This window comes from Humulus lupulus, chromosome 9, assembly GCF_963169125.1.
Source record: "Humulus lupulus chromosome 9, drHumLupu1.1, whole genome shotgun sequence".
Lineage (NCBI taxonomy): Eukaryota > Viridiplantae > Streptophyta > Magnoliopsida > Rosales > Cannabaceae > Humulus > Humulus lupulus.
Window position 1 is genome coordinate 167,961,181 of NC_084801.1, and position 144,179 is coordinate 168,105,359.

The following is a 144,179-nucleotide window of genomic DNA, read 5'->3' on the forward strand; positions in this document are numbered from 1 at the left end:
GGGTAGAAGGATCGATCTTAAGCCCTTAGGTTTGAGTTCCCGCACTTAAAACCTCCTCAGGGCCAAAAACCCCTGAATTATTCCGACCCCAAACATTTGAGTCGTGGCTCACCCTAAGTCAAAAAGGCTCTTCTTTTTCCTGGACACAGGCCGCAACACAGCCCAACAAGCGTCGCGACGCGATCCTGCTTCAGGGAACCGCCCAGACTCCTGAGTTCATGAGAGCCGCGGTGCCCCAAGAACAGGGCCGCAGCATGACGCCGCGAACCCAGATTCCTTTGATCCAATTCCTCCCAAAACTCACCCCATATCCATACCAAACCCACAATTCAATATGAAAACATCCCTAGAACGTTATAGGCAACAAAATCCACCATTCAAATGGATCAAAATCTCACTGAACCATAAAATCCAAATCAAACTCAAGAAACTTAAGGAAACAGAAATTCAGGAATTCAAAGCTTAAAATACCTATGATTAAGTTGTTTTCCAGCTAAATCCTCCGACTATCAAGCTTCTAATATTCCCTAAAATTGCTATGACTCTAACCTTGCTTGAATATGAGCTCTAAAACTCGAGTTTCCTTCGAAATTGCTAACGAGCGTCAATTGAGACTAAGGAAGAGAGAACAAGAGTTTTTGAACGTGTTTTATATTTCTGTTAGGTTACTTAAAGCTCAAGTAACCTTAAGCAAATCCCAAAGCTTGGAGCACCAAAAACGTCCCCGAGGGTAAAATGATCAACATCCTCAAAATTCTCTCCTGATCTCACTAATTCCAAATATATCATCAAATATTTATTCTCATTACCCAATATCCTGATAATGTACTAAATACCCAAAATACCCCTTGACTCACCCCGAGTCAAGTATTGGTCCCATTGTGACTTTCCCGCTAACTTGCTCCCTAGGACCACCTCGTGCCGAGTAACCCAAATATATCCACATAATAATGTAGTCCTACACATACATCACATATATGCCAAATATGTTCATAACTATCCAAATTATGAAAACTGTCCTTATGGTAAGAAACAGGCCCACATGCACATTTAATACACCTAAACAGGCATAATAAGTCATATTATAATATAACTCGCATAATCATATAATGATACACATATATCACATAAAACAAAATTTTCCATAATTTTCCATCCTGGCCCCCTAATCAAGGCCCTAAGCCTTATTAGGTAATTTGGGACGTTACAACTATCCCCTCCTTATAGGAATTTCGTCCTTAAAATTTTACCTAAACAACTCGGGATACAAATCCCGCATATCTGACTCTAACTCTTAGGTCGCTTCCTCAACCTTGTTGTTCCTCTATAATACATTAACCAAAGGTATATTCTTGTTTCTCATGACCTTGTCCTTCCTGTCTAGTATCTGGACTGACTGTTCCTCATAGGAGAGATCTGCCTGAAGCTCCAGAACCTCGTAACTCCATACATGAGTCACGTCTGATACATATTTCCATAGTTCCGAAATATGAAATACATTATGTACGACCGACAGTGCCAGAGGTAAGGCCATCCCATAGGCCACCTGACCGATCCCATCTAAGATCTCAAATGGTCCTACAAATCTAGGGCTCAACTTGCCCCTTTTCCTAAATCCCCCCACCTCTTACCATGGTGAGACTCTAAGGAAGACATAGTCTCCCACTTGGAACTTCACGTTCCTGTGTTTTGGGTCTAAATAACTTTTCTCTCTACTCTAAGAAGTGAGCATCCAAGCTCTAATATTTTCAAAAGCCTAAGTGGTCCTTTAAACTACCTCAGGACCCCAATATTTTCTCTCACCCATCACATCCCATTGAATAGGCAATCTACACATCCTATCATACAACATCTCATAAGGTGCCACTCCAATAATCGACCACTAGTTGTCATTATAGGAAAACTCTATTCGAGGAAAATATTCACTCCAGGACCCTTCATAGTCCAATACACGTGCTCTCAGCTGTCCTCCAATATCTAGATAATCCTCTCTGGTTGACCATCAGTCTGAGGATGGTAAGCTATAATGAACTTCAGCTATATACTCATCACCTTCTATAAACTTCCCCAAACTAGGAAGTAAAGATAGGGTCCCTATCCGATAGGATAGACCTTGGAGTCCCATGAAGGCGTACTATCTCTCTCACATAGAGATCTACATACTAGTCAACTGTATTTTTTTTCCTCAATAGTAGAAAGTGAGCTGACTTCGTATACCAATCCATAATGACATAGGCTGAATCATGCTGGCCCACTGTCCTGGCCAACCCCACCACAAAATCCATCGTGATGTCCTCCCACTTCCACTCTGGGATAGCCAAAGGTTGTAATAGCCCCACTGGTCTCTGATGCTCCGTCTCGATCTGTTGATAGGTCAAGCACTTTATCTCATACTCAGTCACGTCCCTCTTCATCCTAGTCCACCAATATAAAGCCTTTAAATCATTGTGTACATCTTTGTGGTGCCTGGATGTAGATAATAAGGGGTAGTATGAGATTCATCCAAAATCTCTCATCTGATCCCAGTGTCCATAGGAACACAAATCCGATCCTTATATCTTGATAAACCCATATCTGACACTATATAGTCCTTAGTTAATTCAGCTAGGACATCCCCTCTAATATTTCCCAACTATGGGTCTCTCAATTGTTTCTCTTTGATCCTCTCTAAAAGAGTAAACTGAAGCGTAATGTTGGCCAACTAGCTCATCAGTAACTTTATTCTAGCTCTTGTCATATCCTCTGCGAACTCTCTGGATAAATGTCTTGCATTGTACAACTGTCCCAAATCTTTCCGGCATAAAGCATTTGCCACCATGTTGGCTTTCCTCGGGTGATAATAAATATCACTATCATAATCCTTCACCAGCTCCAACCAACACTTCAATCTTAGCTGGGTCCACCTTGATATCCCTACTAACAATGTGACTATGAAAAGTCACCTATGGTAACCATAACTTACATTTCTAGAACTTCGCAAATAGTCTGTGTTCCCTCAGCCTCTGTAGAACCAACCTAAAATACTGCTCATGTTCTACCTCTGACTGAGAATAAACTACAATATCATCGATGAAGATGATCACAAACTGATCTAGATAATCTTTGAACACCCTCTTCATCAGATCCATAAAAGCAGCTAGGACATTAGTCAAACCAAGTGACATGACTAAGAACTCATAATGCCCATATCTGGTACGAAAAGCAGTCTTCGGTATATCCTTTTCCCTGATCCTCAAGTGGTGATAACTAGATCGAAGATCTGTCGTGGAGAATACCGTCCTACCCTGTAACTGATCAAACAAATCATCAATCCTTGGCAAAGGATACCTGTTCTTGATAATTAACTTGTTCAGTTCTCTATAATCGATACACATCCTCAGAGAACTATCATTATTCTTTACAAATAGGACTTGTGCACCCCATGGTGAAAAACTGGGTCTAATATAACCTAAGTCTAATAGCTCTTGCAACTGTACCTTTAGTTCTTTTAACTCTGTTAGGGCCATTCTATATAGTGCCCTAGACACTAGCTCCGTCCAAGATGCCAACTTAATCACAAACTTTATCTCCTTGTGTAGAGGTAACCCTGGTAGATCCTCTAGAAACACATCCAAAAACTCACAGACTAATCAAGTCTGTCCTGGTCCAAAGTTGGAGCCTTAGGAGCTGACCTCTACAAATGAGGTTAGAGCCTTAGGAGCCGACTTGTGCTCTGATTTGCTATTTCGAACAGGCCAATCGTGCAACAACCTTTACTCCAACATGTGGAGGTTTCTTAAAGGAGACAACACCACCGCCTTCTTCAAGTAGTCCATGGAGCTCAGGGTTACTGTAAGTCTCCTCACCCTTCTAATTCTTCATTTTCTCAATTTTTTATTCTCTTAATGTCATTGTTTGTCTTTTAGTCTCTCCTCGTGTTTATGCGCCAATTCTCCCTCCTGTCCTCGAAGGTCGCGACCAATGAGGCCCATTAAGCCTGAATCCAAGTTGAGGACAACCTGAAAGAGGCTAAGGGAGCCCATTCCAAGGCCGAAATCTCCCTAAAAAAAGGCCAGGGAAGCCCAGAACAAGACTGAGGAGGCCTTTATATTGGTCCAAGATAAGCTCGCCTCCTTCGAGGCCAAGGTTAGTCATCTGAAGGCGGAGCTCGACACCAAGACTGCTGATTTTTATGTCGCCAAAGCTGATCTCTACAAAAGAGATTCGGAGATCGAGCGCCACAAAGAAGAAAGAACTGCAGCCTATGAGATCCTCGAGTTTGAGAAGAAGCACATGCTTGAAGAGTTCTTAGCTAAAAATGAGTGGGCCACTAATAGAGCCATGTATTGAATGTCGTCACTGAACCTGGATATTGACACCTCGTTCTTACTGGACAAAGAGGAGGAATTCGTGACCAAATGTAGGGCTCATTTGGCAGAAGAGGAGGTGACTACAAGCACCACCGTGGAGGCGGGCGGCGAGGAGGAGAAAAGAGAAGAGGCTGAGTCTTCTCTTGCTGCAAAGGAATAGTTTTTTTACAAGGGTTGCATCCCTTATATTTTGCTATATATATTCGATTAAGGCCCTTGGGGCCGAGACAATTTACGTTATAGCTCAAGTTCGAGCTACTCTATTATCTTATGTGAATATTTGCATATTTTTCAATAGTTTTATGCTTAAATTCTTTCTCAAAATCTTTATACACCTCTTCTACTTATAGCTTTCGCCTTCATAATATGCATCATATTCGAAGATCAAAATATTTTGAGCATGTTACTAAGGACTTGCTTTTATACTTGTTTATCTATTCAAATACATTGTAATGCTTAGGTTCGAACTCCTATGTATTCATACATAGTTCATTCGATTGCACAATTTCAGCCTCGTTATAGCCAAGGTTGAACTCTACTTATACCATGCATCTTTGCGTTAAAGGACACTTATTGACGTGTAGTCTCATTAGTCTAGTTATTTCTTGCTTAGTGATAGTAACTTTTCCTCATCCTCCAGTATGGTCTTGAAGTTAAGAGATTGAAACTATTTTGCAACAAATTTCAGCTCTGTCTCGATTTTAGAAATATTGTTGGTTTATCTAGAATTCCAACTTTATTCGTGTCGATTTGTTTTTGCTGGTTTATTCCAGACTTGTTAAGTTAGGTTTATGCCTAGTTTTCATCTAGGGTTATAAATTTGTGCTTGATTAGTAGTGATCCATACACTGTAATTAATTTTATTGATGCTATAATTTGTGCTTGGTTAGTAATGATCCATGCACTGTAATTAATTTTATTGTTGCTATATTATTTTGAGCCTATGGTATGGTTGTATACTTTTATGCCCCCTTAATTTCCTATGATTGTGAAATCTTAGGTTATTGAATTGTGAGAGCTTGCGAAAAATATAACAACAAAATTTGACCAAGAAATAGTGCTTTATTAATGATAAAAGCAAAAAGTAAATACAAGCTTGGTTACAACTAAATAAATATCATTCCTACAATACTGATAATGAGGTCATATATGTTCACCATTCCAAGCTCGTGGAACCAACTCTCCATTCAATCTTGCTAGTTTTTACACCCAGGTCGAATGATGGATTCGATTTGGTACGGTCCCTTCCAATTAGGTCCGAGCACACATACAAAGAGGTCTCATGTGGCCAAAAATACGCGCCTAAGCACCAAGTCCCCCAATCCAAAGTGTCTGTCTCGAACCCCTTTATTGAAGTATCTTGTATCCCTTTGCTGGTATGCAGCATTTTTAAGCTGGGATTCTTCTCGTTGTTCTTCAATTAAATCTAGGGGTTCTTTGAGCTAAGATTGGTTTGAGTTCTGGTTGTATGCTTCAGGTCTAATGGTAGGAACTTTGACTGGCAATATTGCTTCGTAGCCGTAGGCTAAGGAAAAGGGTGTATGTCTGGTTGAGGTTCGAGCTGTTGTTATGTAAGCCCATAGGACTTGTATTAATTCTTCTAGCCACCTGCCTTTAGCCTCTTTGAGTTTTTTCTTAATGGAGCTCTTTAGAGTCTTGAATATGGCTTCGATCTGGCCATTTTCTCGTGGATGGGTTACTGAGGAGAAACTCTTAATTATCCCATTTTTCCTTATCTCTTAAAGCTTCACTAGTAAAATTTGTTAACTCTTTCATTTCTATGACCAGCCGAGAGTCCCTATGCTATGGCTCACACTGGAAATAAGGTATTTTTTTTCTTGATCTTCTATAGTCATTGTTTAAAGCCAAGTTGAGCTTTAAAGTACTTATTGCAACAACAGTTACAGAAATAAGAAACTTCTCTTTGACTGAAGCACTTGAACTTCACTTTCCAACTTGTTGGGAGTAGGGGCTTTCACTGGAACTGAAACTCTATTATCTGTTCAACTCGGCTTCCTTAACTTAAAGACTTTGAGGGTTTGGAGGGTTTTACACTCGCGCTATGCATAACTATGTGAACAGCTTGTTGTTGAACTGGGTTCCATTGTTTGAGATAATCTTCCTTGGAATCCCATATCTGCAAATTATGTTCTTTACTAACAAATCCAAAACTTTTTTTGAGGTGATCGTGGCTAGAGGTTCAACCTCGGTCCATTTGGTGAAGTAATCGACATCAACTACAACATAGTTGACTCCACCCGTTCCTATTGTTAGGGATCCTATGAGGTCGATTACCCATACTGCAAATGGCCAAGGGGAGCTCATCATGGTGAGCTTGGTTGGGGGAGCTTGAGGTATTGAGGTGAACCGTTGACATTTATTACAACGTTTAGCATAATCAAACAAATCTGCCTTTGTCAGGGGCCAGAACTATCCTTGCCTAATTACTTTCTTTGAGAGGCTATTTCCCCTAGTGTGATCTCTGCAAAGTACCTCATGAATTTCTTCTAGGATCTTTTTAGCCTCGGGTGAAGTTACACATCTTAGTAATGGCATGGAATATCCTCTTCTGTACAATCTCCCCTCCAAGATAGTGTATCTTGGTAATTTGTACATCAGTTTTCTAGCCTCGTTCCGGTCTGCTGGGAGGCTCCCGGTTTCGAGGTAGTTGATTATGGGTGTCATCTAAGTAGGTTGTGAGTCTATCATATCGACCTCAACTTTGTCAGACTCGATTATCCTCGGTTCCAGTAAAAATTCTACTGGTACCACATTAAGTGTATCAACTTCCCTGATCGTTGCGAGTCGAGCTAGAGCGTCTGCATTCGAATTGTGTAGAACTCGAATTGTCCAAATGATGCTTTAAATTTTTCCAAGTATGCTGCCATTTTAGTCCCCCGATCCTGGTATTCTCCTAGGACTTGGTTGACAACCAATTGAGAGTCACTATAGTAGTAACTGGCTTTTTCCTTTAGTTTAGAAGCTATTCGGAGCCATGCTAATAGAGTCTCGTATTCAGCCTCGTTATTCGAGGCCTCGAAGCCAAACCTTAAGGCTGAGTGAAACCTGTTCCCTGAAGGGGTTTTTTGGGAGATATTAAATCTCTACAATGTCTCCCCCTGGAGGAGACATCGTAGGTGGAGACATTGTAAGTGCACATCTCACGTCTCCCAATGGGGGAGGTTGAATGGTGTCCAAAAACGTGGACTTTCAACCTCTCCCAGTGGGAGACATTGAAAAGTCTCCCATTTAAAAAAAACCAAATTAATTAAATTAATTTATAATTAATATTATTTTAATTTTATTTCATAATTAATTAAAATAAAATTGATTTAATAATTAATAAAATGAAATTGCAAATCTTCATTAATGAAAATTTATAGATTGTTTTACAAGATAAGAAATATTTGTTAGACATGTGCAAAATTAACAAATATTGCACTGTATATGAAGAAAGCAGTAAAAAGTAAGAAAACCTAACAACAAAGTCGGTAACTTTGGATTATCGGAAACACATATGTCTCCCATTCTTGTCACAACTCATCAATTTGTGCCTCTGTATATGGCGTACTCGTTAGCTACAAAAAATATAAAGTAAAATACATTGATTAATTAATTATTTGATTACATTTATATATATGGTTTCAAAAATAATTTGTTAATTTTAATTAATAATACACTTCTCAAGTAATGTCCTAGACTCGCATGTTCAATCAAATCCTTCAACATCCTCATTATGTAGTATCCACATGTCACATTGTCCGGTTGGTATGGACACTAATTATTTAAAAGTATGAGTAATTCATTATTAAATTGACACTTGGTAAAAAATGCATACATATTATTCTACTTAATAATTATAAAAGTTCGAAAAAATTAAGTTGCAATTACTAACGTGAGGTTGCTTAATGCGTAGACACATGTCCGAACAAAACCTTAAGAACAAATTGACCCTGTTCCTATATTCCGCAGATAACTTATTCACAGACATCCACTTTCTATCCATATCTTCTTATATGTCTATGAAAAATGAAAAAGAAACGACACTAAATAAGCATGTGATAGACTTGGATGTCTATATAAAGCTAATTGTTTATAATCCTAGATAAAATCGGGTAGCATTTCTCCTATAATAGTGACCTAATCATCTGCATGTCAATAGAAAAACAAACAATTCAAACAACATACAATAAGTTTCTTCCTTATAGCTCCGCAGCACACAACCAAATTTCTCAGAACCTACTTCACTAAAACACATAAGTTCTCAACCTTCTGTTATCACCGCAACATACAATTTAATCTCAGAATCTACTTCACTATGGATGAATATTTAAGATATTCAAACTCCTCTAACACTTGTTTAATTATATTAAAAGTATAAGTAAGAGAATATATATGTACCTCTTGCAATTAATAATCCAAAAGCTAGCAAAACTACTTCACGTAGCAATCAAATTTGCTATTAAATCCACAAACCAAAAAAATTAAATTAATAATTAATAATTAATAAATAAAACATCACTAAATATCTAGCAATATATAACTTATTATTCTAATTTGAGAAACATAATTACCTCAAATGTGTGCTTGAAATATAAATTTTGATGCAAAAAATACCCTAAAACCTCACCAACAAAATTTAATTAATTAATATATAAAAGATTACTAAACAAATATCACTAAATATCTAATGAATAAATGATTGCTAAACAAATAAAAAAAATTCAATGAGCCACTAATTAACCTAAACAAAAAATCAATAAAACTTTTCATAACCTAAAAACTCAATAATCAACAAAAACATAAAAATTTTCATATATTTATATTTTTAAAATTATTTATTAAATTTATTTTAACATAACTATATATATAATCAAAATAGCTAGAATTTTAATAAAAAAAATTAAATATATATACAAATATAGCTAAATTTTGAAATAAAAATTAAAAATAATCATAAACACATATATTTAATGAAATCTACACAATGTTATATGTAAAATTTAAAAAATTTCTATATTGTCAACAAAATAAAAAATTTCTTAGAAACCCACTATGGAAAATCCAAGAAAATCCTACCATCATGTGAAAAGCTCATAATAATGTAAAAAAAACACAAAATTGCATTTACTATTCATCTTTATGCATAACCTAAGATATTTTTTTTAAAAATGAACTAAAACCATGAAAATGGAGAGAAACCCTACCTCTTTAAGCCCTAGAAATCGCTTGGGAGACGTGCCACGTGTCCCACGTCTCCCAATGGGATATGATGGATGTCCCCCCGGACACGTATTTAGACCCAAATTTTCAACGTCTTCCCGCACTTTTAATGTCTTACAATTTTAGTAATTAATAAAAAAATTTAATGTCTCCAAATATAAGACATTTAAATTCCTTACTAATTTTAATGTCTTACACCAATATGGTGTAAGACATTGTAGGGAGTCATTGAATGTCAAAATTGTTGTAGTGACCTCGATCCGTTCTCGTTGGAGGATCCATCGACGTATAGTATCCACAACTTGGGGGTTGTGGTTACGACTTCTTCATTGGTTATTACAGGACACTCGACTATGAAGTCAGCTAAGGCCTGTCCCTTTATCGTTGTTCTTGGGTGATATGTTATCTCGAACTACCCAAGTTCGACTACCCATTTTAATAGTCTTTCGGATGCTTTAGGTTTCGATAATATTTGTCTCAACGGCTGATTAGTCATCACATGTATGGGGTGTGCTTGGAAGTAAGGTTGAAGTTTTCAAGACGTGTGTATTAAGAACAATGCGAGTTTTTCCATAAGTGAATATCTTGATTATGCCCCAAGTAATCTTTTGTTGGTATAATAAACATGTTTTTGTACTTTTTTATCCTCCCGAACAAGTGTTGCACTGATTGCAAGCTCAGTTGTAGCCAGGTATAAATATAATATTTCCCCCGTAACTGGTTTGGATAAGATAGGTGGCTCAGCGAGATGCTTTTTGAGAGCCTGAAAAATGAGCTCGCAGTCGTTTGACCATTCGAACTTCTTGCCTCCTCTTAGAAGATTAAAGAATGGTAAGTGATAACTCTACAAAATAGAGTTATTTTACCATATTTTATATGCTAATTATTGCTTAGTTCTTGAGTTTTTATGTAACTTATTAAGTTTTATAGTAATTTTTAATTTATTAGTCTTATTGTAATTTTTTAGATTTTTATATGTTTTTATAGATATTTTATTATAATATATTGCAGTTTAATTATATGAAATTAATATTGTTATGTTAGGAGTAAAAACATGCACTTTTGAGATTTAATGTTTAAGTAAATTAAGTTTTAATTAATAGTTTCATGGAACTTACGTTGTATATTTGATTATTGAAAATATTTAGTTTTTATTTTAATTTGTGTTTTTTTTATAGGAAATTTGTTATATTTTTGGGTTCTTGAAAAGCAAGAAAAATAAAGAAAAGATGGCATTTTCAAGAAAAATAAGGAAAAGTGGTATTTTTGAGAGAAAAGCTAAGGAAATAGGCCCAAACACCTTCCCATCCACCGTGGGCCTGCCTTGTCCCAGCCCAGGCCCATGCCGCCTCCAGCCTTCAGCCTCCCCTGCCTTGCCCAGTTTTTGGGCCCGTCTGCCATTCGGCCCACGCCCTTCCCCTCCTAGCCACAGGCCTGCCTCCTTCCTTTCTCCCCAAGCCCAACAGCCACACCAGCCAAGCCTCTGCCCCTGCACCACCGAAGCCTCCCAGGCCCAACACGCCCCAGGCCTAACACGCCCCCCCCCCCTGCAGCTTTGACCCACGCCTGCCAACCACCCAACCAGGCCCACCAGAGCCTAGCAGCCTCCAAACCTGCCTTATTTTCCTCTTGAGCCCAAAAATTGGTCTCCTTGTCCCCTTGTCCCACAATGCCCAAAATTGCCACATTTTTACCCAACTTTTCTACACATTTTCACCACAAAATCATCATCACACCTACAATTTACCCCTATTTGCCATATTATTATTAATTTAAATTGATTATTTTAATACTCTCATTTTGGCTATAAATAGAATTTTCAAGACCATTTGGGGGTGCTTATTTTAGGAGAGGTCACACTACACATTTGCTACACTTTCAACACCACTCCATTCTCTTCGTCTTTTTCTTCTTTTTGGTCATTTTTTCTATGAGTTTTTAGAGGAAAAATTTGGGGGTTCTTCCTCCAAATTTTCCTATTTATGTTTGTAATTTCGATTCTAATTATGAGTTTCTAATCTTTTTAAGATTATTAAGGTGATGATGAAATAATATGTAACTAGATAGTATTTATGTTGTGTATTGATTTCCCATTTTGTGCAATAAAGTTTATGGACTTTCTTCTTCAAATATTTTCTTTCATCTTAAATTTCTTGTATTTTTTATTGTTAGAACATATTTACACTTTGTTCTTCATTAGTGCAAAATCATAATATTCGATTAAGGTGTGCCATTAAATTGTGCACATCAAATGCTTAGAAAAAAAATATTATGTTTTGCCTTATAAATAATATTCATTGATTTATTTGTTATTTCATTAGATTGATTTACATTAAATACTTTGAAATTATAATTTTAAAAGTGAAGATAAATCCTACAATTCTATAATAATTTGTGCCTAAATAGAATACCTAATTTGAATAAGTAATAGTTGATTAATTTCAACTATTAATGAAATTTGGGAATCAATGTACTTATAAATATTATTGAACTTATATTTTGTGGATTCTAATACCTTAATAATTTTCTTTTACCATCTTGATTTCTACTATTAATTTATGTTTATATTTTATCTTTAATTTCTTTATTATTGTCTCTTATTTGATTTTCTTGTCGCAAAATCTCACCAATCTTTGGAGCTAGTTAGAATTTATTAATTTTGGTTTAAAATAGTTTTCTTTTTTATTTTAGACAACTCCTTTGGGTTCGATCTCGTGCTTACACGAACAAAATACTTCATATACGATTTGTGCGCTTGCGAGTTATAAATTTTTAAAACATACCCGTTTTGGGTCCATCAGTAAGCACTTGTTCGTAGATTTCGAGATGAACCTAATCAAAGCCGACATACGTCCAGTTAGACTCTGGATATCTTTATGCTTTCGAGGTGAAGGCATGTCAATTAAGGCCTTTATCTTATCCATGTTTTCCTAGATGCCTCGAGCGTTCACTATAAATTAGAGAAACTTTCCCGAAGATACTCCAAATGAGCACTTTTGTGGGTTGAGTCTCATGTTGTACTTTCGAAGTATCGCGAAGCACTCTACAAGGTCATCAACATGGTTACTATTGTGCTTGTACTTGACTAGCATATCATCCACATACATTTCCCAGTTGTTTCCTATCTGTTCGGCAAACATTCTATTTACCAATCTCTGGTATGTAGCCCCAACATTTTTGAGCCCGAAGGGCATCACATTGTAACAATACATCCCTTTATCAGTCATGAAGCTCATATGCTTCTGGTCGGGTGCATGCTTGGCTATCTAGTTATATCCAGAATAAGCGTCCATGAATGACTTGATGTCATGGCCCGAGGTTGCATCGATGAGCTGATCAATTCGAGGCAGAGGGAAACCATCTTTTGGACATGCTTTGCTGAGGTCTGTGTAATGCGCTGAATTCTCCGATGTGGTTTAATGGCGGGATTAGTAGGCCGGGAGGGCCATACTTGTTTAATTATGCCATTAAATGATAATATGCATGTATATGTGAATTATATTATAATATGATGTTAAATGCATGCATGTGGGTCCACATTATAATTACAGGGGTGTGATGGTGATTTGGCCTGTTGAGGGTATAATTGTATAATTGTATGCATGTCGGTGATATGTTGTTGAGACCACATTATAATGTGGGTTTGTTCGAGCTATTTGGCATAAGATGATCTTGGATTGTTCAGTAGCGGTCTAGTCATAACAAGTTTAAGTTCGGGGCTCGGGATGAGTCTCGGGGTGATTTTAATGATTAGAGCATTACCAGGAATTAAAGGGGTAACGGGATATGAATTGTTGGTGTTTGAGATTATTGAGAATAGTGAGAATTGGAGAGCGTTAATTATGATTAACGAGATAGGTGGAAAATACCAATTTTGCCCTTGGGAGCCTTTAGAAACCTTTAATTGACCTAGGGGTATTTTGGTCTTTTTACCCCTAGGATAGATATAACCATTTTTGAGCTGAGAAAGAGGTAGAAAAACAGAGTCTACTTGAAGCTTCTCCCATACCATCCTTTCCTTCATTTTTCTTTGGGATTTTTGAACCATTCTTGAGGATTCAAGCTTGGGAAGTAAGCCTTGGGAGTTTGGGAGTGTGTTCCTCCATTGAAGAGCATCATAAGCTGAGCTTTGGGTAAGTTTCTAACCATTGAAATCCCTGGTTTGCCCTGTTTTAGTTCTGTTTTACAGTTGTGATTTCTAGTTTGAGATCTTGGTTTTGTTGGGAGTTTTGGCTAGGGTTCCTATGGTTGTGATGTTTGGGGTATGTTAGGATGGTTTTTGGGTTCATTTGGCACCAAAAATGGGATTTGGAAGCATTGGAATCAGGTTAGAATCGAAGGAGACGAAGAAGAAGGTTTCAGGGGGTACCTGATCTGGAGGTAGCGCTGTAGCGCCCACCTTAGGGCGCTACAGCGCTACTCAGGGGGGCATTTGAGCATGTTGGGGGTTTTGAGAATAGCGCTGGGGCGCTAGGGGTCAGCGCTGTAGCACTACAATGTTCCTTCAAAGTCCCGTTTTGAGTATTTTTAAGGGTTTTTGACTTGAGGTTTCAATCTTTAAGGCCCGGGATCAAATCTACTCACCGTGTGGGCATGTTTCGAGGTCCCGAGAGTGGCGCTTAGGTTAAGACCCTATCCATGTTGATTTTCATTAATGGATGTTATAATTGGTTGGGATTAGGTAACCGCTAAGGAACCAAAAGATCGATCGTTCTCAGGAGTCGTTCTTATAATATTTCTCGCTCGAACCTGAGGTAAGAAAACTGCACCCTGTGTATATATGACATGAATGATTGTTATTGAGGCATGTTGATTGATAAATGTGGACATGGATTGCATATTAAATGCTAGTGAATGTTGCTTACTTGTATATGGCACTGACTAGTCAGGGACACTGACCTAAGAGTCAGGAACGGCATAAGCGTCCTGAATGCAGGGCCGAATGAAGATTAGATCTAATCGATATCAGCGTTGAATGACAATAAAGCATTAACGCTGGACCGACCCTAAGGTCGATGAATCTTATAAGCACTTGGCTAGTCTAAGAATAGTTACTGAGAGCCAAGGCCAAAGGCCTAGGTGACCGTTTGTCACATGGCTAGGGGACAATGTTCCAGGGTTATGACTCTATGGTCATGAGGAAGGTTATGTTGGTGACCAGTCACCATGCACCTATCTTGTTTAAGCTAGTGAAAGGTTCACTTATCTGTAAAGCCTGGTGACCCTATCGTCACATGGCTTAAGGGAGTTGTACCCACATTAGTGACTTTTACGACTGTCACCTATCTGTTTTGGACTGATAGTCCTGAATGATTATTATGATCATTGTTGATATTATATCATGCTGTATTGTATTTTCTTGCTGGGCCTTGGCTCATGGGTGCTATGTGGTGCAGGTAAAGGGAAAGAAAAGCTCACCCATCCTTGAGTGGAGAGCTTAGGTGGTGATGTGTACATATCCGGCCACTTGACTACCACGGCCAAGGAGTTCTCAGAGGAACTAGGGCGTTTACCCTATTTTTGCCGCTTAGGTCGGCGGGGTTGTAAATTTGAAAATAGTAGTGACCATTTTGTATTGTAAATAACTTGTAAATGTTTTGATGAGCTCATGAGAAGTTTATGTATTTAATAAAATATATTCTTTCCTTTTTATTGGTTTTCCACCTTAGCTTGTTAATAACACTTAGAGCACGTTTTTAACCAAAGGACTCGGGTAGCGGGTCAAATTTTCGGTTCACCGATCACCGTAACTGTTCTGGGGTAACCAGGGCATTATAGTCTGAATAGTCGATGCAAGTTTTCCACTTGCCATTGGGTTTTGGGACCAATACTGGGTTGGCAATCCATTCTGGATAGAAAGCACCTCGGATAAAACGATTTGCTTTTAATCTTTCGATCTCCCCTTTCAAGGCTTTCTTCCTCTCGTCGTCGAGGAGACTTCTCTTCTTCTATTTTGGAGGGAAGTTTTTGTCGATGTTTAATGCATGACTTATAACATTGGGACTGATCCCAATCATATATGAGTGTGACCATACAAATACATCCTGATTTTTCCTTAGGAAGAAAATTAACTGCTATCTTGCGTCCTTTGAGAGGTTCTTCCCAATCTTCACCACCTTGGCGGTGCTCTTTTCATCGAGCTAAATATCTTCGAGCTCTTCGATTAGAACGAGATTGGCCCTGTCTTCTTCTAACCTTGGGTTGATCTCTTCTTCGACCTCGTATATCACTTCGTCCATTTCCTCAATGATTACTAGGGCCTGCTGTAACGTCCTTATAATCCAGGACCGTTACACTTTGTATTTTAAATAGTGTCAGACTTGCTAATCAAGTCATTTAGGCATAAAAGTGTAGCTAAGGTTAACGTCAAGGGTTAGGGTTAAAAATTTTGGTCAAGGAACTGCTGACTTTTCATTAAAAGTTTCATGTGTACATAGGATCCCAAAAATATTACAAACAATTGTTAAAAATGAGTGTGTATATATATCAAAAGTTACAACCGGCTGACCTAAGCGGCAAAATAAGGGATACAACCTTAGTTCCTCTGAGATATCCTTGGCCATGGTGGAGGAGCAATTGCATATGTACACGCCACCACCGAAGCTCTCCAACTCATGGTTGTTCAAGCTTTCCTTTCCCCTTACCTGCACCACATAGCATCCGTGAGCCGAGGCTCAACAAGAAAACTTAAATATGTGCATGAAAAGTAAATACATGTTCTACATACATATCTAGCATGCCCAGCAGTAAAAACCTACTCATCCATGCATACAATTATAAACACATGATCATTGGATCATTTTGGGGCCTGTTGCCCTGAATAGTTGACCATACAGTTAACCCCGACCCTTGTGCCCTAGCTACATGACCATAGAGTCACCTAGGGCCTCTGCCCTTAGCTCTGAGTAACTAGACATATAGCTAGTACAACGTACCTGGCGCTTTAATGTTTCAATGAGCATAGGGTCGGCTAACGTAATAGTATGTTCCTATTTGGCCTAAGCCTTTGACCAGCGCGCAACACAATGTTGCTGCCCTTGACTAATAAGTCAAGTCCTGAGTTAGGTATTCAAATACAGATAAGCATACTTCAGACAATACAAGTATGCATGCATATTAATCATATGATACCATCAACTAAATACAAACATAGTAATAACCATGCACCTTAACGGGCCAAGCCCTAGCTACACAAACCATGTGAACAATCATGTAACACTTCGCTAGAATATTCAAGTATGTTTAATCAACAAGTGCAGTCATAACTCAAACACTTACATTTTCAGGGGCCCGAGCCCTATCCATAATTATAATCAACAATCGGGCCAAGCCCTAATCACATATATCACGTATTGGGTGCAGTTTTCTTACCTCAAGTATGAGTATAGCGTAATAATAAGAACCGACCCTCGAGCACGATCCCGGTTCTGAGCCCCTAGCGATAACCTAGTCACAACCATAATATAGGATCCCATCAATAACGAGCAAATAAAGGCATCCGGACTGAGTCCTAACCTCCGGGATATCGAATTCTACTAAACTGGGTAGTAGGATCGATCCTGAGCCCTTAGGATTGAGTTACCACACTCAAAAACCCTCCCGAGGCTCAAATCCCCTTAAGCGTCGCGGCCCCAGTCACCAGTGTCGCGACCTGCCCAAGTTAGAGGCTCTAGCCTCGTTTTTCACTAAACACGCGCCGTGGCGCAGCCTAATAGGCGCTGTGGCATGCCCTTGCGTCTGACACCTCCCCTGGCCTCAGGGTTCAAGAAGGTCGCGACACCCCAAGAACAGGGCCGTAGCCCGCCCCTACGAACCCAGAATTCTCTAGTTTTTTTCTTCAACCAAACTCAATCAAAACCACCCCAAATCAATTCTAAAACCACAATTTAATCCCTATAACAGATGCAACATATCGCCAACAACTAAACCCTACTTAAAACCTTATTGAAAACCCATTAAAACTCAAGTTCACAAACTTGAGCCACAAGACTCGAGAACAACCAAACTAACACATAAATTCAGTGGTAAACAGAGTCTAAAGCTTACCTTAATTATGATTTAAGCCATCCTAACTATAGCTAATCTTATCCCAAGTTTAGGCCTTTAATTCCCCCAAGATTTCAGCCAAGAATTCACCTTAGTTCTCAAGTAATTCACTTAGAGAAAATTGTGAGAGAATGAGAGAGAAAGAGAGAGTCAGCTGGGGTGAGCTAAGTGTTTTTGTGTTTATGTTTGTTTCTTAAGGCTTAAGTAATCTTAAGCTAATCCTGAGGCTCGGGGTACCAAAAACGTCCCCGAGGGAAAGATGGTCAAAATCCCCGATATCCCCTCGTAGTTTGACTAACATCAAATATGTCCTTAATTATACATTCTTGTTACCCGATAACTCGATACTGAGCTTGATACCCAAAATACCCCTTGACTCACCCCGAGTCGGGTATTAGGTCCCGTTGTGACTTTCCCGTTAACTTGTTCCCTCGCATCGTCTCGTGCCGAGTAACCCAAATAAACCCACATAATAATGTGGTCTCTCACATATATGCACATATATACAATTATGCCCATAATGGGCCAAATTACAAAAATTTCCCTTCTAATAAGAAGAAGGCCCACATGCAAATTTAATACCCCGAAACATGCATAACTAGTCATATTATCATATAACTCACATAATCACATAATTACATACAAATATATCTCATATAAGCATATAATTCCATAAATTTCCATCATAGCCCCCTAATCAAGGCCCTAAGCCTTATTAGGTAATTTGGGACATTACACCTGCGCACTAGCTTGGCATTTTCCCCTCATCAAGATATAGCATTCTCGGGCTGCTAATTGATCTCCCTTCAGTGTTCTAATACTGCTGGGAGTGGGGAATTTTACGGCCAAATGCCTAACATATGTGACTGCCCCCAGCCCAATCAGGGTTGGTCTCCCAAGCAGCACATTGTAGTCTAATGGGGTGTCTACTACGATGAACTCCAGCATCTTGGTTATCGAGACCAGATAGTCTCCCAAGCTCACCGAGAGCTCGATAGCCACAGTACTGGTGATTCCTTCTCTAGAGAACATGTATAACGTTCTTTCATAGGCTTTAAGGTCTTGAATAGACAAACCCATTTTTTCAAAGGTCGTTTTATAGAGGATGGTGATTGAGCTCCCATTATCAATCAGGACTCGACGTGTAACGTCCTCCTAATCCAGGACTGTTGCACTGTGTAGTTTAAATAATGTTTAATTCGTTAAACGAGTCATTTGGACTTAAACTGTGTAATTTAAATAGGTACTAAAAATTTTGGTTAAAGTCAACCATTTCATTAAAAGAGTTTGACTTCAATACATGGGATCCCAACATAGTTTAAAACGATTACAAACCCAAAAATGTATACAAAAGCTGACCTAGGCAGCAAAATCAGGGTCCAACCCTAGTTCCAACTGATCACATCGACCGTGGCAGATGAGTAGGCCGCATATGTACACTTTGCCCCTAAAGCTCTCCATCTCATGGCTGGTCCAACTTTTCCTTTCCTTTACCTGCACCTTTTAGCACCCATGAGCTGAGGCTCAGCAAGAAAACATAATCATGCTTATAAGTAGTACATTATCATACTACATATTCATAATTAGCATGCCTAGCAATAATAACCCTACTCACGCACGCAAGCAATCCAGATAAGTGACTATAGAGTCACATCAGGGCCTGTTGCCCTAAATACATGACCATAGAGTCACCCCGGGGTCGCTGACCTATCCTCTGTATAAGCAGCCGTAGAGTTGGCCCAGCGTACTTGGCGCTTTAGATTTCTAACGACCATAGGTTCGGTCGAGCGTATCATGCTCCTGATTAGGCCTAACCATTTCGACCAGCGCTCAGCGCACTATTGCTGTCCTCGGCTCATAAGACAAGTCCTTTAACCTTTGACTGATAAGTCGAGTCTTCCAACCTTCGACTTATAAGCTGAGTCTTTTATCCTTCGACTGATAAATCGATTTTTTTAAACTTCGACTGATAAGTCGAGTCCTTTATCCTTCGGCTGATAAGTCCAATGCTTTAACCTTCGACTGATAAGTCAAGTTTTTTAACCATCGACTGATTAGTCGAGTCTTTTATCCTTCGACTGATAAGTTGAGTCCTTTAACCTTTGACTGATAAGTCGAGTCTTTTAACCTTCAACTGATAAGTCGAGTCCTTTATAACAGGCATACCCTTTACTATTAAGCCAAGCTTTTCATCAAATAACACAGATAAATCCTCCACTTATGAGTCGAGCTTCCCAACTAGATAACCAGATAAGTTGCTATTATTTAACACAGGTAAACAAAGTGCAATTAACATGCTTAATAAAACATTCTCACCATAGTAATAATCCTATACTATAACCAGGCCAAGCCCTAAACACAGACCGAGTGCAGTTTTCTTACCTCAGGTTCTAAGTAAATAGTGTTTGACGACCCTCGAGTACGGTCCTTTCCTCCTGAGCCTAATGGTTCACCCTAGTCATAACCATAACAATGAATAACTATCATAAATGAGCTAATAAAGGCTTCCAGACTCAGTCCTAGCCTCCGAGACCATGCATTCTACTAACTCGATAGTAGAACCATTCCCGAGGCTTTAGACTTGGGTTCCCACCTCCCAAAACCCATTTTTCTTATTTCCCTGATTAGATCCGCGACGCCCCCCAATTAGGGTCGCGGCACATAAAGTCAGAGAACCCCGAGCCCAAAACCACAAGACATGCGGCACGGCGCAATTTGCTTGGCGCCGCAGCGCCAAGGCAGTTTGAGGCACTTTTTTGTTCCTCTCAGCTCATAAAGGTCGAGGCGCCCAAGAGTAGAGCCCGACGCGACATAGCAAACTCTGAAAACCATCAATTTCAAGAATCGCCAAACCCCCCAAAACCATCCCAAAAACATGGTATTCACATGTTTCGACCATAATAATAGTCCCGTCAGCTCAGAAACACAGTAAACAATCTTAAACTCAATCAAAATCCCTTCAAACTAAGAATTCAATATAACTTTCAAGAAAACTATAAAACAAAAATTAAACTCAAACAATTGAGTTACCTTTGCTTGAATTCGACCCAGCTATGATCCCCTTAAGCTTATTCAGCTTCCTACTTGCCCTTAGCCTTCTTAAAAAATCAATCCTCCTTCAATTCCTCCAAGCTTAGAGATAGAGAGTGAAAACGAGAGAAAGAGTGTGTAAATGCCCTATTTTTGCCCCGTTTTTCTTATCCCCTGAGTTAATAAACTCAGCTACGAAATTAGCCTAAGGGTCCAAAAAGACCAAAGTGCCCCTAAGGCCAAATCTCTCTCTCTCAAGGCCTACTAAGGGCAAAACCATCATTCGCACTCCCTTCTTTCATTACACTAAAAATTCCCAGTTAATTCCGCTAAACCTGAAATATCACTAACTCTCCCAAAATATGACTCATACTCTCGTGAGTCTCGGTAAGTCACCGAGTTATCGAAATACCCCTTGGCTCACCCCGAGCGGGTATAAATTCCACGTTGTGACTAAACTGCTATCTTGCTCGAAAGGACCGACTCCTGCCAAAGATCTCAAATATATCCACATAATAATGTGGTCTCAATCATATAATATCATATAATTGCAATTAGACCCTCAACGGGTCAAAACTACAAATATGTCCCTTTAGATAAAAGGTGGCCTGTTTTTCACATTTAATACACCTAAACAGGCATAATTAGCCATATAATAATATAACCCATGCAATTCACATAATCACATCAATATCCAATTAATTCACATAATATTCCAATATTGCCCTCTCAGACCCCTAATCAAGGCACTAAGCCTTATTAGGAAGTTTTGAGACGTTACACAACGCACCCTCTTATTGGCGAGTTGGAAGGTTATGACCAGATGGTTATTATAAGGAAATTGGACGTGTGAAGCATCCTCTTCAGTTAAAGTGATAGGTTGGGATTCAACTCTCGGTGATTATGGAGCTCGCGGTTCAGGCACATAGGGAGATCCATCCTGTTTTGAGCTCTTGGACATACCTCTTTTGGGCGTTTCTGCCCGACCCTGCAATGTGTGGTCCTCTCGTGATGGTTATTACATCTTTGCCATCGATTGGGGGAGGTCGATTATCCTCCCTTGTAGGAGGGGTCTCAGTTTTTTGGACAGGCTGAGTCGAAATTGTCTTTTGACCAGGCGAAGCCTAGACTTGGTTTCGATTTCGGACATACTGTCTGAGGTAGCCTCTCGAGATCAATCCTTCGATCTCATCTTTTAATTGTATGCATTCATCAGTTATATGACCCACATCCTTGTGAAATCTGAAAAACTTGTTTGAATCCCTCTTGGTTCTCTAGTGTCGCATTGCGTCGGGTCACCTGAAAGGGACAGGATTCTCATTTGCAAAAAATATCTTCTCCCGAGAATCTGTGAGCTGAGTATATACTGTGTAGATGGAGAAGTATTTATCTCCTTTCTTTTTCTTTCCCCCCATCAGCCTCAGGGTTGTTCTCTTCATTCTTCTTTCTCTTAAAAGGGATATCTCCTGAAGGTTGCGTTGCGGAGGGTGTAGCCGAGGTAGTGGCTGAGTCAATATTGGTCGTTGTAGTTATTGAGAGTGAAGGAGCATTTTAAGTGCTAACCTTGCCTCCTCTACATTGACAAACCTTTGGGCCCGAGTGGTGAACTCAGATATTGTCCTCACTGGCTTCATCTGTATGTCATCCCAAAGAGGACTTCCTGGCAGTATTCCAGCTCGTATTGCCATAAGATGACCACTGTCATCAACATTGTGAGCTCGAGTCACCTCTATATTGAACCTCGCCAGTAGCTCTTTAATGACTCGCTTGGTTGTCTTCTAACATTTGTTAGGACGGAAGCCTCGGGCTTGATACTCTTCAAAGCTTGGAACTACTTACAATTGATCCCAAGATGAGATCGAGTGTCTTTAAAACTTGTCAAACCAATTCATTGCTGGTCCAGTGAGTGTGGTGTGGAAGAGCATACATCTGAGCTCATATCCAACGTTGTTTGCTCGCATCACAATATTGAACGTGCTCAGGTGGTTGACTAGGTCGTTAGTCCCATCGTAGGGAGCCACGTGGGGTATCTTGAAACCATTGGGGAATGGTTTGCTCGAGATATGGGAAGCAAATAGCTCAAGCTCCTCATCAAAATCGTAGGCCTTTTCTCTATTTTTCCCTTCTTGAAGGAGCCTGAACGCTTCCTCAAGTTGGTTGATTCTCTCCTGAACCAAATCCATCGGAAGGGGAGCTTGTGCTACTGGGAGTTGGTTATGGTTCGTAGTAACTCTAGCTCCTTGCTGCAGTACAGGGTTGTGTTGATTTCCATATACTGGTTGTAGAGGCTCCCTTTGGGCATTTAAGTGTGCCCTCAGGTCCAGGTTCAGTTGATTAAACTAACCCTGGTTTAGGTTCGGATGGTCCCGAAGATCAGGATAATCATTCGGATAGTTCTCGTAATATCTAGGCTCGGTGTTATAGACACTCACCGACCTTCTGTAATCTTGACTTCCATCAAGGAAGCTAACAGTTCTTACTGCCTATTGTTGTTGTTGCCGGGTTTGATTGCAAGGTGGGTTATTCATATGCACCCTAATTCCGCTTGCCTGTGACCTCAACACATAACTCCCAGATGGTTGGGGTTGTCTAGCTTGTCTATTTTCCTGACGTTCCCTTAGTGGGAGCTCGCGTTCACCCCTATGCTCGGGTCGAGCATGATGGCTCATGTCCCGACTTCCACTTCTAGCACTTTGAGAAGGCCTCTGGGGTGCTCTCTCCCCAGCTCAATTTCCGATAGGAGCTTGCTGGGATACACCCCGAGCTGGAGAGGGATGCCTGATTGGAGACAATGGCTGTCATTCACTGTTTGGACTTGCAGGTTCAAGGTTACTATTATTCCTTGCAGGTCTTGGATTATCACTCCGAGCTATCAGGGGAGCTTGGTTATTCCCATGATCTGCGGGAATGTCCCTGGCTGGGTTGTTCCTGATAGGGTTTCTTGATGATCCACTTTGCAGGTATTCTCCTGTATTTTCCATAGGCCTCGGTTGATCCTGTTGGGCCCTTTGTTCGGCCATCCTGGCAGCTATACTTCCCCAAGGTCGCCCCTTGGTCCTCTGTGGCGGTGCCTGGGTCTCGACAGCTTATCTTTCCATCTCCTCATTTAGTCGTGTTGCCTCGGCTAACTATTCATGCATCCTTCGATTCTTGAGCTCAACTGCTATTACACACCTCTCCAGATTATAATAATCCTGCTCATTAGGTCTAGAACTTTGACCAGGCCGTCCTCTGGGAGACGATGAGGCGCTCCCCTCATCGGGGCTCCGGTCCATGATTGGTTGTTTTCCAAGCCTTCGAGGATGCTCCTCTGTACGTGGAGTATTTTCCTCAGGGATTTGGGGAAGTGTTCATCCACTTGTTCCAAAAATATTGAGGGCAGCCATTGTTGCTAAGAGGGAAGCTTTATGTTAAATGATAGGAAGAATTGCTTAATGCTCTCAATGAAAGCACCAAACTGTTGACGTCGTTTTTCATCAACTCAATTATGTAGAACGATTAAACAATTAATAAGGAAGAAAATAACATAAAGAGATTTTTTGCATGGTTCACCAGTTAAAATATGCCTATGTCCACAAGTCACTTTTATTAGAGTCTGCATTAAAGCTTCAAGAAAGAGCAATTTCCACAGAATTTTCCCAGTGCCCAATTGCACATGAATACAAATGACTAAATCCAGGCTATTTATAGACCTGGTTACAAGAATATCTTCCCACAAATTTTGGGAAGTTACAACATAATATTCAATTTTAAATTTAAATGAATATCTAAATAATAAAAACTAAATGCATTATTAAACAAAAGATCCCTTAAAAATAGGGTTAAATGTACACGGTTTTAACCAATCCCACATAAATAAGGATTTCATAACAGCATCTTCGTGTATCACTTTAACTCGTATTCAAGCCTGATCACTGCCTCAACGCAGTTTCGAGATCACCCAAAGCCTTGAGCTCACCATTTCAGTTATCGCCACCTCCTTGCTTGTTTAGTCGTTCAAACTCATCTCTTGGGGGAGATTGACACTTTCAAACCTACAACTCATGTTCGAGAGCTAATGATGTAGCTAGGGAACCTCATGACAATTTGTACAACTATAATGCTAACACTTGATAATTCTTAGCTTACTCTTTACGAGCCTACATTTCGAGGCTATTTATTTATTCTCAAAATTTGGGTGTAACAATGTTCATCTAGATAAATTATTTTATAAAAAATATTTAAATATTAGGCTTCTTTGCAACATGCTTTCGGAAGAACAAAAAAATGGTAAATACTCATTTGGTACCTTGTGTTTTATCAAAATACATACTTGGTACTCTATATTTTCAATGATTCTCATCTGGTACCTTGTAATATGAAATCGTACTGTGGTTGCCAAAAATCCGTCAAGGAAAAAAGGTCCAATCCCTTGTTGAAATAAATGGCTAAAGGTCACTTAGCCACTCTATCGGCACCACCTCCACTCCTAGCACCTTGTATGGGGGCAACCTTCACAAAGGCACTCACACCTAGACATGAGTCTCACATGCACCAATAACTTCCCTTAAACCTCTTGGAAGCATGTGTCTTGCTGAGGAGGCCTTATTCTATTTTCGGGTAGGTGCCACCAGCAAGACACACCTGTATATGTCCCAATAGAAACCCCAATTATCCTTACTTAGCCAAATATTGAGAAGCTCGGGATATAGATGCACCCAAGAAGAGTGATAGTGTGAATGGAATTCACGTATAGGTACAGAAGGTACAAACAAGACAAAGGGAACAAGGGTACGCGTACGACACTCGTACCCTACAAGTAGTGGCAGAACAAGAATGGTACATGGCAAGGACTCCCCCAACACGCCTCAGATGTTCGTACGACAATGACCATGAGCAGACAAGTGGTGGAGGTATGACATGGTACAAGACCATGAGCATTTTTGCTAGCCTTTGACCATGTACCAGAGCCGACACCATGACCTTCTACACCACTATTACATGTGCACCACAGTGACGGTGTACCCATGTACTATCTGGTCCCTTGGGATCACAATATATCATGAGTCATTAGTGCTCCACTATAAATAGATCCTCACCCCTCAAACAAAGGGGTTGGAAAATTCATTGTATACTCAAGCTATTAAGCAATATACGAGCTTTTACTCCATTGCTGCTCTATACTTATTTTTCCTCAAGTCCATTCTAAGTTCTTTTCTTATTAAGCTTTGAGTTTTCTGACCTAACATCGTTGACGAGTTCTCACCATCAGCAGTTTGGTGCCATCTGTGGGAAGAACAACTAACAAGCAGTAGTTCCTCCATTTATTTTAGTAAGAAAACATGCCAAGGTGTTTAAAATTTTGACAAGACCACCAAGAAGTGGAGGTTCACCTAGATGGAACCCTGCCAAGGGCGTCCATAAGGGATCCTCCCGCGTTGATGAATGGAGGTGCGCTGGAGCTACCCAAAGACAATGGCGAAGAAGAAGAAGTATCATCCACTGCCATTCATCCTACATCAGACCCTGCATCACATGACACCATTCCAACAAAGGTTTGTGCAACTCACCCTCCGCCATGGTCTCCTGTAATGTCCCAAATTTCCTAATGTGGCTTAGTGCCTGGATTAAGGGGCCAGGAGGACCATAATTGATTTAATGCGTTATTATATGATTATGCACATTGTATTATTATATGGCTATATTTGTATATTTATGTGCATGTATGTGATATTTGGGTGAGACCACATTATTATATGGATATATTTGAGCTATTCGACATAAGATGATCTTAGGATGTAAATTAGTAGTTTTGTCATAACGGGGTTAATTACTACGCTCGGGGTGAGCCTAGGGGTAATTTGGCGCTTAGCACATTACTGTGAATGAGCGGGTAATGGGAAATGATTTAGTAATTATTTGAGGATATTGGGAGTAACGGGAATTGGAGGACGTTAATTATGATTAACGGGGTAGGTGGTAATGAAATTTTTTCCCTTGGGTGCCTTTGAGGGTTTTAGATGGCCCTAGGGGCATTTTAGTCATTTTAGGCTTTAGATATACTTAAGCCAAGGTAAGCTGTAGAAGGAAATAAGGCAGAAAACAGGGCAGCTCCTTTCTCTTTCTTCTCTCTCGATCATACTCTCTCTCTCTCTCTCTCTTGGCTGATTGTTGAAGCTAAATTAGGATATTAAAGCTTGAGGTTTTTGAGGCTTGAGGGTTTAGAAGTGTGTTACAATAATTCAGGGGATTCAATCCATATCTGAGGTAAGGATTCTAGCTTAACCTTTGAGTTTTCCTCTATTTTTAAGGTTATTTACAAGCTTGATAGTTTGATCTTAGAATTGGGTATTTGGTGGTGTTTTAGGTGTTATGAAGCTTGGGTTTTATTGTTAAACTAGTGGTTATGTTGTGTTGGGGTTCGGTTTTGATATTGGGATTGTTTGGTTGAAGTTTTGGCTGAGTTAGGATTGAAGAAAATGCAGGAGACTTGGGTTCATGGGGTCAAGTCACGATCAAGTTCATGGGTGTCGCGACTTGAGTGAACCCCAGAGCCTTCATTGGGCTCTATCTGGAAGGCGCACCGCGACCCTCAAGGGCAATTTGCGGCCTGCCCCTGGCACCCAGACAGGGGGCCTGTCTGTCTGGGAGGTGCACCGTGGCGCTTGGGGGGCAGGTCGCGGCTCGGCTGTTCTTTTTTAGCCAAGCATGGTTTTATTTGGTTTTAAGCGCGGGTTTTAAAACCTTAAGGCTCAGGATCGAATTTACTAACCGTTTTAGTAGGATCCAAGGTCTCGGGGGCTAGGACATTGTCTGGGAATCTTTTTATTACTCATTTTATTGATGGGATTTCATTTTTGGTTACGATTAAGTGACCGCTAAGGGCCTAAGGTCAGGATCGTTCTCAAGGGTCGTTCTTAACTTATTTTACGCTCGAGCCTGAGGTAAGAAAATTGCACCCAGTATGTGACATACATGATTATTGTTGAAGCATGTTGATTGCTCTATATTTGGATATCTGTTGCTTTATGAATGTTGGAATACATTGTTTATCTAAGCAACGCACTGACTTATTAGTCAGAAACAACAATGGTGTTTAGTGCTGGTCATGAAGCTCTGACTTATCAGTCATGATCGCCAATAGTACTGAGCACTGGTCGTATGGAATTGATTTATGAGTCAAGAGTGTCAATAGCGCATTGAATGCTGGTCAATATGATTAGATCTAATCAACATGAGCATTATTTGCTCGACCGACCTATTGGTCGAAGAAAACTAAAGCGCTTGGCTAGTCTATGGCTAGTTTCTCAGAGCCAGGGCTTAAAGGCTTAGGTGACTTGATGCTCACATGGCTTAGGGTGCAAGACCCTAGAATGTCTTATTAGTCATCTATTAAGGGCACAGGACCCCAGAATGACTTACTATTCATCAATTCAGGGCATAGGACCCCAGATTGACTTAATATTCATCTATTTAGGGCGCAGGACCCTAGAGTGACTTAATAGTCATCTATCCAGGGCGCACGACTCCCATATGACTTAACAGTCATCATCTGATTAGGGCTATGAGCCCCAGAATGATTACATGATCATTAGTTAATATTTGTATACATGCAGTAATAAGTTTTCTTGTTGAGCCTTGGCTCATGGGTGCTATGTGGTGCAGGTAAAGGGAAAGAAAAACTTACCCAGCCTTGAGTGGAGAGCTTAGGTGGCGATGTGTACATATGTAGCCGCTTGACCACCACGGCCAAGGTGTTTCTTAGGGGAACTAGGGTTTAACCCTATTTTTGCCGCTTCGGTTGGCAGATTGTAACTTTTGAATTGTAATGACCATTTTGGATTGTAAACAACTTTGTAAACACTATTATGGGATCCCATGCACATTTTAATGTTTTCAATAAAACATATATATTCCTTTTGACCGATATTTTAACCCTGGCCCATTAATAACACTTAGATGCATGTTTATAGCCTAATGACACAGTTATCGAGTTAACCACTATTAAAGTACACAGTGTGACGGTCTTGGCTAGCCAAGGCGTTACATCGCTGGTGGCCCCAAGTCCACGAGTACACTCAGTGAGTTCAAGTTCCCAAACATGTCGCTACAAAGATGAAATACGTGACATGCACTTGAAAAACCAAAGGTTGCAGTCCACCGTGGAGAACATACAAGAGGTACTTAACAGCCTGCTACACAGAAAGTCTGATGCTTCCCTCTCTAAGCATAAAGAGATGGAACATGTCCGAGGAGAAACCACCATACCCATGGACGGTGGAAAAACATGACTCTCCACTAGTGATACCCATCGCCCAAGACGCAAGGAAGATTCTATGCGAACATTGCAATCTGGGGCGAACCCCACCTACGGGAGGTGCAAACCCAAGACCACCTCCAAAAGAGTTCCACCCGACTTAGAGGAAAAACTTACCAGAGAGGTTCTAAGGTAAGAACCGCACCTCCTGCTGCTCCCCTGGAAGATACAACCAAAGCAAGGGTTTGCCCTGATTACCTACGCAACTTCTTAAACAAAAGTATAAGGGGACTAGACACCAAAATCCAAAGCCTTCGAAGCAAGATGGTCACTGCATTCGGGGGCACGGAGGTGATCATGAGTTCGACTACAAGTCGCCATTCACAATGGAAATTCAGGCTGAGTAACTCCCCACCAACTTCAAGTAGCTTTGCATGACTCCGTACGAGGGCACTACAGACCGTAGGTATCACTTATACACCTTCAATGATTTGATGAAGTTAAGAGGGGTCAACAACATGGTAACGTGCCATTGTTTCGCCATTACACTCAAAGGAGCTGCATACAAATTGTAATTTCCTCCTAATCCAGGACTGTTACACTATGTTCATTAAATTGTGTCAGACTTGCTAACCAAGTCGTTTGGCTTAAAACGTGTAACTATACTTAATGTCAAGGGTTAGGGTTAAAAAATTTGGTCAAAAGAACCATTGACTTTTGTTTGAAAATATTCATACATTCATGGGATCCCAAAATATTACAACTAAACATTTAAAAAGGTGTATATACATAAAAAATTACATTCATCCGTCGTAAGCGGCAAAACTAGGCGACAACCCTAGTTCCTCTGAGATATCCCCAGCCGTGGTGGTCGAGCATCCGGATATGTACACGTCGCCACCGAAGCTCTCCAACTCATGGTTGTTCAAGCTTTCCCTTTCCCTTATCTACACCACAAAGCACCTGTGAGCCAAGGCTCACCAAGAAAACTCAACATGTGCATAATCAGAAAATATAAACTTCCAAATACCCAACTAGCATGTCCAGCAAAAATAACCTATAGATACAATTGTTCAGTTACAAACATGTGGTCATTGGACCAACTTGGGGCCGCTGCCCTGAACAGTTAACTTTAGAGCCAACCACGGGGCCTATGCCCTAGCTATGTGACCATAGAGTCACCTGAGGCCCTCGGCTTTAGCTCTGAATAATTATCCATAGAGCTAGTCCAACCCCTTGGTTTACTAACGACCATGGAGTTTGCCAACATAATAGTACGTTGCTGTCTTAGGCCTAAGCCTTTCGACCAGCTCGCAACGTGCTTTTGTTGTCCTTGACTAATAAGTCAAGCCCTGATCCGGGAACATAGACCTCAATACAGAATCATATATGGATAGGCATTTCCCAAATAAATACGCATGTATGCATGTTAATCACATAACAGTCGAGTAATCATTCTCACAATACTAATCATACCTATTTAACAGGGCCTCAAGCCTTAACCACGGAATTCATACAAAAATCATAAAGCACTTAAGCAGGTATCAACCAACATACGAAGCAACAACTTAAATATAAATGTCCTCGGGGCCCAAGCCTTAGTCAAGATAATTGATAACAGTCGGGCCAAGCCCTAATCACATATAACATGTATTGGGTGTAGTTTTCTTACCTCAGGTCTGAGTAAAGCGTAAATAAGAACGACCTCGAGCACGATCCCGGTTTCGAGCCCCCAACGATAACCTAGTCACAACCATGATATAGGATTCCATCAATAATGAGCAAAAAAAGGCTTCCAAACCGTGTCCTAGTCTCCAAGGCCTCGAGTTCCACTAAACCGGGTAGTGGAGTCGATCCTGAGCCCAAAGGAAAAGGTTCCCATTTTTAAAAGCTTCCCAAGGACAAAAATGCTCAGGTGGGCCGCGACCTAACCCTGAGGGTCGCAGCGCGCACCTCCTACCCGAGAGCTTCCCCCTCTGTCAAAGGGACGTGGGTCACGACTTGCCCTTGAGGGTCGCAGCGTGCCTCCCATCCCAGACAGAGACCTCCCAAGGCCCTAGGTTCAAGCTGAGTCACGACCCCTCAAGAACAAAGTCGCGACTTGGCCCCACGAACCCAAATTTCTCACACTTTTCAGGAGCCAAAATCAATCCAAAGTAACCCAATTTCATCCCAAAACCATTACTCAATCCCCACAATAGTTCTAACATCTTCCCGGCAGAAAACCCCAACAAAAATCCAGTCTTAAAACTCATCAAAACACCAAGCCAATTCTCAATCTAAAAGGTTCAAGCACACTTCAAAACAGCCAAGCAAAACATTGAATTTCACTCGTAAAAACATGGTATAGAGCTTACCTCAGCTAATGATTAATCTCATAAGCTGCAATAGAACTGATTCCTCAAGTCTTAGGCTTCAATTCCCTGATTTCTAGCCAAAATCCTCCTTAACTTCTCAAAGAAACAAGCATAGGAAAGCTTAAAGAGAAAGAGAGTGAGGAGAGAGAGTAACTCGGTTTAGTGAGCTTCTAAGTGTTTTGTTGTTCTGTTTGTTTCCTAAGGCTTAAGTGACTTAAGCTAATCTTGAGGCTCGTGGTACCAAAAATGTCCCTGAGGGAAAAATGGTCAAATTCCCCAATATTCCCTCCTAAACTCACTAACTTCAAATATATCTCCAATTATTTATTTCCATTACCCGATAACTCAATTAAATGCCTCCATTCGCCCCAAGTCGGGTATTAGGTCCCGTTGTGACTTTCCTGCTAACTTGCTCCCTAGGATTTCCTCGTGCCGAGTAACTCACATAAACCCACATAATAATGTGGTCTCACACATATATCACATAAATATACATTTATGCCCGCAACGGGCCAAATTACTAAGATTGCCCTTTCAATAAGAAGCGGGCCCACATGCATATTTAATACCCCTAAACATGCATAACTACTCTTATTATCACATAATCCACATAATTACAATTAAATATAACACATAAGCATATAATTTCATATATTTCCATCCTGGCCCCCTAATCAAGGCCCTAAGCCTTATTAGGTAATTTTGGGACGTTACACAAATGGTTTAAGAGGTTAAGGAAAAGAACCATCAGATCATGGCAGCAGTTCTCTGGTGAATTTCTTCATCAGCACTACGTGATCCGTGATTATGTTATGTCGAGTACCATCCTTGCTAACATAAAACAAGGCAAAAGTGAAAGCTTGAAGAGTTATATACATAGATTCAATATGGAAGTAGCTAAGGTGGGAAGTTCAACTAAAGCATTGCTCAAGATGGCTATCACAGCCGAAGTTTGTCCAGGAAGCAAGTTACGAGATAACATGCTAAAGAGGGAGGTTACAAACATAGATGACTTATAGGAAAGAGCATAGAAGTATACATGTGGAAGAGGTCCTTGCATGCTGGGTAAGCAAACCTTCCTCCAATCCCCTTTCTTCCAATATGTTTGGAGACTCCGTGTAGAAGTGATCATTGGGATAGAGAAGTCATTGATCAAGTTGAAGATTAGAAGAGGTCTACAAGAAGACTTCAAGAATAATTTAGTGGAATTCATCAAGGATAACCTCCGATAAAACTCCCTTTATTTGTGTCACTTAGGAACCAAATAAGTTACCTCAATTGGCCTCCACAAAGTAGTATTAGTAGTTTTTCTTTATTTGAGTTATGCCTCGTAAGGAATAAAAAGTTTCGCTATAGTTGGCCTCCCATAGATGTAATTTATCTTGGTAGGGCCCAAAGAGGTTGCCTAGCTGACCCCAAGATGTAACATGGCAATGACACTGTGCCTACCCTTGCACATGGCCGACTATTGCTAATTTCAAGAACCTATTCTATATATTACATCTCTCATCTCCAAGGACACTTATGTGACGCATATACTACCATTGTCAATTGAAATTGTCGAAGCGTATCCAAAAGAATGAAAAATAAAGTGCTTGGCAAGATAAATCCCATCAACCACTTGGGAGGTATTGTACCCAACCTCACTGGGTGCCTGTCTTTGTGCAAAATAGGTGCCTAGCCTAGAGAGCCTCAATAGACACCTGACCATGTGCAAAACTGGTGTCTGGCCTCGTGAGATATATATAAAAATACTTATAATATATGTATATTTATATTTATATATATATGAGCGGTGAACCTTATAAGCAACATTTGAATCTATAAGGACTAGCTACCCTTATATAGTCTATAATGTTGTTTATGGTTCTTATTTTGTTGATTATCTGTTTTTGTTTAAATTGAGTTTTCTTGTTGGGTCTTGGCTCACGGGTGCTACGTGGTGCAGGTAAGGGCAAGGAAAGCTGGACCAACCATGAGTTAGAGAGCTCTAGGGGCGGTCTATACATATGCATCCTGCTCGACCGCCACGATCGGGATTTCTCATGAGGAACTAGGGTTTTACCCTATTTTGCCGCTTAGGTCGACCACTTTTGTACTTTGCTCACCTTTGTATTCAACTTATAAACTCATTTTGGGATCTCTTGGATAAAATAACTTCTGATGAAATGTATTACTTCTTTGAAAAAAAAATTTAATACATAAACCATTAGTTAACTTTAATCACACGTTTTAGTCCAAATGACTCGCTTAACGAGTTGTGCATTATTTTAAACACACAGTGTAACGGTCCTGGATTAGTAGGATGTTACAAAAACACAGGGTACTAAATAGTTATATACCCTTAAATAGCAATTTGCAAAACCTATTATAATTGCCAATAAGAATAGTAATGTTATTTGATATAATATTGGGAATTTTACATTTATATACTTAGAATCTAAAGTATTTACAATAATATCTTTAACTAAATTATTTACATAAATATTGGTGTCACGTCAACATATCATACCAGATTTTGCAAAAAAATTGAGAAATCCTGCTTCCTAATTTTTTTTTGTTTTTTCTATCCTGTAAAAAGTTACTTTTTGGCTGCTTACGATACCAATAAGATACAAATTTATCATTTTTTTTATTAAAAGTTTTATTTTTAGATCATATTATTTCAGTACATTTTGATTACCTCCAAAACTTATTTGTAGATATCTTAATAAATAAATTAGTTATTTTTATGTTAAATTATGATATCTTATTATTTAAGATACATTTTGGTAGCATTTAAGCTTATTTCAAAAACTAATGAGTTGTCATATAATATAATAAGTTACCATATAGTTTATTAATAAAAATTAATTTAGTATATTGCACGGTAACTTTTAATAGACTTTTTTAGTCACTTATGTAATTTACATGTCTTATTATTTAAGATACCTTTACCTTCAAGTATATTTTAAAAATTAATTAGTTATCATATAGTATAAAAAGTTACTCCTATATTTCCAAGTTACCATGAATAGTTTATTAGAAAATGAAACTATTTAATATACTGCATGGTTACTTTTAAAAGCTACATTTTTGTTGCTTTTACATTTTGATATATGACTAAATTTTGGGTATGTTACAAATTTAAAGTAATCAACAAATTTAGTGAGTTACCAAAAAAAGTATTTTTATGTTCTATTTAAAAGTTACCAAACAATATCCTACAAAATCTATTTTGAAAAGGTTACTTGAAGTGTTTCTAAAATAGCTTTAAAGTTGTTTAGAATACCATATGGTATGTAAAATAAGAATACAAATTTTGTTTAAGTTTAAAATTTAGATACTTTTTGGTTAACAAAATATAAAAAAGAAACTAAAATGTTACATTTTATTTTGGTCATCTTCTCTGGCAACGGCGAAAAACACATATGCTTCCCACATATCAAAACGACCACCTTGAAGAGTATGTCGCGATGATCACACTCTTGAGCCCAACCGACTAGCGGTTGAGCCAGAAATTACTTTTGAAGTTAAGGAGAAGAGAGAAAGAAACTCACTTTGAAAAAAACTTGAAAAATGGTACATTGGACAGAGAAGAAAGTGGAAATAAGACAAATTAAGTTTAAAAATGATATAAAAAAATATAGAATTGTAAATAAAATAACTCACTTTATTATTTCAATTAAGTTACAAAAAAGAGTACTAAGTGTAAATTTTCTTAAAATATAATGTAATATAAATCAATGAAAAAAATGCATTCAATTTATCATGACACGAACTTATGGACACCCTTAATTGATAGAAAATGTTTTTCTTAATCACTAAAATAAATGGGTCTTGTCCTCATGTTCTGAGTCTAACATTATTTTATAAGGGAGATTTCATGTTCTATGCATGATAACTTAGTGAAATTTTTTAATACGCCAACATAAGTTACTATTATAAATATATGACAATTTCAAATTTTTTGACAAAAATACCCCTAATATTCAAACACTCATTTTCTCTCTCTCTCTCTAACGTCTCTCATTCTCTCTATAACGCCCTGCTAATTAGGGTCCATTAGCACGTGTGTTTAAAATTAGTGTTGGACTCGTTAAACGAGCCATTTAGACCAAAACATGTGATTAAGCCACTAAGGGTTCATGTATTGAAAATTTTGGTAAAGAAGTAAACATTTCCATTATAAGAAACTTTAGTCTTTACGTAAGATCCCAAAATACAAGTTTAAAAATTTGCTAGAACTCAGGGATTACAAAATAAGTCGGCCTAAGCTGGAAAACAAGGTCCAACCCTAGCTCCCCTGCGATATCTCAGTCGTGGCAGTCGAGCGAACTGCATATGTACACATCACCGCTATCGCTCTCCAACTCATGGCTGGCCAAGTTTCTCCTTACCCTTACCTGCACCATAAAGCACCCGTGAGCCAAAAGACTCAGCAAGAAAACATATTCACACATTTCACATAATATAACAGGATGCTTAATAGTAATAACTGGAACCAAGCATACAACTGTACAGAGAAGTGGACATAGGGTCACACAAGTGTGAATCACACTCCCATCTATTCATATGGCATCTAAGCCAGTCAAGTGCATAAGGCACGCCTGGGGTGGACTAGCCATAGCAGCATGCGCTCAACGCGCATAATGCCGATCACAACTTATAAGTCAAGCCCCTTTTTAACCAAATATACCCTTGCCTAGCAAGTCAAGCTTTAATAAGATGCAACAGACAAATTCTCTGCTTATAAACCAAGCTTCCTAGCTAAAAAAATATCCACATAATACATTCATCATACACACAGATACAATGCATTACAGTATACTAAAGCAGATATACACAGGCATAATCATAATCATGCTCATTAGCTGGGTCTGAGCCCTAATCACGTTTACACTTAACAAATGGGCCAAGCCCCAAATCATATTACATTAATAGCTGGGCTGTAACGCCCCAACTCCAGGGACCGCTACAGTGCACATTGCAAACAGTGCTAAACTCGCTAATCGAGTCATTTGGCCATAAACGTGTAACTAAGTGTGATTAGCAGTTTAGGGGTTAAAAACTTTGGTTAAGATATAACGTTTCACTAGAACGTTTACTGTATACATTGGGATCCCAAAAATATAATTTTAAAGTCTATTACAGAAGAATATTTACAACAAGCCGTACTAAGCGGCAAAACAGGGTTCAGCCCTAGTTCCACTTTCAAACCTCGCCCAAGTATTGGTCGAGCAGCTGCATATGTACACGTCATCACCTAAGCTCTCCAACTCAAGGATGGTCCAGCTTCCTTTTGCCTTTACCTGCACCACAAAGCACCCGTGAGCCGAAGCCCAGCAAGAAAACTCATATGCTCATAAACAATCATATCATGATATCAAATCATATCTGGCATGCCTAGCATTCATAGCTCTACTCAGCATGCAAATGAATTCAAACAGATGCTGGGGTATCCAAGATAAAAATTCTGGCCTTCTGATTGAAGGACTATCAAGTCAATCCTAATCAGATGAGTGACTGCCAAACAAGTCACTAACCAGATGGAAGAGTGGCTGCTAGGTTAGCCACTAGCCTTCAAGCGCTTATAATATTCATCAATTGAGTGTCGCAACACTTGAGGTTCCGATAAACCACGCTGAGTGACCGACAAGCGAGTCACTAATTCAAATGGAAGGGTGGCTGTTGGGTAAGCCTCTAACCTTCAATAGGTTCTGGTAAACCTTACTGAGTGACTGACAAGCACGTCACTAATTTAAATGGGAGAGTGGCTGCTGAGTAAGCCACTAGCCTCCAACGGGTTCTGGTAAACCGCACTGAGTGACTGCCATGCATGTCACTAATTCAAATGGGGGAGTGGCTGCTGAGTAAGCCACTAGCCTCCAAGCGCTTATTTCATTCATCGACCCTCGGGGTCGGTCTGGCATTAATGCTCTTTGAGCCATTCAATGCTGATAATCGATTTGATCAAATCTTGTTGGCTTGCATGACACACGCTAAGGCCGTCCTGACTAATAAGTCAGCTCAACATGATCAGTGCCCAGTACCACTGCCGAACCTGACTAATAAGTCACAGCTTCACAGTTGATACTAACACCTTTGCCAAATTCTGACTAATTAGTCAGTACCATGCACAAGTAAGCAATGCTATCAATGTGTAACATATGCCAATTATCCAAGGACAGGGCATTCAGCATGCTTACTAAACAGTTGCTAGCATAATTATGATCATGCACAAACTCAGAGACTCAAGCTCTGACCAATCTCATATTCATCATTCATGGCATGCCCTAATCACATGTTTCTTGTGCATCACATGCATCACATTTAATCATCCAGCATGCCTTGACAATAATCATATGCAAATGGGCAAGATTGCCAAGCATTCGTTATGCTATCAATGTTTACATTTAAACATTCAACATGCATCAATCATAACCATGCATGTCACATATGGTATCAGAGCCTTGACCCAGCCGGAAGTGTGGCCGACGGGGACGTCGGGCCCGTAAGAGGGGGTGATTGTGACAGTCAGAATCCCGTGATCCGTAAGGGGAAAGACCGGGTAAGCTGTGCAATCCCACACCGCCTGGGGAAGGTCAAGTGTGATGATTCTAAGACTGTGTAGGTATGGGACTACACAGTTGAAGAGGGCTTAAATGGATTGATGGGTACTACCTATATCAGGAAGATGCATCTTCTTTTCGGTAGCCCATCACTTGAGAACTCCATGGTTAAGCGTGCTTGGCCTGGAGTAATCTAGGGATGGGTGACCTCCTGGGAAGTTTTCCTAGGAAGTGTGCGAGTGAGGACAAAGCACGCTGGAAAGACTTGTCTTGGTTTGTAGGGCCAGTCGTCATTCCAGAAGGCATCCATAGTGACGTGGGGCGTCACATGGGCCAATCCCCAATCATGCATCTCACACATCGGGTGCAGTTTTCTTACCTCAATCCTCATGCAGATGGTGGAACGACCCCGAGCACTGATCCTGACCCGAGCCTGTCGGAAACCCTACTCATAACACAAGTATACGTTCATCAGGACTTAACCTTAGAACCCGAGTTCCAAACTGAACTCTAAATCTTAAAACTATGGTTCTCAGTTAACGTGGCACTAAAAATGTCCCCCGAGCCCCAAAGCAAGCTCCCAAATCAAATTCTCGAACCCCCCGGGCCTAGCCCTAAAAATCAGCAAACAAGCATTTTAGGGCCCCTGGCGTGGTCGCGCCCATAGGAAATTTGGGGCTTCTGAACCATTGGTGTGATCACGCCAACCCTTGGCGCGGTCACGCCCCTCAACTCAAGCCCCCCAAATTGAATCAAATTTCCCCCTTATTGGGACACTAGCGCAGTCGCGCTAAGTCCCCAGAACTTGAAAATATGCCCAGAATTTGATGTTCTTCCCCAAATCGTAAACTTACGATTTCCAGCCAATTTCAGACCTCAATCCGACCCAAAATAAGGTTTCTAGCTGGATTCCAGCCACATAAACACTACACTAGCCCTAGCCAACAAAACCCAATGCTAAGCTCACCCAAAAACACAACCAAGCTAGCCACTAAGAATCATAAACCAAGGAACTCATGAACACCAATTGAAAAGAGAAGAAGACTAGAGAATTAACCTTAATTTCTCTGCTTAAATTCGAATACCTGCTAAGGTCTTAAGCTTAGCCACTCTAATTCTTCAATAAAATCTCCAAACTCCACCACAATTACCCTTAACATGACTTTTAGGTGATAATCACCTCAAACTTCAATGTAAACACCAAAAGAGAAGGTAGTGAGCTGAAAAGACGTGAATGAGCCTTCTCAAGGCTGCTGCCTAGTTATCCAACCCATGTGGTCAAAAGACCACTGTGCTCCCTTGCCTCATTTTACCTTAAAAGTTACCCTCAAGGGAAATTTAGTCATTTGGCATAATTCCTGCTAACCTCAAATTATCCCATACAATCCCAAATAATCTATCAAGACAATGTTCATCAATTAATTCTCGTTACTCTATAATTCCCGGCAATTTACCAAATTACTGAAATAACCTTAAGCTCACCCCGAGCCAGGTATTTTACCCCGTTGGGACTTTTCTGATAACTTGCTCCCTAGGATTGCCTCGTGTCGAGTAACTCAAATATATCCACATAATAATGTGGTCGCAATCATATATCACACATATTTGCAATGACACCCTGAACAGGTCAAAATTACGAAAATGCCCCTTCTAATAAGAAACGGGTCCACATGCATATTTAATACACCTAAACATGCAAGCATAATCATATCATAATACAATTCACATAATTCACATAATAACATGCTCATAACACATAAGCACTCAATTAATTCAATTATTGCCTCCCGACCCCCTAATCTAGGCACTAAGCCATATTAAGGAATTTGGAGTGTTACACTCCCACTCTCTCTCTCTCATTCTAATCTTGTAAATCTCGAAAAAATACAATTTTTTTTTTTTAAATCATTTGAAACAGACATTTGAGTGAAAAAATATGAACCTCAAAAGTTTTCGTCAAATTTTAGTGCAGAACATCGTAATTGCATAAAAAAAGCATCGTTTTGGCCAAAAATCAAGTTTTCATGATTGCATCGCAAAAGCATCAAAACACCATCGATTTTGCATCGAAAAAGCATTGTTCTGGCCAAAAAATAAGTTTTCATGATTGCATTGTAAAAACATCGAAGCACCATTGATTTTGCATTGAAATTGCATCGATTTTGCATCAAAAAAGCATCGTTTTGGCCAAAAATCAAGTTTCATGATTTCATTGCAAGAGCATCGAAATTGCATCAAAAAAACATCATTTTTTCATCGAAAAACAAGTTTTCATGATTGCATTGCAAGAACATTGAAACACCATCGATTTAGCATCTATTTGCATCGTTTTGGCTAAAAATCAAGTTTCATGGTTACATCGCAAGAGTATCGAAACACCATTGATTTTGCATCGAAAAAGCATCGTTTTTGCCAAAAAATCAAGTTTTCTTGATTTCATTGCAAGAGCATTGAAACACCATCAAAAAATTTTTTGCCAAAACAATGCTTAAAGATGCAAAATTGATGCAATTTCGATGCTCTTGCGATGCAATCATGAAACTTGATTTTTGGCCAAAATGATACTTTTTCGATGCAAAATCTATGCAATTTCAATGCAAAATCGATGGTGTTTCGATGCATTTGTGATACAATCATGAAAACTTATTTTTTGGCCAAAACGATGCTTTTTGATGCAAAATCGTTGGTGTTTCAATGCAATCATGAAAACTTGATTTTTGGCCAAAATGATGTTTTTTCGATGCAATTTCAATGCTCTGCAATGAAATTTAACGAAAACTTTGGAGGTTCATCTTTTTTTACTCAAATGTCCGTTTCAGATGATTTTTTGTTTTTAAATTTTTTGTATTTTTTCGAGATCTACAAGATTAGAATGAGAGAGAGAGAGTGTGTGAGAGAATGAGAGACGGTAGTGAGAGAAAGTTCAGACAGAGAGGGAAAATGAGTGTTTGAATGTTACGAGTATTTTTGTCCAAAAAATTGAAATTGTCATATATTTGGGATAGTAACTTATGTTGGCATATTAAAAAATTATATTAAGTTATCATGCATAGAACATGAAATTCCCTTTTATTTAAACATTTTAATACATATTTCCCATTTTTCTTATGAAAACTATTTACACTTGACACTCCCGTGACATAAATATATATTTTCAAAATCAACCACATAATAATAATTAGAGCAAAGATTAAAACATAGAAAGGACCAATATGTATTTTTATGTATATTTATATTAATTTTATTTAAAAAAATATAATGTACAAAAATATATATAAAAAAAATTAACGGGGCCATGGCAACTCTGATCCTTCTAACTCCATCATTAATAATAATAATAATAATAATAAGGGTAAATACTATTTTGGACCCTGTGTTTTGCAAAAGTTACCGATCGAACCCTGTGTTTTGTTAATGACAAAACAGACCCTATGTTTTGCAAAATGGAACAAAATGATACCTTGAACCCAATTTTGGTAAAAAATAATTCAATATGACTAAAATACCCTTAGGTTTCTGAATTAATGAATTTTTTAAATAATAAAAAATAGATTTTAAAATAAAAAAACATATATTTAATTTTATTTTTCTTTTCTCTCTCCTCTCTCTTATCTCTCCTCTTTTCTTCACATTAATATTATGAATCTCAAAATTTAGTTTCAAACATATACAAAACAAATTATTTTCAAACTCAAAATTAAGTGAGAATACTAGAAATTCAAATTAATTTTAAACCAAAAATCATAAATTAACTCAGATTCAATTCAAAATAAACCTAAACTAAATTTACTCAGATTTAATTCAAACCAAACAAAATATTATGAACAATTCAAACCCAGAACAATTTAATTCAAACCCAAAGCAAACCCATAAAACCATAAAAATATTATTATGAACTCAACAAAGATTCTCGAATGAACCCGGAAATGAACTGGCAAGTTGTCCTCCTCCAACACAAACATGAACCCATATGTGTTCATTTTCTCAAATTTGGTTTGAAGCTTATCTCAATCATTTTATCGAACATATGGTGTGCTTTCTCAAACTTGTACCTCCATGATTGAAACAACTGTTTGATCAAACACACCAAGCACGCCAATGGCCGAAGCTCGTGTGTGTGCCTCCCACCAAAACCAGATTTATACTGAAGTGTGAACTCAGAAGCTTGTTCAAATCTCATCTTTTCCCAATGTCGCCATCCACCTCCAGATCTGCTCAGATGAAGCCTAACCAAAATCTACATAATGGTCAAATTCTGCCTCCATACTCACTAGCTCAACCACCATGTGCGTCGAGCTCAATCCTCCTTTGCAAAGATCGTTGAGATCTGAAGTTGTGCACCTATCTAAAACACGACCATTGTCCACATTTGAAGTCGTCGTCCACATTCGCCTCCAAGTTCGTCGTTCAAGGTGTTGTCTAAGTCTGCATCTGTCGTTCAAATCTAAACTTGTAGTTGAATCCTCCATTGCCACAATATTGATGGAATGATGTGAAGAAATAAATGTGGGTCTGGTGGTTCGTGTAACGCCCTAGGTAGCCAAGATCATTACACTGTGTGATTATAAAGGTGCAAGACTTGCTAATCAAGTCATATAGTTGAAAACGTGATCTTATAATCATAAACAGGTTAAGTTTAAAAGATTTTGGTCATAAACAGATAATCTTTATTAAAATAATTGTTTAGTACATGGGATCCCAAAACAGGGTTTAAAAGACATGTTTACAAAAATACCAAAAGTTATAAATAACCATGGCCACTCTAATGGGAAAATATACAATTTTAGGTTTCTGTCCCTGTACAAACCCTCGACCGTGGCGGCCGAGCAACTAACAATGTACACCTCGCCCCAGAGCTCTCCAACTCATGGTCGAACCACCAAACCCTTGCCTCTACTTGCACCATGAAGCACCTGTGAGCTGAGGCCCAGCAAGAAAACTATAATGCATAACATAATCAATAACTATAATCAGGTCATTCACAGAGCATTAATCAAATACTTAATAGACTGCATCATACACATAATCAATGCTATCAATCAACAAACCAATAAATATCCATCCAGACAATGAGCATGCCACAATCATCATATTAACATCAATAATCATTTCACTGTTTAAGTCACTGTCCTCGGCTCGCTTAGGCCAAGCCCAGTGTTCAACTCACTGACTCTGGCTCGCTTAGGCCAAGCTCAGTGATTATTTTATTAACTTTAGCTACCAGTGGCCGAGCCGCGTCCTGTGCGCAAATATTGATTCTGGCACTCTTAGGTCGTTTATCACATGTCCCATGGCATAATACCATCTCATGACATTACATATGAATATAGGGAACTCTTAGTCCCAACACAACATATAACCGGGTGCAGTTTCTTATCTTTAATTCTGAGCGCCTCGGCTAAATGAGATGACCCTCAAACATGATCCCATCGAGCCCTAGAAAAAACCTAGTCACAACCGTAAAATAGAACCATCACTAACTCAATTTCGTAACCCAACTTCGGGACCAATCCCAAGTCCTCGGGAAGCCTAATTCCACCAAACGGGGTGGTGGAATCGACCCCCGAGGCCCCAAGCAAAAACCCTAAGAAAAACACCCAAAACCCATTTCTGGAGGCAGGGTAGTGCTACGGCGCCCTAAGGAAGGCGCTAAAACGCTACAAGCAGAGACTAAACCCCCCCAGGAAAAGAAGCCTAGCGATGTAGCACTCCAAGGCTAGCGCTACAGCGCTACAAGCAGCATGCAAGAATTTTCTGGGTTCTCCTTCGAACTTCCCCGAGCCAAGGCTCTACCAAACCATTCCAAAACTTACCCAACCTCAAAATTGACCTTACAATCCACTATAACTCAGCCAAGACAACCCATCAACATCAAAAACTCAGCCAAAACATCATCAAACACAAAAATCACACTTGAGCTTAAGAGCTCAAGAACACCATCAGAAAACCAGAACTTCAAAGTCAGAAATTGTTACCTCAACTGAGTGGATTCGACCCTAGGTTGTTTCTATGCCCCTCCAGCCCTTAGGTCCTCAAATCCCTAAGCTCAGGCCCTTGATTTTCATCCAAAACTCAAAGTCAGAATCCACCTCTTCAAATTTAGAAAACTTAAACCAAATTCTTAAACCTTACCTTTACTTGAGCTAAATCCTGCTAAACTTCTAACCACCCCAAGGATTAGAGTCCTAAGACCATGCCTAGCCTTTTCCCTGAGTTTCCATCTCCAATATCCACAAGAAATGGTAGAGAGATGGCAAACCGAATGGAGGAGGAAAGAGGTCTCTGTTTTTCCTTCTCCTTATCTCTTATTTCCTTCAGCTTCCAATTCCTTCTACATACTCCACTAACTCCAAATAATCAGATTTAACAAGTATATCTATTAATAAGCAAAAGACACTTTTACCCTCCCATTTAATTCAAGCCTTTTAAAACACTCTAAGGACATTTTGGTCATTTGTTCCCAATTTCTGCTAACTCCTCGAGTGCCCCTAATATTTACCACTTAATTCCCGCCATCTAATTAATCGCCAATTATTTTCCCAAATGCCTAATAATCTCCAATATATTTCCCAAGTTCCCAGAAATACCCCCTAGGCTCCCCGAGCCAGGTATAAATCCCCACCATGACTATTTCGCTAAATCGCTCACTAGGATCGTCTCGAGCCACAAGCTGCAAATATATCCACATAATAATGTGGTCTCAACAATTTATCACATATTATTACATTTATGCCATCAACATGCCAAAATTACAAACATGCCCTTATAAACAAAATAGGACCCACATGCATATTTAATACTCATAAACATGCATCTAACCATATCCATGTACTCATATAATCATCCATTTAATCATTTATTCACATAAATAACAGTTATACCCTCCCGGCACACTAATCAAGGCCCTTAAGTCTTATTAGCAATTTTGGGTCGTTATAGTTCGCGATTGAGAAGTTAGGTTCGCTGATGGGGCTTGGGGCTAGGTTCAAGGTTCGTGGATGAGAAGGAGAAAAAGAACAGAAGAGAAGAGGGGGAAGGAAAGGGAAGAGAAGAGAGATGAAAGAGAAAAGAAAAATTAAATTAAATATATGTTTTTTTTTTCATTTTTTTATTTTAAAATCTATTTTTCATTATTTAATAAATTCATTAACTCAGAAAATCTAAGGGTATTTTAGTCATATTGAAAAATTATTTGACCAAAATTGGGTTCAGGGTATCATTTTGTTCAATTTTGCAAAACACATGATCAATTTTGTCATTTAACAAAACATGGAGTCCGATCAGTAAATTTTGCAAAACACAGGGTCCAAACTGATATTTACTCTAATAATAAAACCATCCATGATTTATAAACTGCTGGGAAGACGAAGCTACACTCTAATAAAATTAACATATTTGCGGTCATCACCATCATTCTAATTCGAGTATTATACTTAACTTGGTTATGATATCTACGAAAAATGCTACATAGTAGCCACGTGTGGTTTTATAATATTTACGAGCGACCATATCTTTAATATTAATTTGTGTATATGAAAATGAAACTAAATTGAACCAAACTATTGTTTTTTTTTTTTTTTAAATCACATCCAAAATGCTCATGTAGGATAGCAAAACTAGTGAAATGCTCTCTGAATATATATATATATATAAATACTGTTAGGAACGAGTTTCCTAATATGCAGGGAATGGTGGTGGGGTTGGCCCAGTGTACAACAAAGATTTTGTAACATATTTAAACTTCCTTTAAATATGTAGATCCATTAATATACATACATTAATCATAAGCAAGTTAAGAATAGAAATCATACATCTTGAAGCCTATCAAGTATCCTTACTTTCTTTTCGTAATTAGAACGATCTTCCTATCCAAGCTGCTCCCAAGTACTCACACCAAGATCTTCCACAGCATTCTCTATGTTAACCCAAGATATGTTTCCAAGAGGGGGGTGAATTGGAAATTTAAACTAATTTCAGAAATTTAAAACTTAATATGCCAAATTATGAAATAAATCAAATTTATCAAGTAAAAGCAAATAATATGGCAATCAAATAGATATAGCAAATAATCAAACTTGTAATGTAAAGAGTTTAAGGTTAAGAAATTGCAAACTCTCGAATTTTACAAGGTTCGGTAGAACTAAGCCACCTACGTCCTTGGTCTTCAAAGCTATGGACCTAGCTTTGAGTTCCACTATCGAGCCAAGTTAACGGGCTTGAATAACCCTTACAACTGGGAATTTTTCACCAAGGTATTTCCAAACCTCTTACAATAGTTTTCTACCACCGAGGACTATCAACCTCTTTTTCGGATTGTTGAAGTGCCAATCTCACTCTAACCGGGTTGTTTACAAAACCGGTGCCAACCTCACCTCAATCACAATATGGGAATGTGTTTGATATTACAAGCAAAAATCACTCTAGAAGTATGATGATACAATGAGAAACCTAGAGTGATTAGCAAGCACACTTAGAAGAAATAAATACAAATTTTGGCTCAAGTGTGTGAATATGTGTTTGGATGATTTAAACTTTGGGAGCACTTTGAAATCAATGGATTAGGTTTGATATATGTAATAAATGCTCAGCCAACACCTAATTTTGAGTGAAAAACGAGTTTATATAGAGTTTGGGAAAAAACTAGCCATTGGGGGTTACTTTTTGAAGCTGCCTGCCGCGAACCGGAATTCTGGTCTGGGAGCAACCGGAATTCCGGTTGCCAACCGGAATTCCGGATGGCAGGCAGTGAGCAAAAGTTCAAAATATGCATATTTTCCCGTTTTTCAATTCTTTATAACTTTTAGCTTGTTTATTTGATTTCAAAAATTCCAATTGCGTTACGACCGTATCGGGATGTATTTTCTTAAAAGTGAATTTAGGATGTCTAGTTCTCATTTTGAAAAATCACAATTTTTAGCACGTGAATGAGCCAAATTTATACTTATGACTTAAAGTAAACTTGCAATTACTTTACAAGACTAAGAAATGAAATTAAACCTTTATCTTGAGTTTCTTGAGTCTTGAAATCCATTTCGGGTCATTTCCGGAAAATTTGGTAGAATGACCATTTTGCCCTTGGTCATAAGTTTGACTTTGAATTTGCTAATTCACTTTGGTTTTTGCTACAAAATCAACAAATCATTAGTAACAAATAATAATCAAATATTTGTTAATCATCAAAACAAGGAGACTTAAGAGTTTGGGTCAACACTCTACACCTCAAGAAGTGTGTGGGCACTTAGAGAATGAAAGATAGTTTATTTGTGATTCTGCTTGATGTACTCAACACATGAGATCAAGAGAATAGGCCTGAGAATTGGTTCTTTATTTTTCAAGGAGAAAAAAATATCGTTCTATTTTTCACAGAGTGAATAGACTGAGTTGTCTTAGTTATCTGTATATTTTCTGATTAGTCATACTTAAAAGAAAATATTCAAATTTAAAAAATAAATCTGTAACCAATTTACAATTTACTTTAATTAATTATTTTATTAATGAAAATATTCAAAAACTAATTTTTTTTAATTATCCATTAATTAATTAATTAAATAAATAAAAATGAAAATCCTAACCCTGAAAAATAACAGTACACACCGGGCTGTGTGTGCACGTGTACCTGTTGGATAAATCTTATACAGGATCTTTATTTATTTTCATGTATATCTAATATTAAACAAATTAATACGAGATAGCCTAAAACATGTTTCTAAAATTGAATTCAAAGAGAAATAAAAATAGAATACTTATAGTATACGCAGCGGAATTAAGGAGTCCTTCCTTCAGTTTCTCTAACTCTTGTATCCTTTCTGTCGCAGAGTATTATCAAGAAACTGAACCGATCTTCTATTTTCTTCACAATCTTCCAATGTATCCTTAGAACCACCTAGACTAGTGTGGGAAATTCTCAACACATGAGATAGATATAGAGAGAAGAAAAGAAAATAACAAAGAGGTTTAGAAAAGGACTTGTGTTTAGAGATAATATAAAACTATCAGAAAATATGATTTGAGACTTATCAAACTTCTTACAAATCTTAACTAATGACTTCTCTCTAAGCACTCCTTTTATAGACTCAATTAGGCCATTTAATTTAATTAAAAAATCAATAAAATAATAGCAATTTTGAAGCCCTAGGTCGAAATTATCATAGGCTATAGGCCCGTGAAATTTCCCATTTGATTATAAACCCATTGGACTTAAAATCAAGGCCTGTATTATTTTCTATTGATTTAATTAATCAAATAATTATTTAAATCCTTTATCAAATTAATTATTTATAATTTGAACCTTGATTTAAATTTATTTATTAATTTAGATACCAATTTATCTTAATTAATAAATCTTCCATAATTTCTCTTTTCTTCTCAAAATTACACAACTCTATGAAACTATCCAAAATTGAACTGGTCAACTTTGATAATTTTAATTGATGATTAAATCAATTAATTGAGACTATCTAGATGATTTTATCCAAGGTAAAATGGGGACCATGGACCTATGAAATAAAGCTCCAATAAGTTATCATAAATCTAACAAATAAATTTACTAACTTATTAATTCCTCGTGACTCCACTATAGACTTGGAATTGCACTCTTGAATTCATAGAACGCTCTATAACAAATATAGATACACTATTAATTATCCATTGTTACAACCATAATTGTCACTCAATCCTCTATAGACGGTCTACAATGAGATAGGACTAAAATACCGTTTTACCCCTCATTGTATTTTATCCTTAAAACACTTAGTTCCTTGTAAATGATATTTCAGTAAACTAATTTAATTACTGAAATGAGATCTCTATCGTTTAACACCTTGAACCAAACTAAAAGGAAACCATCATTTCACTTCTTCATCAGAAGCTATAGATGTTCATATCTATGATTAACACTCCCACTCAATTATACTACCGAGTTCCCAAGATGAAAGTATGGGCTAGTCCGTAGGGTAAGCTGGTAACGAACAAGTCAAAGAACTCAAATAATACAATCAGTTAGAATACTAACCACTCAAAATTGAGATTGAATTGACCTATGGTCAACTATATGATATGACTTAAATAGATAATAACAGTATGTTTACTTATCTTATCAACTGTCAATATCGGTCCTGTCCGATGTAACAAATACATCCAATCTTATCTACTTTGCTAATGTTCTGGAAAGAACATAACACTGTAATGTGTAAGTAGATCATATCGTAGATTGGCAAGTCAATGTAAATCCGGTGCACTGACTAATCTTATGACTAACTTATTTTGAATATATAATCATATTTATATTCCACTGTGATTATGTCACTATAAATAAGATTAGCTATATGCTCGGGATTTAATAGAAGTTTATATTAAACAAATAATCATGAAAATAAAACATGTGAGCAAAGTGATTGACCAAGTCAAAAAATAATTTCTATTATTTTATTGATAATAAAATGAGATTACAAAGAATTTGGGTTTTAATTAGGGCATAAAACTCCAACAGTACCACCCCTATTTTTAGGGATTTTGGTTTTTCAAATTTTATTTAATTATTTATTCAAACTACTTTGTCAGATAAAATCTAACAACCTGATAACTAATTCAAATTTGAATTCAAATATAAATTAAATATATTTTTTAACTAATTATCAAATATAATTAATTATTTGAATAAATATTAATCTTTTAAATTCAAATCCAATTTGAACTTATCAAATTATTATCTCCCACTCAAATAAATATATTTAATTAATTATACAAATTAATTAAATCCAATATTTTCGAAAATAAAGATTTAATTATTATAATTTCAAAAATTATAATTAATTATTTATTTAATTAAAATTTGAAATTAATTTAATTATTTAATATAATTTCAAAAATTATACAATAATTAAATATTAATTAATTTTGTTAACTACAACTAATTTATAATTAATTAATTAATCACTATTATCATATAATTGCATATTTGGCCCAAAGAACAAATTTCTTCTTAAATGTGTCTTTAAACTATTTTTCCCTTCATATCAATTCTTACTTTGAATAGTGTTGATAGAGCCGCTATGGGGACCTATGGACCTATAATTCCAAGCTCCAATAAATTTGAGATTATTAATTAAATAATCTTAATTTATTAATCTCATTATTATTCCACTATAAATATGAGATTGCACTCTTGTAATTATAGACATTTCATTTACTGAGTACTTTATAATTATAAAAGCGTCCATTGCTATAATCATTGCATACAAATTGACCCTCTAATAATAGTTCATAATTAATTGGGAGTAAAATTACCGTTTTACTCTTTTAATTATCTCTTATTTCCTTAAGTACCATTGACCTTACAGGTGAAGGTTGATTCATAACTAAATTATGAATTTGAGCTCAATAACCTTTCAGTCCCAAAATTCAACCATTAAGAGAACCATTATTCAATCTCTTACGAGAAGGCATAGATTTCATATCTGTATACTATGTCCTCAGCCATCTACATTAATAAGTTCCCAAAACAAAAGTTTTTAGCCTGATCATTCTGACAGACCCTAACGAGTGAATCAAATAACTCATATAACATAAACATGAGTTTATAGTAACATCAGGATTAAGATCTATTTGTATATGATCATCAGTTGATATATTTAATTAATACTTCGAAACGTTATTTAACTAAGTATTAATAAACATATCTGGTCAAGTTCTATATATTCTCTAATATATAAAGCACCTCCACTAAAGTGTCCTACCACACTAGTGATCCAGATCTAGATCACATGTATTCATAATACTAGTGGACCGTACTTGCAGTAATTAATCTAAAGATTCCATAGCTTTATTTTACTGCGAACTATTCAAGTTTATTTATCTCAAACACAATCCTCCCGTACCAATACGTGTTTGAGATCACATATATGAACTTAGGAATTTTTCTGATATTTACGTAATATTATTACAGAATAATATAGTTCATAAAATATATGCATAACAAATTCAATTTATTTATTTATTTCATAAAACAATGTCTACTACATATGTTTTTAGGGCACAATTCCCAACATATACATACTAGGTAGAAGCAACGTCCAATGCACGTTTGTTTAGTTTTTAAGTTATAAATATTATCTATAATTTTAATAAAAATTGTTTCATTATTTTTAAAATAAATATATATATATATAATAGAATGAATTATAGTTATATAGTATATAAATATTTATATTAATAATCTTTACATATATGACATCTAAACACAACGTATAAATATATATTTACATGGCTACATGATATATATAATACAATAATATTTAAAAAGAAATTAATAATAGAAATAAAATAATAATAGAAAAAGTCATAGTGTAGATAGTAGTATACATGCATCAATTATGTTTAATACAATATTAAGTTTAAGTTATAAAATATATGGTTTTATTATTTTTAAATAATTATCATTGTAAAATATCTCAAAAATATCTTATTTTAATTTGTTTACTTATTTATTTATTTTATTTTATTTAAGTTTAAATCATGTTTACAAATATTTTGTTAAAATTAACGGAAAAAAACAAAAAACCATTAAAACCAAGAATTTCCGTTATCTACACACTTTTTATATAGAAGAGATATATCCTAGATACAAACAACGTGCAATTCACGTTTACTTAGTTTTATTTATAGAATTTATTAAATTTATATCATTGTCATATAAATTTTAAATAAATAAAAAATATTATATATAAAAGAATGACATAAACATATTAAATGATAAATTAAACCAAAACATTGTTTATAATTTTTTTTAATATATATATAATATGATAGCTTTTTTAAACATAATTTTTTTAATAAAAATTAAGATTATGTATTATATATTATTATAATGATATTTTATAATATTTAAATTTATATTGATATAAGTATTAAATATCTAGTCTTATATTAAATATTTTATAATATTTAAATTCATATTAATATAATTAGTAAAAAATTAAGATTATATATTATTATCATAATAATATTTTAAAACATTTAAATTTTTATTAATATAATTATTAAATATCTAGTCATGTATTATATATTATTGCAATAATGATAATTTATAACATTTTGAATTCGAATTTGAATTTATATTAATATTATTATTATATATGTAGTTGTTGTACCCATTTTTGGAGTGTTACTACCCGTCGACCCAGATCATGCTTAAGGCCAATCACTTGTTACTTTGTCTAATTATTGGGTCAGGCCCAATAAATTAAGCCCATACTCAAATATAACCCTAACTCTTCAATATAATTAAGAGTAAGGACCAAGAGAGGGAGAGAGGGCATCAGCTTTTTACAGAGAGAGCTCTCCTTCTTTAAGAGCCAAATAGTTGAAAGTTAAATCCAAATGTAAATCATGGCTTGCAAGATCAATAACAGTGACAAAGTGGATGTAAGCCATCTTTTTTAGGTTGAACCACCATAAAACTCTCTCTTTTTCTCTCTCTCTCCATTATTTATGGGCACTAGACGTATCTCTTATAGTTTATTTAGCTCTAAAAAATCTTCTCAATATTATTATTTGGGTGTTGAACGAGTTAATGAAAAAGAGTCATCATTCTGGTGCTTTCGTTGAGAGCTGAACACAAGGAAAGAGACATTCGTGTCACTGAAATTCACCCCAACGACAGGCTTTCCCTAATCATCTATGTTGATCAATATCTCTGACATATCGCTGCAGTAGATGGCAGATTGGCTCATCAACTCCCCCAAATTGGCGAATAACCTCAGATATGCACATCTGAGGTAGGTTGGATATGGGAACCCATTGCTAAAGGTGTGCTTAGGTACTGGAATCTGCCTAAGGCAAAATGTCACTCCCAAGAGCTACCACATGTATAGAATTGGTTGGGATTGATTGAAGGGAGAGGTTGCCCTAGGGCAATAGCCTTGCTCGATTCCTAGAGGTCCTCGGAACCTGGAGAATTCATCTTGCTTGGAACCTTGAGGTCCTCAGAACCTGGAGCATTCATTATGCTCGGTTCCTCGAGGTCCTTGAAACTTTGAACATTCATATTGCTTGGTTCCTAGAGGTCCTCATAACCTTTGAGCATTCATATTGCTCGATTCCTCGAGGTCCTCAGAACCTTGAGCATCCATCTTGCTTGGTTCCTTGAGGTCCTCGAAACTTGGAGCATTCATTATGCTCGGTTCCTCAGAACCTGGAGCATCCATTTTGCTAAGTTCCAAGAGGTCCTCGGAACCTTTGAGCATTCATATTGCTCGATTACTCGAGGTCCTCAAAACCTTGAGCATCCATTTTTCTTGGTTCCTAGAGGTCCTCGGAACCTTTGAGAATTCACATTTCTTGGTTCCTTGAGGTCCTCAGAACCTTTGAGCATTCATATTGCTCGATTCCTAAAGGTCCTCGGAACCTTTGAGCATTCATATTTCTCGGTTCCTCGAGGTCCTCAAAACCTAGAGCATTCATCTTGCTTGGTTCCTTGAGGTCCTCGGAACTTGGAGCATTCATTATGCTCAGCTCCTCGAGGTCCTCAAAACCTGGAGCATTCATTATGCTCGGTTCCTCGAGGTCCTCGAAACTTTGAGCATTCATATTGCTTGGTTCCTTGAGGTCCTCAGAACCTTTGAGCATTCATATTGCTTGGTTCCTAAAGGTCCTCAGAACCTTTGAGCATTCATATTACTTGGTTCATCGAGGTCCTTGGAACCTTTCTTGGTTCTTAGAGGTCCTCGAAACCTTTAAGCATTAATATTTCTTGGCTCCTTGAGGTCCTCAGAGCCTTTGAGCATTCATATTGCTCAGTTCCTAGAGGTCCTCGGAACCATTGAGCATTCATATTGCTCAGTTCCTCGAGGTCCTCAAAACCTTGAACATCCATTTTTCTTGGTTCCTAGAGGTCCTTAGAACCTTTAAGCATTCATAATTCTTAGTTCCTTGAAGTCCTCAGAACCTTTGAGCATTCATATTGCTCGGTTCCTCGAGGTCCTCGAAACCTGGAGCATTCATCTTGCTTGGTTCCTTGAGTTCCTCAAAACCTGGAGCATTCATTATGCTTGGTTCCTCAAGGTCCTTGAAACTTGGAGCATCCATTTTTCTCAGTTCCTAGAGGTCCTCGGAACCTTTGAGCATTCATATTTCTCGGTTCCTTGAGGTCCTCGGAACCTTTGAGCATTCATATTGCTCAGTTCCTTGAGGTCCTCGGAACCTTGAGCATCCATTTTTCTTGGTTCCTAGAGGTCCTTGAAACCTTTGAGCATTAATATTTCTTGGTTCCTTGAGGTCCTCGGAACCTTTGAGCATTCATATTGCTTGGTACCTAGAGGTCCTCAAAACCTTTGAGCATTCATATTGCTCGGTTCCTTGAGGTCCTCGAAACCTAAAGCATTCATCTTGCTTAGTTCCTTGAGGTCCTCAGAACCTAGAGTATTCATTATGCTCGGTTCCTTGAGGTCCTCGGAACCTGGAGCATCCATTTTGCTCGGTTCCTAGAGGTCCTCGGAACCTATGAGCATTCATATTGCTCGTTTCCTTGAGGTCCTCGGAACCTTTGAGCATTCATATTGCTCAGTTTCTCGAGGTCCTCTGAACCTTGAGCATTCATTTTGCTTGGTTCCTAGAGGTCCTCAGAACCTTTGAGCATTCATATTGCTTGGTTCCAAGAGGTCCTCAGAACCTTTGAGCATTCATATTGCTTGGTTTCTAGAGGTCCTCGCAACCTTTGAGCATTCATATTGCTCAGTTCCTTAAGGTCCTCGAAACCTGGAGCATTCATCTTGCTTGGTTCCTTGAGGTCCTCAAAACCTGGAGCATTCATTATGCTCGATTCCTTGAGGTCCTCGGAATCTGGAGCATTCTTTATGCTTGATTCCTTGAGGTCCTCGGAACCTAGAGCATTCATTTTGCTTGGTTCCTAGAGGTCCTTGGAACCTTTGAGCATTCATTTTGCTTGGTTCCTAGAGGTCCTCGGAGCCTTTGAGCATTCATATTGCTCGGTTCCTCGAGGTCCTCAGAACCTTTGAACATTCATATTGCTCGGTTCCTTGAGGTCCTCGGAACCTTGAGCATCCATATTGCTTGGTTCCTAGAGGTCTTTCGAACCTTTGAGCATTCATATTGCTCGGTTCCTCGAGGTCCTCGGAACCTTGAGCATCCATTTTGCTTGGTTCCTAGAGGTTCTCGAAACCTAGAGCATTCAATTTGCTTGGTTCATAGAGGTCCTCAGAACCTTTGAGCATTCATATTGCTCGGTTCCTTGAGGTCCTTGAAACCTTGAGCATTCATCTTGCTTGGTTCCTAGAGGTCCTGGGAATCTTTGGGCATTCATATTGCTCGGTTCCTCGAGGTCCTCGGAACCTTGAGCATTCATCTTGCTTGGTTCCTAGAGGTCCTCAGAATCTTTGAGCATTTATTTTTCTTGGTTCCTAGAGGTCCTCAGAACCTTAAGCATTCATTTTTCAATTATTTGTTTTTCAACCTTGTTCTTGTGAGGGTCAAATAGTCAATATGCTACCTAAACTATTTGATCTGTTTATGTATTTTAATTTATTATTATTTATAAATTTTGGAGGCCTATATAACCTTCGATAGTCTATTTTACTTCTCTACTTCAAATATAACTTTATTGCCTCCAAATAATCTTATTAAATATGAATATCACGCATGTGACTGTAATATTAAGTTAGCATGCATGCATATAACGGAGCAACCAGACCCCTTAAAAATCTCTCATAACGTGTTCTACGCTGTTGAAAATTCGGGGAATTGGTATGAAAAACAAAGGTTGAATTTGTGTTTGAGAAAATTACATATTTCACTATTTTTGGATATGACAACAAAAAAAATTGAACCAAAATGTTTAAATCTTACCATTTTCATCTTCATTTTACCTTTTTTTTTTGCTTTGCTAATGTAGTATCCCTTCTATATATATTACTGAAATTAAGTATCTCTTTGCCATATTCAAACATAATGTTTTTATCTTATACATTTTACAAAAACTAATCTTGATAACATTTGTACTTTATAAATAGTCTAAAATGACTGTATTATTGTAAAATTAAGGTACAAATGTGGTATAAAATTGGCCCATCATTTTAACAGCCCACTAAAGGCCCAAAAGTTAATAGAAACAAAGAAAAAGCTATCAGATATCTCAACAGGAGAAGTTGCTTCTGCAACGACCGTAGCTCCAACTCTCCTCCAATGGCGACAGTGATCCACCTCTCTTCGATTCACACTTCGATGCCTTCTCTTCGTATATTCTCTGCTCATTCTTCCAGAAATAACCCTAACCTCTCATTCTATTCACAACCCAGACCCTTCTCCCTCACTTTCCCATCCATTTCTCTTAGCCCTTGCACCAAACCCAGACCTCGGGCTTCGGTCATCGCTTTGGCTCTCAAGACCCTTTCGGAGACGGAGGTAGTCGCCGTTCCGGAGAATTCCGATCAAGTCACCGGAAAATTCCCGCCAGATACCGGCGTTTACGCCGTTTATGACGATAACGGTGACCTTCAATTCGTCGGCTTATCGAGGAATATCGCGGCGAGTGTTCTCGCTCATCGGAAATCTGTGCCGGAGCTCTGCCACTCAGTCAAGGTACGGAACCGTTATTATAATACTCTTGGGAAGCTTTTGATTGTTTTTGAATTTATGGTTATGACGGCTAGAAGAAGTACTGAATAGAGTGATTTAGGAATTTCATTGCTGGGATTTGAAGAAAGTTAGCTTTGCAGAACTAGCTGCTAAGCAAAACAAAATTTTGAGTCTTAGACGGCAAGAAAGTAGATAAAGAAGTTGATTATATTGTAGGGAAAGGGTAAATCATGAAATCATGTTACTTGCTTTATTTTTTGGACTGTTCGCTTATGTGACTAGCTTAAGTTTGGTCTAATTATATAATGGAAACTGAAGTGAAAGCATGATTATCTTAGTTTTGAACATTATAGTATACTTTGTTTTAAATAGTTTATAGGTTCCTGTTCCCAAAAGGGCTTGTTCTTTGTGGCTGGAAAGTCTGAAACCAATTGCTTTATCACATAGCGTATTCTATTAGAAACCAACAAAGAGACCAAAAAAAGAAGGCTCATGTTTGGGTAACTATTTTGCAATGTCTTTCTCTTGAAGATTGAAAGGTTGAGAGGAGAAGTAAGATAAAACATTAAAAGAATATTACTCAAATTGGTGAGTGATAAGCATCTGGGGTGTTTAGTAAAGGAGATTCCCTGTCTGTCTCTGAAACTGTTTTGTCTCCTAGGATTGATGCCAAGTGCCGCACGCCTTTTTTTGACCTCTCCTGAAGCCATTGCTTGGTAGTAAACTATAGACTCACTGAATCGAGCTAACTCTCTTTAAGAGGGTATCCCATCACGTTTTATGAGTTCTGTGTGTTATGTAGCATGACCACTGAAGCAATAAACACTCTTTTCAGTGTCTTAGTGGTTAAACATGTGACCAAGAAAGCAGATGATTTTTTTATGCATTTTGTTTAGTAACCATATGACAAGGTGTTTGTATGGTATTAGCAAATAGAAAATTCTTTAGACCAATAAGAATGAGGCTGAGTGATGAATGTTGTGGTTAAAACTCAAAAGAGAGTAGATTTTTTGTATGATAATGGATATTTTATTGTGAAAAACAGTCAGTAGTTACCCATTTGTTAAATTAGCCCAGCTGAGTTTGAACCCCAGTCCTTTCTTACACACAACACACACCCATCCATTTGAGCTAGACTTGAGTGGCATGATAATGGAAATAATGAGTCAAAACTCAGCTAATTATGGTTGTGTTCAAATTTTGCTATATAGGTTGGTGTAGTAGATGAACCAGATAGGGAATCTCTAACTCAAGCTTGGAAATCATGGATGGAGGAGCACATTAAAGCCACTGGAAAGGTACCTCCAGGTAATGAATCCGGTAATGCCACTTGGGCTCGTCAAGCCCCAAAGAAGAAGGCTGATTTACGGCTAACACCAGGCCGCAATGTCCAACTGACAGTCCCGCTAGAGGACCTCATTGATCGGTTGGTAAAGGAGAACAAAGTGGTGGCTTTTATTAAAGGTTCAAGAAGTGCACCACTTTGTGGATTCTCACAAAGAGTTGTTGGCATCCTTGAAAATCAAGGTGTGGATTACGAGAGTGTCGATGTGCTTGACGACGAACATAATCCCGGACTAAGGGAGACACTAAAGAGTTACAGCAACTGGCCTACATTCCCTCAAATCTTTGTTAATGGAGAATTGATAGGGGGTTGTGATATTCTAAGCTCAATGTATGAAAAGGGTGAGCTATCAGATTTGTTCAAAAAGTAGCTCTAAGTTTTTGAGCTGTTTAGGTAGTAATGGTCATTATGGCTAATGAGCTAAAAAAAGGAACATTGAGTCTTAGGCTTGTAATTTGATTTGTGAGCTTTATTTATAAGAATTGAGAAAATAAATGGGGTTGTTAGAGAAATGACTCACTTTGGAAATTTGATTTATTAATTATCATTATTCCTTTGTCACTATGATTTATTATTTATATATTGGTGAAATCAGTCGTTATAAATATATTAGCTTTATTCATTTATTTTTGGGTAGGTAACCATTTGGTACCCTGTTTTTTGCAAAGTATTATTTTGGTACTCTCTGTTTTCAATAATGCTCATATATAGTATACTAGATTTTAAAATCGTACATATTTAGTACTTTAAACTCAAATTTAATTAATAAAATTTTACCAATTTAATCAAATTACGGTCAATTATGTAAGTTCCAAATTTAAATTTAATTACTTAATTATATATAATTGATGACAACTTGATCATATTAACCAAATTTTATCTATTAAATCTGAATTTAAGATATCAAATATATATAATTTTAAAATACAAAATACATTATTAAAACAGAGTTGCAAAAACATAAAGTACAGTAAATTCCCTTTATTTTTCCCTAAACATAAATGTCAACAAATAAAAGAAATTAGAAGGGAAAACCTGTGTTTTAAAAGTCAAACGGGCAAACTGGTGGGGCCTTCTTGTAATATTATGTTTGTTATTTAAGTACGATAAAGTTGGTTGTACAATATAACTTCTCTGCAAAAAGACAAAAATGACATCGTATTGGGTCGGGGGCAATAATAATGAGGGCGTAATCAATTATATTTTTTTGCATAATAATTCCAAATAATTAGGGGCAATAACGTCAATCCAATAATATAATCGGGGGCATTTGAGCAAAATCTGGAAAATTGGATTATCTAATATCTGTTGCAGAATGCGACTTGTAGTTATGCCATTTTCTATCTTTTGATCAACGCAATCGTCAACTTCTTTTCGCCATTGAAATCTTGAAGAAGCTTCTCTTCTCTTCTGTTTCTTTCGTTCTTTTGGAAAAAGGTTTTTTTTTCTTTTTTCTTTCTCTCGTAGTGTGAATTGTGATTTCGATCATGGAGGTGGTTGAAATGGAAAGTGAATCGAATGATGGAGGAGCTGGATTCAAGCTCTACGAGAAGTTGGAATTGCAGGAGTTTCAGCACAAATTCGTGATAAAATCCGTAGAATCTCCTATTCGAGGCTTCTCGATTAGTCGCCTTGACGGGAATATTGAGCCACTTGATGGTAAAGCTCCTTTTTTTCTTTGGTATTAAATTTTCTCTCATAGAATTACTCAAAACAGGTTATGGCTATAACTTGAATCTGGAACTGATTGTTTCTTATTCAAAAACTCTTGGTGTAAGTAAGAAATACTGGTACCAGAAGCCACTCGAAGGGTTTTTTCAAATTTTATCAGAAAATATATTAATTTCATTAAATGCATTGTATATAGCAGCTGATTCTTGTTCTTCAAATCCATCAAAAATTTCTACCATATATGGTGTTGTTGGGACAATCAGACTGTTGGCAGGTATGTAATTGAGTACATTATGTTCTTAGTCTCATTTGCATCGTTCCATTTTCTTTTCAGTTTAATTACTTGTTGGGTTGAGTATGGCATAGACAAAATAAGAACCCACTTTATTTTGCGTTTTTTTAAATTTTTTTTTATTTGCTATATACTCATTTAGGAGCTTTGTTATGAACAAATTGATTTGACATGATCACCGACAGTATTAAATATTGCATTTGTATGTTTTTTTTTGCTAAATATTGTATTTGTATGTTATTGTTCAGTGATAGGCATCGGAATTTTCGTGCCTGATCTTTGTCTTTTGGTGCAGGAACGTATATTATTGTGATCACTTCTCAGAGGGAAGTTGGTCATTTTCTAGGTTTCCCAGTATTTAGGGTAATGTCTATGAAGTTTTTGTCCTGTGATGAGGCTTTGAAGCAAGCAAATTCTGAAGAAGTAAGGTTTTTTTTTTGGGGGGGGTGTCTTTAGAATTTAATGCAAGGCTCTTGGGTCTTGGCTAAAACCTTCTTGCAATGTATTTGACAGAAAAAAGACGAGGCATACTTCTTGAGTCTCTTGAAAACAGTGGAATCAACTCCAGGGCTTTACTATTCTTACGAAACAGATATAACATTGAAGTATATTCTTGTGCCTAAATTTTATTTTACAGAATGTTGTTTAAGTAATTGAATGATTCCCCCTTTTATTGGAATGTTCTTTGGCAATTTATCACTATTATGTCTTCTTGACCTTTCCATCGATTTGATGTACTTTATAATTACTGTCAGCCTGCAGAGAAGACGGAAATTAGCTGAAGGTTGGGCGGCCAAACCCATTTGGAAGCAGGTCAGTTAGATTATTCGGGTTGCTTAGCTGGATGATAAATTGGAAATGCTTTGAGATTTTATGTTAGAATCAAAGTAAAGGCCTACTACACAAAACCTTGTGTGCAGTTTGCTTGGTCTCATCTGTTCTAGATACAAATGAACAAATGCAGTTGTATTAGAGATTTCCAATATTCGGTCATCCTGTCTTCCACTGCCGCAAATGTTTTATTCGTTTTTTACATGATGCTAAGTGAAAGCCTGACCTTTCAGTTTTCCTTTTGTATTTCAGGCTGATCCTCGATTTGTCTGGAACAAGAATCTTTTGGATGAACTTATTGAGCACAAGGTTAGATATTTATTTAATTAGATTACTTTTACTCTCATTACAACATTTTTTTATTCACTAATTCTGAAATTTAATTTTTGGTTGGCAGCTTGATGAATTCGTCATTCCTATAATACAAGGAAATATCCTTATAAGTCTCTAATCCTCGTGTTTAATGTTGCAATCTGTAATATGTTAAGTTTGAGAAATGCATGTTGTTTTCCGTTAACCTAGTCTTAAGCTTCCAGACAGCACAGCTAAAGCTTAAAGAGTTACCTGTAACACTCACACTTATTTCTAGGCGGTGTACCAGGCGTCTAGGTACAATGCTTTGTCAGTTATTGGTTCTTATAGTCATTATTATAAAGAAGTTTCACCAGGTCTTATTGTGGTATAATAAATGGTAATTAGGGACAAGAATGTGGCGAAGAGGAGCCAACCTTGAAGGAGATGTAGCTAATTTTATTGAAACTGAGCAATTGGTGGAAACTAATGGTCTGAGATCTTCATTTATGCAGGTATTTCTAGTGAATCTGATGAAACATCAGATAAATGCCTTTATGCATTGTGTAAGCAGTAGGCATAATGAGAAGCTTAAGTATTATTTTTCTGGGTAGTTATTCCACACATAAATATTTTGGATTAACACACAAGGAATGGATGATACAGTATACATGTATTTTAAGTGTATCTGATGAAACATCAGAAAAATAATTGTGTGCATTGTCGATATTGGGTTACTTTTCTGTAATTTTCATGGGTAATGGTTCTTTCTAATTTTTTGAATTAATGTATGGTACTGCTCTACATGTGCACTATATCTCTCTTTATAGAGTTAGGTTCAATGCTTAAAAGGCAATGCTAATGACTAGGTGAAGTTAAATATGATTCACAACATACATTCTTCACATGATTCTAAACCCAGTCCATATGGAAGTCAGAGTTCTTTAAATGCATTTTTTTTGCAGATTCGAGGTTCAATTCCCCTTCTTTGGGAACAAATTGTTGACTTGAGCTATAAACCACAACTGAGAATTATCAATCATGAACAGACGGTAGATTTTAACTTTGCAAACTTTTATTTATTAGTGTTATTATTTATGTATATTTTTTTTGTTGTTTTTGTGGTTATTATTTATGTATATTTTTTTTTTGTTGTTTTTGTGGTTAGTATTTATGTATATTTTGTTTTTGTGGTTATTATTATTGTTGTTGTCATTGCTATTATTTTTAACATTATTGTTTTCTATTAGTGCAATGATTTCCTTTCTATTGGTTGAATTCTAATTTTTATATAACCTTTTATTCCTGGATTTCTTCTCCTTCCCACAGTCAGAAGTTGTGCAACGCCATTTTCATGATCTCATCCAACGATATGGAGAGACAATAGCTCTAGACCTATGTGACAAAGTACTGTTCTCTTTTTCTTCTCATTTTCACTTTAAACACAACTCGTACTATTATGTTCCGATCCTACTGTTTCTCAGGAAAAGAAAGTTGCTCCATAAGGAAAGAAAAAAAAAACTATTCATGAAATGGGAGCATGGAGCCAACAGGAAATGACTGAAATCTATTTCTTCCTATTTTATTTATTTAAACCATTCTAATACCATTTTGGCTCTGAGATTTGTTAAGATGCTTAATAGTTGCATGTGCCTTAAAGTAAGTCTAACGCTTGATTATGCAATAATTAGAATTATCATCAAATCTTAACTTATGAGTAAGTAACTTTTTCTATTGTAGAAAGGACCTGAAGGACAGCTAAGTGCTGCATATGCTTCTGAAATGGAAAAGCTAGCAGATGTGAGGTGACAATTTATTACTGTTTTACATTATACATTCTATCAATCTAAAGTTTGTTTCCATTTTATATTTCCATCCCATAGTTTCAGTTATCTAGTAAGTCAGAAGAAATTATTGCTTTGTTGTTGTCTTCAACCACATTTACTTAGTTTTTTTATTCTATTGTTCTAAAAATAGATAGTCACTGCATTTAAATTGTAATTCACAGAAGTAATTGGTTATTAATTTACTGCAGTACCAGTCTTATTGAACTTTCTTGTTAACTTATTCACGTCTGCTTGTTTTCTTATTTAATCTTAAAATTTCTTTTTGGTATTGTGTTTTCCATAAATTAATTTAATGGAAAAATCAAAGGTTTAGATTGTTCTTTTATGACTATTGTAAAGTGGAATATCTACTGAGATTATCATGTGCCTAGCCACTATAGGTGAGTAAATATCAATTGGTTCTATGTAATAATATTGAGCAGTTGATATCTGAATTCCTGTGAGTAGCTATTCGATTTTTTACTATACAAGTTGGAGCTCACGTAACCATCCACTTCTACTAACTCCACTCATTCATCTTAATAACAATTGCTTTCTTATTAAAAATTTGATGTAGTCTACAGCTCCAGCTATTGCTTGTTTATAACAATAGGAATGGTGAGGCTTTCTGTATACTTTGTCTTCAACATGATGGATAGTGTAATTTTATTGCAGATATATCTCGTTTGACTTTCACCATATATGTGGAAACTCAAACTTTGATAATCTACAAGTTCTGTTTGATCAAATTTCAGAGGAATTCGAAAAGCAAGGGTAATAAAAAAATGTTGAATCTTTTGTATAAATTTGTACTGGATAAGTATGCCAAATTTGAGGCATACAGCCATCTTTAGTATCACTTTTAATCATTACTATTCTAGTTGAGCAGATACTTCCTCATGGACGCAGAAGGAAACATACTAGTGGAGCAGAAAGGGATTATTAGATCTAATTGCATTGATTGCCTTGATCGAACAAATGTCACCCAGGTTTGTTAGATGTTTTTTTTTTTTCCTATCATAACTTGTACAAAGCGATGCAGTGTCCTGTTTCTATGTTGAAGTATTTTCCTATTAAATTAAATAATAACTTTATTAAACTGACTCCTTATATCGAGTCTGCAGAGTTATTTGGCCCAGAAGTCTTTAAATTTACAATTGCAGAGGATCGAAGTGCTAGATTCTTCTGAGTGCATTTCTAAGTTTGGTGAAGATTACGTGAAATTTAGAACATGTATGAATTCTTCATTTGTAGATTCTAATACCATCTTCTTTTTCAGTTGTTTTTATTTTCTTGCTGGATTTGTTCTAAACTCTTTGTTGGCTGCTTAGGTTGGGCTGAGCAAGGGGATGAGTTAAGTCTTGAATATGCTGGGACTCATGCCTTGAAGGGGGACCTAGTTAGGTAAATCTTAATAACAAAAATAAAAGCCAACATCGAATAACAACCGTTATAGGAAATACTTTTTTATTAAAAAGTATATCTGAATGAAGTAATATTAATTTTCGAATTGTGATATTTATTGGTTGCTTTATATTGCAGATATGGAAAGCAAACTCTAGGAGGACTAATTAAAGATGGCATGAGTGCACTTTCAAGATATTACTTGAATAATTTCCACGATGGGATTCGGCAGGCAAGAACAAGATGTTTTTCATGATTTCAAATATTAGTTGGTCCTCATCTCAGTGAAATAAAGAAATCACTATCAGATGGGTTATTTGATTAAATGGATTATGTTTCTTTTCAGGATGCAATGGATCTCGTCAGTGGCCGGTACACTATTAACAGAAATGGCCCTTCACCCTTCCAGCTTAATGGTTTTGAATCACTGTCTGTAAGTATTCTTTCTTCTTAGATCATTTACATTTATTATGAAAAAATTTGTCAAGAAATTAAGAGAAGTGGCCTACAGGTACAATTCTCCTGGATTTTTTTAAAATCTTTTGTTTCCTTTACAATTGTAAGAATCCTGTTGTTCTTATCCAGTCTTGATACGATATATAGAAACGTTTGCTTTAAGTTAATAGCAAGTTTATGGTTGGCCTATTTTGATTTTTGTCAGTGAAAATTCATTGAAAGTATCATTCATGAAATATTGCAGTATCTCCCAGTTGCATCAGCATTGATAGTTGGAGGTTTGACCCTGACATCTTTCACATTTCAACAAGGTCCAGTTATATTAAGACTTCAGATCCAACTAAAATTCTCATTGTTTAGATTTGATTTTTTTCTTTCTTTCTCTCGCTTAAAGACTTCCTGTGTGTTATATAGCGGGACGACATGCGCAGCAGTTCATGAGTTCTGTGCTGTGGGCTGGAGTGGCTGCTGGAGTGATGGCTGTGATGAAGGCTAATGGAAGACAGTTCTGCTCGAGGCCTCGCTTGTGCGGCCTTCTGTAAGAGATGTAAAAGTAATGGAATCATTTGATGGGTTCCAATTCCATGTTACTTGTGATATAAGTAAGTATAGGTGATCCAATACTTTTAGCCAACTGAACTCTGAAGAAGTAATCATTTGTACTACACTACGTTTTACTCAAACGTACCATGGAAATTGTATATAATGCGAGTAAATTGTTATTGCAAGTCTTTTTTTTCCTTTTCTTTTTGAGTCAAGACCTTTTCACACATTTATTTTTCATCATTTGTTTATGATGACCTTTGTCTTTTCATCTTTATGACTTCCACTTGGAATCAAGAAAATTTATGTTCTCAACTTCTCATCTCTTCCGGTTGTATATAGAGGTCTTTTTATATTATTAATAATTTTGTGGTAGAAATTTTAAAGGATTATTTGCTCCTGAGTTTGCTTTTTTTTTTTTTTATTTACAGAAATAGCAGCACTAATTTTATTTAAAAAAATATGACTTTCCTATGCCGGATTTTAACTTTCCCCCCTTTCCTTTTCATTTTCTACCCATTTTTATGAATTAATAATGATAATAATAATAACAATTTACTATTAGTTGCCGAGTGTCAAGGGTCGCCAACTTGACTCCTCGAATTGACGGAATGTGCGGTATTTGTTAGTACACTTAACTAGCAAGTCAGCCTAAAACTCACACCTGCAGCAAACAAACACAATAGTTAGCTACGATACAAGTCTCGCACATGTAAGGGTAATGACGAAGCATGAGCAAGCTCAAAACAAGTCATTCAAAGATAACATCCCACACAACAGCTAGAGCATACAACATAGGCAAGTGGCACGCGATGACCCAACAAAAGTAACAAACAAGCAATACATAGACCATTAAGAAAACATACACAATGGGACATAGATAAACATCATTTTATTCATATATGACTTTGATAGGGCAAGAAAGTACATAACTTAAGTCCTTATCTGCTGGTGGTCATGGTGCTTCCCTAAGTAACCAGGTCACCTCCCCCTAAGGAGCATTCTAAGGAAATAAAGTATTCCCAGGAATATATATGATTTTCTCCTGGGAGACATACATAATTACAAAAGTGCCCCTGATGTTACTTGGTGCAAGACTTGACTAATGATCAAGCACCAAAACATGCTCTTACATACAAAACATTACTAAATAAAGATCTCTTTTAAAATATCTTAAGCAATATATTACTTTTCTTAGTGAGTAAGAAAACTCAAATATTTTATCTCGGCGGTTAGCTCGAGCATTTTCATTCTGAATAAGGTTTTCTTTATATTGTTGAAATTGAAGTGAATATCTAATATATAATCACCAGATCATATTGAGGTGGAGGTAGCCCAATCTCCCTATTTTAAAAGTTGTAGAGAAATGACAATTTAGACTTTTGATTGCCTAAATTGCCCTTGTTATATAAAAGTCTCTTATTCTTCTATTTCCTCACAATAACGTGATACAAAAGGTGAGAAAAAAACACAAATAAAGAAAGTTGAATAGACCGATAGCATCTCAAGGTGGTTGTCAACATTAATTTCTACAATTTTTTCCGGCAAAAACAAGGTTTAGTTAAGTTTAACTTCTTCCATATTCCCCTCTTCCTCTTCATTGCTTGATTTGTTTTTCTTTTTTGTTTAAAAACAAAAATCCTGCCATATTTTATGTCTTTAGGCCATATCTATTTTTTCCATCCATTCTTCAAATTTTCCGACCATTCTTCTTTGCTGGTATGTTAATATCTATTTTATTATTATTTACTTTGGTATATCATTTTATTTGACTGGTATATCTATTTCCAACACTAATATTAGATGATTTGCCAATATTATTCCAATTTTTTTTCTCTTTTATATGTTGTGAATGTGGGATAATTTCCCAAGAAATATTTAAAGTAGAGTTCATTCTTGAAGGCTTTGTATATGGAGGCATCTCGCTATGCGAAACGCTACTTGCCAAGGACACCTTGCTGAGAAGACCCGATGCGAGACCCTCGTGAAGCTTCCCATGCATCATGCGGAGAGGTCTCTAGACGAAGCCGCCTTGACGAACCTCCCGCGTGCGCCCAAGGACCTGCGCACGGGTCCCCTGAGAAGTCACCCTCGCTATGCGAGGGCCGTGGCGCAAGGGGTCACTACGCGAGACTTGATGCTCGAGGGGCCGAGGTGCTGGGATGGCTCGTTGCGCGAGGGGCCGAGACACGCAGGCATGGATCGCCGCGCGAGGGGCCGAGGCGTTAGGATGGCTCGCTGCGCGAGGGGTCGAGACACGTGGGCGTGGCTCACTGCGCGAGGGGCCGAGGCGCTGGGATGGCTCGCTGCACGAGGGGCTGAGACGCGCAGGCATGGCTTGCTGCACAAGGGGTCAAGGCGCACAAGGGTGGCTCGTTGCGCGAGGGGCCGAGACGTGCAAGGGTAACTTGCTACGAAGACCTCCACATGGCTCTCCGTGCGTCATGCATTGGAATCTTTGGATAGAGGCACCCTTGAGGGCCAGTCTAGCTATGCAGGATCTGGGCTAGGCCCCGTGGGCACCAATATCACCCATCAATGGATTGGCCTGAACACATGTGCATCCCCGATGTTACGAACTCCTCCCATGACAACCAGGGGAAACCCATGTTTAACGCCCAAAATGTGACTACACTAAGCGGTAGTTGTAGTAAGATCGGGCGGTCGATCCACAAGGAGGTAACCTAAAATCAAAAGGTTAGTAGAAAATAGCACAAAAAGTTAGTAACAAGAAGTAAATAAAATTGTAAATGGAAAGATGTTTGAGATTTTGGTATTGTATTTTGATAAAGTGATGAAATGAGATAAGTGAAATAAAGGTAAGATGTAATCAAGAGTTTAAGAAAATGAAAGGTTTCAAGAATCATCCATATGCTTGTTTAGTTACTTGGTTACTTGATTTACAAAAATACACAAGTAAATAGTTCACATCCCAACATTTACTTGGAAAATCTAACATTAAAGTCCATAGTTTTTCTAACAAAAGTTCATTTGAGTTATAAAGTTCTTTACTTTAAAAGCACAATGTTAATCTTATGAAAAATCTAAAAATGACAAAATACCCAAGGGCAATAATGCAATAGAAGATTAGACATAAAATTATGTATCAATATTACTTTTACTAATTAGAAGCACATAGAAAGAGCATGACTAATCCTACATACTATTAGCATAAGTAAATAAAGATAGCAAAATAAAGATAGAGATGAAAGAACATAAATAACTCAAATATATTACATTAAGAACATAGTAAATCAGAGTAGCAAAATAACATCACTTGTATATGGAATCATCCCTAACCTTCCTAGGAAGATTAGGCCATTATGCTCATGATTCTCACAAAATTCTAAGAAGAAAATATGAGAAGAAAGTGAGTGGAAATTTTGCTATAGTTTCTCTATTCTAAAAATTACATACATAATGTGAAGAGAGTGCCCCTATTTATAGATGGAGAAAATGACTAAAAAGTGTTATACCCAAAAATTGGAGAATGCATCCTAGGAGGCTAAGGAGAATGCATCTAGGAGAGTGCCTCCTAGGAGAGCTAAGGGGAGTGGTCCTAGGAGACTCCAAGGAGGATGTGGTCCTGGGAGACCCCAAGGAGGATGTGGTCCTAGGAGACCCCAAGGGTGTGTAGGAGGTAAGCCTCCCAAGGTTTTCTAAGTGTTGGCTCGAACGTGTCCAAGGTAAGTAGCTAAGGAGGAGGAGTCTCATGCAAGAGAATGGAGACTTAGATTTTGATAAGGAGAGCCTATACAATGTTCGATCGGACATGTTTGGGAGATGCTAAAGGAGGTTGCCTCAATGTTGTCCAAGGTGAGGTGCCAAGGAGGTTGCCTCGGACCACCTTGGTCCGAGGAGAAGCCAAGGAGATTGGTTCAAGGAGGAACATGGCATGCTAGAGGAGAGTGCATGTTAGAGGAGAGAAGTGCATCTCCTACCACCATGCACGTTCAACCTACCACCATGCACGTTCAACCTACCACCATGCATATCCTACCACCATGCATGTTCAACCAGCACTTGCATGGGTAGTGAGTAGGAGGTGGACCAACTAGCTAGAGGAGACTAAGTCAGACACAACTTCAACAACATGCGCGGGAATCTCTCATTCTTCCCACAAATGGGGAGTTTGTTACATTTCAAATTTTGAATGTTTATTTGTAATATAAATGTAATAAATATAATAAAATATCCCTATTATAAGGGGATATCAGTTGAGGATCCCAGGCCTATAAATAGAGAGCTTATGGGATGAGAGAGGGGGTTCCTTCTGCTTCTTCTTTCTAGAGAGATAAAATTGGGTCTGTCTATTCTAGAGAGAGAAAGTGCTGAAATTAGAGAGAATTCTTGTATTTTCACAATTTATACTGAAGAAACTCAGTTGGCATAGTCCATCTGATCTTGAGTATAGATTTATAAATCACAACTCTAAGTGGATTAGGCTATTACCGACAATCGGGGCTGAACCACTATAAAAATCTCCTATGTTCTTTATTTTTCTTGCTTATATCGTCTGTTGTCATTTTGATTTCTCTTGAAGGCTTGTCGTATTTGACGTTCTCACGTCGTTGGCTAAAAACGCAGTCAACAAAAAGAAATTAAACAACAAAATGGGGTTTACAAAATAAATCTGAAATATTAATAATAAGATATGATTTTGAAAAATCAAATCTTATTATTAATATTACCCTAGCTATTTTTGTGTATAGTCAAAATGCTCATTTTCTAAAATACCATAAAAACATGAGCTTTAAAGCTCAAAATGGCAATTTTACAAACCCAATACCCACAAAATATGGCTGGTGACACAAGAGGGTTTTGACCAACTTTCAGCCAATGAGGAGGTGCCACATAGGCACTAGCTAGGAGAGGAGAAAACTGGATTTGGGCTGCTGGAAGTTGGGCTTTCATATGCATTTGGGCAGTTGGGTCACGTTGGGAGCTTGCTGAAGGAATGCATTTGGGCATTTGGGCTTTTGGACCTTTGGGCCTTTGGGCCTGGCAGTCCGTTGGAGGGACTATCATGATGGAGGAAATGAGGGAAATAAGGTTGCATGCTTGCTGAGACTTGCTAATTGATGGAGGCTGAAGGAGGCGTTAGATGAAGCTGTTGGCGGCGACGTGGCAGGGCGTGGTTGGCTGGCAGGGAGGCTGGCAGGCGGCTGACAGGCGGGTGGCAGGCAGTGGCTCGGCAGCTCGGCTCGCGTGGCTTGAGCTGGCTACAGTGACTGGAGAGAACAGTGGGCCTGGGCCGAATTCTGGGCCTAATTCCTCAAAATTACCACTTTCTTCATTTTCCTTTTCAATTTTAGCCATTCTTTGTCCTCTCTTTTTTATTAATGTCCAAATGCAATTTATTTCCTGAAAATTAAACATAAATTAAATTAAAATTAATATTTTCAATTATAAAATATATTACAATAAATTCATGAAAATATTAATTAAAACTTAATTTATTTTACACTTTAAAACTAATAAATTTGCATTTTTAAGCACTAATCAACCCACTATACTGTAGATTTGAATTCCCAAGATCAACAAAACTTAGCAGAATGGGAGAAAACTTGGAAAGATGATGTGTCTCGGATATATAAGAAGGACCATTAGTTACAAGGCATGTATAAGAGTACGGGATGTACAATCGTGAGGAGGACAGAGGCGTGGTCCTGACATCCGCATCTGACAAGTAGTGGCGGTACAAACTCGTACGGAGAGTGGAGGCACTACTTGAGCATCCTCGACCATATGCCAGAGTCGACCGTACGATGTCCTACGTTACTACTCTGGCATTGTCAGGGTAGACACCACAATGTCCTGAGCCACTACCCTAGCAATGTACCTGCGTACGTCCTTGTCCCCTGGGACCTACTTGTATCAGGGGCCAATAGAGCCCACCTATAAATAGGCTTCGACCCCTCAGGTTGACAGGTTGGAAAATTCTTTGTATGCACAGGCAATTAAGGAATATATGATCTTTGCTCCATTGTAGTTCTGTATTTTTGCTCTTTCAAGTTCTTTCCATCTTCTTCCTAGCTATCTTTCGCAATATAATTTGAGTTTTCTGACCTTATATCGTTGATGAGTTCTCACCGTCAATAGTTTGGCGCCGTCTGTGGGAAGAACAAGCATCAAGCCAAAGTTCTCTCATCACTTCCAACAAAGAAAAATGCCAAGGCGTTCAAACGCTTACGACAACTACAAGATGTAGAGGTTCACCTGGATGGAGAACAACTGATGGCCTCCAGAAAAGACCCTCCTCCGCCTGAGCATGGAGACATGCCGGAAGAACATCCTCCCCCAAGGGAGGAGAAGGGAGCATCATCCCCGCCTGTCCAGCCCGACAGACGTCGTCCGGAGCCGCCAACGCACTCACGTCCTAAGCCCTCGGTGGCACTACGCTCTGGCCACTAGGACCCGGGTCCCTCAACACGCAGGCCAGGCAAGAGTCCCCGAGTACACTCAGTGAGTTCCAGCTCAAGGACTCACCTCTATGAGGACGAGATTCGTGAGTTACTCAAAAAGGATTGAAGACTGGAAACCACACTAGAAAACATGCAGGAAGTTTTAAACGACCTTCTGCAAGGAAAGTCGAGCATACCCCTTCCAAAGCATAAGGAGAAAGAGCATGAAAGAGGGGAAACCACTGTCCCCGTAGACGATGGTAGAACCTAACTTTCCACCAGCAACACTCCCCAGACAAAGTACCATGAGGGACCTAGGCCAACGAAATACCCCCAAGAGCAAAGACGGAGGGACGACGCTAGTTGTAAGAACGAAGTCGAGGTCACCTCTAAGGAGGCGCCACTTGACCTAAGAGAAAAGCTCAATAGGAGGAGGTCAGAAGTAAGGACGACACCTCCTATGGCCCCACCGAAGGGTAGAGAGAAGAGAAAGGCCAACCCTACCGAGCTGGGGGACTCCTTGCATAAGAGGCGGCAGGAGCTAGACACCGAGATGAGGAGCCTTCGGAGCAAGATCGTCTCGACGTCTGGGGGGCACATTACCGATGAAGAGTTCGACTACAAATCACCCTTCACGCGAGAAACCCAGTTGGAACGGCTCCTGACTAACTTTAAAGAACCTCATATGACCCCATATGAGGGCACCTCAGACCCCAAATACCACTTGGATGCCTTTAACGATTTAATGAAGCTGAGAGGGATCAATAGCAGAGTAAGGTGCCACTGTTTCACGGTCACGCTGAAGGGGCCTGCATACAAGTGGTTTAAGAGGCTGAGGCCGGGGACCATCAGGTCATGGCAGCAACTTTCTGACGAGTTTCTCCAACAACATCATGTTGTACGTGATTATACCCTGCCGAGCACTAGCCTCCCTAATATAAAGCAAGGAGAAGGAGAAAGTTTGAAGAGCTACATCCATAGGTTCAACATGGAGGCGACTAAAGTAGGAAGCCTAACCAGGGGAGAACTCAAGATGGAAATCACGGTTAGAGTGATCCCAGGCAGCAAACTTTGGGATAATATGCTCAAAAGGGAGGTAACTAACTTAGACGATTTCTACGAACTGGCACAAAAGTACATTCGTGTCAAAGATGGCCACGAGAACCTGAAGGCATCACTTATCAAGCCCTCAACCCCTGAAGGTTCGAATGACATAAAAAAGAAAAGGGTGTACGAGGGCCCAAGAGATGACCACCAGAGGAAGCACAAACATGGGGGTAATCCTAGGGAAACATCCCACACCTTCTACACTGACCTAACACATTCTAGGGAGCATATCTTCGTAGCAAATGAGAATCAGGTCCCCTTCAGAAGACCACCACCAATGAAGAGAGATCGGTCAAAGAGAGACCCCAGAAAGTACTGTCAGTATCATAAATACATTGGCCACACCACAGCAGAATGCACTCATCTGAAGGTGGAAATTGAGGAACTCATACGCATGGGGCACTTGAGTAGATACGTCTGAAGAGAAAATGAAAGACCAGATGATAGACCTCCCTCGCCGCAAGCACGAGATGTAGCCCTAGACGTGCAAGGAGAGGTGAGGACGATCTTCGGAGGACCGGGATTCAGAGGAGAAGCGAGAAAGGGGCGAGATGGATACGCCAAGGAAGCCAGACGAAGTCCACCCCCATGCATGCTAAGCTTAGAACAACGACCCCCAAAAAAATTTAAAGGGGAAAACGACTCAATAACCTTCGCCAAAGAAGACGTACAGGGTGTGCATTTTCCACACAATGGCCCCTTGGTGTTAAGTGTTGGTATTGTTGAGAGGATGAACAGAACCCTAATGAACAAAGTAAGATGTTTATTACTACAATCAGGATTAGCTAAAAGTTTTTGGGGGGAAGCTGTTATAACAGGTGCATATTTAGTAAACAGATGTCCCTCAAGTGCAATATATTGTAAAACTCTAGAGGAAATATGGTCAGGAAAACCACCAAATCCGTCTAACCTTAGAGTATTTGACTGTGCAGCTTATGCACACCAAAGTGTGGGTAAGTTAGAGCCTAGGGCTTTAAAGTGTGTCTTCCTAAGGTATCCTGAGGGAACTAAAGGGTGTCAGCTATGGGTTAAAGAAAATTCTGGTTTTAAAACTATTATTAGTAGAGATGTTATTTTCAAAGAAGACATTTTTCCATGTGTTACTAACTCTGTTTCTAGTGCAGATATGTCTTTAAATACTAACCATGCAGGTACCACTATAAATTACCAATCAAAGACAGATCATGCACAAGTTAGAATTCAAGAACCCAACACTGATCAGGTGGAGCCTGTTCAAGTGGAAAATATGCAGGAAATAACTACACAAAATGAACCAGTACAAGAAGAAACAGCACCCGAAGACACAAATTAGGTGGAACCAAACAATGAAGAACAAACAGAAGCATAATCTCTTACAGATTATCAACTAACCTGAGATAAAGCTAAGAGGACATCTAAGACAAACCAGAAATTCAGTTTCAATGCCTGGGAGGAAGTTCTAGCTTATGCTTTTATGAGTGCTACAGGGATATACAGAACAGAACCAACTACCTATGAAGAAGGTATAAAACACAAGGACTCTAGACATTGGATCTAGGCTATGAATGAGGAAATGGCTTCACTAATAAAGAACCAGACCTGGAAATTGGTGTCTAAACCTAAAGGTAAGAGTATAGTGGCATGTAAATGGTTGTACAAGTTGAAAGAAGGCAAAGATGAAAGCAATCCTATAAAGTACAAGGCAAGACTGGTGGCTAAAGGATTTACCCAAAAGGAAGGGATAAACTTTACAAAAAAAATTCTCCAGTAGTTAAGTACAAGACTATAAGGATTATGCTGGGATTAGCTACTCAATACAATCTGGAAGTGGATCAGATGGATGTCACTACAACTTTCTTACATGGTGAGCTAGAAGAGAACATATATATGGAATAGCCCAAAGGTTTTGAAGTTAAAGGAAAGGAAAACCAGGTATGCAAGTCAATTAAATCCTATATGGTCTCAAGCAATCACCTAGGCAATGGAATAAAAGGTTTGATGAATTTATGAGTAAGAAAGGATTCAAAAGGAGCTATTATGATTCTTGCCTATACTACAAAGGGAATAGAATTGAAGAAGCTATTTACTTACTGCTCTACGTAGATGACATGCTCATTATCAGTAAAGAGAGATACAAAGTAGAACTCATGAAGGAATGGCTCAAGTCAGAATTCAAAATGAAGGATCTAGGAGAAGCAACTAAGATCCTAGGGATATGTATCAAGAGGAATAGAGAAAAAGGAGTCCTAACCCTAACTCAGAAAGATTACATATAGAAATCATAGAGAAGTTTGCAATTGTTGAATCCAAAAGAGGGTGTTTTAATATTTATACTCGCAAGTGCACGAATCGTTTCGGAATATAATGTTCATGTAAGTACGAGGTCGAACCCATGGGAGTTGACTAACATCAAAAGAAACTATTTCAAGCAAAGCAAGAAGATTCTAACCTAGTTCCAAATATTTGATGAGATTTTGTTTTAGAAAAATAAAAGACAAGTAATAAAAAGATTAATGATTAAATAGAAAAATGGTTTTCAAATGAGATATGTAAAATAAGATTATTAAGATATTAGATCCACAAAATGCAAGTTCAATAATATTTATAAGTATATTGATTCCCAAGTTTAAATATAGTTGAAATAAATCACACTATATTTTTTTCCAAAATACATTTTCTATTCAAGCACAAGTTACTTTAAAAAATGTAGGATTTTTCTTCACTTATATAAGATATAATTTCTAAGCATTAGTTGTGTTACAACCTAATGAAACTACAAAAAATCAAAGAGATTATGTTTAGGCAAAATATGATACTTATGTTCTAAGACTTAGATGTGAACAATTTAATGAAAAACATTTAATAAAATAATATCATATTTTTGCATAATAAAGAGCTAAGTGTAATATGCTTTAACAATCAATAATAGATGAAAAATGCATATCTTTGATATAAAAATCCATAAACAATGTTACATAAATGGGAAATCAACATACAATAAAAAATACTATCTAGTTACATTTTGCTTCATCATCATCTTAATAATCTTGAAAAAAGATTAGAAGCTCATAACTAGATTGAAATAAAAATTACAAAATAACATACTTGACATGCTCTTCAAAAGATGAAAATGGTAGAGAGAAAGTAGTGAAAAGAAGAGAGAAAAATATGAAGTGTAGAAGAGGTTGAAAAGATGACGAAGAACTCCCCAAATGGTCTTACAAGACTCTATTTATAGGAAAAATATGGAGATTAAATTAATCAAATTAAAATAAATAAATTGATTAATTTAATTGTGTTGGGAAGTGGTAGGATAAATAGAGTAAGTGTAAGAGTATTGGAAAGATGAAATGTTTGGTTGGGTAAAAGATTAGTGAAAAGCTAGGGTAAAAAAAATGAATTAGGAATGTTTATTTAGGTAAGAAAAATGGGGAAGAGTGAATTGATATTTGAGTGAAAAGAAAAAGAAAAAAAAAACATTGGGAAAAGATATGATTTTTAGCTTTTTTTTGGTGGTTGTGTGTTCAGTGAATTCGGTGGTGGGCCGAATGGAGGAAATGGCAGCAGCTGGGGTCCTTTTGGGCATGGGCCTGGCTGTGACGTGGGCCCAGGAAGGAGCTTTGGACTTGCTTTGCTGAAGAGCCAGGCGGCTGGGAGCAGGCTGAAGAAGCACGGCTGGAGCAGGATGGCTATAGGCGCTGGCTTTCTTTGCTGAAGGAAGGAAGTGCATGAAGAGAACTTGGGACAACTGGCGTGGATTGGGGCTTGCTTGTCCGAAGGTGGCTTCGGTGGAGTGTTGATGCTGAGGTGGTTTTGGCGTGGGCCTGGGCTTTGGAAGGCTGCTGGCTAAAGGAAGCAACCGGGCCTTGGTGTGGGCCTGCTGAAGAAGATGGCCTTGCGCCAATTTTTGCTATTTCTTCTTCACAAATGCCAATTTTCTTTCTTTCTCTTTTTTCTTCAAACACAACAAAGATACAACATAATTCCTACACCATAAAAAATTAAATTAAATAACAATCAAATATTTTCAATTATAAATAAATCATATTAATTATTTGAAAATACTTAATTAAAACTTAATTTAATTTATCAATAAAGATCAACAAAATTGCACTTTTATTTTACTTCTAACTAAACTATATTAATTACACATAATTTAAACTACAACATATTATAATAAAATATCTATAAAAATATATAAAAATCTAGAAAATTACAATAAGACTAATAAATGTAAAATTAATTAAAAACTTAATAAATCAATTAAGAATTCAAGAACTAAGCAACAATTAACACATAAAAAGTGGTAAAATAACTCTATTTTGTAGAGTTATCAGCAATGAAAGGAGCAAAGACAACCAAACAGCCTATGACTAACCAACACTGTCTAAGCAAGGAGCAATGCCCTAAAACACAAGAAAAAATATAAGAAATGAGTAAGGTACCCTACTCAAATGCAGTTGGCTCTATTATGTATCTCATGGTATGTACAAGACCTGATCTAGCTTATTCTATAAGTGTTCTTAGTAAGTATATGGCAAATCCTGGGTTAGAGCATTGGAGGGCAATGAAATGGGTATTCAGGTACCTATTTGGCACTACTGACATTGGCCTAAAGTTTACTAAGTATTCTAACAGTAATCTAATAGAGGGTTACAATGATGCTGATTTTGTTGGGGACATAGATCATAGAAAGTCTACATCAGCTTACTATTTCCTAGTGGGAGGCAACTGTGTTAGTGGGAGAGTTCAACTACAACCTATAGTGGCTTTATCTACAATTGAGTCAGAATATGTGGTTGTTACTAAAGTTATAAAGGAAGCTATTTGGATCAAGGGTCTAATGGAAGAGCTAAAGCTACTAAAGGAAATCCCTACTGTCTACTCAGATAGCCAGAGTTGTATACATCTGTGTAAGAATCATGTATTTCATGATAGAACTAAACATGTGGGAATTAAGTATCATTTTATTAGGGATCAGGTGACTCAAGGAATGGTCAATATCAAAAAGGTACCTACAGAAGAGAATCTTGCTGATATGGGTACTAAGACAATAAACCTAGCTAAGTTCAGATACTGTATGAGCTTGCTAGGAATTAGTAATGGTGGCTAACCATTACTAACTGAGTGAGGACCCTCAGGGAACTATTTTTCACTACACCTAAGTGATTTTATAAGAGAATTGAGGTGGAATTTGTTGTTTAAATTCTCTCATAAGCTGCACTCGTCATAACAGAATTACAATCAAAGTATAAACAGAGAAAAGGAACTAAAGCTTACAGCGTGGCAAGATTTACAACAAACTTATAAATAGAACAATACAACAGTCTCAACAGATTCTCAACAGATTTTAACAAACTTCTCACAGATATGCATCTCTACAGAAATATATAAATAAGAGAAAAGGGGTTCAAAAAATCTCATCCAAAAGATAAGGCTAGATCTTAGAGAGAGAAGCTCCTGTTCTAGTAGAGTGTTTTTCCAGATCTTGAGAGAGAAAGAGAGAACCTCGTGAGGTGTTCATGTAAAGAAAGAAAAGAGAGATAGTTAGTTTCAGTGAGAAAAAGATTATAAACTGAGAAACAAAAGTAAGGAAGAGAAGGGTATTGAGGCTTACCAGTCAATCTGTGACTTGGATCCTCCATTGCTGTACAGAACCTTTGATTGATTAGTGAAAGAACAGAGTTGCATCCCTGAGGCGAGTTCAACGAGGAAGTAGTCCAAATTTGGGGTGAACCTCGATAAATCACTGTGTTTGTTTTTCTTTTTCCCTCTACTCTCATCTTGCATCTCTGATTTGTTTTTCTTCTCTTTGAAGATATTGTTCTCTGGTTTTTCCCTAACCCTAAAGTTTTTCAAAAAACATTTTTGTGTTAAGGAAAGAATAAAAAGGAAATAGATCTAATATAGTATCTGAGTACAAAAAGGCAATATTAAACTAATAGGGTATTATTGTTTTATGTGTAACGTGCCACTTTATTGAGCAGTGTGCTTAGTCTTGGGAAATGTCATTTTTACCTTGGTATTTTAAATTGATCTTCTGAGTTGGTGTAGGGTCAGATCAGTAAAATCCTACACATTGGATAGACAATGTCCGGGAGGACAGAGTCTATTGGCCAGTATCTTGGAAATGATCTTGTAGGCCACGTTGCATAGAGCTATCGGTCTGTACTCATTAGCAGAGGATGCATTCTCTTTCTTCGAATTGAGCACTATGTTTGTTCTGTTCAGGAACGACAACATGATTGACTCTTCAAAGAAAGAATTCACCATCTTCAGAACATCGTTCCTCACTACTATTCATTGATGATGATAGAATGACCCCGGAAGTCCATCTGGGCCCGGAGCCTTGTCTGGGTTGATTTGTTTCAGTGCTGCCTCTATTTCCATTTCATCAGGTATTCTGCCTAGAACCTCATTTTGCTCATTTGTTATGCATTTTTCACTACCCCTTCCAGACTAGGAGGGAAGATTGTCAAAGGGGCAATGAAAGCGAAGGCAGGTATATATTAATCTTATTCAATATATAGAAGGCAGGTATGTTTTTTTAAGGAGTTATGTTCTTTTCTAATCATATTTTTTTATTATATTAATTTTTCTAAGATTATGTTTGGCCATGATAGATTCATAAAGGTATGTATTGCAGCCATTTTTTAAAAAGTTTTTAAGCTCTTTATTGATTAGAATGTATTTTTTCAATTATGACACTTTAAAAGTTAGTTACTTTATTTTAAATATTTATAGTATATTATATATAGTTCTTGATATGTTATTAGCACTCGAGCATGAGTCGCAATGTTCGAGCCTGACCTACAGGCTTGAAAACATCAACCTTCTCAGAGGAATAAGTTCGACCGAATTAGTGGATGAGGTGGAGGCTACAACTGGAACGATGAGCTCGAAACTTGGCTAGTCTCAAAAGTGTGTCAGCATAACAATAGAGCTCAATGATGCGTTTGTCAGGCAGAAATACGGTTAGGATATCCCTATTTCGTAGAGATTCTTTATTATCGTGTATTAAATCCCTTATATCATGAGATATTATATAATTAATGCATTTAATTTAAAATTTGAATGTTTGATTGTAACTTCTCTGAATTTGTGGGAAAATATTCCTACAATCATGTCTATAAATAGCTTGGAGTAATTCATTTGTAATTACGCACAAATTATATTGGAGAAACTCTGCTAAATTGCTTTCTTTCAAATCTTTGAGAGAGTATTAATAATATCAGTGATTTGCGGACTAGACAAATATTAACTGCTGAACCAAATAAAAAGCCTCTCAACTATTCTATTTTTTCTACATTCTTGTTTAGTGCTCTTCATAATTAAGTTAGTGCTCTTCATAATTAAGATAACAAAAAACGACATGTATAATATATAATTCAACGACTCATGAAAAACGAAAAAAATCAAAATAACTTTAAAATAAAAATTAATGAAACAAAACTAATATACATATACTATAACTAGAAAACATAACCGCGCTTCACGCAGTCTTTTGTAATTATTACAAAATATACATATTTTAAAATACTTTTAGGAGATTGCTACGATATGGATTTTTTTTCACCCTACTCGTACAACATGTTCTTTATATGGACACGTGAGGGCGTATTGACCACAATTTTTTTTTCATAATAGTGCCCATTGTATATCAAACCTCTTGAAAGTTTTTGAAAAATTCTGAATAATTAAAATACCGAAAACAAAGTTCAAAAAATTTGTTGTACATGTGCTTTTATTTTTTATTATTATTATCATTATTATACGCTTTACGTAATTTTTTTTATAAACAATCTAAATTATGTATATGGAAATTTATGTTTTGTGTAAGACTTATTTTGGACGATTACCCGTTTGAGCCCTTTAGTTTTAAAAATTAACTTTTAGAACTCGTGTTTTGTCAAAAGGTTAAATATAGGATTGGATATATCGATTATTTGAACATTGTATTTTGGCCGATTACCCATTTTGACCATTTATTTTTATAATTTAACATTTGGACCATATATTTATTCAAAATGTTAAAAATTATTTATAAAAATTAAATTATATATATTTTAAAATACTTTTAGGAGATTGCTACGATATGGAATTTTTTTTACCCTACTCGTACAACATGTTCTTTATATGGACACGTGAGGGCGTATTGACCACAATTTTTTTTCATAATAGTGTCCATTGTATATCAAACCTCTTGCAAGTTTTTGAAAAATTCTGAATAATTAAAATACCGAAAACAAAGTTCAAAAAATTTGTTGTACATGTGCTTTTATTTTTTTTTATTATTATCATTATTATACGCTTTACGTAATTTTTTTTATAAACAATCTAAATTATGTATATGGAAATTTATATTTTGTGTAAGACTTATTTTGGACAATTACCCGTTTGAACCCTTTAGTTTTAAAAAGTAACTTTTAGAACTCGTGTTTTGTCAAAATGTTAAATATAGGATTGGATATATCGATTATTTGAACATTGTATTTTGGCCGATTACCCATTTTGACCCTTTATTTTTATAATTTAACATTTGGACCATATATTTATTCAAAAGGTTAAAAATTATTTATAAAAATTAAATTATATATAATTTATGTTTTTTGTAAGGGTTCACATCATTTTGAACCTTGTATTTTAGCCGATTACCCGTTAGGACTTTTATTTTTAAAAATTAACTTGTGAACCTCAAGTTTTATCAAAATGTTAAAAATAGGAATAGATAGATAGGTTAACTGAACACAATACTTTGGCCGATTACTCGTTTTAACTCTTTATTTTTAAAAATTAACCTTTTGACTATGTATTTATTCAAAGTGTTAAAAATTATTTATAGAAAGTAAATTATATAAATATATATAATTTATGTTTTACTTAAGGGTTCACAACATTTTGAACTTTGTATTTTAGCCGATTACCCGTTTGGACCCTTTATTTTTTTTTTTAAATTAACTCGTGGACCTTGTGTTTACTCGTTTAGATAATTTATTGTTAAAAATTGACATTTGGATCTCGTATTTTGTCAACAGGTTATAACTAAAAATAGATAGATTATTTATTTATTTATTATTATATATAGATTACTCATAATATATAGATATAGATTAACATAATTTAGTGTTTATGTTTTTTCCAAACTAACTATATATCACCACACCATATGATCCTTTATATATATATTAAAAAAATATCTTAATTAAATATTTTAAAAAATAAAGTTTAAATAATTAATAATAAAAATGAATAAAAAAATTAGATTAAAGGAAAAAATTGAAAAAATAGTTATTAATAATAAAAATGAATAAAAAAAATTAGATTAAAGGAGAAAATAGAAAAAATAGTTTGGAGTAATTTTAGAGTGCCACATCATCTCCTTAAAGCTCTCATTTATATATATAGATATATTAAAAAATATATCTTAATTAAATATTTTAAAAAAATAAAGTTTAAATAATTAATAATAAAAATGAATAAAAAAATTAGATTAAAGGAAAAAATAGAAAAAATAGTTTTGAGTAATTTTAGAGTGCCACATCATCTCCTTGAAGCTCTCCTTTATATATATACTAGAAAACATAACCGCGCTTCGCGCAGTCTTTTGTAATTATTAAAAAATATACATATTTTAAAATACTTTTAGGAGAATGCTACAACATGAATTCTTTTTCACCCTACTCATAAAACATGTTCCTTATATGGACACGTGAGGGCGTATTGAATACACTTTTTTTTTCTTCATAATGGTGTCCATTGTATACAAAATCTCTTGCAAGTTTTTGTAAAATTCTGAATAATTAAAGTACCGAAAACAAAGTTCAAAAAAATTTTAGTACGTGTGCATTTATTTTTTATTATTATTATCATTATTATATGTTTTGCGTGATTTTTTTTATAAAAAGTCTAAATTATGTATATGGAAATTTATGTTTTGTGTAAGACTTATTTTGGGCGATTACCCGTTTGAATCTTTTATTTTTAAAAATGAACTTTTAGAACTCGTGTTTTGTCAAAAGGTTAAATATAGGATTGGATAGGTCAATTATTTGAACATTGTATTTTGGCCGATTACCCATTTTGACCATTTATTTTTATAATTTAACATTTGGACCATATATTTATTCAAAAGGTTAAAAATTATTTATAAAAATTAAATTATATATAATTTATGTTTTTTGTAAGGGTTCACATCATTTTGAACCTTGTATTTTAGTCGATTACCCATTAGGACTTTTATTTTTAAAAATTAACTTGTGGACCTCAAGTTTTGTCAAAATGTTAAAAATAGGAATAGATAGATCGGTTATCTGAACACAAAACTTTGGCTGATTACTCGTTTTAACTCTTTATTTTTAAAAATTAACCTTTGGACTATGTATTTATTCAAAGTGTTAAAAATTCTTTATAGAAAGTAAATTATATAAATATATATAATTTATGTTTTACTTAAGGGTTCACACCATTTTGAACTTTGTATTTTAGCCGATTACTCGTTGGGGTCTTTATTTTTAAAAATTAACTTGTGGACCTCAAGTTTTGTCAAGATGTTAAAAATAGGAATAGATAGATTGGTTATCTGAACACTATACTTTGACCGATTACTTGTTTTGACTCTTTATTTTTAAAAATTAACCTTTGGACTATGTATTTATTCAAAGTGTTAAAAATTCTTTATAGAAAATAAACTATATATACACACCACTTTGGACTTTGTATTTTATCCGATTACCCATTTGGACCCTTTATTTTTTAAAATTAACTCGTGGACCTTGTGTTTTATCAAAATGTTGATTACTCGTTTGCATAATTTTTTATATACCGCTTCAAAGATGTTATTTTATTAGTATATTATGTAGTATATATTTGTAGTTTTTTTTATTATTTTATTTTTTGTTAGTTCATTAAGTATTTAATTCAAAAAATATCTTATTTAAATATCTAAAAAAATAACGTTTAATGTAGTTTTTGTTTTATTTTATTTTTTGTTAGATTATTAGGTATTTAATTAAAAAAATATCTTATTTAAATATCTAAAAAAATAAAGTTTAAATAATTATTAATAAAAATAAATAAAAAATTAGATTAAAGGAGAAAATAGGGAAAATAGTTTGGAGTAATTTTATTAAAGGAGAAAATAGAAAAAATAGTTTGGAGTAATTTTAGAATGACACATCATCTCCTAATTAATAAAAATGAATAAAAAAAATTAGATTAAAGGAAAAAATAGAAAAAATAGTTTGGAATAATTTTAGAGTGCCACATCATCTCCTTGAAGCTCTCCTTTATATATATCTATATTATATAAAAAAGTGTGTAGATAACGAAAATTCTTGGTTTTAACAGTTTTTTAATTTTTTTCAGTTAACTTTAACGGAATATTCTTATATTTAACCTAATATTCTTATATTTAACAGTAGATTGTAAACATGACTTAAACTTAAATAAATAAATAATTAAACAAATTAAAATAAGATATTTTTGAGATATTTTACCATAATAATTATTTAAAAATAATAAAATCTTATATTTTATAACTTAAATAAAATTTAATCAAACTTAATATTATATTAAACATATAATATATAATCATTTGTTGTCAGTGCCACATTCAAAAACTAGAACAAACATAAACTTAAACAAAATAAATAAATTAATTAATTAAAAGAAGATATTTTATGATAATTTAAATAATTAAATCGTATTTATTTAAAAATAATAAAGACATGCATATTATTTTTTTTATCTTATAAATTTGTGTGATAGTTTGTTTTTATCAAGTGATTGGAGCTTTTTTTTCTTCATCAAATTCACCAAAGGACATTGCGAGATATATTAGAATTTAAAAATAGTTGATGCAGATATACTATTGTCTATACTATGACTTTTTCTATTCTTATTTTATTTCTATTATCAATTTCTTTTTAAATATTATTCTATTTTATATATATGTCATGTAATTATGTAAATATATTACTATGTCAATGTTATGTTTAGATGTCATATATATATATAAATTATTAATATAAATATTTATATATAATATAGAACTATAATTCATTCGATTATAAATATATATTTTTAAAAAAATAGTGAACCAGTTTTTATTAATATTATATATAATATTTACAATTTTAAAACTAAACAAACGTGCATTGTACGTTGTTTTTACCTAGTATATATATAGATATTAAAATATTTAGAATAAAATATCAATTTGCTACAAATTTAAAAATATGGATATTTATTTACTAATCCGTAAAAATCATTTTGTTTTGATAAATAGAATTTATTTAGCCCATTAAACAGAGATATTGTTTTGATAAGAGTGGGATCTTCTTTTCCTTATCAAATAAATAAAATTGGAATTTGAAATCCAATCACGTAAAAAACTGAATCATGCGGATTGAAGGGAACCAATAGCTGGCGCTCATGAATTGGTGCGTTCTCGCCACTTGCACGTGGAGTAAAAGAAAGAAATAATCTAATAAATAAATTAATTATGGGTACAAATAAATATACACTTTATTTAATAAAGAAAACTATTTGGCTTTTAGTAGGAAGATTTCAATATTAGCTTACAAATTAATCTGATCCTATTAATCTGATCCAATATTATTTGGCTATTAATCTAATATATAGACGTAGTCATAATGTTAAAAAAAATAGCAATCAATTATTTTGGATAATAATGAGATAAATTACGGAAATTTTTTAAAATATATATATGAAAAAACGTTAAATTCTTTAGAATTTCTTTTTTATTTTTAGGAAAAAAAAAAGAAATTTCACAATAACAAAATATATATAAATGAAAAACCATAAAAAAAAAAGGTCAAAATAGCTGTAACTTTGTCAACTTACGAGAATAAAGAAAAAATAAATATAACTAGAATCCTAATTAAATAAAAAAAAAAAACTAATCTAATTGTGGCCTTGATAAAAGAACTTTTTTTCCATGTTCATCATGTACGTATGGAGGTGGATTTGAGTAAATCAGGTAATACATGGGCTGAGGATATGGGAATAAATTATAGGGGTACATGAAAGGAATGGGGTTTATAGGCATAATTGGGTGTAGATTATAGCCGTAGCAGTAGGTGTTGTTGTTGTTGAATGTGTTGTAGTTATTGATGTTGTTGTTGCTATTCCTCTTGAATGTGTAATAGTAGTTGTTATAGATTTTGGGTTGTGAAACGCGTGTTTGCTTCACGGCGGCCCTTTTAACCTCCACACGTTTGTTTTTGAGGTTATGAAATGTGGTTTTTAATACATTTTCCACAGCTTCTTCCTCATGAAAGGTAATGAATCCGAAACCCCTGCTTCTTCTGCTTGATACATCACGCATAATTTTTGTGTACATCACTTTACCATATGTGCTGAAATATGATTTTAGTTCTATTTTCTCAATTTGGTGAGGAAGACCTCCAACAAAGATCTTATTCTTGTGGAAAATAACATTATTGATGATATTGATTTCCTCTTCCACATTCTATATAGAATAAAAAACAAAAAAACAATTAACACAAATAAAAATAGAAAAGAAGAATAATAATATAATTACTTACCTGTGAATTACCACTGGAATTAACATGAGGATCAGAGGGACTGGAATTAACATGAGGATCAGGGGGAGTAGTTTGTTGAGAAGTAATGCACTGTGGAACACTATTGGAATCAGTAAAACTATTGGATGGCATCTTTACTCTTTTCCAAATCAATTGAATTTCAACACTTGTGTAAACAAGAATAGTATGTAGTTTTGGAAACTTGTGAGATATGATGACAACTTTTATATTTAGAGTTAACTTTTGGTAGTTAGAATCCAAATAGGAATAGGACTATGATCAAATATTTAAATTTAAAGTGAAAAATTTTGAATTTTTTTTTAAGTATTTGAGATTATTGTATAATAATAATAAATCTCACTAAATTTTTAGAGTTTAAAATTTCTTTTCACATCTTTTAAATTTGTATTTTTTACAAATAAAAAAAATCACCGATATAATAATAAGATAGGTAAAATTTTAATATTTTTCTCAAATTTAATTATAAAATAAAAGATATAATAAAAAAATTAGAAAAATCTTCTTTTTTGTCAGCATATAATATCTTCCTATTTGAATATAAAAAATTGTGTGTGTGGTTTTACTTTATTATTTAAAATTTAAACTAGGTTATTAGAGAGTAGAGACTTTTATGGTCCCAAAATATATATATATATATTAAGTTAGAATATGTAGTTATTTACTGTTAATTTTATTTGACAAAACAAATTATTATTTTATTTTATTTATTTATATAAATTAATTTTATTTATATAATTATTATTTTTTATAAAATTATTATTTTTAATTGGTTATTATATTTTTGTTCATCATGAATTCAATTTTTGATTACATAAATATTAAACAGAACAGATGAATTAGTTCCTATTTCAAATTTGTTGAACTCATTGTTGATGATATCTTTGATTTTATTTGTAAAAATCTAAAACCTTAAATGATTTATCTTTTACTTGTTTTTCTCATAAGCGAAAGGTTTCATAGTGATGCTATTTTTTTTTTAATATTTCTTAGCATCTATCTTTCCTCGATGATATATTTTATTAGAGATATTTGACATTTATTATCTATTTTTTCAGGTGTATTGTTTATGGACTGATCAATAAATATGTATTTTGGATAAATAACGAGTTTATTTATATTAAAAAATCAATGTGTATTTATTGATTAGTATATATATGATATTAGTTTTTTCTTTCTAAAAAATATATATTCTTTGAGCATAAGAATGAGATATTATACAGTATTCAACACTATATATATGTTCTCACATATTTTATTTAAACCTAAAATATGCAAGATTTGATATGAATTAATATTCATTATCATATGAAGTAGTATTGGGTATTACAGTACTTCATAACAATAACGTAAAACACTATCTCAAAATAAGCATAATAATATGATATTATTTTTTAAATCAATTATGAAGACTAATTATGTGATTTTAAAAAAAATATATGAATAAGTCTTATTTTAAATAAATATTCAGTAATTAATGGAGTATATTGGTGCACTTATCTTACTCATAAAAGTTGTGTAGTATAAAATAAGTGTATACGTATTTGTAAAAAAAAGTAAAATAAATACTAAGTGTATACATAATAGATTAGTCGAATAGTTTTTAATAGAAGCTTGTCCGTACACTAAATACGCATACCCATGCTAACTAACTAAACGACAAAACCCACCGAATGTTAGACAACTACCCTTTCCTTTTGCAGTTTGATTTGTCTATTGACTGGTGGGAGCATAAACGGTGAGACCCAACTCTTTGTCGTTTTCTTGTTTTAAGCTTAAAAGCCGATGTTCAAATCAAATCATCTTCCTTTCTTTCCTTCTCAATTCTCTTCATCACACTATTATTCTAAACTTCACAATCACACGCACGTGCTCTACATACTTGCTATTTGCTCCCACTAAACGACAAAACTAACCGCACCGAACGACACAACTCATCCTTTACTCGCTTTCTCTCACTCAATCCATCCATCCTCTTTGATTCCAGTCGGTCCTCTCAGACGAAAGATGAGAAAAAAAAAAAAACCGCCGCTTTGGTAAAATTAAATCACACAAACTCCTAAAAGCCTCTAATGGCGTCGGTGTTGTTGTTGTTACTAGGGTCACTTCATTCCACTTGTCTCTAAGGAAAACACTCAACCTGTTTACTTCTCTCTCTCTACATCTGAACTTTGCCCCAATCGCATACCTACGTCTCAACCTTGCTCACAAGTCACAAGGCATTGCCTGATAACATTACTTTACTCTTAAGAAAATTAAAAACGAAAACGTAACTTCCTAGCGATCACTCAAAAATCCCTAGTTTTCTCTCTATATAGAGAGAGAGAGAATGATGGAGAGTTATGAATAGAGGGATTCTTTAGCCCTGTTTCAAGACTTACCCCTTTCTCTCTCTCTCTGTGTCTCTCTGTTCTATGACTAAAGGTTTGAAAGGTACATCCAGTAGTACCGGGGGCAACGGCAATGGCGATTCCTTCGCAGATTTTTACGAAGGATGGCTAGTGCGTCAAGAACATTACCTGGACGAGCTCGTCTCCGCGTACCAACACAGTGATGAATCTTCTGATGATGATCTCAGAGAGCTCGTTTCTAGAATTCTCGCTCACTACCAGCAGTACTACGAGGAGAAAGCGAAAATAATCGAGCGGAATGTATTCCTCGTCTTCTATCCACCGTGGTTCACCTCCTTAGAGCGAGCTTTCCTCTGGATCGGCGGGTTCAAACCGGGACTTGCGTGTCGCATCGTAACCAATTCGATCAGCGATCTGTCGGAGGATCACATACAGAGCTTGGATCGGCTGATGAAGGAGACGAAATTAAAGGAGCGTACCTTGAACGACGAGCTCGCGAGGATCCAAGAGAGCGTCGGGGCGCCGCCGTTGTTGGAAATCGCAAGACGCGGAGGGAGAAGATTGATCCACGGTGAACAAGCCGAGAACGCGGACTCGGATTCGGCAATGGCGTCGCTCAAGTCGGGTATGGAAGCCGTTGTGACCGCAGCTGATTCGCTTCGGATGGCGACGGCATTGAAAGTTACGGACGTGCTGGGACCGGCTCAGAGCGTGAAGTTCTTGGCGGAGGCGGCTCGGCTTCAGCTCCGGCTCAGATCTTGGGATTTGGAATGAAGAAGATGACAACTGTGTGAAACAGAGAGAATTTTCGGGTCAGAATCTTCATGCTGCAATTTTTCAATGGATGAATTTGCCTTTTATACGATATATATAGGCTGCGGACGATGTCTACGTAGGAATTAGATTTATAAACCTTACTATTGTTATTATATTATTTTTATTTGGGCGTGGGACGTACGTGCTATATATAGTGAGGAAAAGATAAAGAGTATTTTTATTCAAATTTTGTCTCTCTGACGAGGTAACAACTCACTCTTGTTGGAGATGGAGATGGAGATGGAGATGGAGATGTGAGGATTAAATTAAAATGTTGGGGCTACTGTTATTTTCTCACAGTTTTTGTTTTTGGTGCTTTATTTAGTTTGGGTCAATTCTGATTGTATTTTTTATTCTAGGTAATGTTTTTCTTTCAAATAAATAGATAAAAAAAAAATATAAGCATCAAATACTTGAAATCTCTCTTGCTTGGCCTGGCTTGGATTGACAATCTCTCTTAAATTGAGTTAATGTTTTTTTTTCCTTTCTTTTTTACCACTGAGGACACGTTGATAGTAGCTTTCAATGGTAACCAAAAAAATTACTGTGTATGATGTTTCTTTCACCAGAGTAGTTGTCTCAGGTCGATGGTAAGCAAGTTTGGCTGGGACTTTTTTTTTTTTGGTTCTAATATTATTTAGTATTTACTTAATTACGTTGATATCTTGGTATAATATGTAAAATTTCCAATATCCAATGTTAGTGAAGTTGCTTGTCTTTCAAACAGGTGCTCTATTTTTATTTTTATTTATCTTTTCAAGCCAAGGGCTCGAGTTGAGGTTATTTATTAAGCTCGTAGCTATTATGAAAATTGGGATACCTCATTCAGAGAGAGTATCTACCAAACGAACCCAGATGCTGAGGTGGCTGGGGCAAAGTCGGTTATCAAAGTGTAGACTTAAATGATTGGAAAAGGATGGAGCAACGTGTGATCACCTACTCAGATTGCTTGAGAGTTGTGCAAGCATTCTTGGAGGTGTTAGATAAGTATATGTCTCACTCTTTGAAAAATCTTCTCTAAGTTTTCAAGAAGCTAGCCTCCCCAGTTGTCCAATTGCGTAATAGTAAAGTGAGAAGAGAAGACAATTGGTCTGCTCATAATCTAGCAAAATGGTCCCAGAAGCATAACAGAGCAGAGTTCTTTAATAGTACCGAGCTCGATAGCATTGGACCGTTTTACCAAACAGCCCTTCAGGAAGGTTAATGAAAGTTGTCGACATGTGGTGACCTGGTTTTGTTTTTTAGTCTCTAGATTTTTGTTATTTGTTTTCTATAGTTTTTCCAGCCTGTGGACTTTGCTTTGTTTTATGTTTTCTTGCGTTGGATTGGGGTCTTGTTGTTCGTTATGACCATTTAGGTTGTTTTTTGTGTCACCTGTTTATGGCTCTTTTATTTCAATGAATTGGCTCCTCTGTTTGAGGGACTTTCAGCACCAAGAAAAAAAAATTAAGCTTACGAGTTTATTCATATAAAAACTTGAGATTTCATTATTTCACAAACAAAATAGTAACACTTAAATAAAAATTTATAAATGCGAGGGATAAAGCATAACTTACTATTAAAAACTTGGCCCAGCAAATCCATCAACTGGGTGATTTCATTTTTCCTTTGATCTACTGCTAATGTGATTGAGCTCAGCTCAGTTTGATCCACAATGAACTTGCGCACGTTGAATGGCTATTCAACCATTAACCATAGCGGTCAACTCACTGTAAAACTTTATCATAGATTTACATGAATATATACATGGGGCCTCGTGAAGGCTTTCCAAGACATTCATACTACTAGTGCATTTGACAATGTTTAAGGGTTGTAGCCTTTTCAATTCTACCATTTATAATATAGATTGCAACAAGGTGTGGCAATCATAGTAAGGCACGCTTTCAAAACAACAATGCCTATTCAGTTTCAGTAATGGTAAAGTGTATACCCAAGTTTTGGTCCAACGTAAGGACACAAACTCGTTAAACTACAATAACATTATATGCATTAGCATGACCTTATCTTATTCCATAACTTTTTTTTATGGAGATTTATTGTAATGCATAGTGAAACAGCCAACACAACCCCATCGACAATGGAATTAAAGACTTTCCACATGGAATTGGAGTTGGAAAGTTTTACAGTGTCACAGGCGGCTTCTCTGGCTAGAAGCAGATGGTTTAAAGCTGGCAAAACCAGTAATTTCTCTACCTGTGACCAAGCTGTTGATGTCATACGTCCCTTCAAATGTGTATATAGGTTCCAAATCACAGAACGCCTACAAAGTGATCAAAATGAGAGCACATAAGATCAAGAGTTATGACAATTTGTAAACATAAGATCTGAGCTCTGAAATAAGAGATGAGAACCTTGGCTACTAAGAAATCTGATAAGATCCCATTTCCGCCGAGTAATTCTCGTCCTAGAGAGACAGTTTCCCTTGCCTTTAAGGTTATCCAAGCCTGAAGATAACATACATTGAGGATAAAAAGGAAATGCCATGGGGTCAACAATGCAAGTACTAAAATAAAAATTTTGAATTACCTTTGCCAAGCTAGCTTGACCTGGAGTCATTTTACCAGTCTCATACAGCTTGCAAAGTCGCCAACCCATCAGTAGCATTGCTTGAACATTTCCCAGCATACGGACAAGTTTCTCTTGAACAATTTGGAAAGCTGCCAGTGGAGCTCCAAATTGCTTTCTCTCTTTCAAATACCTTGTAATCACTTGAGAAATCAGTAAACAATCTATCAACAGCTTTTTATACACATCTGAGAAGAAGCTTTAAGTACCTGTGACACACGTCATAGACACCCATTGATATACCAATGGGTTGCCAAGCAACCATAACACGGGAAACAGCAAGAACCTGTTTAAAAAGATGGAATTTAACAAAAGAAAAATAAACCCCATTACAAGAACAAAACTAAAATACCAGCAATATACACTATTTTCATATTTGTGGAGAAACAATAGACTTTTAAAAGTACCACATATTATCAAAGCACTAACTACTCGTGATCTTAATTTGCTCACTTGAAGGAAAAATAGTACTTTATGATCTAAGATAAAGAACTTTTTCGAATTTTGTTTATCATCAATATTTAAAGATGTACACCCAAAATATACATACAAACATTACACACGGTAATGTGACAGGTTAGTCTAGCAAATCACATTTATTAAAACTGAGACCCACTATTTTAAAAAGCAGCGACGTGTCACTGTGTGTAATATTTGGGTGCATATTTTGGGGCACATATCATTACTCATATTTAAAAAAAGCATGAAATCAACTCTGCAGAATGCAACAATATATAACATGTTTTATTTATAAAGTCTAAAAAAGCATAATATTAAAGGTTTTTTTTTTCCTCAATTTGAGTATAAGAGCATAAATACATGCAGGTGTAGCAACATTTGTATTGAATGATGTGCAAAGACACAATGCACAGCAGATAAAAATAGGTAGGATATATATATATTTTTTAAAAAGGACAAAAAAGGGCACCAGTTCACAAAACCATAAATAGCATACCTTGCTAGTATCCTGAAAAGAATTAACACCAGGCAACCTGTCCTCATCAGGAACAAAAACCTTTTTCAAGAGAATATCTCCATTCTGAACCATTCGCAAACCAATTTTATTTTCTATTTTGGTAGCTGTTAATCCAGGGGCATTCTTGTTTACAATATATCTGAAGCAGAAAGAACAAGCATTTAACAATCAGCTTCATATAACTCATTTAAATCTTGTACCCAAACTAAAAACAAGAAACTATTATAGAAAATTCAATTTGAATGCAGATATACTAAATTAAATATCCTCGGTTCACAGTGAAAAAATCAATCGTGAAATGACTAACCACTCTTGTGCCCAAGTTATTTGAAAATCTCATGTCCACACCCATAAGGAATGATATATGGGTGTAATGGCAAAGTGTGGTTTGTTGGTTCATAGCCATATCACCCACCACAACCAAAGTATAAATGTGTTTATAATAGGTATTTGGTGGGACACAAGAATCATAAATGCATGTTCAAAAGTATACTGACAATTAATAAATCTATATTCCAATTAGACAACAAATCAATTCAATTTCTGTATGTTCCAAAGATATGGAAATGGATTATCGACATTGATATAACAAAGGAATTATGTTGCCCACACCCACAAAAAGAAAAAGGTATACACGCAAGAAGAAAAGAAACTATGCAATGGTTAGGTATAAGTCATATTTTTATGAGAAAATTAAAAGCTGGAATGTACTACTCTCATGACAAGTCCAACTCATAAAAACAAGCACCATCATAATTATGTTCTACATACCCATTTATTTGATTTGTTGTTGTGTTTCGTGCAAAAATAATCAACACATCAGCAAAAGTGCTGTTTCCTATCCAACGCTTTTGACCTTCAAGAATCCAACCTCCTTTAACCTGATCATTTCAACCCAAAACAAGAATACCATAAGAAATAAGCTACCAATTGTTGAATAATGTGATGGAGACAATCCATGCCTCCCCTCACTCCTTTTCTCTCTAAAACAAAACCTTATAGAAATGGGAAAATGAAAGGCAAAGAAACAAAAGAACACAAAAAAAGCAATAAAGAGATATAAAAATTGAGTTGACAAACCAACCTTTGTTGCAGTTGTTGCTAAAGAACTTGCATCACTTCCATAACCAGGTTCGGTCAAAGCCTTGACATTTGAACAGAAAAAACAATTAGCACATCCAAATAGGCCTTTGTGAAGAAACATAAACCAAACAAGCTAGCAGGAGAGGGCATCTCACCCAACAAGCTACAGTTTTTAATTGGGCCAAAGAAGGTAAATATTTCTCCCTTTGCGCATCAGATCCACACAAGCCTATAATTTGACAATCAAAGAAAGTTGAATACGAGTCACACCTAATCAAAAGCACAATATATTCACACCTCAATGACTAACATGTAAATAAAAGCACATCCTGGTTAGAAATCTGACCAATAGTGAGCATTCCAAGTGAAGAATGGACAAGGACAAAAGTCGAACAACTAGCGTCAACTCTAGCCATTTCTGCAGTGGCAATGGCATTTGCAGTAATAGAAAGACCAGGACAACCATAACCCTTAATTGTGCCACCAGTGACACGCAGGGCACCAAGCTTTGGAATAATTTGGAATGGAAACTCTGCCTTCTCCCAGTACTGAAACAACAATAAACCCATATTTATCACCTAATTTCTAAACGCATGTAGAATTGTCATGTAATGTTGTATTAGCTAAACGTTACATAAATAAAAAGTTACCTCTGCCATTATTGGTGCTACTTCTTTTTCCATGCAGTCTCGGACTTTCATCCTCAGAGATTTTTCCTCATGAGTCAAAAGATCATCAAAGATATAATAATCTGAAGCTGAAATTATGGCCAACACATAAATAAACATAAAAGTCAATCACCGCCCATAAAATTGCAAAATAAGTTCGCAAAAACGGAAAAGCTTAAATAAAAAAACTCAGTATAGCAAATTATGAAGAAAAAAAAGGAAAAAAATCTTACTACAAGGAGGAAAGACAGAAGCTGGAGTTGCTTGGGGAAAAGCGATTGAGACATCCAGAGCTGGTAAGTTAAAATAAGAGGTCCTCTCGTTCTTCTCAGTATCACCTGTAAACCGTCAATGATGATAATGAATATCAAAAATCAATTTCAATGCCAAATTCATATAGAGACCACAAACGAATCGTATCTATAAACATTTCAAAACAAAACACCGAAATTACCATTACAATTGGTATCGGTATTCAGAAAAAGCTACATAAGAAAACATTGAAAAAACTCGTATCGAAAAAGAATGAACAGTCCAGATCTTCATGAAAGAAAAAAACTCAGAGGGAAATACCTGTATTTGAAGCCGAACGAACAGTCATGGTGGCCGGAGAGGAAAATGAAGTCGAACTTGTAGCAGAGAGAAAAAAGGAAAACTAAAAGAAAATGATCAGAGAAGAAAGAGAGTCACGGTCATGGCAGATAAGTTCGAGACTTCGGCACGCAAATCTATATCGTTGATATATATATATATAATCGAGTGGGTAAGGACATCAACGACGTCGTTTACAACTCTTCTTCTAGATCAAATCCAAAAGAAGATATTATAAATAAATGATAGGAAAAGTGAATCTTTTGAGAGAAAAAGTTGGGATTTATTACACAACCAAACCCAAGACGAGCAGAGAGTTCAGCACTCAACCGTCTGAAACCGTCTTTTGCCTATAAATGACGTTTTTCTTTTGTCCTTTTTTTTTTTTTTTTTAAAGAATTCTTTTTAGTCCTTTTAAATCATTAATTTTTCTTTTCGTACACAACTCAGTAACGTCTATTTAAAATGGGCTCGCATTATTTATTGTGAAAAATATATTTTATATGGCCTTTTCTTTAGTCCCTCTGAATTAGTCCCACAAGTGAGGCCTATTAAATTTTCAAGTGGTATGATGTGAGATAGTTTGGTATATTTATTTTTTTTTATAGTATTTTACCTATAGAATCGGTTATATAAACTCATTATGAATAGTTGTATTGATGTGGCTGTTAAAGGTAAGAGCAATGGGGTAATTTTATGTCCAAAAAAGTGTATAGTTAAGGAGAATATTGTCATCTTAGTATTGATTTGTAACTTATTTACGATATTGGTAAAGTATCATTTTGCTACGGGTAAGTAATTTTGAAATAAGTGGTAAGTAATAATGTTATAGTAGAAAGTAAAAAAAACTGAACTAATCAGTTTAGTTTTTTTTGTGTGTGTGTGTGAATTGTGTTAGTAAAAGCTTAAAATATGTTTTAATGGTTGGATGAATGAATTAGCACTAATTAGGTACCTTAATGTTGTATAGTTAATTTTGTATGAATTTCGGCCATTATATGGTATTAGGTACCTAAGAGTTTCACTATCCATAAGTATTTTTTAATGAATTTTTTTGTAACAAAATTAAAGTAGATTGTAAGAGTACTAGAATATTAATACTACTAAATGTAATGCAAGTAAGACTAGGGCATGATGCATGGTAACTTTAATAGCTTTCATCATTTTTTTTCTTTTTTAAAAATTTACCTAATTCTCTTGTAATCACGTTGGTATATTCTCACAACAACATAAATTCATGTCACTTATATAAATAGATATGAGTCATAAAACTACCATGTCACTAGCAAATAAAATGATTCTTACAACACTACAACAAAAGGCAGTATTACCGGGGAGGCTTCCGCCGGTAATAATAGGGCATTACGCGCCGGTAATATACATTACCGGCGGACTGACACCCCGCCGGTATTCTATCAATACCAGCAGATTAATAGGGGCGGGACTCCGTCGATGTAAAAGAATAGTCAACCTCGTTTGGCTCATTTAATACCAAGGTGTAAAAGAATTTTTTTTTGTTTTTTCTGGGTTGTAAAAAATTACATTTTGGTTGCTTATGATATCGATAAGATACCAATTGGTCACTTTTTTTTATTAAAATTTTTATTTTTAGATCATATTATTTCAGTACCTTTTGGTTACCTCCAAAACTTATTTGTAGACATCTTAATATACTAATAAGTTATTTTAGGTTATATTATGGTATCTTATTATTTAAGATACATTTTGGTAATCTTCAAGCTTATTTAATAAACTAATAAGTTTCCATATGTAGTACAATAAGTTACCATATAGTTTATCAATAAAAATTAATTTAGTATACTACACTACACGATACCTTTTAATGAAAACTTTTAATATACTTTTTGTCACTTATGTAATTTACATGTCTTATTATTTAAGATATTTTTATGTTACCTTCAAGCCTATTTTAAAAAACTAATTAGTTATCATATAGTATAAAAAGTTACTCCTATAGTTTCAAGTTACCATGAATCGCTTATTAGAAATTATACTATTTAGTATATTGCATAGTTACTTTTAAAAGCTACATTTCCATTACTTTTAAAATCATTTAAGATACAAATTGGTTACCTTTTGATATATGACTAAAATTTTGGGCATGCCACAAATTTAAAGCAACCAACAAACTTAGTGAGTTACCAGAAAGAATCTTCTTATGTTTTATTTAAAAATTACCAAACAATCCTAAAGAATCTATTTTAAAAAAGTTACTTGAAATATTTATAAAATAACTTTGTTGTTTAGAAAACCATATGGTATCTTTTAAATGTAAAATGAGAATACAAAATTTGGTATATTAAATTTTGTTTAAGTTTAAAATTTAGTTACTTTCTTGGTTAGCAAAATATAAAAAAAATAAACTAAAATGTTGCTTTTTTTTTTTTTTTTTTTTCTAGTCATCTTCTCCGGCGACGGAGAAAAAAATATATGTTTCCCACATATCAAAATAACCACCTTGAAGAGTAGGTCGCGATAGTACCTGTCTTGAGCCCACCGACTAGCGGTGTGGCCGGAAAAGATTTTTGAAGTTAAGGAGAAGAGAGACAAAGATATAAAGCTGACAAAAAAAAAAAAACAAAAAACCTGAAAAAATGATACACCAAAACCGGTAATAACATAAATTAAATAAGGCTTAATATTTTTGTAATTAAGTTACAAAAAGGGTACCAAGTGATTTTCCTATAATTTAACCAATCTTTAATAATTTCTAACTATACAAAATAAATGATATTAAAGATGAAAGAAATTATTGATTGAAGCGAAACTCATTAACATTATATTGTATTATTGAGAATCAATACAAAAATAAATAATTAATTAAGTATACTAGGTTTCATCGTCCATTTTAATAATGTGAAAACTTAGAAACTCATAACAAAATAAGTAAATAAAATTGTCTCTAAGCGTGTTCAGCGTTTTCTCTGGACTTCTCTATCTGAAATGATATATTCTTCTAATGACCTAAACACCTATTTATAGTAAGGTAAAATGACTAAAGTGAAATAAAACTTATTACAAATTACATATAGAGTAATTTTGCAATTAAAAATCTAAACTTGGGTCGTTTTCTCCTTACACCGTGTGAGCCTGATGCACTTTGGGTTATTGTTTTGTTTGCAAAAATATCATTTTCTTGATTATTGTTCCTACATTTGCTCCATTTATATTTATTTTTAGATCTGCCACAATGCTCTATATTCCCTAAAAAATAGATCAACTAAATATTTTCAAAATAAAAATATATGTCATTGATTTCATGAAAATATTAATTAAAATTTAATTGATTTTCAATTTTTAGTATAATAAATATGCATTTTTGAGCATTTGTCATGAGACTTTTTGCCACTCACGTCAACATGAACACTCTTTATAAGTGCGATTGTGGATCTTGGAGCATTAAGTGTGGCAATCCGATCGTTGATTAGATCCAAAATCTCCTATAATTAGCCAAGGTCGCCACAAACTACTACCTTGAGTAAGATTAGGGGTGATCGACATCGATTGGAGCTTTTCAACCACTTAAGTCAACATGAACACTCTTTATTAGTGTGATTGTTTATTTTGGAACACTATGGATGACAATCCGACTGTTGTTTAGGTCCAAAGTACCCTATAATTAGCTAAGGTTGTCATCAACTACTAGATCGGGGTGTGATCGACATCAATTTATATCAATTGGAGTCTTTTGATCAATAAATTCAACCTTAACAATTTGATCATTGATTATATCCTAACAAAATGTCTTTGCACATGCTTTTAGGGCATCAACTCTAACAATCTGATCGTTGATTAGGTCCAAAATACTCCATAATAAGTTAAGGTCACCATAAACTACTAATGTACTGTAGCATTTTGACCTAAGTAATAAAAATATATTAATCTAGATTAAATCAAATTATTTTTTAAATGTATCACTTCAATTCTCATAATAAAACTTAAAATTCAAAAATTAAAACATAAATTCAAAATAATTCAAAAATATTTTTTTTATTTATTTAAAAAATTCTAATAACATTTTGCAATGACATAAGACCTATTGCGGCACAATTGTCTGTACGAGTAAGTCTATGTTTTTTATTTATAATTTTTATATCTTTTTGTATTGTTGATTTATACAATTTAAGATATAAATTTGATTTAGCAAAACAAAAATTATGTTTGCTCAATTTTTATATATATATATATATTTATAAAATTGAATGTCTACAAATTTAAACTAGTAATTATTATTTTTAATTCATATTATTTAATAAATTTTAATCTTAATTAGTAAAAAAGATAAAATTAATTGTTTGAGTTTTAATGTCAAAGAAAATGATATACTTAAAAGGCTTAAAAGAGTCGCATTTAGGGCACTTTCATCTCTTTCGCTACTAAAATCTCATTTTTTTTCTATTTTACATTAAACTCTTATATTGCACTAATAGTGCTACAAAATAAAGTTATTTTCCCACATTTTAAGTGAATTTACTCATTTGATACCCTGTATTTTAAAATCATTTTGATATAGGGTACCTTGTGTTTTTGCAAAGTATAATTTTGATATCTTGTATTTTAAAATCATACGTATCTAGTACCCTAGACTCGTATTTGATAAATAAATTTTATCAATATAACAAAACTACTATTAGTTTTATTTAATTAAGTAATTAAAATTGAGTTTTGAACTCATATGATTGATAGCAATTTTAAGTAAATTTTTCTTTATTAGCATTATTTTATTTTATAGATTTTTGTGTGTTTTTATAGCTATTTTGTTTAAATATGTTATATGTTATTTATTGGCAAATTTTGTGTTTAACTTTATAATTTATTTTTAAGTGTGTTTGTTTGGACAAAATTGGAGACTAAAATGAAAGAAAACTTAGAAATATGAAAGCCAAAATAATAGTATTATAAAAATATGAAAGCAAAAAAAAAGTAGTCGGTTGTAAATGACTAGCAATGGGTATATAAGTATTTCATCATCTACTTATGCAAACATTGAAATCCAACCTTCTAATACATAATAAAATAGATCTAACCACTCAAAATCCATGAAGGACTAAGTCTTTCAAATGGAAGTGAGAGACTAAATAAGTGCCCATTTTATATAAGTTTTTTAATAAAGTTTTCAAAAGGATGGCTTTTTTTTTTACAAGGGCTTTTTAAAATTTGAATTATCTTTTATGAGATTTTTTTCTTATATTTTTGTAAAAAAATTATTATTATGCCATATTTTTTTTCCATAATCTGATTTTTTTTTAATTAAATTTGTCCATACAAACTAAGAAAAATTTAATTACCATATTTTTGTATATTAATGATTAAAAAGTCATATTTATGAAAAAATCTCTTATTTATTTGAATGAATGGGCTCACATTTATTATTTTTTTGAGAAAATGCTCAATTAATAGACTTGTTTTTTATAGAGAAAATTACATTAAATATAGGATTTTTTTAAAAACCTTAATAAATATGGCATTTTTTTTCCTTAAGTTTTGTATGACATAATTTATTTATTTACATTTTTATGAGATTTTTTTCCCATATTTTTATAATTTTATTAAAATATACCATATAATTTCAATATTGATTTTTTTTAATTACGGGATATTTTTATTACTATATGTTTTTAATCATATTTAAGTTAATAATATATATACATATATATATACAATTAATGGTATACATAAAACCATATAATTTTTTCCATTATATATATACATATATTATTGCTATTATTATTTTTATATGTATATACATACATATAAGATTATAAAATAGTCCAAATTTTTATATATATATGGATGTATTATTATTGTTATTATATTAATTTTATATATACATTCAAATATGAGGTGATGAGAATAACTTTCACTAATTGTGATGATGATGATGATGATGATGATGATGATGATGATGATGATGATGATGATGATGATGGGTTATGTCATTATACATATGTATGTTTTAGAGTTTTTAGTAAAGTGGCAGTAATCGGTTACTACTATCAATTTTAACTGTCATGACAAGTACTCGAGTGAATTGTAACTGGTTACTAACAGATTTGGAAGAAAAAAAAAAACAGACCAGAATACATCCAGTAAAGAAGAAGAAGAAGAAGAAGAAGAAGAAGAAGAAGAAGAAGGTAACCGGTTACCCCTATTAAAATAACTAATTGATAACTAGCTACCGAGCCAAACCTAGAAAAAAAAACTTAGAAAATAAAAAATTAATTTGAGAAGTAGTAGTAGAAGAAGAAGGTGGTAACTTGTTACCCCTATCAAAATAACAATTAATTGGTAACTAGTTACTTAGCCAAATCTTTAAAACAAAAAAAAAAACAACTACATCTGAAAAACAAAATCATATATGAAAATAACCAAGAAGAAGAAGATCGAAGAATGTAGCTGGTTACTTTGATAGTTTTATAAAGAAAACCAAATCTGAAAAATAAAATAAAATTTAAAAATAACACATGACGAAGGAGATTAAATAAGGTAATGGTTACAACTAGGTTTACAAAAAAACTCAGATCTGAAAAATAAAATAAAATCGTGACAGTAACTGGTTACTTAGGTAGTTTTATAAAGAAAACCAGATCTAAAAAAACAAAATCAGATTTAAAAACAACCATGAAGAAGGAAATTAAATAAGGAAACTAGTTACAGCTAAATCTACAAAAAACTCAGATCTGAAAACAAAACAGAATCGTGATAGTAACTGGTTACTTAGACAGATTTAGAAAAAAAAAAAACAAGATTTGTAAAAGAAAACCAGATCTGAAAAGAAAAGAAAAAACAGATTTGAAACAACAAAGAAAACGCAGAAGAACGTAAAAAAGAAGAAGAAGAAGAAGAACGTGAAAACGAAGAAGAATGTGAAGAAGATTACGAATCGGAGATGGCGTCGGCGGTGACCGGAGATACATCGTCCATTTGCTGGTGTGAGAGAGCTCCTATTGTTGTAAGAGAAAATGGTTGGCTGCCATTGTTGTGAGAAAAATGGAGAGAGCAAGTGAAGAATACGTGAGAGATGGAGAGAAAGAGGAAAGTAAGAGAGAGAGTGTGTGTATTTTTTTTTATGGTATTTTGTTCATAGTATTTTGTGGGATTCCCATATTTTAAACTTTTTTTTCTTCTAGAATTACCATATTTTGTGGCATAACTTTAATGCCCATAAATATAGAAAGTAATTTATTTTTTCCCATATTTTTGTAAAGTTCTCTTTTTTATAATATATACTAAAATAGTTCATTTATGTTTTTTTTTTCATTTATAATACATAGGTCAAGGTATAATTTTTCTAGCAAACATAATAATATCATATCAAATGAGCAATGATATATGAAACAAAATTATACACCAAAATATTATATCAACTGAGTTTATAGTTTCATTTGACCAATTAAATATATATCAAGTGAGATCCAATGTTTTAAAAAAATAGTACCACGCCACGTAGTATAATATTTTGATGTATATATCATTACTCTATATCAAATTCATAAAGGTATATGCATTGTATTCAATGTTATAGTTAAGTTGTTTACTCAATTGTGGTGTAAACTGTTGACCCTTGATTTGGTCAACTGACACAGAGTCAAATGCTTGATGCGATGTAAAGTGTTGAAATGAATCTAATGGAAAAAACAGTAAACGACACACAAAGTTATAGTGGTTCGACCCCAATAATTGGTAATGACCTACGCCCACTTAAGCTATTATTGATATCAGTTCTCAAAGGAGTGATCAAAGAACTAGGGTTCTTTGAGTTTCACAGACCTAAGAGAGATGAATAATACAATCGTAAGATAATCGCTCTAATTCTCTTGTAAAGCGTAAATGTAAATCAGCCAAAAGTCCATTCCTTTAGCTATTTCTCTCTATTTATAGGCTCAAGGAGGATTACACGAATCAGTTACAGATATTCTTTCCTAAATAATCGGATCATCATGGATCATGGGAGATAATCTCGGATATGATTACAATTGTACAAAATTATCTCTAAATATACGGAGTATACGACCAGGCTGGTCGTATAAAAGCTTCAAATGTTACGCCAGGGGAATCTCACTGGTCGATGGTCGAACAGACCTTCTGCCAGGTGTCAGCCACGTGTTAAAAACGTCTGCTACGTCACCCGTGCCTGTTTTTTGGATAACATTTTCCCCCCAAGTTCATTTATTATGACCAATAATAAATGAACTTTAAGGAAAACGACTCTTCGATTACCCCACCAAATATGTCAGAGTAGTTCGTGCCTTCTTGGAAAAAGTGACTGTTATACCCAGATTTCGAGCCATGAGAATTGTGACCTCGAAAGCTGGATTCATAATGAATGAACTCGTAAAGTCTGGAATATGTTCGAAATCTAAACATCGAGCCTGCGAAGCAGAGACGACTTCGAAGATGGTAGCCTCGAAATCCTCACGAGCTCGAAAGGTAGGCCCCGAGGTGCATCTGTTCTCAGGGATGACCTCGGATCAGGGGCTCCGAGCCTGACACGCGTACGAGCTCGAAGTCATGTGGCCTCGGGAAATGTTATAGCTCGAAAGTCAATAGGAAACCTAGGAGAATAAGGTCTTGGTGGTATAGGATAATAACTTTGAATATCCTAGTAAATCACCAATAGCAAGACGCGGTCTTCATTTATTACTGTAAATCCCCTACAATCAAGGGGTATTATTTGATCAGTTGTACGCCCCCTGGTCTTCAGGGGACGTTTCCTGTTATATCGGATTGCAGGCATTTAATTTGATAATATAGAGTAACTACCCGAAATATGTGGGATAGTATTATGAAATCTTCTCTATAAATAGAGAGGTCATGCACCATTGTAAAGGACGGAATTTTGGGTGATCTTGAGAGAAAACTCTGAAGAATTCATCCTTGAAGAATTTTCAGAGATCATCTTGAGTTTAATAACAAAGACTCGTGGACTAGGCAGATTTAACTGCTGAACCACGTAAAAAATCGTGTTTGTATTATCATATTTGTATTGGCCATTACTGATTATTGTTTATGTGCTCTTCTTTCACTGTTGACGAAAAACGGCGTCAACAGTTTGGTGCTTTCATTGAGAGCCTTAAGCATTCAGTCCCTGAGTAAGTCATGGCCACAAATAATCAGAACGCTCCTGAAGAGAATTACCCAAGACGTCCTGGGAAACAACCAATGGAAAACCCAGATGTCGAAGAAAGAAGTGGATCTTCCGATTCTCGGGGACCACCTGCTCCACCAAGGGATGAGGATATGTATTACAATCCTGAACGGTATGTTCCCATTGTGGAACTTGAGAACCGGCAACTAAAACAGCAGTTGGCAGAGGCCAACAAACGGAATGAGGAGTTGGCAAGGATAGTCGCAGAAGCGCAGGTGGCTCAGCCCCCGCCTCCGCGTGAAAACCAAGCCCCTCCTCCAAGGGACGTACACGTTCCTCCCCGTAGACCCCGTGGGCGCCCACGAAAAGATGCTGCCACAAGAAGGCCGGCTCAACCTCCGGCACCAGCAGAGCCATCTGCTTCCCCTAGGCCCCAGAGAAGTACTCGGGCTAGGGCCCCGGTTAATCCACCTATGGAAGTACCTGCGGGAACTGAGAACAACCGAGCCCCTGCAGAGGCTCGGACTCAAATCCCTGGGAGCGCACCAAATGCAACCAACCCATCTCGGGCAAACTCCGGACCGTCTGGGCCGCGAAATGGATGGTAGCCACAGTCACCCATACGGTTCCCTCCATCACCAATAAGATATCCTTTGCCCCCTCACAGGAATGCTCAACCAGTTCGAGATCAGGGCGAAAGGCGTGCGGGAGGGAGACAAGGAAACGGGGAAGCTTTCCAGGAGCGGAGAGGCGCCCCATTAGAAAGAAGTCAAACATCTCGGTCTTGCACGGCAGAGACGAGGCGACATGGAAGAAATCCATCTCGAAATAACTATGCGACGAGTTTTACTAGTGACGACTTTGGAGAAACCAGGTCGTTCAGCAAGCATGACCGAGGTCATAAGAATACTGGGAGCCGCAGAAATCGGCCCGACCTGCGAGAACACCTGAATCAGAGTCGGGGTAATGTTGACCCGATAAATCCGGACCTGAGGGATCGCTTGAATAGGTGTAAAGATCCCTTACGGAGGTGCGGGCCTGGAATTGTGATCGATGACAACCGATTCCAGACAGTACCTCTCGCGCACCCAGTCCAAGAAAGAATTGATCAGCTTGAAAAGGCCTTTAGGCTTTTGAAAAACGAGCAAGGGCACGATCGATATGAAGACTCTGACGAGGAGCTCGAGCCGTTTGCTCCCCATATTTCCAACACTCCATTTCCCCAAGGGTTTCACATCCCCCACGTCCCAACGTTTGAAGGAAAGACCGACCCGTACAGTCATCTGAGTACGTTCAACACCATAATGAGAGCCAGTAACGTGGGTTACGAGCTTAGATGCATGTTGTTTCCAGCATCATTAACGAGACCAGCCAAAAGATGGTTCGAAAAATATAAGAGACACTCAATAACTTCTTGGGAGTAGCTGTCTAAAGACTTTAAGAAGCAGTTCAGAGCCATGATGGGGGTTAGACCAGAGGCATCAACCCTAACTAACGTTCGACAACAACCGGGTGAAACGTTAAAAAGTTACCTAACAAGGTTTAATCTGGAAGTCGCCCGAGCTCGGAACGTAGATGGCAGTGGACACCTAATGGCTGTCCAAGCCGGAGTAATGCCAGGGAGTGCCCTCTGGGACGATATGCAAAGAAAACCGGTGAGGTCCATAACCGAGTTTAACAGACGGGCGCAGAGGTTTGTCAATGTAGAGGAAGCGAGGTCGACACTTAATGTGACTTCCCAGCCCGAAACTACAACGATAAACGTCAACTCTGCCTCAACCTCGGTGGATCCAGCAGCTGCAAAGCCTGTTGCGGAAAACCCCTCCAAGAGGAAAAAGAACGAAGGGAGTAACCCCGAAGCCGAGAGAGGAAAGAAAAAGAAAGGGGAGAGATATTTCTCCGTGTACAGAGTGTACACCGAGCTCAACGAGTCTCGGGAGAACACATACCTGGCCAATGAAAACCAGGTCCCCTTTAGGCGTCCGGACCCGATGAGAAATCAAAAGTCCAAGAGGGACTCTAGTAAGTATTGCCGATTTCACAGAGACACCGGATATACTATCGATGAATGTCGACAGCTGAAAGACGAGATCGAAGGATTGATCTCGAGAGGTTACTTCAGACAATATGTCAAGAACTAGAGTACTAGTCAGGCGGCCGCGAGCCAGAAAGTAGCCGCACCTCCACCCGTACAAAACAATAATTCTCGAGCTCAGGAAGAAGAAAGGCCCCCGCCGATAGATGGAGAGGATGTAATAACCATCTCGGGAGGGCCTCATCCCGCAGGAATGGGCAGGAATGCCCAAAAAAGATACGTTAACGAGCTGAAAAATGGGGATGGGTCTCCCTATGAACCCGAACCTAGGGCTCCAAAATGCCAGAGGATTGAAACACAACCAATAACCTTCACTGAGGAAGACGCGTCCCATGTCCAGTTTCCTCACCATGATCCGCTGGTCATCACTCTCCAGCTGGCCAATAAAAGGGTCCACCGAGTTCTCGTAGAAAATGGGAGCTCAGTCAACATTCTCTATAAAGCAACCCTCGAGAAGATGGGACTCTCCCTTCACGACCTGAAAGCGTGTGCAACTACTTTATATAGCTTTTCAGGAAAAGGGACCGCCTGCATGGGATCCATCGAGCTCCCCATAACCTTGGGAGACTACCCAATCTCTGCAACCAAGATGATGGAGTTCGTGGTAGTAGATCTACCATCAGCCTACAATGTGCTGCTCGGGAGACCCGCCCTGGTCGGGCTGGGGGCAGTCTCATCAGTAAGGCATTTGGCCCTTCAGTTCCCGACCCCTAGCGGCGTTGGAACATTAAAGGGAGATCAATTGGCAGGGAGGGAATGCTACAGTATTTCCTTGAGAGGAAAGAAACAGACGAGCGCACAAACACTCGTCATTGTTCAAAATAAAGACGGGACAATCTTAGAAATTTACGAAGAGATCGATCCAAGGGTTGAGGAGAAAGCTGACCTCGAACCCTTAGAGGAGCTCGAAGAAATTCAGCTCGAGGAAGCCGATCCCTCGAAAAAGGTGAAGGTTGGAAAACACCTCCAAAATGAGACAAAATAGCAACTAATTTTCTTTTTGAAGAAGAACCAGGATGTCTTCGCGTGGTTGCACTCGGACATGGTGGGAATAAGTCCGAATATAGCAAGCCACACACTGAATATAGACAAAAGCTTCCCTCCGAAGCAACAAAAGCGAAGACAGATGGACGAAGACAGAAAGAAGTCACTAAAGGAGGGGGTTGACAGGTTGAAGGCAAATCGATTCATTAGGGATGCCTTTTACCGTGACTGGGTAGCCAATCCGGTGTTGGTCCCAAAACCCAATGGGACGTGGCGGACCTGTATTGACTATTCAGACCTCAACAAAGCTTGCCCGAAAGACTGTTTTCCATTACCAAGGATTGACCAGCTCGTGGATGCCACGGCGGGGCATGGCCTGATGTCCTTCATGGATGCCTATTCTGGATATAACCAGATTCCCATGCATGCCCCCGACCAAGAACATACGAGCTTCATAACGGATAAGGGGATATACTGTTACAATGTCATGCCATTCGGGCTCAAAAATGCTGGGGCCACATACCAGCGGCTCGTGAACATGATGTTTTCAGAACAGATAGGCAACAACATGGAGGTTTATGTTGACGACATGCTTGTCAAGTCTCAACTTAACAATAACCATGTTGATGACCTCGAAGAGTGCTTTGGCGTGCTCCGAAAGTATAACATGAAACTGAATCCTCAGAAGTGCACTTTCGGGGTATCATCAGGAAAATTCTTGGGCTTTATCGTGAACGCTTGTGGAATAGAAGCTAACCCCGACAAGATCAAGGCCCTGATTGACATGCCCTCACCTCGAAGACACAAGGATGTCCAAAGTTTGACCGGCAGGATGGCGGCCCTAAGTAGGTTTATTTCGAAATCTACGGACCGTTGTCTCCCATTTTTCAATCTTTTGAGGGGAGGAAAGAAATTTGAATGGACAGAGGAGTGCGAGCTAGCATTCCAGGAGCTTAAAAAGCACCTCGCTGAACACCCCATCTTATCAAAACCTGAAACAGGAGAAATACTGTACCTATACCTTTCCACCACCGAACACGCAATAAGTGCAGTACTCGTTCGAGAAGAAGAGAAGGTACAAAGACCCGTTTACTACATCAGTAAAAGATTACTGGGGGCATAGTCAAGATACCCCCTGATGGAAAAGCTGGCACTTAGTCTAATTCATTCGTCTCGTAAACTCTGCCCCTACTTCCAAGCGCATCCCATCTATGTGTTGACTGATTAGCCACTTAAGCAAGTCTTGTCTAAACCAGAAGCTTCAGGTCGACTTCTTAAATGGGCTGTTGAGCTCGGACAGTTTGAGATCACCTACCACCCGAGGACGACCATTAGGGCACAGGCGTTGGCGGACTTTATAGTGTAATGTACTGGTATGACCAACGACGAAGTCATAACCCCGGCCCACGAGCTGTGGAAACTATACGTCGATGGCTCATCCAATGAAAATGGATCGGGGGCAGGAATCATTTTGATTACCCCCGCAGGAAGTAGGTTTCATTCTGCCTTGAGATTCAACTTCAAGGCGTCGAATAATGAAGCCGAATACGAGGCTTTGCTAGCGGGGCTTCGTATAGCCAAGGAGCTCAAAGCTAAAGCAATACATTGCCACAGCGATTCCCAGCTCGTGGTTAACCAAATCCCAGGAGAATACCAGGCTCGTGGCACGAGAATGGCAGCTTATTTGGAGAAGGCAAAATCCGCATTGGAGTGTTTCGAATTTTATACAATCGAACAGATTCCCCGAGAGCGGAACTCTAATGCAGATGCCTTAGCTCGGCTCGCCACCTCCGCCGAAAATGAAGAACTGAACGTTGTGCCCATAGAACACCTATCGGCACCTAGCATTAATGAGCCAGAGGAGGAAGATGTGTGTATGATTGAAACAGAGCCTACCTGGATGACCCCAATAGTTGAATATCTCAAGAACAGAGTCCTTCCAAAAGATCGGAACCAGGCTTGAAAGTTAATGTATCAACTTCCCCGTTACACCATTTTGGACGGAAAGCTATACAGAAGGGGATATTCCATGCCATTACTTCGATGCGTAACTCCACCTGAAGCTAAGAAGATCATTGAAGAAATTCATGAAGGGTTTTGCGGAGATCACACCGGGGGCATAGCCTATCCAAGAAGATCATACGTCAAGGATATTTCTGGCCTACTGTTAAAACGGATTCTTTCGAATACGTGAAGAAATGCGACAAATGCCAGAGATTCGCCACGATTCCCCGAGCTCCACCATCCGAGCTGACCATGTTGACTTCCCCATGGCCTTTCGCGGTATGAGGAATCGACCTCATAGGCTCCCTCCTAACTGGCAAAGGCAGAGTAAAATATGCTGTAGTCGTCGTGGATTACTTCACGAAGTGGACGGAGGCTGAACCATTGGCAACAATAACTTCAAAAAATATCCTTGATTCCATGGTAAAAAACATCGTATGCCGATACGGGGTGCCGAGGAAGATTGTATCCGAAAACGGAACCCAGTTCGATTGCGACTTGTTCACCAACTTTTGTGAAAAGAACAGCATAATAAAGAGTTTCTCGTCAGTAGCTCATCCTCAGGCGAATGGCCAGGTCGAGGCTGTGAACAAAACTCTCAAGAGTTCTCTAAAGAAAAAGTTGGAGGAGACGAAGGGACGATGGCCCGAAGAATTGCCCCAAGTCCTATGGGGATATAGAACCACAGCTCGAACATCAACGGGGCATACCCCGTTCTCTCTAGCATACGGTTGCGAGGTAATGTTGCCTATTGAGGTCGAAATCCCAACAATCCGAACTCAGATTTACGACCAAAATTCAAACCACACTCAGCTTGAGGAAACCTTAGACTTGATTGAAGAAAAGAAAGAAAAGGCTCAGCTGAGAAACGCTACCTACCAGCAACGAGCTACCAGGTATTTCAACAAGAGGGTTCGAGATCGAAAGTTCAGAATGGGAGATCTGGTGTTGAGACGCATATTTTTAGCAACACGAGATCCGGCAGCTGGTGTGCTCGGGCCGAATTGGGAAGGACCATACTAGATAGAGTCAGTCATCCGGCCCGGTGTTTACAAGCTAGTAAGATTGGATGGGAGCCTGGTACTGCGAGCATGGAATGGCGAACACCTAAGACCTTACTACCAATAGTATAGGAAAAGTGTTGCCTGTAACCATGATTTTCTATCTGTATTAATTTGTCTGCTTTTGAATTTCATCAAATAAAGATCTATTTCGTTCAATATGCTATCTCTTTTTATTTTTGCAATCTATCTTAATTTAATAACCTATGGTCACACTCATAGGATATTAAGGGGGCATTATGGGTATATAAACCATCAGCTTAAAAAATAAAATAACATGCATGAAATACATACAAGTGTTTGGATATAACCAAATGCACGAGCTTAGATAGTTTGGACATAACCGAATTATCAAAAACATAAAAGTATTTGGATGTAACCAGATACGCGAGCTTAGATAGTTTGGACATAACCGAATTATCAAAAACAAAAAAGTATTTGGATGTAACCAGATACGCGAGCTTAGATAGTTTGGACAACCAAATTATCAAAAGATAATAACGTTTGGATTTAACCAAATGTGCAAACTTAACAGGCTTGGAGCAAACCAGCTAAAACTAATCGACGATAAGTAGGAACCTAAAACTACTTCGAGATAAGTCGAGATCGAGGCTGGAATATCTTAAAGAAAAATAGTTTCGAACTCATAACCTTTGAGTAATATCCGAGGACAAGAAAAAGTAACTAAGCAATAAGATATAACTAAACCATTCACATTACATACCATACAAATACTTTCGGGTTCATGGTTAAAGTAATATCCGACCTTGATGAATAACGAGATCGGAAGCGGATAATTCGAGCAAGCGATGCATGAATGCATCAAGTCTCGAGCCTAAATCCAAACTATGTTTGTATGAATAAATAAAAATAAATGATTCATCAATATAAAATGTGCAAAATATTTCGAGCCAAGAAGTGTAAAGCATATATAAGTCAATATAAAAAGAAATTGTATCAGCCCTGTGGGCATAAATTAAAGTAATTACAAAAATAAGGGGACGCAACCCCAAGATAAGATTTCCCCGAGATCAGATTCAAGAAGGAGGAGTCTCCTTGGCCTTCTCAGCATCACCAGCACTGGACCCCTCAGGACGAATAGCATGACTATCCTCCTAAGCACCTTCGGAGGCGGCCTCCCGAGCAGCCTCTTCCGCCTCGAGCCGAGCATTCCACTTATCCAGAAGCTTCACCTCAAGAGGACCTAAGAAGCTGGTATCCAGGTCTTCGTTGTTGGCCCACATTCTGTACATGGCTGAGTCAACTGCCTAGTCCTTCTTCTCCTTATATTCAACAAGGAGACGAGCCTTCTCGCCCTCAATTATGTTAAAGGTAGCGGCCTGATCTTCTTTGAGCTTTTTGTTAGCCTCTTGGAGCCGAGCATTCTCTTTCTCAAGCTCCGCGAGCCTGGCATTCTCTTTCTTGAGCTCCGCGAGCCTAGTATTCAGCCTCTCAAGCTCGGACGCTTTGGCCTTAAGCTCCTCGGATCCTGCCTCAAGCTTTTCATTTGCTGCCTTCAGGTCGTCACTCGCCTTGAGTTGAAGATCCTTCACCTCCTGAGCATAAGACTTGCTCGAGTGGATCTCGTTATTCAACCTATAGCTGAGCTGGGCAGTAAAGGCAAGAGACTGACAAAAGAAAAAATCGTCATTAACGCCAGGACTGTGTAAATATAACTAAGAAGTAGAAGAAAACTTACTGCGGCAGCGAGCTCGATACTCTTCTCATAGAGGGCAGTGCAATCTCGAGTGTTGTTCAGGTATTGCCATTGAGGAGCTTCGAGACTGCTAAAGCTCTGGCTGACTCGGGACATGACATCTAAGCACAACATAGACGCATGGGCTCCAGCCGCGTTGTCAATTACATACTCATCGACATGAGTAGAAACTGACAATTTCTGAGCTCGAGAAGCAGAAGGCTTTCTAGGAGCTGGACCAAGGGATGGTTGGACCGCTACAGGAAGCTGGGGCTCGGTCATAGTGGAGGCACCAACCTGCGAGGTCAGCGCTACTACAGAGGCACTGACCTGCGAGGTCGGCGCCGCTGTGGGAGCACCAACCTGGGAAGTTGTCGCCGCGACGGAGCTCGTAACAGGCAAAGCAGGAGGAGTTTTTTCAGACCTCCTGGGGACTTTGGTGGGCCGATCCACCTTTCGCGACCCCGTCCTGGGACGCTTGCTCCTCTTGGCACCACCACTTTCGATGATGTTGTCAGGGTCGGAATCCATCTTGTCTGCACAAGCCACGACACAAGGTGAATCATAACAAAAAGAAGGAATAGTATATAAAGTGATTCAGTATCACACATATATACAAAGCAATGATAGAAGAAACCTAACTGGAACTCTCCCCCGAGTTCGAGCTCGGGGACCATGAGATTCCCCCATCTTCAGAAGAGGCGGGGGGAGTACCTTCCCTATAGGTGGACGTCAATCTCGAAAGGTCCCTATAATCATTGGTCCCATATTGGACGGCTATCCCATCCCACACCTCGTTCAGATTGTACATGGTGTCATACTTCCCGAGCCAACTATCAAACCTATGAACTCGGTCGTCTACCCAAGTCCATATGTAGAAGTGGTCTCTATCATCTGGACATAAAACTAACCTATCAGGTTTATGTTTTAATAAGGTGGGGGACCACATTCTCGAGCTAAGGATAACTTTACCTTCTTCATCCGAGTCTGAGTTCGAGGCTTCATCATTAGCCTCATTCCCCGATGGTGGACTCCTTTGGCGAGCTGGAGGTGGAGGCCTCACCACTCTCCTCGGAGGGAGGATGCCTGTGGGCAAAGGCACCTGCTCCCAATGATCATACTTGTTATTGGACCAGTCCGAGGTGGACTGGCCATCTCCCAAAAGCCCGCAATCTCGGAGCTTACTCTCATGTAAGAGGTACGAGAGAGACCTCCGGCCGTAAGGGAGTTGGAGCAGAGTCTCTCTATGCTCCTTCATGGCGTCGTCGGGTGTAGGGTGGTGAAAATTGGCTGGAAAATAAGACACATTACAACTGAGTAAGAACCTACAAATAAGAGCCCGAGCACAGAGATAAAGAAGATTGGAATACTTACGAATCCGTCTGAATGAGTAGCATCGAGACGGGGACAGGCCATCTGTCCAGAAGAAGGCTTTTTTGAAGTCAGGCGGGTGATTAGGAAGGTCCTCAAACATCTTCTTCTCCTTGGGGTAGCTCGAAAGATAGTAAAAGCCATCTCCTCCCCGAGCTCGGGAGGGATTGCTTTTCAGACAAAAGAGATATAAAATCTCCTGTGGCGAAGGCCCCTTCCACTTCAGCTCGTGGTATAACGACCTCAGGGCAGACAGAACCCTGTAAGAATTGGTGTTGAGCTGGAACGGAGCCAACCCAACAAAATCCGTGAAGTCCTAGAAAAAAGACTTCAAAGGCAGTAGCGCTCCTGCCTTCATGTGTTCCTGACTCCATGCTGCGTACCTCAGCCTGTTGTCGGGGTTTCCAGTCCCTGGGGCATAGCAGCTACGTTCGCTAGCGGTCGGAGCTTGACATCTCAAGGAGCTTGACAACCTGAGGCCATGGAAGGCCAGAATATCAGTTATTCTATTTATCGAGGTAACCGAGCTCCAATAGTGCTCGGCCTCGAAGATTTCTCTCCTCGGTTGCGAGGTAGAAGGCTCCCCAATGAGTGAAAATTGGAGTTCTCCCGGGCTGTACGCAACGGTCACTGTCAATTTAGGGTCGAGTGGGATCGGCCTGGGCCCTGAATTGGATTCTGGATAAATAGCCTCTCAAAGGGTCCTCCTTTTCTTCTCTATGACCTCGTCAATCTAGCGGCAATAATGAGCTTGAATATCCTCCTGTTCGCGCGCGAGGTTGTACTCGCGAATTCGACGTTGATTCCGAGCAAACAGCGACTCCGGGCTCGGGATTTTGGGCGAGTAAGGGATTGCCAGCAACGACCCCCACCGTCTTTCCAAATTCTGTGACATCTAGCGAGAAAGAAAAAATGGTGAGGGCCATGCATGCAAGAGTCCAAGAATTACGAGCTTGACAGGACAAGCTCGGAGTTTAAGAACAAAAACGAGCTCGATATTAAGACCCTATTAAGGAGTCATAACATGTATTCTACGAGAAAAAGGAGGAGAGTGGACATAACTTTTTGAAAATCCCGAAATATCAGAAAAAAAGGTGGCGGTTATTCAGAAAAGGTAGCATTGGGTATCATGCATTCTTTAAAACCAAGATTTTGTACCCAAATATCTTGGTGTGCAAGATACGTCTTTTAAATTTTGAAAACCCAGAAAAAAGAGACCATGTTTAGGCTTGTTCTACATATAAACTGGATTTAGAACCAGTAATGGGAAAACCTAAATCTAAATACCTATTGGTCAAGGCGTCCTAGAATATCAAACTGCGAAATGAACTAGTGCGTTCCCAGGAACAAAAGCAGCAAAGTCAAAAACTGGTAAAAATATATATACATATCAGACACTTACAAAATAATGGCGATTGCAGAGAAATCGTTGATTGAAGGAGAGGCTGCAGGTATGAGCTTGTGGTCTCGAACAGATTGACGGTCCTCTATTTCTTCGGCTGAGAAAACATGCACAAGCAAGAAGTTCCCAGGGAGAGTTTCTGGTTTTGTTTTTGTTCTTTCCTCTGATGAACGAATAATAGAAGAAAGACGATGAATGGGGTCTTATATATAGACGGTAAAAGGGGATTAATCTGGGGCATTGAATAAAATCCTTGCAAGATCCAACAGATAGGGATTACTGATATGATGGTACCAGAAAGGTGGTAGACGAATGATCGTGGGCAGATTTCCAAGGTACTCGAGTACCCTGAATGGGCAATACCCAACTGACACGTGTCCATTCTCAAGTATGTGACGGTACGGTCCCCGAGGAAAGTAGTTCAAAAGTTTCCTTCTCATAGGATTCGAACAAATACTTTTGAGGGGGCAAGATGTTATACCCAGATTTTGAGCCATGAGAATTGTGACCTCGAAAGCTAGATTCATAATGAATGAACTCGTAAAGTTTGGAATATGTTTGAAATCTAAACATCAAGCCTGCGAAGCAGAGACGACATCGAAGATGGTAGCCTCGAAATCCTCACGAGCTCGAAAGGTAGGCCTCGAGGTGCATTTTTTCTCAGGGATGACCTCGGATCAGGGGCTCCGAGCCTGACACGCGTACGAGCTCGAAGTCATGTGGCCTCGGGAAATGTTATAGCTCGAAAGTCAATAAGAAACCTGGGAGAATAGGGTCTTGGTGGTATAGGATAATAACTTTGAATATCCTAGTAAATCACCAATAGCAAGATGCGGTCTTCATTTATTACTGTAAATCCCCTACAATCAAGGGATATTATTTGATCAGTTGTACGCCCCCTGGTCTTCAGGGGACGTTTCCTGTTATATCGGATTACAGGCATTTAATTTGATAATATAGAGTAACAACTCGAAATATGTGGGATAGTATTATGAAATATTCTCTATAAATAGAGAGGTCATGCACCATTGTAAAGGACGGAATTTTGGGTGATCTTGAGAGAAAACTCTGAAGAATTCATCCTTGAAGAATTTTCAGAGATCATCTTGAGTTTAATAAGAAAGACTCGTGGACTAGGTAGATTTAACTGCTGAACCACGTAAAAAATCGTGTTTGTATTATCATATTTTTATTGGCCATTACTGATTATTGTTTACGTGCTCTTCTTTCACTGTTGACGAAAAACGGCGTCAACAGTGACCTACCCTTGTCTAATCACGGTTTTTCGGTTCCCAAGCAATCCATTAACGACTATCACTTTTCCCCATGCTTCGAAAAGAGGAAACTGATGATTACCTATTTTTAATGCCACAGACAAAATATATATAGCCTCCCCAGAGCTTCCTTTTTCTTTTTACGCAAGTTATTTCTCTATCAAGAAAGCCTAAATCAGAACCTTCATTTTCTCTGAAGATCACCTTTCAGCGTTTCAAGAACCACCAGCCGTTCGTTCGCTTACGCTTGGAATTTCTTCCAACCTCCATAATCTTCGCTTCGGTAAGTTTCAGAACCTTTCTACTCTTTATTTTCGTTGTGCATGCCTCTGTGAGTTAACTTTTAGGTTATGATATTGTCTGCGTTCTTGGGTTGAGATGCATGAAAATAGGGGATTTATCGAGTGATGCTAGGTAGGATGGTGTATCTTTGCCATTTAGGAGTTGTAAACCAGTTTGATAGTCGAGATCATACATTTAGGATGTAAAACCGAAGTAGAAATTCGATTTTTATGCTAGTTGAAAAATTGAGTTTTTCCCACCCTAACTGGAGTTGAAAAAGCTTTTTAAAAAACTTTTTGCTTTCACTTTTTGATATGTTTTTCAAACTGTTTGTGTGGAAAATTTTGTTTTCGTTAGAATGCTGTTGTATAAAAGTTTGACTTTTATACACGAACAGCGTTATTCTAACCAACTTTCTAAGCTCTTCACCCTCACCTCCCCATTTTTCTGTTTGCGGATTTTAATGCCAGATTTGTGGGGAGGTGAAAGACCGATCGAGGAAGATCTTCTCGCACAACTGCTTGAAGGAGAAGAACAGCTTGCCCAGCACGTTCACGAGATTCCATTCTCTAGACTCTCTTCTTCTTCCAGACCCCAATCATCTCCAGCCAGAATGGCTCGTTCCAAATCCACTGGCCAAAAGAAACAAAAGTCTGACCGTACTTCAAATTCTCCAACTCAGTCTGATTCGCAGGCTGGGGTTCCCTCGACCAGTGGTCGAGAAAACATTGTCCCAGACCCTCGCATCCAGGCTAGGGCTCGCCCTCGGCATTAAACCCTTCTTGATGTCGAGTGGTACCTTTCTCCGTTAAGCCAAGTAACCCCCAGGATGCTTTCCAATTATCTAAGGAAGTATCCCCTCACTGGGGTAAATCTCAAGATCCCCACTGTGGATGAGAGGGCTAATTTTCCTGGAGGCGCTTACAACGCTTGGTCGAGGTATCACATAGAGGCGGGGGCTACCCTTCCTCTTCATCCATTCTATTAGGGGGTGGCGAACTACTTCAGTGTCGCCCCCTTCCAAATTACTCCCAACGGATATAGAATGCTTGCTGCACTCTATATCCTTTTGTAAACTTAAAAAATGGCCAGAGCCCACTCCTCATGAGGTCAATTACCTTTTTGACCTTAAGTCAAACCCCCAACAGTCCGGAATGGGGTTTTTTCACTTTTGTCACCAGGAGACGAACCGCACATTCCTAAGTGACACCACCCATATCTCCAACGTGGGGAAATACAGTCAAGAGTATTTCCTCACACCTGACATGAGTGCAAATAACCTGGCCTTCGCTCGAGGAGGTAAATGCCCTTTTTCCACTGGTCGCTACTTTTACTCAGTAATTTTCCTTATACTTTTTTGAAGCATATTGTGACTTTCAGGCCCATGGTTGCGACCAGACCCGACACCTGACATGGTGTTGAGGTCCAACACGCTGGCCAGAATGACGGATGCTGAGAAGAGCGTAAAGTCTCTGGTCACCGAAGAGAACTTGAGGTTGTCTGGCCTCCTGACCCCTCATCAGGATATGAGGGAACCCGCGGCGGTTAGTGCCACTGCCGAGGGAACTCCCGAGCAGCAACCTCCAGTGTCTCCTCCTCGATGGAGACCGACTGGGGTTACAATCAGGGAACCCACTGACACTCCCTCTGCAGAAAGGCCTTCTGCCCCTCAAGGGAAGGGAAAACAAAAGGCAGTCGAGACTGTAGTAGACTTAGACGAGTCTTCAGATGAAAACGGTATTGTTATTTCACTCTTAGATAACTTGCCAATTCCCTGTCATTTATTTAACAGGGACGGTAATTTTACATATACTCCAAATCTAGGGCCAGACTTCTTCGTGCCAGAGAGTGAGTGTATGTCTAGTAGAGTCAATAGTGTAGCGACAAGTAATAAAAGCTCGGGTATTGTTCTTCGTAATTTTCTTTATCTTTTTTCTGATGTGCCATAACTTGTCATCTACTTTTTGCTTACTGTCTGCATATTTATCTCTTTCTGTAGAAATGGCCTTGTACATCACTCAAGAGGAGGAAGAGGTTCCTCTGGTCCGAAGGAGGAAATTGGCCAGGAAACACGATGGTGAGTCCAGCCAAGTACCTCCGGCCAAGAAGAATCGAGCAGCCGATCCTCCAAAGGATGGGCCCTCTGTCCAACCATCTGCCCAACCTTCCGCTCCTACTGAGAAGGAGATCCCTCCTGCTGCCATAAATCCTTCACCCGTGGCTCCAAACGAACAGGCCCAGCAAGCCAGACTTCCTAGGGCCAAAATATCGAGTCACTCCCTGCGGTCAGCTAAGGATCGCCTCGCCCATATCCTTAAGCATGACCGTTGCAGAGAGGCCATGGCTGAAGCTGAAAACATGGGGGTCGACCAGATCCTCAACAGGGCCCTTAATGAAGTGGCTAGTGAAAGAACTCCTTTTCCTCTTTTGTGATTATAGTCTTGATTTTTCCTTCTTTTCAGTTTGCCTAACTCTTATTCTTTGTTTGCAGGTCATGCTGATAATGACTGCTGCTCGTGCCCGCGCTGGTGCTAGCATCGAGCAGTCCCGAGCGAAGCTTATTGATAAGCGTACAAAATATACGCTTATTTATAACTTTTTCAAGTTTGATTTGGTTGTTTTTCTCAAGAGAAAGTTTGTATTTAATCTATTTGGTGAACTTGTGCAGTATGTTGAAAAAATTCTGATTAGTACGAGAATGTTGATAAATATTTGTTTGAGTAGTCAAAATTGGTGAACATTTGGAAATTTGGTACAGGCAATATATCGCCTGCCTTGGGCAATATATCGCAGAAGGAGCAGTTTCAATTTTTGGCTGAAGCAGAAACGACATTAGATTTTTGCGTTTTTATCGAGTTCATTCAACAGGCGATATATCGGCACAAGGGTACTTTTGGAAATTTTTATGGAAATTAGTAGGTTTTGGATTTTTGGTAAAAAGAATAAAAAGAAGATCGAAAGAAACAGAAAGGGAAGCGTTCTGACGGCAGGAGAAAAGAAACAGAGAAGAATCCACTTTTATTTTGTTTGTTTTTCTTTATGCTTTTGAATTTTAGATTGTGTGATGGAGTTTAATATTATGAACTAAATTCTTATTTAGAGTATTTTAATGTAGTCATTGGATATTCTATTCATCTTTAATGCAAATTCTATGATTCTTTGAATTTATGGTTATCTATTGTTCTTATGTTCAATGCTTGTAATTGATTGGCCATCTTTTGCATGATTATTGGTTTTAATTAAATATCTGAAAAGTGAGAATTGGAATAGCTTTAGGCAATAGACATAGATTTCAATTTAGAACGAAAGTATCAAATTGGTTTGTGTAGCAATTAGGTTTTTGTTCTTAATACGGTTTATGTGTAGAATTTATCACAGACATGTAGAGAATTCGCAGGTAAACTGAATATTTTATATCTTGAGAAAGAATAAAATTGTCAATAGTAAACTTGCTATAATCATAGATCAAAGAAACATATTAGTAGTATTATTGTTTGAATAGAATTGAAGGTTGATGAAATTAGAATGCTCTAATCCTTCGCTTATATTAAATTTCGTTAATTAAATTTTGCTTTTCTAGTAGATTGTTCATTGTTAATTGTCATCAAATTTTCATTAGTCAAATAGAAATAAAAGTTTGTTATTGGTAATTATTGGATCAATTCCCTGACGGAATGATACTGTATTTCCACTACTATTACTTGTTTATTCGATTGCGTATACTTGCGCAGCAACAATATCGCAACACTTATTGAGGAGTTTCAAGCCGCGGAGGCTAGGCATGCTGGGGAGCTGGAGGTGGTCACCCAGCAGAAGGATTCCTTGGTCGCGGAGCTGGCAGAAAAGCAAGCTTCTCTTGAAAATACCAGAAAGCAGAGGGATGAATATCAAGATGCTAGCCGGACCTCTTGGCGCGAAGTCAAAAAACTTAAGGAGAAGCATCTTGCTAAGGACACGACCATTGCTGTCCTTAAGAGCCAGGTGGAGCAGCTCAAGCTTACAAATGCCAAGGACCTGGAGAGGTACAAGAACACGACACTTCGGTGTTTCTATGATTTTTGGAAACACAACCAAAGCGCCAATTTCAACTACCTTCCAGAGGACGCCAGGAAGGCTGAGCTAGATCGTTGCACTGCTCGGTTGGCTGTTGAAGAGAGAGCAAGGATTCCTGCCTCCCCAGACATTCCGCTGGCCGCCGGAGTGGAGGGAAGTGAGGCTGCAGGAGAAGTGGCCGATCAGAATGCTCCCTAGGACCCTCCTGCTCCTTAGAATCCATGATTTTTTTTTCTCTTTTTATATTTCTTTTACCATACGACCTGCGAGTCGTGATGTAAAGACAATGATTTTTTTCTTTGGTTTGATTTTGCTGCACGGGCAGCTTATTTTACTTTTACTTTAAGACAATTACATCCAAGCAGTACTGCTTGTAGTGTAAAAGAATTCCCTTTGATATTATAATATTCCTGCTTTATTATAACATCTGTTCGCATGACTGAACTTAGCATAGTACTTTGGCTTGATTTAACAAAATATAAATTTTGAAAAATATTCTAAGCACCGTAGCATGCTTTCACTTATTTTGTTCATGTGTTTACATACATCTTGGTATGCTTTGCTATCGATGTACCTTATATGCCTCCCAAGTGACTGAGGAGCTTTAGGTCCTTGGTCACTTGCCTTGACCACGACCTGTACGAACATTACTGCTCGGTGCAAAATGCAAAATTTATAATACAGCAAAACAACACACGTAATGAACAAATACTTGTAAAAAATTACAAAGTTTGGCAAGAATGACTGGCTGCGCACAGTCCCTTATAATTCTCGTATTAAAATGGACTAAACATGTCTTTACGAGTGATCTTTAAAAGATCTTACACTTATAAGCGATTAGTCGTACAACATGACTAACCCTTTTTCAAAACTTGTAAAAAGTAAAAATTAATACAAGCCAGTCCTTTAAGAAGGATTGTTTATTGATAATACTTGCGCAGGTGTTCTCCGTTCCAATAGCGTGGAACAAGATCTCCATTTAAGCGTGCAAGTTTGTATGTGCCTGGATAAAGGACTTCTTCAATCTGGTAAGGTCCTTCCCAGTTTGGTCCGAGTACTCCAGCAGCCGGGTCGCGGGTGTTTAAGAAAACTCTTTGAAGTATTAAGTCTCCGACGTTGAACTTTCTTTCTTTTACTTTAGAGTTAAAATACCAAGTGACTTTTTGCTGGTACGCAGCTACTCGGAGTTGGGCTTTCTCTCATTTCTCCTCAACCGAGTCTAGGGACTCCATCAACAGTTGGCTATTTTGGTCTTGGTCGTATGTGATTCTTCTATGTGAGGGCGGATCTAACTCGACTGGCAACATGGCTTCATACCCGTATGCTAAGGAAAACGGGGTATGACCCGTTGCTGTTCGATGAGAAGTTCTATACGACCAGAGTACTTCAGGCAGCTGTTCTGGCCATGCTCCTTTAGCTTCCTCGAGCCTTTTCTTCAGGGTATCCTTTAGTGTCTTATTTACTGCTTTGACTTGCCCATTTTCTTGCGGATGCGCAACTGAGGAAAAGCTCTTGATGATTCCATGCCTCTGGCAGAAGTCTATGAATAGGTCGCTGTTGAACTGGGTGCCGTTGTCTGAGACAATCTTTTGAGGCAATCCATATCGGCAAACAATGTTCTTGATGAAAAAGTCAAGAACTTTATTTGTCGTTATGGTAGCAAGTGGCTCAGCTTCGGCCCATTTGGTGAAGTAGTCGATTGCTACAGCTGCATATTTTACTCCACCTTTTCCTGTTGGCAAGGACCCGATTAAATCTATACCCCATACTGCGAAGGGCCACAGACTTTGCATCTGTTTTAACTCATTAGGAGCTGCGCGTGGGATCTTGGAAAACCTCTGACACTTATCACACTTTCGCACAAACTCCATCGAGTCTTCGTTCATAGTCGGCCAGAAATAACCCTGCCTCAGAATCTTCTTCGATAAGCTCTGCCCCCAGCATGATCTCCACAGAAGCCTTCATGTACCTCCTTCATCAGTTATTTAGCCTTTTCTGGTGTAATACATCTGAGCAGTGGCATGGAGTATCCTCTTCGGTATAGAACACCATCGACCAGTATGTACCTAGCAGCCTGTCTCTGAAGAGTCCTGGCTTTGTTTCTATCTGCTGGTAGTACACCACTCGTGGGATTTTCCAAGTACGATGCCATCCATGTATCTTCTAACCGTACCTCCATACTGGTTTCATCTGCTCGTATGCTCGGCTCCCGTATCCGCTCCACTGGCACTATATTTAAAGTGTCAGCATCTTTCACACTCGCGAGTTTGGCTAAGGCGTCTGTGTTTGAATTATGATCTCAGGATATTTGCTGGAGGGTATATTTCTCAAATTGCGCCAACAGATCTTTGGTTTTGTTCATATAGGCCACCATTTTCAGACCTCGTGCTTGATACTCCCCCAAGACCTGATTCACTACCAGTTGTGAATCACTGTAAATATCCAGCACCTTTATGCTCATGTCATTGGCCAACCTTAACCCAGCGAGTAGGGCTTCATACTCAGCTTCATTGTTTGAAGCGGTGAAATCGAACCTAATAGCACAGTGAAATCGATGCCCTTCTGGCGTTATCAATATCACTCCTGCTCCTACGTGAGATTCGTTGGACGATCCGTCCGTGAATAACTTCCACAAAGGAGCTTCAACTTGAGGCTCAGGCGCACTAGGTTTTTCGCACTGCTCGTTGTCTGGGATTTTAGTAAATTCGGCGATGAAGTCAGCCAAGACTTGTCCTTTTACTGCTGCTTGCGGTGAATATGTTATATCGAACTGCCCGAGTTCGACTGTCCATTTCAACAAACGTCCAGCAGCCTCTGGTTTTTGTAGAACTTGCCGAAGGGGCTGGTCAGTTAAGACTGTGATGGGATGGGCTTGGAAGTAAGGACGTAACTTCCTAGAGGCCAAAATTAAGTAATAGGCTAATCTTTTGATGGGAGGATACCTCAATTCGGCCCTGATTAACCTCTTGCTTACATAATACACCGCCTTTTGTACACCTTCTTCTTCTCTTACTAGCACCGCACTAGCAACATATTTGGTGATCGCCAGGTAAATTAACAAAGTTTCTCCATCTATAGGCTTTGATAAGACAGAAGGTTGTGCCATGTGGGCTTTTAAGGCCTGGAAAGCCTGTTCGCAGTCTCCAGTCCACTCGAATTTCTTGTTGCCTCTAAGTAGATTAAAGAATGGGACGCATTTATCCGTCGATTTTGAAATGAATCTACTGAGTGCGGCAATCCTTCTAGTCAAACTTTGCACATCTTTGATTTTCACCGGAGATTTCATATCGATCAGGGCTTTGATCTTTTTGGGATTGGCTTCGATTCCCCTCGAATTGACAATGAATCCCAAAAATTTCCCTGATCCTACTCCGAAGGAACATTTGAGAGGATTTAGCTTCATTTGATACTTATTCAAAACATTGAAACACTCATGTAAATCCTTCACATGTCCTTCTGCCTTTTTCGACTTTACCAGCATGTCGTCCACGTATACCTCCATGTTTACTCCAATCAACTCCTTAAACATGTGGTTAACTAGTCGCTGGTAAGTTGCACCAGTGTTTTTCAATCTGAAGGGCATTACTTTATAATAGTATAACCCTGTATCGGTCCGAAAGCTAGTGTGATCCTCGTCAGGGGGATGCATACTGATCTGATTGTATCCTGAGTATGCATCCATGAAAGAGAGGATCTCATGTCCTGCAGTTGCATCAACCAGCTGGTCGATCCTTGGGAGTGGGAAGCAATCTTTTGGGCAGGCTTTATTAAGGTCTATGAAATCCACACAGGTTCGCCATTTGCCGTTAGGCTTGGGAACCAGTACTGGATTAGAGACCCAAAATGGATAAAATGCCACCTTGATGAACCCATTCTCCTTCAGTTTTTCAACTTCTTCTTTTAAGGCTTTCGATCTGTCTTTATCGAGCAGCCTTCTTTTCTGTTGCATGGGTGGAAAGCTTTTGTCGACGTTCAGGACATGGCTGATGACTACAGGAACTATCCCAGCCATGTCTTTATGTGACCAGGCGAAAACTTCCTGGTTCTTTCTCAAAAATTCCACCAGTGCGTGCTTTGTTGTTGCTTCCAAATTTTTACCGACCTTTACAACTCTGGTCAGAAATTCTTCGTCAAGTTGGACCTCCTCAAGGTCCTCGACAGGTTCAACATCTTCCTCAAAATCCCCAAAGCGAGGATCTAAGTCTCTATCCTCACTTTGGGCAACACCCTATTTGGTGACTTCATCACCTGATTGGGCTTGTGTATCAATGGCCATCTGTGTAGAGTCCAAGAACTTTACTTAGATAAGATAGATAATAGTATGATAGTATTTATAGCATTATCTTTGTTACTGTGGATTTTTGGTTCAGACCGGGAATTATTTGGACACTCATAGTAGTACTTATAGATTTTCTAAGTTTAATCTATAGTTTAAGAATATTAAGTATAACCTAAGGTTTGATTAATGTGACTGATATTAAGGATTATATTTACTATGTTATAAGGTTTAGACATCAACCAATAGGATTTTAAGCACATGTTATGAATGGTGATTAAGGATTAAAGATTTTTGAGGATTAAATATAATAAGGAGTAAAGTTTGAATGTTATAGGGTCAGTCAGCAACTTTGAGTACGTTGAAGGCTTAGTCAAGGCTGTTTACTCCATTCAAACTTAGTTAAAAATGTGTAATTTCATGTTTAAATATTCAGCGTGTGCCGATATATCACAGCTATAGGGGGCGATATATCGCAGCACGTAGATACGGAAAACACGAATCGATGCACGGTCGCCTCGGGAACAATGGTCCAGGCGATATATCGCCTATAGGGGGCGATATATCGCCTCCTCCAGTATGTTTTCAAATGTTTTTGAATTCATTTCCTCTCAGACATTCAAACTCCTTCAATAGTCCAACATCTTTTGAACGAGTCTTCAGCCTCTGCTGAACGATTATTCAAATGATTTTCATCTAAAAAGCCATTATTTTTATTCAAGTAAAATCAAGATACTTTCATTCCCAAACTCTATAAATAGGACCTAGTACCCAGCCATTATTCACCATTTGCTCTAAGTTCAGAAGCTGCTAGTGTTAAGTGAGTGTGAGAGTGTAAACACCTGGTTTGGGGAAAAACTATAAGCTTAAACATCATAAGCTTATCAAACACTTTGGGAAGGGAGTTCTATAGTATTTCGGTGGAGGTTAGATTGATCTTGCAAATCTTTGAGGTAAACCCGAAACTCTACTTCATTCATTTCATGTTATTTCCTTTCTCAAAACCTTATACTCAGTCCCCTAACCTCATTCTTATTTTGGTTAGGGAATCCAAGTTCTTAAGCATATAAGTCGGCAAGTATGCTTTTTATGGTTTAGTCTTTCCATCCTTTTCATTTCTTCTTCTTCTTTCAACTCACTCTTGTTCATTATGGTTTTAGGAGTGTTCCAAAAGTCCCAACTCAGTCCATTATATCACGGTAACTCTGGTAAGGAAAATAGGCTAGAATCAATATGTTATGTGCTTATGTTATCTATATGTTTTATGTTATTAAATGTGTTATGATATGTATATATGTTTGTAGGCTTGGGCATATGACCCATATGACTACAAGACCCCAAATGGGTTATGGGCATATGACCTACTTAGCTAGTAGGACCCCACTAATCCCATGGGCATATGCTTGTTTAGTCTATGGGACCCCAAGTAATAATGGCCATTATAATAAGTGCATGTTATATGTATTATGTTAAGTCTTTATGTTTTCTTATGAAATTATGTATATGACTATGTGTTAGATTTTCCTTGCTGGGCATTAAGCTCATTCCTTTTTGTTTTATGTGCAGGAAAATAAGCTTTAGAGGCGGAAAGATTCGTGACGCTTAGAGGATGTGTATCGATGGTGAATGGAGTCAAGGGGCCGAGCGTTATTCGATTCGAGGATGTAGTCTCATTTTATGTTTTTATGATTTTATGTGTATTTTCCGCACCAAATATGTAATGTCTTTTATTTTTAAATCATCTTTTGTTTTAAAAACAATGGGATCCCATAATCCTTCTTAGTATTCTGTTTCTTTGTAAATAACTCTTATTTTGCAAGTTACTCAATAAATTATGGTATTTTCGTAAAACTGTAAGTTTTATGTATAGTTTCGTTAATGGTCCAAATAGTCTAGAATAGTGGGTCATTACAATCTGCAACCTTTCTGGGGGAGTGCTCCTCGGCGTTCCCTTCTTGGCCTTAGTAATTGAGGCATTATAGCACTCCCTTGCTTCCCTCTGATTTCCCAACACGCGTCCTACCCATGCGTCTGTCGGGAATTTCATGGCCAGGTGCCATATTGAGGTGATGGCCCGAAGGTCAACCAATATGGGCCTTCTGATTACAGCATTGTACGCCGAAGGACAATCGACTACTATGAAAGTAGCGAGTAATGTCCTGGTAGCAGGCGTTGTACCTGCTATTATCGGAAGTCTGATTGACCCTGTTGGGGTGAGTCCCTCACCAGAGAAGCCGTAAATTGTTTGGTTGTAGGGCTCCAAGTCCTTGACAGACAACTTCATGCGTTCCAGCGAAGATTTATACAGGATGTTAACTAAACTTCCTGTATTGACCAACACTCTCTTTACCATCATGTTGGCAATTTGAACATCCACGACCATCGGATCAGAATGCAGGAACCAGACATGATGGGCGTCGCTATCAGAGAAGGTTATTTCACCGTCCTCTGACCGAGTCTTCTTTGATGCCCAATCCTCCACAGTCATCATCTCGATGTCCTGGTCGTGGCGTAGGGTCCGAGCATATTGTTCCCTTGCCTTTCCGCTGTTTCCCGCAAGGTGCGGGCCACCGCAGATGGTGAGCAAAGTGCCAGCTACGGGATCAGGCTGCAAAGGTGGCGAGCGTTGGCGTGCAGGCGCCTGCTCGTTGCCACTGGAGCCTCTCGTTGGGAAGTTCCTGAGGCCCATACATATCTCCTCAAGTGTCCTTGTTTGATAAGGAACTCGATTTCATCTTTCAGTTGGTTGCACGCGTTTGTATCGTGTCTGTAGTCGTTATGAAAATGACAGAACTTGGTGGTATCCCTTTTCGAAATATCCTTTCGAATAGGAGCGGATCTTTTGTAAGGCACATTGGAACTTGTGGCCTGATACACCTCTCCTCGAGACTTGACAAGGGCAGTGTAGTTAGTGAACCGTGGTTCATAACGGTTGCCCTTAGCGCGCTTACTCTCGGAGGTGGAAGGTTCCTTATGGGGTCTCTTTCCCCCATTTTTGTCGTTGCCATTGCCGTTCCCGTTGCAGTTGGGCTTTGACCCATTGGCGGCTTTGGCGGGTTCTGCAGTCCCCTTATCTTTGCCTGAGGGCTTTCCCTCGCTGGCAATGGCATCTTCGAGCTTGATGTAACGATCAGCTCATTCCAAGAATTCTTGGGTAGTCTTAACCCCATGCTTTCTGAGGCTACTCCATAAAGGCGTACGACGCCTAAATCCTGCAGTTAGGGCCATCATCTTGCCTTCATCTCCCACTATTTTGGCTCCAGTGGCTGCCCACATAAACGCTGGACGTAATCCTTTAGTGGCTCTCCTTCTTGCTGGCGTATCTCAACCAGTTGGTTTGCCTCAATTGGGTGCACACGACCATCATAGAATTGTCTGTAAAACTCCTTTATGAACATCTCTCAAGATAAAATACTTGCAGGAGGGAATTTAAAAAACCACTCCTGTGCAACATCAGAAAGTGTTGCAGGAAAGATCCTGCACCGAGCGTCTTCAGACACTTTCTGAATGTCCATCTGTATCTCAAACTTGTTGACATGAGATACCGGGTCACCATACCCATCAAAGTTCAGAAGTGTGGGCATCTTAAACTTACTAGGAGTTTCTGCCACAGCTATCCTCTAAACGAAAGGAGTGCCCCTTCTCCTGTCGTACTCGATGTGAGACGTTCTTCCCCCGACCAGCTATTGTACTGCTTGGTTCAGGGCATCTATTTGGGCTTGCATGGCGTTAGGAATCGCCGGGGCCTCTGCTGCTAGGGGAATGTACTCGTCGTGCCGTTCTCGGCGGTCGTTGAGTACATCCCTTAAGTCTTCGTCTCTTCACCGTTGCTCGCTTGCTCCGAGCCGGTTAAAGACGTTGTTTTGTCTAGGCTGCCCCCCAGCTTTACGTCTCTCTTGTTGGTCTTCTCTAGGTGGTGGGCTTCTGCCTCCACCTCTCTCTTCATTTCTCTGACCGACATTCCCTCTGCCTGAGTTGGCCTCGTTATAACCATGTCCATCCCTGAACCTAGATTGGCTATGGTGGGACTGACTGTCCCCTCGGTTGCCTCCTCGGGCTGGAACTTCCCGAGCGTTAGGGAGAGGCCTGCGCTGGTCGGTAGGTCCTCGTTCATTATCATGCCATGGGGGGCCCCTGACCGCAGAGCTTATCTCTGAGTTCCTTCTGTTGCCAGAAGGACGTTGTCCCCTGCTCGGTGGGTTCGGCTCTTCACCCCCATGGCGTCTAGGACTACAGGGCTGTTGCCCGGCCCTATTCTACCTTGGCTGTAGGGGATTGCCTCGACCATCCTGGGATGAAGGCTGCGTCTCAGGATCCCTTGGTGGGACATCATCCTGAGGCAATGGTGGCTGCTTGAGCCTTTGAGGGCTTGTCGGCTGGATCGGAGGGCTAGGATTGGGACCCCTTTGGGGTGGCCCATTTGAGGGTTGATTAGGATGTGAGGCAGGTACAACCTGATTCCTAACCAACTGCAGGGCTGCTTCGAGGGCTGCCATGGCCTCCCTCTGACGACGGTCTATCTCCGCCTATCTTTCACTTAGCTCTTGGCGCTGATGCTCTATCTCTTGCTGCTGCCGCGCCATAATCTCCGCAATACTTTCTTGACTGGCCCTCAGATTGGCCAGTTCATCTTGCAATACCCCCAGGGTATTTCTCAGTGTCTCGGAGTCCAGTTCCTCCTCATCAAATTCCAAGTGTGGCTCATTTTCAGCCATGTTTGGAGGAGGAGGAGGAGGTTGAGATGGTGCAGCGCCAGCTGCCTGCCTAGTCTTCTTTGTTGTTTTCGCCATTAATGCTTCAACAATTTCGTCTCAAGCTCTCAATGAAAGCACCAGAATGTTGACCCTTGATTTGGTCAACTGACACGGAGTCAAATGCTTGATGTGATGTAAAGTGTTGAAATAGATCTAATGGAAAAAACAGTAAACGACACACAAAGTTATAGTGGTTCGACCCCAAGAACTGGTAATGACCTACGTCCACTTAAGCTATTATTGATATCAGTTCTCAAAGGAGTGATCAAAGAACTAGGGTTCTTTGAGTTTCACAGACCTGAGAGAGATGAATAATACAATCGTAAGATAATCGCTCTAATTCTCTTGTAAATCGTAAATGTAAATCAGCCAAAAGTCCCTTCCTTGAGCTATTTCTCTCTATTTATAGGCTCAAGGAGGATTACACGAATCAATTACATATATTCTTTCCTAAATAATCGGATCATCATGGATCATGGGAGATAATCTCAGATATGATTACAATTGTACAAAATTATCTCTAAATATACGGAGTATACGACCAGGCTGGTCGTATAAAAGCTTCAAATGTTATGCCAGGGGAATCTCACTGGTCGATGGTTGAACAGACCTTCTGCCAGGTGTCAGCCACGTGTTAAAAACGTCAGCCACGTCACTCGTGCCTATTTTTTGGATAACATAAACAGTTAATAATTTTCAATGAAAATAAGAGCTTTTGTTTTGGCCATCTAATTGACTTTTTTAGATCTAAAATGATTCAATGAGATATCTAAGCATCTTTGCCAAACTTGAGAATATTTGGAGATGATTTTGAGTAAAAATGGGCATGTTTACAAGCTTGAGTGACGACATGTCGCTTGTTTTTAGCTTCTAATTTAAGTGTTTGAAAATTTCTTCTCCTGTTGGATAAGCCTAATTACGATACCTACACCATAAAATGGATCATTTAAAGTTGTGAAGTTTTTATTACACTTCTCTCTCTCATCAAGAAAATGTGATTGAAATCAATTGTTTATCATCTAGAGTTGTAATTTTCATTGTTGATTCTTAATTGTGCCTATATCCTAAATATCTAATGCAGTCATGAATCTATTTATATTTGTGAAAAAACAAAATTATTTTTATAATTAGTGAGATTATTAATTTATATATCAAATGGGACCTATGTATCTTTTTTGAAAAAAATATTATTTTATAAATTTAGCCAATTATTATTTTATCATAATGGCCCCAAATTGGTACTAGAAAAAAGTATTGTTGACGGTGAAAACTCGTTAACAAATTAGATCGAAAAACTCAAAGGTAAGTATCGAGATATTTAGATAAGAACTTAGGATAAACTTAAGGAAAGATAACACAAATCAACAATGGAGTAAGCCTTTGTATATTGCTTAATAGCCTGAGTGTCCAATGAATTTTCCAACCCCCTTCAATGATGAGTGAGTCCCTATTTACAGGTGAGCTCTAATGGCTCATGGAACATTGTGGTCCCGAAGAGACAAGAAGGTGCTTGAGTACACTGTTAGGATAGTGGCACAGGTGGTAGTGGTGTTGGAAGAGTGGTGGTTGGCTCCTGAACATGTTAAGGGTCTGCAAAAGCACTCCTGCCTTGGTACCATATTATGCCTCCACTACTTGTCAGGTACGAACCTCATAGGCGTGCTAGGGGAGTACTTGCTATGACCCATTCTCGTACTGCCATTACTTGTTTGGCATGGACATCGTTCCGGTACTCTAATTCCTCTTGGTTTGCAAGCGCATTTCGTACCTATACGGCCTCCTCGAGCCACAGGTTTTTATCCTCGCAAGGTATCTTATTCCCAAGGACTTCAAGTGTTGAAACCCTTATATGTTATTCTAAGGTGATTGGCAATCCTAGACCTTGCGAGATGGCTCCATGAATTGTTGGGGTTTTATGCTCTAATTAAAACCCAAATTCTTTGTAATCTCATTTTATTATCAATAAAAGAATAGAAATAATTTTTTGACTTGGTTAATCACTTAGCTCACATGTTTTATTTTCATGATTATTTGTTTAATATAAACTTCTATTAAATCCAGAGCATATAGCTAATCTTATCTATAGTGACGCAATCACAGTAGAATATAAATATGATTATAAGTTCAAAATAAGTTAGTCCTAAGATTAGTCAGTACACCGGATTTACACTGACTTGCCAATCTATGATATGATCTACTTACACATTATAGTGATATGTTATTTCTAGAACATTAGCAAAGTAGATAAGATCGGATGTATTTGTTACATCAGAATGGACCGATATTGACAGTTGATAAGATAAGTAAACATACCGTTATTATCTATTCTAGTCATATCATATAGTTGACCATAGGTCAATTCAATCTCAATTCTGAGTGGTTAGTATTCTAACTGATTGTATTATTTGAGTTCTTTGACTTGTTCGTTACCAGCTCACCCTACGGACTAGTCCATACTTACATCTTGGGAACTTGGTAGTATAATTGAGTGGGAGTGTTAATCATAGATATGAACATCTATAGCTTCTGATGAAGAAGTGAAACGATGGTTTCCTTTTAGTTTGGTTCACGTTGTTAAATGATAGAGATCTCATTTCAGTAATTAAATTAGTTTACTGAAATATCATTTACAAGGAACTAAGTGTTTTTAAGGATAAAATACAATGAGGGGTAAAACGGTATTTTAGTCCTATCTCATTGTAGACCGTCTATAGAGGATTGAGTGACAATTATGGTTGTAACAATAGATAATTAATAGCGTATCTATATTTGTTATAGAGCGTTCTATGAATTCAAGAGTGCAATTCCGAGTCTATAGTGGAGTGTAGAGTCCAAGAACTTTACTTAGCTAAGATAGATAGTAGTATGATAGTATTTATAGCATTATCTTTGTTACTTTGGATTTTTGGTTCAGACCGGGAGTTATTTGGACACTCATAGTAGTACTTATAGATTTTCTAAGTTTAACCTATAGTTTAAGAATATTAAGTATAACCTAAGGTTTGATTAATGTGACTGATATTAAGGATTATATTATTATATTATAAGGTTTAGACATCAACCAATAGGATTTTAAGCACATGTTTTGAATGGTAATTAAGGATTAAGATTTTTGAGGATTAAATATAATAAGGAGTAAAGTTTGAATGTTATAGGGTCAGTCAGTAGCTTTGAGTACGTTGAGGGCTTAGTCAAGGCTGTTTACTCCATTCAAACTTAGCTAAAAATGTGTAATTTCGTGTTTAAATATTCAGCGTGTGCCGATATATCGCAGCTATAGGGGGCGATATGTCGCAGCACGTAGATACGGAAAACACGAAACGATGCACGGTCGCCTCGGGCATACTGGCCCAGGCGATATATCGCCTCCTTCAGCATGGATTCAAACTCTTTTGAATTCATTTCCTTTCAGCCATTCAAACTCCTTCAACAGTCCAGCATCTTGTGAACGAGTCTTCAGCCTCTGCTGAACGATTATTCAAATGATTTTCACCTAAAAAGCCATTATTTTTATTCAAGTAAAATCAAGATATTTTCATTCCCAAACTCTATAAATAGGACCTAGTACCCAGCCATTATTCACCATTTGCTCTAAGTTCAGAAGCTGCTAGTGTTAAGTGAGTGTGAGAGTGTAAACACTTGGTTTGGGGAAAAACTATAAGCTTAAACATCATAAGCTTATCAAACACTTTGGGAAGTGAGTTCTATAGTATTTCGGTGAAGGTTAGATTGATCTTGCAATCTTTGAGGTAAACCCAAAACTCTAGTTCCTTTCTGTATTTTATGTTATTTCCTTTCTCAAAACCTTCTACTCAGTCCCCTAACCTTATTCTTATTTTGGTTAGGGAATCCAAGCTCTTAAGCATCTAAGTTGGTAAGTATGTTTTTATGGTTTAGTCTTTCCATCTCTTTCATTTCATCTCCTTTCTTTAGACTCACTCTTTCTTATGGTTTTAGGAGTGTTCCAAAAGTCCCAACTCAGTCCATAATCTCGGTAACTTTGGTAAGGAAAATAGGCTAGAATTAATATGTTATGTGCTTATGTTATCTATATGTTTTATGTTATTAAAAATGTTATGATATGTATATGTGTATGTTTGTAGGCTTGGGCATATGACCCATATGACTAACAAGACCCCAAATGGGTTATGGGCATATGACCTACTTAGCTAGTAGGACCCCATTAATCCCATGGGCATATGCTTGTTTAGTCTATGAGACCCCAAGTAATAATGGCCATTATAATAAGTGAATTATGTGTTATGATATGTCTTTACGTTATTATGAAATTATGTTTATGTTTATGACTATATGTTAGATTTTCCTTGCTGGGCATTAGGCTCATTCCTTTCTGTTTATGTGCAGGAAATAAGCTTTAGAGGCGGAAAGATTCGTGACGCTTAGAGGATGTGTATCGATGGTGAATGGAGTCAAGGGGCCGAGCGTTATTCGATTCGAGGATGTAGTCTTGTTTATGCTTTTATGGTTTTAAATGTATTTTCCGCATTTTCTATGTAACTCTTTTTAGTTTTTAAGTTATTTTGTTTTAAAGACAATGGGTACCCATATCCTACTTATTTTTATGAAAGTAACCTTTGTTTCTACAAGTATATAATAAATTATGGTATTTCTGCAAAAATGTAAGTTTTATGTATAGATTTGTTAATGGTCCAAATAGTCTAGATTAGTGGGTCGTTACATGGAGTCACGAGGAATTAGTAAGTTAATAAATTTATTTGTTAGATTTATGATAACTTATTGGAGCTTGATTTCATAGGCCCATGGTCCCCATTGCACCTTGGATAAAATAATCTAGATAGTCTCAATTAATTGATTTAATCATCAATTAGAATTATCAAAGTTGACTAGGTCAATTTTGGATAGTTTCACAGAGTTGTGTAATTTTGAGAAGAAAAGAGAAATTATAGCAGATTTATTGATTAAGATAAATTGGTATCTAAATTAATAAATAAGTTTAAATCAAAGTTCAAATTATAAATAATTAATTTGATAAAGGATTTAAATAATTATTTAATTAATTAAATCAATAGAAAATAATACAGGTCTTTATTTTAAGTCTAATGGGCTTATAATCAAATGGGAAATTTCACGGGCCTAAAGCCCATGATAATTTCGACCTAGGGCTTCAAAATGACTATTATTTTATTGATTTTTTAATTAAATTAAATGGCCTAATTGAGTCTATAAAAGGAGTGCTTAGAGAGAAGTCAAAACATAAGTCACAAGTCAAATTTTCTGATAGTTTTAGATTCTCTCTAAACACAAGTCATTTTCTAAGCCTCTTTGTTATTTTCTCTTCTTCTCTCTATATCTATCTCATGTGTTGAGAATTGCCCACACTAGTCTAGGTGGTTCTAAGGATACATTGGAAGATTGTGAAGAAAATAGAAGATTGGTTCAGTTTCTTGATAATACTCTGCGACAGAGAGGATACAAGAGTTAGAGAAACTGAAGGAATGACTGTTTAATTCCGCTGCATATACTGTAAGTATTATATTCTTCGTTTCTCTTTGAATTCAATTTTAGAAACATGTTTTAGGCTATCTCGTATTAATTTGTTTAATATTAGATATACATGAAAATAAATAAAGATCCTGTATAAGCTAATGCAACAGTTAGATGCATGCTTAGTTACTCAACTCTACCAACTTCGTTCTGGGGACATGCAATTGAAACTGCGAACGACATTCTCAATGTCGTGCCGTCTAATTCAATCCCCAAAACACCTTTAGAACGCTGGAATGGTCGTGAACCTAGTTTACGCCATTATAGAATATGGGGGTGTCCCGCTCACGTCCTGAGGAAAAAGAAAGGAAAGCTAGAACCGCGAACTGAAGTTTGCATGTTTGTTGGCTATCCTAAAGGTACTCGGGGTGGACTTTTCTATAGTCATTCAGAAAAGAAAGTGTTTACCTCTACAAATGCTACTTTTCTGGAAAATGACTATGTCCAGAACTTTAAACCTCGTAGCAAAGTAGTTTTAGAGGAGATGGTTAAAGAATTGACTCCAACCAATGTTCCATTGTCATCAACGTGAGTTGATGATGAAATTCCCACTCTTCATGTCCAACTGACACAAGTCGATTTAAATGAAGAAAGTACCACTGTTCCTGAGCAAACAGTCACGGAGCCTTGTCGTAGTGGGAGGGTTTCTAAGAACCCAGTTCGCTATGGTTTGGATGGTGAAACTAATATGGTTGTTGGTGACACTAGTGATGATGATCCATTGTCTTTCAAACAGGCAATGGCTAGCCCTGAAAAAGAACTATGGCTCGAAGCCATGAAACAAGAAATTGAGTCCATATACTCAAATTCCGTCTGGGATCTTGTGGAAGCATCTAGTGACTTTAGGGCCATTGGTTGCAAGTGGATCTACAAGAAGAAACGAGGTGTTGATGAAAGTATCGAGACTTATAAAACTCGATTATTGGCAAAGGGTTATACCCAAAGAGAAGGCGTGGACTATGAGGAAACTTTTAGTCCGGTAGCCATGCTCAAATCCATTCGCATTCTCCTATCCATAGCAGCCGCTCTCGACTATGAGATCTGGCAAATGAACGTCAAGACAGCTTTTCTTAATGGAAAGCTTGACGAAGTCATTTATATGGATCAGCCAGAAGGATTTAAAGTAGCTGGACAAGAAGGAAAAGTTTGCAAGTTGAATAGGTCCATTTATGGACATAAGCAAGCTTCTCATTCCTGGAATCTTAGGTTTGATGAAATAATCAAAACCTATGGCTTTGAACAAAATATTGATGAACCTTGTGTTTACCAATTGAAGGCAAATCAAATAGTGGTATTCCTGGTTCTTTATGTAGATGATGTCTTACTCATTGGAAACAATGTTAAGAAATTATCAGATATGAAGAATTGGTTGAGCACTCAATTCGAGATGAAAGATTTGGGTGAAGCAAGTTATGTTCTAGGTATCCAGATCATTAGGGATAGAAAGAACAGACTCTTAGCTCTATCTCAAGTAGCTTACATAGATAAAGTGCTTGAACGTTTCTCAATGACAAAATTCCAAGAAAGGGCGTCTACCGTCCCGCCATGGAATTCATCTTTCAAATAAGCAGTCTCCCTAGACTCCTGAAGAGGAAGATGCAATGAGAAAAGTTCCTTACGCATTTGCAGTTGGAAGTCTGATGTATGCCATGTTGTGTACTAGACCAGACATCTGCTATGCAGTGGGAGTAGTGAGCAGGTATCAGTCAAACCCAGGACCGGAACATTGGATAGCAGTTAAGCATATCCTGAAGTATTTGAGATGGACTAGGGATTATATGTTAGTCTACAAGGGTAGTGTTCTGAACCCCGTAGGCTACACCGATTCAGATTTTCAGACTGATGTCGATGATAGGAAGTCTACTTCTGGAATGGTGTTTACTCTTAGGGGTGGAGCTATGATTTGGAAAAGCGTAAAGCAGTCTGCAATCTCAGATTCCACCATAGAGGATGAGTACATAGCCGCGTCAGAAGTAGCTAAGGAAATAGTCTGGCTAAAGAAGTTTTATTCGGATCTTGGTGTTATTCCAAAAATGGATAAACTGCTTGTGTTGTTTTGTGACAATACATGAGCGATAGCCAACTCGAAAGAACCTCGAAGTCATAAGAGGATTAAGCATATAGAAAGGAAGTGTCACATTATTCGATAATATGTGGCCAGGGGAGATGTGAAGGTTATGAAGATTGAAACTGAAGACAATCTTGTGAATTCGTTTACAAAGACACTACCAGAAGCTACATTTGATAAGCATATCAAGGAAATTGAATTAGTAGAATTAAGGCATTAGTTTCAATTAGTGCAAGTGGGAGTTTGTTGGGGTTTTATGCTCTAATTAAAATCCAAATCATTTGTAATCTCATTTTATTATCAATAAAAGAACATAAATCATTTTTTGACTTGGTTAATCACTTTGCTCACATGTTTTATTTTCATGATTATTTGTTTAATATAAACTTCTATTAAATCCTGAGCATATAGCTAATCTTATTTATAGTGACGCAATCACAGTAGAATATAAATATGATTATATGTTCAAAATAAGTTAGTCCTAAGATTAGTCAGTACACCGGATTTACACTGACTTGCCAATCTACGATATGATCTACTTACACATTACAATGTTATGTTCTTTCTAGAACATTAGCTAAGTAGATAAGATCGGATGTATTTGTTAAATTGGACAGGACCGATATTGACAGTTGATAAGATAAGTAAACATACCGTTATTATCTATTCTAGTCATATCATATAGTTGACCATAGGTCAATTCAATCTCAATTCTGAGTGGTTAGTATTCTAACTAATTGTATTATTTGAGTTATTTGACTTGTTCGTTACCAGCTTACCCTACGGACTAGCCCATACTTACATCTTGGGAACTCGGTAGTATAATTGAGTGGGAGTGTTAATCATAGATATGAACATCTATAGCTTCTGATGAAGAAGTGAAACGATGGTTTCCTTTTAGTTTGGTTCAAGGTGTTAAATGATAGAGATCTCATTTCAGTAATTAAATTAGTTTACTGAAATATCATTTACAAGGAACTAAGTATTTTTAAGGATAAAATACAATGAAGGGTAAAACATTATTTTAGTCCTATATCATTGTAGACCGTCTATAGAGGATTGAGTGACAATTATGGTTGTAACAATAGATAATTAATAGCGTATCTATATTTGTTATAGAGCGTTCTATGAATTCAAGAGTGTAATTCCGAGTCTATAGTGGAGTCATGAGGAATTAATAAGTTAGTAAATTTATTTGTATAGGCCCATGGTCCCCATTGCACCTTGGATAAAATCATCTAGATAGTCTCAATTAATTGATTTAATCATCAATTAGAATTATCAAAGTTGACCAGGTCAATTTTGGATAGTTTCACAAAGTTGTGTAATTTTGAGAAGAAAAGAGAAATTATGGCAGATTTATTGATTAAGATAAATTGATATCTAAATTAATAAATAAGTTTAAATCAAGGTTCAAATTATAAATAATTAATTTGATAAATGATTTAAATACTTATTTAATTAATTAAATCAATAGAAAATAATACAGGTCTTGATTTTAAGTCCAATGGGCTTATAATCAAATGGGAAATTTTATGAGCCTAAAGCCCATGATAATTTTGACCTAGGGCTTTGAAAGGGCTATTATTTTATTGATTTTTTAATTAAATTAAATTACCTAATTGAGTCTATAAAATGAGTGCTTAGAGAGAATCCAAAACATAAGTCACAAGTCAAATTTTCTGATAGTTTTAGATTCTCTCTAAACACAAGTCATTTTCTAAAACTCTTTGTTATTTTCTCTTCTTCTTCTCTGTATCTATCTTATGTCTTGAGAATTTCCCACACTAGTCTAGGTGATTCTAAGGATACATTGGAAGGCTGTGAAGAAAATAGAAGATCGGTTCAGTTTCTTGATAATACTCTGCAACAGAGAGGATACAAGAGTTAGAGAAATTGAAGGAAGGACCATTTAATTCCGTTGCGTATACTGTAAGTATTCTAATCTTTGTTTCTCTTTGAATTCAATTTTAGAAACATGTCTTAGGCTATCTCGTATTAATTTATTTAATATTAGATATACATGAAAATAAATAAAGATCCTGTATAAAGTTTTCCCAACATGAATATGAGCCGAGAGGTGTCTCGTGAGGGCTTCGTCGCGACACCCCCAGCACCCCTTGTGATGGGTGGTCATGCGAGGCGCTGGCGCTTGGTGCGCGAGATCGTGGTGCAGCGCGAGATGATAGTGCGAGGCCATTTCGCGAGGTGCAAGCACGGGTGAGACGCATGGGGCGCGAGACCGTGGTGTAGCATGCCTTGCTGTGCGAGACGATGGCGCGAGATCCTGGTGTAGCATGCCTTGCTGCACAAGATGATGGCGTGAGGCCATCTCGCGAGATGCAGGCGCGGGTGAGACGCATGGGGCGTGAGACCGTGGTGCAGCACGCCTTGCTGCGTGAGACGATGGCGCGAGATCATGGTGCAACACGCCTTGCTGCGCGAGGCGCCCTTGGTGCGAAGCTCCTCCTGATGCGAGGCCCCTCCAAGCGTGAGGCGCGCTCCATGCGCGACACGCTCTTGGTGCGAGGCTCCTTCTTGCGCAAGCCCCTCTAGGCGTGAGGTGGCCTCGCTATGCGAGGCTATAGGTGCTTGGGGTGAGGCGCTTGGGCACTTAGGCGAGGCGAGCCTCACTATGCGAGGCAAGGTGGGCCTCGCTATGCGAAGCATTGACTTCGACTGGGCGTGGCCGAGGCACCTTCACGTGGCCCAAGCGTGAGGCGCTGGGCGTTGCCGAGATGACCTCTACTAGACCCTAGCGCGAGGCACTTGATGTCTCGTGTGATGGTCTTGCAATGCGTGTGGGCCTTACGGGAGTTTGGAGTTAATTACTTGGGACTTTTTACCGGTGTGGAATTCTTGTCTCTCATTTGGTATGAAGTGACTTTGTGAGGCCTAGGGCCTTGCAAATATGTGGCCTCTTCGTGGCACGTGATGACCTTCTGACTTTATCGCGTACTTGGCGCCTTCAGTGCCCCTTAGCTGCTCACTTCAATAAGGGACGAGAAACTTTTTTTTCTTGGTGGATTTTTGGTATCCACAAGTATAATTTAACCAAATTATTAATTAATCAAGTATAAGGAGATTATAATCTAACATAGTTTTTGAATATATGGATTTGTTACTCACACCATTTTGGCATATAAATTTGGCATTAATTGATCATTGCAAAGATTTTTTTTCACCATATTCATGCCATTTTAGTCCGTAGTGATTGGAAAAGAATTACTTAGTACACTTAATTTTGCTAAAAAATTACATTATTAAAGACGGACAAAGTTTTTGTCCATCTTTACGATTTTAAGAATTTTTTTTACATTTTTGTATGTTTTTCGTCTTTTGTGTTATTTGAGTTTATGTATAGTTATTTTCATACTATTTTTTAGTTTTTAAGTTTATGTATACTTGTTATGTTGTTGTTGATGTCTAATTGGTGTTTATTGTTTTCAAATATATTTTGAATTTTGTTTAAAAAAATGTGTTAGTATGCAATGGGTTGACTTCAAGTTGTTGTTCAATTGTTATTTTTTTTAGTTGTTTTCTAATGTGTTAGTTTGAGGTGGGTTATTGTCTAATTGTTGTTTTTTAATATTGTATTACTTACGATACCAATGTAATACTGATTGATTATTTTTTCATAAAAAAAACTTGATTTTTAGATCATTTTATTAAAAGTGTATTAAATAAATTTATTTAAAAGTTACTATGTAGAATACTAAAAGTAAATTTTGCTAATAGGTTGTACGGTAACTTGTTATACTTTATTGTAATTTATTAGTTTTTAAAAGCTTGAAAATAACCCAAAAGTATCTTAAATAATAAGACATTATAATATAATCTAAAAATGACTATTTAATATCTTAAGATAACAAATTTTTCTACAAATAAGTTTGATAGGTAACCAAAGTGTATATGAAATAATATAGTCTAAAAATGAAACTTTTCATAAACAAAAAAGAGTAACCAATCGGTATCCTATCAACATCGTAAGTAACTAAAATATTACTTTTAAAAACCCTGAAAAATGTAAACTTTGGGATTGCGTGAACTTTTCTTTTTTCAGGTATATTATTTTTGAAATCCGGTATTTTTTTATGACGTGGCAAGACTTTTGTAAATAAAAAGTTGTAGGTAACTTTTGTAATTTTTTTATGTTGGGATATTTGTGACAAAAGTACCCAAAGTTTTGGGTTTGTACGCGGTATAGACCCAATCTATTTTTTTCGCGGGGAAAGTACCCAATGTTAGTAAAACAATTATTTTGTCCATCTTAGTCCATTACACTCCGTTAAGTGCTGACTGGACCAACACGTGTCAATTCGTGATTGGTCCAGCTTATAAATATTTTAAAATTAATTTTTTTAGATTTTAGAATAGAAAATGAATTAAAAATACATTTATTTAAATATTAGGAATTAAAATAATATAAATATATTGAATAAAACTTGGAATACTAGGAAAAAAAACTTGAAAATTTTAAAATTTATTTAACAAAAAATAAACAAAACTAAAATCAAAACAAAAAAAAACCCCTTCATCTTCATCTTCATCTTCCTCAACTCTTTTTTCTTAATCACCATTGATTAGTGCTCAAAAATGCAAATTCATTAGTTTTAAAGTGCAAAATAAATTAAGTTTTAATTAATATTTTCATGAATTTATTGTAATATTTGTTTTAATTGAAAATATTAATTTTTGATTTAATTTATGTTTAATTTTCTGGAAATAATTTGCATTTGGACAATAATAAAAAGAGAGAAGAAAGAAATAGTTAAATTGACAAAAAGAGAAGAGAAAATGGTATTCTTGAGATTAAAGCCCAACTAAAGGAGAAGCCCAAGCCCAATTTCCTCCCCCAGCCACTAAAGCCGAGCTGAGCCTGGAGTCGAGTCGCCGAGCCTGCAAGCTGCCTGATGCTGCCAACCTGCCAGCCACTCGCCTCGCGCCACCTGTCAGCTGCCCTTCAATCTCTCAGCATCTGAAGCCCAACATGCCCAATCCGAAGCTTCAACTCTCCAGTAGGCCCAATTCGGGTCTTCTCCTTCTCCTCCTCTCCCATTAGCGCCAACCCCCTCCAGCAAAAGCCCAACAGGCCTAGCGGCCCAATGCGCCCAGCAGCTTGCCTCCTTCAGCCGTCCACGTGTCGCCTCCTCATTGGCTGGGAGTGGGTCAAAACCCTCTTGTACCATCAGCCACCTTCAACCCATATTTTGTGAGTATTGGGCTTTGCAAAATTGCCATTTTGAGCTTTAAAGCTCATCTTTTTTGGTGTCTTTGAAAAAGAGCATATTGACCATGCCCCAAAATAACTAGGATAATATTTACAATAAGATTTGATTTTTCAAAATCATATTTTATTATTAATATTTCAGATTTATTTTGTAAACCCCAATTGTTGTTTAATTTCTTTTTAGTCCTTTTTTTTCTCTATAAATAAGGACTCTTTCTTCACACTATGTATGTAATTTTAAAGTAAAGAAACTATAGCAAAATTTCTACTTACTTTCTTCTTAGAATTTTGTGAGAATCATGAGCATAATGGCCTAATCTTCCTAGGAAGGTTAGGGATGATTCCATATGCTAGTAATATTATTTTGCTACTTTGATTTACTATGTTTTTAATGTAAATTTTTTGAGTTATTTATGTTCTTTCATCTCCATCTTTATTTTGTTATCTTTATTTACTTATGCTAATAGTATATAGGATTAGTCATGCTCTTTCTATGTACTTCTAATTAGTAAAAGTAATATTGATACCTAATTTTATGTCTAATCTTCTATTGCATTATTGCCTTTGGGTATTTTGTCATTTTTAGATTTTTCATAAGATTAACATTGTGTTTTTAAAGTAAAGAACTTTATAACTCAAATGAACTTTAGTTAGAAAAGAATATGGACTTTAATGTTAGATTTTCCAAGTAAATATTGGGATGTGAACTATTTACTTGTGTATTTTTGTAAATCAAGTAACCAAGTAACTAAACAAGCATATGGATGATTCTTGAAACCTTTTCTTTTCTCAAACTCTTGATTACATCTTACCTTTATTTCACTTATCTCATTTTATCACTTTATCAAAAAGACAATACCAAAACCTCAAACCTCTTTTCATTTACAATTTTATTTATTTCTTGTTACTAACTTTTTGTGTTATTTTCTACTAATCTTTTTATTTTAGGTTACCTCATTGTGGATCGACCGCCCGATCTTACTACAACTACCGCTTAGTGGTAGTCACATTTTGGGCGTTAAACAAATTTTGGCGCCGTTGTCGGGGAGGTAATTTTCAAAGGTTTAGTGAAATTTTTACAAAAATATTAGTAGCTTTATTTGTGTTTTTGTTAGAATTAATATTATGTTAGTATAGTTTTTTTTATTTACTAATTTTTAATTAATTAGATTATTATTATAACAAAAATAAAAAGAAAAAAAAATATCATAAACAAAAAAAAATCTTTATTTATATATATATTTTTCTTTTACTCTTTTCTTTTTCTGGCAACGAAAAAATATATAAATATTCATATATATACATATCTATAAAATAAAAGTAAATAAAAAAACCAAAAAAAAAATATATTTATTCTTATTTCTATTTTTTTTTTCTTTTTTTCCAATTTCCTCTCTTTTGATTTAAAAAGAAAAAACCATATATATATATTTATATAATTATCTTTTTTTTTAGCTAATTCTTACTCCATTTTTCTTTCTTAATTTCTATTCTATTTTTTTTTTAGTTTAATACATATTTGAAAAAAAAAAAGATTAAGCTTGCTATTCTATCTTCACTTTAATTTTCTTTTCTTGATTTTATTCTTGTGTTGTTTATTTTGTTGCTTAGTTTAGGATTTTCCTGTTTCTTTGCCTTAGTTTTCCTTAGAATTTCGCTTTTTCTTTTAAAAAAAACAACATAAAATTGCATAAAATTGTTCATAAAATTTCAATCATAAAACGCTTAGTATTGGGAACAATTGTGTAATATTACAAATGCTAGAAACTGATATTGCTCTGTCTAGAAAGATTGGTTGTTAAATAAGGTTTGTGATAGTGTTACCCTCT

General features: G+C 37.1%; 5 protein-coding genes across 5 annotated transcripts; 3 read left to right on the forward strand and 2 right to left on the reverse strand.

Moving 5' to 3' along the window:
- Positions 1–55,933: 55,933 nt before the first annotated feature.
- On the forward strand, positions 55,934–58,289 carry LOC133801004 (bifunctional monothiol glutaredoxin-S16, chloroplastic). The gene is made up of 2 exons (XM_062239133.1): positions 55,934–56,383; positions 57,592–58,289. The coding sequence occupies exons 1-2, from the start codon at positions 55,988–55,990 to the stop codon at positions 58,093–58,095; spliced, it is 900 nt and encodes a 299-aa protein (XP_062095117.1). The 5' UTR covers positions 55,934–55,987; the 3' UTR covers positions 58,096–58,289.
- Positions 58,290–59,017: 728 nt separating this feature from the next.
- On the forward strand, positions 59,018–65,241 carry LOC133801005 (phosphoinositide phosphatase SAC8). Its single transcript, XM_062239134.1, has 20 exons — positions 59,018–59,384; positions 59,596–59,670; positions 59,984–60,111; positions 60,202–60,293; positions 60,444–60,501; positions 60,772–60,828; positions 60,917–60,962; positions 61,042–61,128; positions 61,219–61,325; positions 61,776–61,862; positions 62,140–62,217; positions 62,551–62,615; positions 63,312–63,410; positions 63,526–63,625; positions 63,761–63,869; positions 63,968–64,040; positions 64,179–64,272; positions 64,387–64,473; positions 64,741–64,807; positions 64,911–65,241. The coding sequence occupies exons 1-20, from the start codon at positions 59,213–59,215 to the stop codon at positions 65,036–65,038; spliced, it is 1,809 nt and encodes a 602-aa protein (XP_062095118.1). The 5' UTR covers positions 59,018–59,212; the 3' UTR covers positions 65,039–65,241.
- A 20,129-nt stretch (positions 65,242–85,370) lies between these two features.
- On the reverse strand, positions 85,371–86,229 carry LOC133800284 (uncharacterized). The gene is made up of 2 exons (XM_062238241.1): positions 86,098–86,229; positions 85,371–86,021 (listed from the first exon to the last, which is right to left on the reverse strand). Exons 1-2 carry the CDS (start codon positions 86,227–86,229, stop codon positions 85,449–85,451), a joined length of 705 nt encoding a protein of 234 aa, XP_062094225.1. The 3' UTR covers positions 85,371–85,448.
- A 1,890-nt stretch (positions 86,230–88,119) lies between these two features.
- LOC133801008 (protein ZW2-like) lies at positions 88,120–89,701 on the forward strand. Its single transcript, XM_062239138.1, has one exon. The coding sequence runs from the start codon at positions 88,530–88,532 to the stop codon at positions 89,238–89,240; it is 711 nt and encodes a 236-aa protein (XP_062095122.1). The 5' UTR covers positions 88,120–88,529; the 3' UTR covers positions 89,241–89,701.
- Positions 89,702–90,977: 1,276 nt separating this feature from the next.
- LOC133801007 (acyl-coenzyme A oxidase 4, peroxisomal) lies at positions 90,978–95,446 on the reverse strand. Its single transcript, XM_062239136.1, has 12 exons — positions 95,148–95,446; positions 94,808–94,912; positions 94,557–94,663; positions 94,253–94,454; positions 94,062–94,135; positions 93,908–93,967; positions 93,595–93,704; positions 92,803–92,962; positions 92,057–92,133; positions 91,809–91,980; positions 91,634–91,726; positions 90,978–91,542 (listed from the first exon to the last, which is right to left on the reverse strand). The coding sequence occupies exons 1-12, from the start codon at positions 95,173–95,175 to the stop codon at positions 91,411–91,413; spliced, it is 1,320 nt and encodes a 439-aa protein (XP_062095120.1). The 5' UTR covers positions 95,176–95,446; the 3' UTR covers positions 90,978–91,410.
- Positions 95,447–144,179: the final 48,733 nt, after the last annotated feature.

What these genes read in the sequence shown, in the direction of transcription:
- LOC133801008 (XM_062239138.1), top strand. Translation starts at nt 88,530, where the DNA reads ATGACTAAAGGTTTGAAAGGTACATCCAGTAGTACCGGGGGCAACGGC.
- LOC133801005 (XM_062239134.1), top strand. Translation starts at nt 59,213, where the DNA reads ATGGAGGTGGTTGAAATGGAAAGTGAATCGAATGATGGAGGAGCTGGA. An exon ending in AGCAAGCAAATTCTGAAGAA is followed by an intron (nt 60,112 to 60,201) that starts GTAAGGTTTTTT and finishes TGTATTTGACAG; the next exon opens with AAAAAAGACGAGGCATACTT. An exon ending in ATGAACTTATTGAGCACAAG is followed by an intron (nt 60,829 to 60,916) that starts GTTAGATATTTA and finishes TTTGGTTGGCAG; the next exon opens with CTTGATGAATTCGTCATTCC.
- LOC133800284 (XM_062238241.1), bottom strand. Translation starts at nt 86,229, where the DNA reads ATGCCATCCAATAGTTTTACTGATTCCAATAGTGTTCCACAGTGCATT. An exon ending in ATTCCAGTGGTAATTCACAG is followed by an intron (nt 86,022 to 86,097) that starts GTAAGTAATTAT and finishes TATTCTATATAG; the next exon opens with AATGTGGAAGAGGAAATCAA.
- LOC133801004 (XM_062239133.1), top strand. Translation starts at nt 55,988, where the DNA reads ATGGCGACAGTGATCCACCTCTCTTCGATTCACACTTCGATGCCTTCT. An exon ending in AGCTCTGCCACTCAGTCAAG is followed by an intron (nt 56,384 to 57,591) that starts GTACGGAACCGT and finishes TTTGCTATATAG; the next exon opens with GTTGGTGTAGTAGATGAACC.
- LOC133801007 (XM_062239136.1), bottom strand. Translation starts at nt 95,175, where the DNA reads ATGACTGTTCGTTCGGCTTCAAATACAG. An exon ending in ACTTGGAATGCTCACTATTG is followed by an intron (nt 94,136 to 94,252) that starts GTCAGATTTCTA and finishes GTCAAATTATAG; the next exon opens with GCTTGTGTGGATCTGATGCG. An exon ending in CAGATTTCTTAGTAGCCAAG is followed by an intron (nt 91,543 to 91,633) that starts GTTCTCATCTCT and finishes ATCACTTTGTAG; the next exon opens with GCGTTCTGTGATTTGGAACC.